Genomic DNA, 144,179 nt, shown 5'->3' with positions numbered 1-144,179 from the left:
CCCGCACTTAAACCGGATTGAACAGGTATCAACGTCAAGGCCAGCCAATTAGTTAAATAAATGAGTTATCTATATGTTCATTAACGTAAATATGTATTTGGTCATTAATATGTACTGCCATTTTATTAAATAAATTGAACGGAAATAGCGTTTCTTAGCAGAAACGTATGGATAACTTACTGGGATACAAAGTATCGCGATATATCTATTTATTTATACAATGTCACATTTTTATTCATAACCACGTTTACTGGATGCACAAGAACTTGCAATGTTTTCTTTGAAAAATCAATAATAATAAGAAAGGATCGATCTATGTGACATTATATGGATGGTCACATTTTCAGGAGGACTTTTTTCTATTTAATAAAATACCAAGAACAAAGAAAATACAATAGTAACAACAGGCTAAATCAAGGGTGTCAGACTCAGGTTGGTTCGGGGGCCGGTTTAACGTCAACTTGATTTCACGTGGGCCGGACCATTTTAGATATAATATTTTTTATAAATGGATTAAATGGAGTGGATTAAAAGCCCTGAATATTCAGTTTTTTATAGATCTAAAACAATGTTTATTTGAGCTTTTTAAATATATTTTTAGATTTTACAAAATGATTTTTGAACTAAAAACACAGAAAAAATGGATTAAAAAATGACAATTATTGATTTAAAAGGGGGAAAATCAGGAAATTCAATATACATCTATACTCTTCATTTTAATTTGTTCCTAAAACAGAAAGTCGCTACTCATGATTTACTTTCCCGGGCCACACAAAATGATGTGGCAGGCCAGATTTGGCCCCCGGGCCGCCACTTTGACACACGTGGGATAAATAGTGTTTTTTTTCTGAAAACTATACCCAAAAAAAACAACTTCATAGACTAAAGTCGTATTTGGCTATCAGCCGTGTGCAAACAATGAAAAAAGTGTGACTTATAATCCGGAAAATGCAGTCTGTTGTTAAGCCTAGGTTAAAAAAAAATTGCGACATGACGATAGAAGAGACGACTTCAAGTTTGACGGAACGTGGGCTCTCTCAAAGAATCAAAATGGAGACAGAAAATAACATCGCCGTGCTCTCATGCGATTTGTGATGTAAGCCGGCCATTCAAGTCCAGACTCGTGTCGTGGGTGGCCTTTGAAAATGTCCTCATCTGAAGCACCGTTGCATCACTTGTTTTGTCTGCGCAACCTTTATTCTTTCCGCGGGAAGAAGAAGCCGACCCAAATAGAGCGCTCTACTTCAATCGAGTCCGCGGTGGTGCCGAACAGATGCTGTTGACACTTCGGGGAGAGTCGAGTTAGGCCGAGTGTCCAGATGCTAAGAGGTGAGGCTAGATGTGTTAAGACCCTCCCAAAAAAAGCGCTTAAAGATATCCAATTAAAGTTGACAATCACGGCTGTTCGCCGCCAAGACCGAACGGGCTCCTGGCTAATGACCCCCCTCACAAAAGCTACTTTTCCTGTCACGAACAGCAACGTCTAAAAAAGGGAGCCGACAAAAGAACGAAGATCACAGCGTAAACCTTGGAGCTCAGTACACGGCACCCCGCTATAAAACGCGGTATACTTGTGTAAAGCCGAGGCAGCGTGGCCCTGTGATATTGGATAAAAGATACGGTATTTTGTTATAAGCGGTGGCTGTTCTTCAATATGCTCTTAGATGGCGTAAAGCACATGTGTTAAAGTGGTGGCCCGGGGGCCGAATCTGGCCCGCCGCATCATTTTGTGTGGCCCGGGAAAGTCAATCATGAGTGGCGACTTTCTGTTTTAGGATCAAATTAAAATGAAGAGTATAGATGTATATTACATTTCCTGATTTTCCCCCTTTTAAATCAATCATTGTAATTTTTTAGTCCATTTTTTTCTGTGTTTTTAGTTCAAAAATCGTTTTGTAAAATCTAAATATATATATATAAAAATCTAAAATAAACATTATTTTAGATCTATAAAAAACTGAATATTCAGGGCTTTTAATCCAGTTCTTTTAATCCATTTATTAAAAAAAATCTAAATATTATATCTAAAATGGTCCGGCCCAAAGTTGTCGCGCAAAGTTTTGAGGTCGAAACGAGATTTATCGGTAGGTTCGCGGAGTATGGGTCTCGGGGTATCGTGACTGTGACAAGTTTATGTTTAATAAATATTTTTAGTTAGTATAAGTGTACATTTGTGTGCATCAATTTGGGAATATTTTGAAGGGAAGACAAAAGCAAACAACCCTGGATAGGTTGCATCTGAATGTCAGGGTGGAGGCGGGGCCAATAGAGCCAAGAAAGGTATCAAAATTTAAAACAAAATTTGAATTTAGTTAAGTGTAAAGTTAGATGAAATTTATTTTTGAGTGTGTCTGAATCGTAATCCAAGTTCATTTAAATTTGTTTATGTTATGTTACAAGCGCGTTGCCTTGCAAAAAGTCTCTCCGTCTAATTTTAATACTATTAAACCCATTTTAGTACTATTAAACCACTAGTTATTTGTTACTTTGTTAATAGATGGCAAATTAGAACAAATAAAAATGTTTTTCCAATCCAATATCCTGTTTCTGGTGTTTTTTTCAGATGGTTGGAACAAATTAATTAGTTTTTAGTTCTTTCCTATGGGAAACGTTCATTTGAGTTACGAGTAAATCAACATACGAGCTCAGTCCCGGAACGAATTAAGTTCGTATCTCGAGTTACCACTGTATTTCCCCTTAGAGGAGACGTCCACATTTATGACACCACCATTTCTTCGAGGGAACCCGCCGACGATCCCATTTGGCATCGGTGCGGCATCTATTCAATTGAACGGACCACACAAATAACACGACTTCCATTGCAGGATTAAATCCAGGAGGACAAAAGAGAAATGGCCGATTCTGCGAGCGCAACCAGCGCTTAAGTGGAAAAGCCGCCTTGATTGACAGCTCTCCCAAAGCCAAGAGACAAGTAGACAGATGTTGGAAAAGCTAACTCTTCCCACGCAAACGCACAAGATGAAATGAATTTTGGGAGCGCCTGTAATTAAGATGAATGGACGATATTCCCTCGTGAGCTGTAGATTGAAGAAGACGATTTGGGGCGGCTTTTAGGTAATTGAAAACGCTTACGGAGTGAAAAGACCGACGTTTGAACACGTGATGGGAAATCGTGCGTCGTTTTTTAAACGATCCGAATCATTTTGAGTGGGAATCGAATTGTATCGGACGTTTCTGCTGCTTTCTTTCGCCAAAACTATTTATGGATTATTGCTTTCTTCCATTTTCTATTGGCAATCAAAAATCCAATTCTCACATTTAAATAATAGTAATGACTTTGCTTAAGTCGTACTAACTGAATAAGAATATTTTTAAAAAATGGGTTTTCCTAGAAATGATGGGTTTTAACTACACGATCAAAAAACGCGTTCCCGATTTACGAATTGAAAGAATCTCGCCGAGGCTTTGATATGTACATAGGGGGTGGGTTTGTCGTTTTTGCCGTCTTATCGCTCATTTAACGGAAGAATTAACGCTGATAACAATTACCTGTAGGGGGCATTTGAGCGATAATATCGTCAAGGCATTCCTGCTCCACACATAATAAATATTTATGTGTGTGTATGTATGCATCTTGCATATTTTCAACTACACTAATGAACTGTATGAAAAGTGTGTTCAAAATAGGTAAAGAATTTAAATTATAGTAATATTTCAGTCGGGTGAGTGGTTTTGGTTGTCGGGCTTGCAGTTCTGGGGTCGATGGTTCGATCCCAGGTTGGTCCTCATTGTGTGGCATGTGCATTTTATGTTATTAAATTGATTGTTTTTATTGTCATTATACAAGTATAATAAGATTTAAAGTTATGGCCAATTATTATGTCGAGTACTTATTTATTGCCGATTATTTTTTAATTTTTTTAAATGTATTGTTATTTAATTGTTTGTTTGTCGTTGTTAATTGTGCACTTTAAATTTCATTATATTTGGATAATGACAATAAAAGCTTTCAATGTTCTGCCCAGGCTTGCGTGGGTTTTCTCCGGGTACCCCAGTTCCCTCCCAAATCCCACAAAAATGCAGAGCAGGGTGGTTGAACGCGCTAAATTACCCTTAGCTATGATTGGTTGTCCTTTGACCCGCCCAACCTGGAACCCGTAGTTAGCTGAGAAAGACTCCGGCACCTCCCGCGACCCTTGTGAGGGTAAGCGGGTAAGAAAATGAATGAATATTTTTTTTCCTGTGTTTGGTTTACAGAGTGTAAAACTAAGTAGACCTGCTTGACACTTAACGATTGAGCTTCTAAAGCGTCAACGTGGGCCAAACATTTCCGATTTCCGGTTATCTACATGAATCATTATGGCCGCAGATTACTGTAGATGGCGTTGAGCCATCGAGACATTAACAGATTATTACCACAGACTTGTTTACGGGCGGGCTGTAGACGACTTCGACTCTATAAGCTTCTTGGGGGAATTTATAAAACGCGGTCAGCCACTCTTGTCTCGTATGTTTTTTTAAATCATATTCACTAATGCGAGAAGTATTATAGCAGTGAAGGATAAATTTGTGGGAGTTTCGTTCCTGCAAAATCGGCGTTAGTATTCAATAGACGTAGTACTACGGTAGCTCTTTTACGTGTACTGGTACGTCACAATAAATTCAAAGTCAAAGTAGTTATTATACAGAAAAGGTAGAAATAAAATAAATTGTTAAAAAAGACCTCATAGCGTGTTTAAAACGTTTTTTCAAGCTATTTTTTATATGTTTGTCAAGAGTTTACCATTATTCATTTTATTATTATCATTATTATTATTATCATCATTATTATATAGCGCACGATCAGCTACTGTTGTCTTTTGTGTTTTTAAATGATTTTCACTAATGCGAGAAGTTTTATAGCGATGAAGGACCAATTAATGGGAATTTCATTCCTGCAAAAACGCCGTTAGTATTCAACGAACATTTGCGATGTATAGTATTACGGTACCTCTTTTACGTGTACTGGTACGTCACAAAAAATTCCAAGTCCAAGTACCTATTATACAGAAGAGGTAGCAATAAAAGTAATTGTTCCAAAAGCCCTTATAGCCTGCTTAAAAGCTCAAAAAGTAAAATTCCGTTTTTTTTCCAAGCTATTCTTTACACGTTTGTCAATAGATTATCGACCCCGACGAGCCGCCGTGACGCATCCCCCGCCAACAATGACTCACGGTCCCCGATCCGGCACAATTATGGATCCGTCCAAGGGGGAGGTCCAACCGACGAGCCCGGCGAGAACGCTCCCATTGATTCGGATGAGACCGAGCCGGCCGTCTGATTGGCACGGCGTACAATTAAGTGGGAGCAGGAAGAAGCTAAAGACCATCATTACGTCAATCATCGATCGTCCCCCCGCCTCCTTTCGTCAATCATCCGCACTCATCGTCTAATGGGCTTTGTGAGCTCCCACACTATCCCCGCTGTAAATATATCAATCATTTCTCCTGAAATAACATCGGCACAAAGCCATAACGATGCCGAGAGAAAGACCTGAAAAAAATCTAAAATCCTTCAAGTCAGTTTTACAAGTCCAATTTCGAGCACAATGCACGCTATTTTTCGATCTCTTGGTTTTTAACGGTGATAATCACTCTTCATGTTCTGAGAAAAATCGAAACAGAAAATTCGACAAGTTTCACAAAGACGATCATTTGGAAAAGATTGTGGGAGAGTGAAATGCAGATTATTTCTATCTGGATTCGGGGTTCGGGGGACTTTATCCACGGCAACAATGCACTCAAACGAACAAACTAATTTAAATGAACTTGGGTGAATATGTACAGACACACTCAAACATACGATTAATGTAACTTTACACAAAACTGAATTCTAATTATGTTTTATTTATTTTTTACCTTCGTTCTGGGCGGGTTAGCTGTTTGCCACGCCTCCACCCTCACGTTCGCTATCGATGGGCTGTTTGCTGTTACATTCCCTTCAAAATATTCCCAAAATGATACACACAAATGTCCTCACAATACGATAACGCACGACCACTTGCCAACGAGAAGTAGTCTTGAATGAGCGATCGCGGGAGCTAACAGGCTAAGGAAGGAATAACAGCCTACCCACGTATTGATTGTGGGTAATGAAGTTTTATTCTGAGAAAGGGTGCCATTGGCTATCGGTGTTGTGTGCACGAGTATACTTCATTACCCAGAAAGCCCTCTTTTTGCCCGTGCATGCGCGTTGTGCGTTTCCTGGTCGAAACTCGTCTGAATAAATCGTTCAGTGCTCGTAGATATCTGTTATACACGAAAGATGCGGCAAAAAAAGACAGTGTGCTACAATGATATACAGTCTCTCATGTCATGGCCACCTGGCTTGGTCGCATCTCGAAGTTTTGATCGTATCTAGGGCGAATTATTCGATCTAAATTTTCATCGTACCTCGAGCATGTCGTAGGTAGAGCTGATCGTAGGTCGAGGTACCACTGTATAAGCAGTTGACGATTACGTTTTCGTCTGCTAGCGGTGACCGAGACGATCCGGATTAGAGCGAAAATTGGTGAAACGAGATCAAAAAACGTATTTAAAAGTTGTTATAGGGCGTGCACAATTCGAAATGATTCAAAAAAAATGTATAAAATACAGGAAAAACTTAAAAGGTTGACAGCTATGCTACTTTTCCAGTAAAAAAAAACACACGTTCGCTTCTGGCAACCAGTGCTGCAGATAAATGGCTATTACGTAAGAACATTTACAAAGAGTAGCTTGATGGTTGCGCCAGCTCCAAAAGTTTGGAAATGCTCTTTCAAGCGTTCAAAGGTTGTATTTAGGGTAAAGATTGATGGGTTGTTTGAGACCCAACTGGTTATAGACCTTATAGTAAACAAGAAAAGCACTCTTAATTAAGATTGGTCACTGCAAAATATGTTTTTAGAGTTTGAGGCGGTGTCCCTCAAAAACATCATGTCTTGGGAAAATTTGCAAAATATAAAATGTCATTAGACGGGTTACTAAACGTTGGCACTTGTGTGGGAAAACCACGGCGCAGACGCCGTGTCATGGGGTGGAGTCATTCCTGACCTCATCAGCCAGAGAGCAGACCTCCACCAAAAACAGTCCTAATTTCAACCATATAAAGTCATCTACTTCCACATTGTACCACTTTTAGCTCATGACTAAAAACACAGGTCACAAAAACAACAACCACTCGATGCACTAAAAACTGGCCTGGACTGACTTTAAAAAAAAATCCTATTTCAGACATTTTCTTTTTGCCAATAAGATTATTTTCACAACAACATTAAATGAATCCTTCCTAATCCATGTGTATGTATGTATACGTATATTTATATATGCATGTATATATAATATATACATACATATACACATACATATACACACATATATATATATATATTTATATATATATATATATATATATACACACACATACATATATATATACACATACATATATACATATATATATATATATACATACATATATACATATATACATATATACATACATTCATACATATATACACATACATACATATATACATACATATATATATATACATATATACATACATATATATATACACATATACATACACATACATATATACACACATACATATATATATATATATACACATATATATATACATATATACATATATATATATATATATATATATATATATATATATATATATATATATATATATATATATATATATATTACATCAACAGGCTTATTTATTATTTTATATATTTATTTATTTATTTAATAACTTATTTATTACCTATTTATGTCTAAAATGTATTTTGCTGTGTCTGTATTCTCACCCTCTTGCTACTGTGACAGTGAAATGTCCCGAATACGGGATAAATAAAGTTATCCAATCCAGTCCAATAATTCCCCTCCCACAAAATGACTCGAGTAGATTATTGTTTGTCCTCCGACTGAAACCAACCAACAAACAAACAAACAACCCGGACCCACATAAAACTAATTCCAGTGAAAAGCACCCCGTTAAAAAAAACGCAAAGCAAACACAGCCAGTGTCAACATACGTGGCGATTCCCAAATGAGCGTTCCAAAGGTAAAAAAAAAACAAGCGCATTGTTGGAGCGAGCTGTTTTCCACAGATATGAACGCTCAGATCAATAGAACGGCCCAAACCCCATTTGCACGCCTCGTCGACTTCCCGGCCGACGAGCGTGTTCGATGCCTCTGTTCCTGCGACACGGCGAATCAAAGATGTCGTCGAGCGAGGACGAATGGGAGCGAGGCGGGCGGCTGCTACGCTTGGGATGGAAATAGCGAGTACGCAAATCCGACCAGACTTGGATGGCAGTCCGAATCAGCGTGGATCGCCCCGATTCATTCATTCAAGTCAAGCGAATCCAGGCGGGATTGGCAATCCTGGGATTGCCGCTTCCTTCCTTCCCGTCTGGCCGCTTTGCGTTTTTCGGATAGCCGAACGTCAAGCGGCTCAGACAAACACAATTGTTGGACAACAGATTTGCGTTTCCAAAGAAAAACAGGTGCGAGATTGACTAGCAAAACAAAGTCCAGCTGGTGGACAAAAGCTTCATGAAAACTTATTGTTGACGCTTGAATAGCCCAACGGCAGGGGGTGTACAAACTAGGGCATGCGGGTAAACTCCGGCCCACAATAGATGATCAAAATACCACAAAATATGGCCCGCAGAGGAAGCTTAAGTTCAGCCTACACCTCAATTCTCAGCATTTACACTAGATTTAAACTCTGCGTTAGCTGAGGGCTGAAAACCTGACACGCTGAAAGAAATGTGGAAAACAAGAATGAAATGATATTATTTCAAATGTGCTTATATTTTTAATATAGGATAGGACAACTTTTGAAAACAGTCTGCAATAAATATGACGAACGAAGTGAATAAACTCCAACTAAACTGGGTTCCAAATTTTAAAAATGAGTTTTTCAACTGCGCTCAGTTGCGCTTCCAAAAAGCCAAAGGAAGCACATGCAAAGCATCTTGGGTACGCCACATGAGAGCATCTCCATCACACATACCATATTTTATCGCATAAATGCCACCTCCGTGTATAAGCCATACCCTTAAAATTGCCTTAAAATTGTTGAGTTTGACAATTTCTCACATATAAGCCACCTCTGTGTATAAGCCCTAGCCTTAAAATTGCCTTAAAATATTTGAATTTGACAATTCCTCGCATATAAGCCACCTCTGTGTATAAGCCCTACCCTTAAAATTGCCTTAAAATAGTTGAATTTGACAATTTATCGCATATAAGCCACTTCTGTGTATAAGCCCTAGCCTTAAAATTGCCTTAAAATATTTGAATTTGACAATTTCTCGCGTATAAGCCCTAGCCTTAAAATTGCCTTAAAATGGTTGAGTTTAACAATTTCTCACATATAAGCCACTTCTGTGTATAAGCCCTAGCCTTAAAATTGCCTTAAAATATTTGAATTTGACAATTTCTCACATATAAGCCACCTCCGTGTATAAGCCCTACCCTTAAAATGGTTGAATTTGACAATTTCTCACATATAAGCCGCCCCTTGATTCACAATTTTCACCTCCATATTCATGGTTTTAATAGGGATGTGTTACTTTGAAGGGAAAATCTTTAGAAAAATCATCACCCGTGGTATTTCTGAGATACTGTACAAATCGATTGCTGGATTTCACATTATGTGGGCTAATATCATAAGGAAATTGAATTCAAAAAGGACGTCACGTGATCAGTACAACCAGGAAGATGGCGGCGCCCTGAGCAAGTGAGTTTTTTCACGTTTTATACAAGATACGGTTTATTTTTTTCTTGCATTTCATTCATAGACGTCAAAATACATTTCATTTAGCGTTTTATCTGTTTATCTTTCCTCTCTTTTGAAATAAATGACCGTCTCGTCCGCATTGTCTTGCATTATTTGGTCTTTGTCACCTTGCAGTTTCGTCCATGTCCAATTTGTGCGAACTCTGATCTCCGAATAGAGCTGACTCAGTCCTTCTTTTTTTTCGCACTTCTACTCGAGTGGAGCCTTTGGTTTGCATTTGCGGCTTCTCTTCGGGTTCAAATTCCAGGCACCGCAAAGCAATAATCCCCCGGATTTGGACTCTCCGCCGCCTTCCCGAGGAATCCTCTCACCTCGCACCTTTCTCATCTCCCAGCCCCGTCAAGTATGATTTCTATTTTTTTTTTTTTTGCACCGCACCCGTTTAAGTGCCACACGACCGCGGCGGTAATTCCAAGGGTCTGAAAATAGCCGCCGCATGCTATCGAGCGCAAGCTTAAGATCCCTCTAGCCAAACATCAGGCCATTTTTTGGGATGCCATTAACCCGCAATTAAATTACAATCATCATAACAATAGACGGGTGACGTTTAAATCCCTTAAATTGAGCAGGGATTAGGAACAAAGATGACTTCTCCCGGGACGCCTTATCGGCTAATTGCGACAAAGTGAATTCTTCAAACTTTCCGATGTTTGTGTGTGTGCTTTATTTATCTCAATAATTTAAATCATTGGGTTGCGCAAGTGCAATTTGGCAGAAAAGTTAACAATAAGGACGTCCCCGACTGTTTAGGTTATCGGACCCAATTTTTTTGAAGACTGGAATCGGGAAAAATTGAGTTTTCAGGATGTTTTTTATGTTGTTGTTAATTTTTTGTAGATAGTTTTGAAGTTTTAACTCGTTGAACGTTTAGATTAAATTAGATTAGAATTTTATTTTATCCCGTATTCGGGAAATTTCTTGGTTGCAGTAGCAAGACAGTAGCAAACAAAGACACAGAAGACATTGTAGAACTAGTTTTAAAAAAATGTTTCAACGGGAGTTCGGCAAATTAATTCTGGGTGGGGCATACCAATTAGGGATGTTCCCAATTTGATCACGTAATTTTTTGAAGATAGCAATTAGGTGAAAAAGATTGACTTTTTATTTTTTTTAATTCAAGGGCTAAAAAGCAACAAAATAAAACTAGTACAAGGATATCGTCAAAAAAGTATCTTTTTTACTAGGCAAATTTTTAGAAATTTGGAATCGGGTGCAAAAAGATCGTGTTTTATCATTTTTTTTCAAATATGTAAAAGGCAACAAAATAAAACTAGTACAAGGATATCGTCCAAAAAGTATCTTCGTTACTACGCAATTTTGGAATCGGTCGGAAAAACATCGTGTTTTTTAATTTTTTTAACATATCGGACATATATATATATATATATATATATATATATATATATATATATATATATATATATATATGTATATATACACATACTCATTGTTACATTTTGTAATAAATTCATGACCGATGGATGCGCAGATTCTTAAAATAAATAAATACATCAGATCACTCGGACTCGAACTCGGGTGCGAAAAATAAGGTCATCAAGACAACTCTCGCAAATAAAATATTCATTTCATCCCCACATTTCCCCAAAGCAAAAGCACCGATGAACTAATCGAGAATGCCGATTAATCCACGATAAATAAAAATGTGAAACCCCAGCAAATAAGGCACGATTAGCGTTATGAGCAACGAGGCTAGTGCTGGGCTTTCAACTCCGGCTGGGCGCTAAGCCAATAAGTCCACTTATTATATGGTATTAGTGCTAAAAAGCAGCTGTTAAATTGTCCATCACGGGCAGATTGCGAGATCATTTCTTTCAGCGGCCGTTTCATTGACTTTACGAGTCCATCCGAGCCAATCGCGGCGGCGTGCGAGAAGCTCTTTATAAGGCGTGCGGAGAGAAAACGACTCTCTTTTTTAGCCAACATGTTCATCATCTTAATTCTGCTTCGTCTGGGAATTTTTATAGAATCGCGTACTTAAAGTGAGCAGGCGAACGGAAGCGAGCTTTTTTTCTTTTTTTGATATGACAGCAAAATAGGCCAAAAATGCCTGAATGCGAGCAAGTATTAAGTGTATGGAATGCTTGCTATGGATCCAAGATGGCGGTTTTGAGATAAAAATGCCTGAATGCGAGCAAGTATTAAGTGTATGGATCCAAAATGGCGGTTTTCAGTAATGACAGCAAGGTTTTAAATGGGTTTGGATGCTGGCTTATTGGGAAGCTGCGTTATTTTGGGGGGAAGTTTGTCTTTATTAGGGTAAATTTTTAAATTTAAGCTTTTTGTGCGGGCCGAGTCCAATCATATTTTGGTCATTGCTTTTGCGTAAAATATCGGCATAAAAATGGCATTTCGCATTCACAATTTTTGGTTCAAATGGCTTTTCTTTTTAACTGGTAACACCGAACATAATTATTAGTGATGGCAAAAATATTTATGGATTTCTGTAAAAAAAAAAATAATAATGTAAAAACCTGTGAATTTAAGATTCTTGTGCGAGCAATATTCAATGATATTTTTGGCATTCCGACATAGCATAAAAATTGCATTTCAAATTCACACTTATTGGATATAGGTTCTCTTTTTTTAAAATTAAATGGTAACACCGAACACAATAATTAGTGATGGCAAAAAAATATGACAAATTTATGGTTTTCTGTAAAAAAAAAAAAAAAAAAGTAAAAACCTGAATTTAAGATTCTTGTGCGAGCAATATTCAATGATATTTTTGTCATTGCGACATTTTAGCATAAAAATGGCCTTTCACATTCACACTTATTGGCAATAGGTTCTCTTTTTTTTAATTAAATGGTAATTCCTAACATAATATTTAGTGATTGCAAAAATGTGGTTTCTGTAAAAAAATGTAATAACAGCTGTCTACTTTGAAAGAAACAATGGCAACAATATTCACTGTAAAAAGTGGCGCAAAAAACATCGACCATGGGCTATAAAACGCTTTTTGAAACACCAACAAATCTAATCAATAGCAATAAAAAAATAGAATTTTCCTACTTCATGGGCTTGAAGAGAGCCTGTCCGTAGTTCTGAAAGGTCATGATGAGCTTGAGCTGCGTGCCTCCGGATTTCATCGCTGTTGTAGCAAAACAAACCAAAAAACAAACAAAACAACAATCAATAACCTGTTCATATCATGTCAAACGAGTTCATTTTTCTCTATTTAGCTTGTTAGAACATCCCCAAATTTGAAGTGACAGTCGCGAAACGTCTCTCATTATCCTTTAATGGTGCTTCAATGAAGGATTTCAATGGAATCTCATGTTTTTATATTATTTTGCCAAAACAGGTGAGGAGAATTGGACTGCGTTAACTCCGTTAAGCCGCATATCATCATCCAAAGCGTTTGCTAAAAAGCTTAAAGCTGCAAAAAATGAAACAAGGCATACTAAACCTATTAAGTAGGATAAGAATACCTCTGCATTAGGCCTGCCTGATGTTTCATTCATTTACGTTCGCAATTCACTCATTCACAAAGCAGAAGTAAAGCATGTTCATGTCAAAAAATGCCTCCAGTCGAACTTTCACATTTTTATGAACTTCCCCAAAAATTTTAATGACAAAAAAAATTCCCCCAGAAAAAAAAATCTGCAATGTCGTGAATTCGCGATATTTGAGGGATTACTGTACTTGTATAATGACAATAAACACATTCAATTCAAAGAACATAATAATAATAAAAATACACAATATAGATATTAACTTTTACACTAGTGAAATAAATTTGAGCAGAAAACAGAAAATATCCAACGAAAAAGTCATTTCTAAAGCCAGTTTCTAATTGTGACTTTTCCGTTGGATATTTTCTGTTTTCTGCCCAAATTTATTTCACTAGTGTAAAAGTTAATATCTATATCATGTGTATTTTTTAAAATTATTATTTTGTTCTTTGAATTGAATGCATTTATTGTCATGCAAGTACAGTAATCCCTCAAATATCGCGGCTTCACGACATCGCAGATTTTTTGTTATGGGGGAAATTTTTTTATAATTAATTTTTTGGGGGGAAGTTCATAAAAATGTGATTTTTGAATGACTCATTGGCTGCCATTGACAGCAATGGTCATTTTGACTGGGACGCCTGGCAACCATCGACCAATCGTAAAGACCTCTCTTAAAATACACTCCAAATAATCAGGGCCCATTAAAAAATACATTAGATTTAAAAATAATTTGGCAGCTTGAAATTTTTTTTTTTAATCTCCCGGGCCTGCGTGGGTTTTCTCCGGGTACTCCGATTTCCTCCCACTTTCAAAAAAACATGCACGGTAGGCTGATTGGACTCCCAGAATTGCCCCTAGCTATGATTGGTTGTTTGTCTCCCGGTGCCCTGCGATTGGCTGGCCACCAAATCAGGCTCCAGCACCCCCCACGACCCTAGTGAGGATAAACCGGTTCAAAAAAATAAAATTACATTTTTTTATGCTGCTTCTGATATAAAAAAAATGACTTTGACTTTCGCAGTTTCCAATTTTGGCTTTCTGTATCTAACTTATTCGCCACACCCGAATTAAAACATTGTGATTGGTTCTCAAGTGGGTCCAGAAAAAAAATATTTTAGGTCAGTCTTTTAAAAAAAACCTCAATCCAGTTTTCATACTCTTTAAAAATCAGCCAATACGAGAAGGTTTGCAGACTTTCCGCCATGGTCGCTGACAAAAAAGAACTTGTTGGCTTGTATACATAATACACGCAACGCAAGCCATGCTATCCTTAAGTTGAGATAATAACATGCTGCTCTTGGCTTGTGTTGCTGTTTTGCCCCGAGCTTGTGTCACGGCTCTATAATTACTGAGTCACCATATATTTAAGTGGAAAGCATGTGTGTGTGTGTGTGTGCGTGCCTTCCTCAATCCAGCCAGCCAGAGAGTTGGAAAGCAAGAGGGCGGGGCAAATCACGCAACGCCAAATCCCAAATTGGGGCTGAGAAAGAAGAAAATGCTTGGTGAAATCTAGCGACGACAAAAAAATGGCAGGTAAATTGGGAGAAACTTTTCTTCGAGACAGAATCGAAGAGTTTTTAGCGACCCCGAGGCAAGGAGCGCTCTTGGAATTTGGGAAGTGGACTGAGCCAAACAGGAAGACAATCCCGAAAAAAAACGGGACGTCAGGTGTCTGATTTCACGATTGTCGGCGTTCGGCTATCTGGAAAGCGCCATTTTTTGTCCATCGACATTTGACTGGAGGTCAAAGTGTAGTCGTGCTCTGCAGATACTGAAATGCGGGTGGATTTTGTATTTATGCGGGTGTTTCAGTGTCTTCCTAATGTCTGTGCGTCAAGTTTACTGTCATATACTGGTGTGCTGTTGCTCCTCCCATTTTAGGAACAGAAGCAACTGGGGATTTCATATTTTTGCATGTGACTCCAGTTCGGGTCACCCGCATATTATCCAGAAAATGTATATACATGGCAATCTGATTTTTTCCCCCTGATTTAAGCAACGCTACTCAAAATTAAAAGGGTTATTAGCAAAAACATCAGTTATTTAGCACAAAATTTGCTCACCCGATTTTGTCCCAAAAAGGTATTTAGGATGAAAAAACACAACATCACAATATGATTTATTTTCACCCAATTTGAGGAAATCTTTTCAAAATTAAAGCACTTTTAGGCGGTTATTAGCAAAAACTAATTTGGAGGCAAATCAATTATGCAGCACAAAATTTGCTTACCCAATTTTGACCCCAAAAGGTATTAAGGATGGAAAAATAAAACATCTAAATATGATTTCTTTTCACCCAATTTGAGGAAAGCTATTCAAAATTAAAGGCCTATTAAAGGGTTATTAGCAAAAACTATTTTGGGGGCAAATCAGTTATGCAGCACAAAATTTGTTCGACCAATTTTGTCCCCAAAAGGTATTTAGGATGGAAAAATAGAACATCCAAATATAATTTTTCCCCCCACCGGGACTCATTCAGTACAGTACAACATGCCTATATATTTATTTATTTATTTACAACCTATTTATTTACATCTAAAATGTATTTTTCTGTGTCTGTATTCTCACCCTCTTGCTACAGTGAAATTCCCCGAACAAGGTATGAATAAAGTTATCTAATCTAACCATCTTCAGTCTATTATTTTTAAAAATAATTTCAGTTCCTCATCAAATATCGAAACCAAGACTATGTATGTTCTATTCTATACTGTTATCTACGTATTTTACCCATGACATCACGTCTGATTGCTAAAAAGTGACGGTAAGGAAGCGTGACATAAAGATGCACTCTGTTCTCTAAATATTTCATTGAAAAAAAAATCATGTTAAATATTCAGGCCAATCTCGCCGTTGTTGTCTTTGCGTGCCGAGAAGAGCGTTTGAATGTCGCATGGCCCATCTGGCAATAAAATCATAGCCGTGTGATAGCTACTAATCAATTCAAGCAGGGAAAGAAAAGAAAATAAACACAGGGGGAGAAAAAAAAACATAAGGAAGGATGACATCTTCCTTGACGTGCGGCTAACAAGAAACAACAATTATCTTTCTCTCATTCCTTCATTTTATGAACCGCTTAGGGTCGCGGAGGGTGCTGGAGCACATCCCAGCTAACCATAGCCACACCCTTATTTGGTGGCCAGCCAATCGCAGGGCAGACGGACACAAACAGCCAATCAGGAATAGATAAGGACATATATGACATATTTCTTGATGTGCGGCTAACAAGAAATAACAATCGTCTTTCTCTCAATCGCTCATTTTCCGAACCGCTTAGGGTCGCGGAGGGTGCTGGAGCACATCCCAGCTAACCATGGGAACACCCTGATTTGGTGGCCGGCCAATCGCAGGGCAGAAGGAGACAAACAGCCAATCGGGAATAGATAAGGACATATATGATATCTTTCTTGACATGCGGCTAACAAGAAATAACAATTATCTTTCTCTCATTCGCTAATTTTCTGAACCGCTTAGGATCGCGGAGGGTGCTGGAGCACATCCCAGCTAACCACGGGCACACCCTGATTTGGTGGTGGTGGCCAGCCAATCGCAGATGGAGACAAACAACCAATTAGGAAGAAATAAGGACAATTTAGCATACAATTTGTCTAGCATGCATTTTTTTTGGGGTGGGCGAGGTAACCGGATAAAACCCACGCAAGCCTGGGGCGAACATGCAAACTCCACACCCTGGAACCTGCGAGGCCGATGTGCTAACCACTCTTCCACCGTTTTGGTCTTTTCATTTCTTTCGTTATAATTTTATGCCGCCAGCACCAAGTTTCTTTTTCATGAACCAATGAGAAGACGGCGAGTAACAAAGACGCCACGGCACGCCACGCCACGACTCACCCACGCTGGTGATCCTCTGGTTGACGAGATCCTTGAGCAGCGCGTCGATGACGGGATTGTGTCTGGAGTAGAGCTCGTAACGATTAATCCCGATATGGAATCGCAGCCAGTTTGGATACGAGTCGGCCGTCAGTTCTCCGGCCGGGCTCAATTCCTGCGGGTTGCCTTCGGCGTTCCTGCGCCAGACGAGGAAAGAAGCGCCCGTTATTTTCCCGACAGGTCATTACGTGCTTCCAGTATGGTTGAATTTGACATTCTATGGCTCTGTCCATTTGCTTCCCCACTTAAGACCACAAATCATTCATTCTTTTTCGCTACCGCTTATCCTCGCGGGGGTGCTGGAGCCCATCCCAGAAACAGCCGGAATTGGTTGCCAGGCAATCGCAAATCAGAATGAAACAAAAAAAATCTAATCACACACAGTTAGTGGCAATTTAGAGTGTTCAACCAGTTCACCTTGGGTTAGGGAAACCGCAGTCCCCGGAGAAAACCCACACGACATGCAAACTCCACGCAGGGAGGTCGGAACCCACTGGGGATCGAACCCTCGACCTCAGAACTTTGAGGCGGACCTGCTAACGCTTCAGTATTTCTGCCAACCAATAACATGCGGCCTTGGCGCAGTCGGTAGCACAAGTTGTTCTGGGACCGAAAGGGTCTGCGGTTCAATTCTCCCATCTAGGTGCCCTTGAGCAAGGCACCCGACCCTAAATTGAACCATAAATTTGAACCATAAACAATTGTTGTACTTTGTTTTTCGCTATTTTTCATGATTTCTGCCAACCAATAATAGTCGGTAGCACGAGTTGTTCTGGGACCGGAAGGGTCAGCGGTTTGATTCTCTCGTTTAGGTGCCTTTGAGCAAGGCACTCGACCCTAAATTGAACCATAAACAATTGTTGCACTTTGTCACTATTTTTAAGTATTTTTGCCAACCAATAACAGCCGGTAGCACAAGTCGTTTCGGGACCGGAAGGGTCAGCGGTTCAATTCTCCCATCTAGGTGCCCTTGAGCAAGGCACTCGACCCTAATTTGACCCCAAAACCACGTGAAACATATATTCAATAAACCAATAGAGTTTCCCCGACGTGGATTCACGACAACATAGTAGGTCAAAATACTTTACCACTCCCGTTCGGCCGCCTTGAGATCAAATCGGATGTCGGCGTTGACGTTGAACAGCGTGTCGTCCTCCGTCAGCGGGGGCCACGACCTCTTATACAAGGGGTGCTCGTACAAAGCGGCCAGTCTCCAACCCCGGGCCGGCGGGTCCTCGCCCAGCGCCGCGTCCCGGATCGGTTGCCTCCTCCCGTCCGACGCCGACGGCGGGACGTGGAATAGCCGAGGCGCGTCCGCCGGCGGCGGCGGCGGGGATCTCTCCAAGGACCGGGACGAGGCGTTGCTGAAGTCCTGCAGGATTCGGAGGGTATGCTTGTTGGGCCAACCTTGGCGGGCCCAATCGCCGGGGTCCTGGCTGGGTGCGTGCGGGCAGGAGCATCCTCCGCCGGCGCCCACGCCGCCTCCTCCTCCTCCTTGGCGCTCCAGCTTGGGCAGTAGGTCGATCATGATGTGCATGGAGCAGGCCACCAGGAAGACCATGAGAATGAAAACCCGGAATTTCCGCAGGAGGATCATCTTCAACGTCTCCCGTTTGAGCAGATGGGAATATTTACTGCAGATGATGATCAGGCAGATGCACAAGCTGACTACATCGCCGATGATGTTGATCACACCGGACGCCAGTCGAATGAAATAAACATTAAAAACCAAGGACCCATCTTCACTTACAGTCTTGAGTAGAGGATTCAGTGTTCAAGCGTTTACGGCTTCAGCATCAAGAGTCTTCTTTTTCTTGTTTTATCGTTTTTTTATACGGTTTTTTTTTTCCACCCTTAAAGGTTCGTCAGCGAGCGTCCAGGTGGACCGAGTCGAGCGGGTTCAAACCGACGCTCGACTCCCTCGAGCCGCATCGTCGACACGCGGAGGCGAACATGGATCGCCTTTTCTTTTTTTCTCCACCTTTTTCTAAGGAAAAGTGTCCGCAAGTGGTGCAAAAAGCTGCAAATCCAAGCCGACAAGTCTCCGTTTGTGCAGGTAAGAAGTCGCCAACCCCCCTCGAGGAAGAAAAAAAAAAAGCCACAAACACGCGCACCTTGTCCGGATCGGAAAATCAAGCACGCACGGACGTCTTTACGTCAAATGAGCATCGAGGAGGGATGGGTGTGTTCATAAATACGGCAGGGTGAAGTCGAGACGAGATCCAGCCTTTCTCCCTGCGTCACTGCGCGCAGATTGGACGAAAAAAAAGCGAGAGAGAAACTGATAAATGCTTCTCTGTGTTCCGTTTGAAGCTGAACTTCCCGGCTGAGCCACAGGAGGGCGTCGTTTCCCAGGTCTCATGTTTAGCTTGGCTCAAAAGCAGAGAACATTATTATTTTTCTTCTTCCTCTCCACGTGAAATTCATCTGGTGGAATCCTCGTCCTCGGAGACGCCAAGCGAGTCCATCAATGAAACATTAGGCAGGGCTATTAGAAGGCTCATCAGTCACCGCAGCGACTCCCATCTTGCTCTTCTTTTTTTTTTCCAAAGATGGAAGACATTTCAGTGTTGGGGTCCTAAAAAAAATACCTGAAAGCAGGGGAAAAATAATTATGATGCATTTTGTCCACAGCAATAAAAGGGCTGAATTGAAAGTGTTTTTTTTTAATCCGTTCATTCATTTTTCAACCTGGTGTTTTTCTCTATGAATCCTTCCACCAACACAGCTGAATTGAATAATTAGTATCGTTAGCCAGCAAGTTGATTATTTGATTAAGGTGTGCGAGAGAAGGGAAATATATGCAAAACATCTGGCAAACGCATGGCTCTCGAGCCTCATGCGGCTCCTGGTCAAAATGAATGCGGCTCTTTGCTTCTGATCATATTTTGTATAAACTGTTGGGCTCATTTCACGTTTTTCTTATTTTTATTCTCTCTTAAAACACCACTAAATTCATCAGGGTCCATTATAATAAAAAATAAATTAAATTTTTAAAAATAATTTGGCAGACGTGCCCCACTCAATGAGTGGTTAGCATGTCAGCCTCACAGCTCTGGGGTCCTGGGTTCAAATCCAGGTCGGTCCACCTGTGTGGAGTTTGCATGTTCTCCTACGTGGGTTTTCTCCGGGTACTCCGGTTTCATACCACATTCCAAAATATACATGGAAGGCTGATTGGACACTCTAAATTGCCCTTAACCATGATTGGTTGTCCTTTGTCTCCTTATGTGGACTTTGCATGTTCTCCCCGGGCCTGCGTGGATTTTCTCCGGGTACTCCGGTTTCCTCCCACATTCCAAAAACATACAAATAGACTGATCGGACACTCTAAATTGCCCCTTAGCCGTGATTGGTTGTCCTTTGTCTCCTTGTGTGGAGTTTGCATGTTCTCCCCGGGCCTGCGTGGCTTTTCTCCGGGTACTCCGGTTTCCTCCCACATTCCCAAAACATACACGGCAGGCTGATCGGACACTCTAAATTGCCCTTAACCATGATTGGTTGTCCTTTGTCTCCTTGTTACCTGCAATTGGCTATCCACCAATTCGGGGTGTTGTCCCCCGCCTCTGGCTCAAAGTCAGCTGGGATAGGCTCCAGCACCCCCTGCGACCCTGAAGTGAGGATAAAGCAGTTCAGAACATGAATGAAGAAAAATAATAATAATAATATTTCAAGTCTTTGTTAAATTTAAGTAGTTTAAGCGGGTTTGACTAGACATTTAGCATGTAACGTTCGCACGTGATGACGTCTTATTTACGAGTTACGGGCAAAACCCGTTTGGGAACGCGGACGAGGATGACGGAAGACCATAAATGAAAGGATCGCGGTGGAGTGTCACGAGGTCGTTCATTGTTTGGGACACAGACGGAAGACTGTTCGAATTCCTCCGAGGAAATGCAATTCTCACTGGAGACTCACTTTGCTTTGGATGAGGACAAGCTGACACTTTGTACAATTCAACAGCTTGCTATTAGAATTGTGAATGGAAGCATTGATTAAAAATGAGGCTCAATTTTATCACCAGCGGCGATGGGATGTCCGTCCCCCCAAAAATGGACAAATTTGGCTTAAAAACATCCCCACAATGGATTTTAATGTAAAATAAAAAGGGGTATGCAGACTTTAGACTTACCAGAAAAACTAACTTGACATTTTTTTAAATGTATCTTCAGTAACTCTTCCAATTGACAGCAACAGGCGTCCAATCCATGTCTCCTGGGAGATCTGACAGCAATAGAAACAAATCAAAATGATATTAATAGCAAAATATAATTCAGTTTTCCAAATTCTGCCCAGAAAACTTCATGCTGACACATATTGTAGAATAAATGACCAATTATTTCTTTCCTGTGTGAAAAATTTGTACTAAAAAGAGTTCAAAAAAAGACAAAAAACATTTTTAACGCCACTTTCCCCATTCAAAATTTGGTTTATGGAACGCTAACTACGCAATTGACACTGTTGCTTGAAAAGCTTCAATATTTATATACTATATATTTATAATATTTTCAATTTAGAGCTCATTTAGTTCAGAAATGAATGTTTTCGGTTGTTTTCAAACAGAAGAAAAAGCTATACGCTGACCACATAACACTCGGGTGTAGTATTTTCTCAACTGTTGTACCAAAAAAATGTCCCAAAATAGTTAACAAAATAGTTGGCCACTGTTTCCAAAAAAATAGCATCCAAAGACAAATTTTGGCCGCTAGCTATTTTTTTCTTTACCAAAGTGGGTAGGATATAGTAAGAGAGTGACAGAGCAAACAGCGCACGCCGATATGCGGGTGTGACAACAGTATTAAAGGCGACCAGGCTTTACGCCGACAAGATCAGGAGGAGGTGGAGGGCATCGGAACAGATAGCTGACTGCAGCAGCGCTTGTAAATTCACAAGATTTATCTGCCGGTGTTCCATAGCGGATGCTCCGGGAGCCAGATTCACGGCTTCACGGTCACGCCGGATTCTTCCTTACTTATACGGACGGTGGCCGACAAGTGTCGGGGAAAATTGCGTGGTTCCGAAAAATGGAGAAAGCACAAATGAAAATTGCCACGACACGAACGCCGATAACGAAAGAATTAAAGCATGAATGCAAATTGGCCAAATAGCCACAACACAAATGTCAATTGCCACAACACAAATGCAAATAGCCACAACACAAATGTCAATTGCCACAACACAAATGTCAATTGCCACAACACAAATGCTAATAGCCACAACACAAATGTCAATTGCCACAACACAAAAACAAATGGCCACAACCACAACCTGGATTAGCTAAAATATGAATGCAAATTAGCCAAAAGCATGAACACGAATGCACAATGACGACCCAAAGTGGAGAAAATTCCACGGAATTCGTGTTATGGCAGTTGGACTTCATGTTGTGAGCATTTGCATTTGCAGACGCTATAGGTCCCACAAAGCTCGGACAAATAGGCTTAAGGACAGTTTTTTCCCCACATCCATCAGACATCTAAACTCGCGCTAACATACACACATTCCCTTCTGCGGCATATGAATAGATGTTTGGTTGGTGATCTGCCTCCTACTAGCTGACTTGAAGGAAGGTAAGTGGCAGACAGTGTGCGGTAATCGAGAGGTAAGCGACCTGTATGTAATCGAGAGGTAAGCGACCTGTATCCACAACAGCGGAATGACAAATTACAAGTCCGTAACTTACTCTTATTTATGTCTTTTGCCGATTAAACGTAGCTTATGGAGAAGCACCATCAATTTCGTCACACGCAGTTTCTGCGTGTGATGACAAGTAGGCTTTTTTTTGTGTTGTGGTAATGACGACATGGCCTATGTCCGATTATTATTATTATTATTATTATGTTGTGGCTATTTAAATACATGTTTGGACAAATTTCCATTTGTCAACAGAACACTATCTACTTAACATTCCTACGAAGGCACATTTCCTTTAAATCTTGTAAAATCCAGATGTTGTGATTATATATTGTTTCCTTTGATCTAAATTTATGCAAATTTATAATACAGTTGCTCTGACACATTTGCCTAAATGGAATCTTTTTATAATTTGTATTCCAATCAAAAAGTTGGACCAGGCAATTTTCTTCTTTTAGTGTCAAATTAAGACAGCTTTGTTTGCTTAATTGTCAGCAAATTGGAAGTAGAAATGCACATATTTGTCGAGCATAGAAATATGCTATTTTCCATAAGACCTTTCATTTTGATCATTTCATTACATTTCTTTTATTTGTAGAAAATTACACATTTACTAAAAAAAGGATACTTAATGTGATACATAACAAAAAAATTCTATTAAAAATGTTAGCTTCTATGCTAAAATTGACCTCATGCCTGCCACAAAAAATATACTAATGTTACTTTTAATGTCTTTTTTCATACTCAAGTCAATAAATATAAAAAAAACTAGTAGCATTTTTCCAGAATAAAATAAAATCGCAATTCACCCGATTTATCACCCACGCTTTGCGCCGATGTTCCAATGAAAACACGACATCCAATAAAACGTTAGCCACGTGTTAATGAGTGCAGGGGAGGGGCGGGGCCAAGCCAAACGAGGCGTCGTCTTTGCCGTTCCCGAGCCTACTCATTTGTGGGTATGCGACCATTAGATACAGAACATTTGAATTGATATTAGAGATAAAACTCTGGCTGCCGCCCCTCCTTCCTCACAAAGTCTTCCTACCAGTGGCGGTCCGTGCATTTTCTCGTAGCGCCTTCAACGGGTAAAATCCACTTCCTAGCAGCATTTAGCGATTAAATACAAACACTGGAGCTTTTCAGATATCAGAACCAGGCCCACAATTGAAATATTATTTAGGAATATAGCCATATTTTACTGACCAAAAATCCTTTTTAACTGTACACAATATCCATCCTCCTTTCTTTCTTTCTTCCTTCTTTTCTATTGCCATCGAAGCTAATGCTGCTAAGTCGAGCCTGTCCTGTCGTATTTCTGGCATAGTCCGTCTTGAAAAATGGCTTTAAATCAACACAACAATATATTTGTTTGTGCAGCTTGCTACAGATAGTTTGGTAGCTCTGGCTAATCACTAGCCAATCATAGTTGGTGAAAGCGATGACATATCCCTACGCCTGCGACAAGGCATTGTGGTGTTGCCAACTCGAAATCTGATTGGTTAAAGCAACAGTCTTATCGCCGCTTGTTTAATGCAGCAGAGCCTGCAGAACTGATTGTGAAGGCCTTGAGGCAGATTTTTGAGCCTGGCAACAAATAATGGCTGAAATGTGATTGGTTAAATGCTTCAATATGAAAACACACATCTGGAAACAGTGCAACCAGGTGGAAAAGCAATGAAAAGACAACAGACAATTTGGAATTATTTCATAAGTATTGATGGACAAAATATAATATATGATTCAGATATTTCTTAGGCCAGCAGAGAAGGCCTTGAAGTCTCTGACAGCCCGCCACTGCTTCCTACTAATCGCTTCCTAAAAACACCATCGGCGTCTCTTCTCTTAATTCTTTGTCATCTATTTTCTTAAGGAGTCCGAATGAATGAAAGCCTGTTTTTTGTTGACGCAGTACTCCATCATCACTGGCGCACTAATTGCAAAATTCCAACGGCAAATTAGTGCTCTTGACGAGGATCCCCAAGGAATTCCCAATCGTTTTCTTCGGCATCCTTTTGTCGGATCCGCCGCACGCCAGATTGATTCTGGACAGTTTGGAATGAGGATTGTAATTGCCTGCGAGCCGTTGTCAAAAGTCAACCAAGCAGGCCGTCAGGAGAAAAAAAAATGGCGGAAAGTTTTATGCTAAGTTCTCAGTGGAAATTCGGGTTTCTGTCAATTTACTTTGAGATGAAGAAGTCCAATTAGACTCCGAATTGAAAAAAAATGGTAACAATAAAGCATTTTAGCACTCTCAGTGGATGTCAACAAATATAATTTTTTAGCTTTGACTCTTTTTTTGGGCAATTTTATACTGTATTTAAGTCATTGATATATATCAAAGCAACTCTGTTTTAAAGCGGGTTTAGCTAATTTTATTATTATTATTGTCTTACAATGAACCATTGCTATTTACAACCAAGGAACCAAACCCTATCGAGAACTTAACTTACTTTATAAGCCCTTCCCAAATTATCACTTGTCGAAATGAATCTCCTCCCACTCCTGTTTCTTGGAAGCAAGATGCTACAACATTAGATAAGATTAGATTACGTTATTCATCCCGTAATTGGGAAATTTCACTGTCACGGTAGCATGAGGGTGAGAATACAGACACAGAAAAATATATTTTAGACATAAATAAAAAGGTAATAAATAAATAAGCGTGTTGTACTGTACTGAATGATCAAAAAGAGACTGGGGTCCAAAGGGTGAGAATACAGACACAGAAAAAGATATTTTAGACATAAATAAGTAATAAATAAGCGTGTTGTACTGTACTGAATGATAAAAAAAGACTGGGGTCCAAGGGTGAGAATACAGACACAGAAAAAGACATTTTAGACATAAATAAATAGGTAATAAATAAGTAAATAAATAAATATGCGTGTTGTACTGTACTGAATGATCAAAAAGAGACTGGGGTCCAAAGGGTGAGAATACAGACACAGAAAAAGACATTTTAGACATAAATAAATAGGTACTAAATAAATAAATAAATAAGCGTGTTGTACTGTAATGAATGATCAAAAAAAAGACTGGGGTCCAAAGGGTGAGAATACAGACACAGAAAAAGACATTTTAGACATAGATAAATAGGTAAAAAATAAATAAGCGTGTTGTACTGTACTGAATAATCAAAAAGAGACTGGGGTCCAAGGGTGAGAATACAGACACAGAAAAAGACATTTTAAACATAAATAAATAGGTCATAAATAAGTAAATAAATAAATAAGTGTGTTGTACTGTACTGAATGATCAAAAAGAGACTGGGGTCCAAGGGTGAGACTACAGACTTTAAAATCAGATTTTGCCAAAGGTAAAACGCCTCCGAGCCTAGTTTTCTTTCTCTCTCCCCCCCGACCCACTTCCTTTGAAATATTTACCGTAACTGCCATTAGTCGCTTATGAAAAAGCCTCTTTACCTTTTGACATTTTCTTCCTCTTTCAGGCTTTTGAGGAGAGCCTCCGATAAGGATTTTTTATGAGCAAGAGCCTTTCAACCATGAGTTGTTGGAGCAAAATGCCCCGCAGAGCCGCGATGTGGACGCATTGCCAAGTTCAGTGGGAGTGGAGCACTAAATCTTAAGAGTTGAGACGGCGTGCCGAGCTAAAAGAAGCTAAAAAGGACGACACGTCCGGGAGTCATTAAGTCATAATGACAGAGAAAGAGAGATATCTAGCCAAAAAATTTGACTCGGGGCCAACGCACTATTAGGGAATGATAGATGAAGCTATTCCATGGGGGATGGATTCTTGCTCATTGTGGATCATTTACAATGTACACACACACACACACACAAAAACGCACACACATATCCACACACCCACCCACACACTTATCAAGAGTGGCTTTGCAACTAATTCATCCTTCCGTTTGTTATACGGTATTTTATGGGCCCTAACTTGTCTCATACGGGAGAAATATGCAAGATTCACATCATGAATCATCACTTTCTTCTAATACTTTTCATAATTAGGGTTAAGGTGGCGCTGGAGCTTGATTTTGAGTGGCTATCCGGTCACCTCGGACTGGTCGCCAGCTATTTAAAGCACATGTTCAAGAGGAATTGGGTCGTACAGTGACCAATCAGGAGAATTCTGATTGTTTACTTACTGTCCAATCACATTGCATGGGAGTATAAGTATGAAACGGGTTGACAGACATTAAATTTAAAGTACGACAAGTATTTTGACTGAACAAAAAGAGGAAAATATGTCCACATGCATGTGTAAGTCATTGAAATTGATAGTTATATGTAGCCATCTCTTATTATGATTGGGCAGCAAGTAGCCAAACAAAAGGTGATCACATTGTATGTGTTAGCAAAAGCTAATAATAGTAGATAATAGTCAATTTACAGCAAAAATAAGCTTTTGTAAGCTTCAAACACATTTTAGGTAGGGCACATGTGTCAAAGTGGCGGCCTGGGGGCCAAATCTGGCCCACCGCATCATTTTGTGTGGCCCGGGAAAGTAAATCATGAGTGGCGACTTTCTGTTTTAGGATCAAATTCAAATGAAGAGTATAGATGTATATTAAATTTCCTGATTTCCCCCCTTTTAAATCAATAATTGTCATTTTTTAATCCATTTTTTCTGTGTTTTTAGTTCAAAAATCATTTTGTAAAATCTGAAAATATATTTAAAAAAGCTAAAATAAACATTGTTTTAGATTTATAAAAAACGGAATATTCAGGGCTTTTAATCCAGTTTTTTTAATCCATTTATTAAAAAAAAACTAAATATTATATCTAAAATGGCCCGGCCCATGTGAAATCAAGTTGACGTTAAAGCGGCCCGCGAACCAACCCGAGTCTGACACCCGTGACGTAGGGTGTATTTTTACATAATGCTAACCAACATTAAACATACCGTAAACGAGCCCTGTGTATCTTTTATTCCGATCTATCCATGTAGGCAGTTCTACGAAAGAATGATGTGAAACCCAAACTTGGAAGCAATAACACTTACCGGTGAGATCGTAATTGGGCAGATTGTTTTTCCTTTTCATTTAATTCGTAGACGTCATAATAAATTTTCTCTATTTTGAAATAAATAACCGTATCGGCCACATTCGCTTGCGTCATGACGTCATGGCGTTTTGTATTTGTCACCTTGCAGTTTCATGCATGCAAGTCTAATTTGTGCGCATGTAAGCCATACCCTTGGTTCAGTCATCATTTTTTTTTAGTTACAAATACGGCTTATATGCGAGAAAATTTGGTAATCATATAAATATCGGCGCCGCATCCGCGCTGTGGATTTTTATAAATTGGTTAAACGTTGAAAGAGGAGCCACGAGACGGCTAAAGGGCAATACAAAGGGAAAAGGCTAGCTTTGTGACACGGACGCCATCAGATATCCGTTTCTATTCACGCCCGTCAAAAAGGTCAAAACATTTCCCTGACATTCTGCAAACATCTGGGCCGCGACGCCCGTTCGGAAATGCGATTTAAACCGAGAAGATAAGCAGATAGAGCTCGTGTTGTGGTTAAAGTGCAATTGCGCTGTGGAATTTCCTTAAGATTGGGGTGCCGTGACCTTTCCACGCCAGCCGGAGGGACTTTCCCCCTCAAGGTGAACGGGAAAAAAAGGGGTGTCGTCTGTCCACTTTTGGCCTCTCCGCAATCGTTATTGAATAGAGTCGGCTAAAAGGATGCCGCTTTTTTTGCGCTTTCAGCAAACGGCAAGCAAAAAAAAAGTAAATCCAGCTTGCGACTTTTGAAAGCTTTCTACTTCGGAGTGATTCGAACTGGGCAGTTGAAAAAGGTTCAAAAGATACATTTTTGTTGCTAAATGGGAAGAAAAATGCCACTAAAAATTGGCTTGATTGGGGAAAATACCAAAGCGTTCACGCAAAAAAATCCATTTTTTTTATGTAATCAAGTCTAATTTGTCTTTTCTGACTATACAATTTTATCAAGTCATATATTTGTCAGTCTAAAGCATGGGTGTCAAACTCGGGTTGGTTCGCGGGCGCTTTAACGTCAACTTGTTTTCATGTGGGCCGGACCATTTTAGATATAATATTTAGATTTTTTTAAATAAATGGATTAAAAGAACTGGATTAAATGCCCTGAATATTTAGTTTGTTATAGATCTAAAACAATGTTTATTTTAGCTTTTTTTTAAAATATATTTTTAGATTTTACAATAGGATTCACAGAAAAAAATGATTTAAAAAATGACAAATATTGATTTAAAAGGGAGAAAATCAGGAAATTTAAAATACATCTATACTCTTCATTTTAATTTAATCCTAAAACAGAAAGTCGGCACTCATGATTTACTTTCCCGGGCCACACAAAATGATGCGGCGGGCCAGATTTGGCCCCCGGGCTGCCACTTTGACACATGTGGTCTAAAGGTTTTTAAGATGATTATAACCACCGCAACTACTATTTATACCCTTAAAACATGTCATTTGGGACCAGTGTAACCTTACCTTCACCATAAAATTTCCATATTAAATGCAACCATCTGTTTTATACCGCATACACTCTGGAGGGGTTTTTTCATAATTTCATATTTTGTGGGAAATGCGGGAGAAATCTGGACTACACTATTATTACAGCACCTGTACTACCCTAAAATCAATAGATAATTATTTTTCCTAATTTTGAATTACCATATTCCCTGGACATTTTTGTATTAGTTTGGCAATCAAGTGGGTCTGCTTTATTTATTTTTTCCACTCAGCCTGTTGTGTTTTATCTAAAAAAAAAACTGTTAGGTTAACAGATGGCCTGCAGTTCTTAAATTGACTATTTTTTACTTTAACCCATGTTCGTTTTTGGTTTCCGATCAAATAAAAAATGGCCGTTCCAGAAACGCGACTTATAGTCCAGTGCAACGTAAATATTTGTTCTCTTGTGTAGATTTTTTTTGTCTGTTGATACCCAGGTGCGACTTATAGTCCAAAAAATGGATTCCGTTTCCTTCTTTTCATTTTAAACGCCGTCTTTTTTAGGCCGCGCTGACCTTCTCCTTCTGTACGTTGAAATGTTGAAGCTATTGAGGAAATGGGATTTGGAAACTCTTATTACTGGATGATATGAGGCATGAAACGCCGGCGTTTATGCGTGCATAATCTAATCTTTTTTTCATGTTCGTGCGGGAACCCATGGCATTTTTGCAACAATAAAGTCAGTGTGTGATATGATCAGTGAAATAAAAAACCTTGGAGTAGTGAGTGTCTTTTCAGAAACCCACACTGTACGTAAACGATGCAAACGTGAACAACAACAACAACAACAACAACAACGAACGCAGAATTTTGCGTTGTGAATTTCAGATTGAAAGGACATTTCGGTTCAACAGGGAAGGCCGGCAGCCATCATTGGATATATATATATATATATATATATATATATATATATATATATATATATATATATATATATATATATATATATATATATATATATATGGACAGTGAAATGGCCTGTCATTGGTTCCACAGGAATAAAAGCAAATTAAAAGGGAAATAATTCTGCTCCTTGTAAATAGATAACGGTCAGAAAAGTAAATTGGATTAGCAGCTCTGTTATTCTATCAAACGATTAATCTTTGGCCAGAATAAATATCTGCAGGGCAACTGCAGTAAAATTAAAAAAGACATTGCATTAGTCTGTCTTTCTCTTACAGTTCTATCAACAAACTTCCAAAAATTTATAGCAATAGCTCATTTCACGTCCCTAAATAATCCGCAAATCAAGATTTAAACATGCATGAAAATGTCAAAACCGTTAGAGTTTTTTTTACCGTTTTTTATAGGCCAAAGAAACCAAGGATAACCTTGGCCAAGATTCCAAAAATTTGGAATAAACACACCTCAACGTATACGAATATTCTGTATTAAATGTATGGCACAGGTTATACGGCACAAGAATGCTGGGTAAAGTTATTAAAGTTAAGTCCAAAAAAAGTTTTAGGACTTTGGATATTATTTGCTAGGCCCCAAGACTTGGTTCTATGAATTAATCAATGGGCAGTCTTTTGGTCGTGAGGATAAAAAGATTTTGGAGGAAAGTCATAGACATTTATGAAAATGATTCAAGAGTTGGGACGGACGTCTCATTGCTTTGAAATGTTGGGAAGATAGCGGCATAAAGATCAAGATAGCAAGCATCAAATGGCATTATCGTTAGCGGACTCCCGGCAGATGTGACAAGCAGTCTTCGTGGCCAAATTAGCTTTAGCTAATGGATCTGAGCATTGGTAGATTACTACGTTAATGACGTCTTTTGATCAGATGCTGACAGCATCTGTCAAAGCGGAAGAAGGGATGGGAAAATATTGTCTACGAGTTATAGCTTAACAATGTGTGATGTTACTTATAGCGTAAGTTTGATTGGTTGTTTTGTCTGTTTTTGGTTGTTTGTATAAAATTGGTCAATCGTGGAAGGTCAATAGGGCCACTGAAGAAAATAGGAGGAAGACTCGGACTTGAAAGTGAGAGTATTTATGAAGAGAATCAAGTCCAAACTCTAACTGTAGATTCTGAGAAGAAACTTCAAATTCTGACTGTAGATTCTGAGTATAAAATCTGAATTCTGACTGTAGATTCTTAGAATAAACTCCGAATTCGGACTTTGGATTCTAAAAATAAACTCAAAATTCTGACTTTCGTTTCTGGGAATAAAATATGAATTCTGACTTTTGATTCTGAGAATAAAATCCGAATTCGGATTTTGGATTCTGAGAATAAACTCCGAATTCTGACTTTGGATTCTGAGAATAAACTCCAAATTCTGATTTTGGATTCTGAGAACAAACTCCAAATTCTGACTTTCGTTTCTGGGAATAAAATCCAAATTCTGACTTTCGATTCTGACAATAAACTCCGAATTCTGACCTGAATCTGGGATTTGTGATTGTAAAGTCATTACCATTCTGCAGTCAGAGTCTCAAGTCAGAATTTTGACTTTGGACTTTAAAATCCTGACCTTCCGAGTCAGAATCCTACTAATAAATTCCCATCTGAATTCTACTCAAGAAGTCAGATTAGAGTTCTACGAACACATTTACATTAAAATCCTATGGCTGAGTCAGAAATAATTTAATAGTCCCAGTTCTGACTTCAAACTCAATGCTTCGAGAAATTCTCAGACTCATTCCTCAGAATCCTAACTAGCAAAGTCCCAATCTTCTCCCACTTTTTGTTTCCACCCGCCCTAATCCTGCTCACTGCACATCTACTCGCATTCCTAATTTTCTCTTCCCAACTCCAAATGAGAAAAGAATCAAGAATCCCCTTCGAAATCCCAATTTGCGGGGCTTCCCGATCAAAAGCCCGTTGAAAAGCGTTAACGCAGGAACAGATTCGTCTGGATTTCGGAAGGCGGAAAGAAAACGTGGAGCATTTGAGCACTCCACAATGACGAGTGCATCTTCATTACGGAATCCGGCGTTATAGAGGCGGGAGACAATTGCTTGTGAATGTCCTTCCATCATCTTCATCATTAAAGCCGCCATACTGAGAGCAGACCGAATTAATTCACAGGCCGCCGATGGCCGTATATCCAAGAATAGCTTCCCAGCGTCCAATCTACTGCCAAATGACACCAACCATCGCATTCTGTTCTTCCTTGGAATTTCCCCGACGACAAAAACAAGCGGGTTATGAGACATTTATATGAAATGACACCTGTGTGTCACCTACCAATGGTTTCTAATGGAAACAGCGTGATGATATGCAACAGGAAATGTTCTTTTTTGATTGAAAAACACAACGTGAAGGCGACGAGGGGGAAACGCGCGTAGTATTCTCGTGGCGTAAAATGTTATTTTGGCACAAAAATAAACTGCGGGTTATTCGAAGCAAGCTGGGTTGGAACGGATGTGGAAAAAAATACCAAGAAATGGATGGTGAGTCATTTTTAGGAAGTTGAAATGACGTTTTTAGAGCAGTCGTGTCAAAACAACAGAGTCCAATCGAGGTTGTTTTGCCTGTCACGCGCAATTAAGTTCACTCATCATTAATAAACAATAATGTCATCTATTTCAATTAACCAAAATAGATCCTGATCGTCTAAACAGCAACGCAGCGTTTCAGATGGATGCTGGTTTTGTAGAAAATGGATGCTTCCTATCATTGCATTATGATAAAAGTTGGATATAATAAAGTTATTGAATAACCTGCCAATTATTTATCCAGTCAGAACAAAATTGGTCGCCCTTGACATCTCGGTTTACCGAATTTTATCGCATAGATCAAGGGTGTAAGACTCGGGTTGGTTCCCGGGCGGCTTTAACGTCAACTTGATTTCACATGGGCCGGACCATTTTAGATATAATATTTAGATTTTTTTTCTATAAATGGATTGAAAGAACTGGATTAAAAGCCCTGAATATTCAATTTTTTATAGATCTAAAACAATGTTTATTGTAGCTTTTTTTAAATATATATTTAGATTTTACAAAATGATTTTTGAACTAAAAACACAGAAAAAAGGGTATTTAAAAATTATTGGATTAAAATCCCTGAATATTCAGTTTTTTTATAGATCTAAAACAATGTTTATTTGAGCTGTTTTTAATATATTTTTAGATTTCACAAAATGATTTCTGAACTAAAAACACAGGAAAAATTGATTAAAATAAACAATTATTGATTTTAAAAAAAACAGGAAATTTAATGTACATCTATACTCTTCATTTTAATTTGATCCTAAAACAGAAAGTCGGCACTCATGATTTATTTTCCCAGGCCACACAAAATGATGTGGCGGGCCAGATTTGGCCCCCGGCCCGCCGCTTTGACACGTTGCATAGATTCTCCGCGTATAAGCCATACCCTTCAAATTCCCTCAAAATTGTTGATTTTTTCAATTTCTCTCGTATAAGCCCCCTGATTCACAATTTTCCATATTTATGGTTTTAATAGTGTTACTTTGAAGGGAAAATCTTAAGAAAATTAATCGCACCTAATATTTCCGAGATACTACTGTATAAATCAAATTTCATTCAAATTTTGTTTAGCGTTTTATCTGTTTATCGTTTCTCTATTTTGAAATAAATGACCGTATCGGCCGCATTGTCTTGCGTTATGGCGTTTCGTCGTTGTCACCTAATTTATGCGCATATAAGCGATACAGTCATTGATTTTTTGAGCGACAAATACGGCGTAGGTTAGAAAATACGGTAAGTTGAGCAACCCTACTCAATTTTACCTGCAGTGCTAATTTGGGAAAAACTAGTGACCGAGACGGCGAAAGTTCCTCAATTTCACAAAGAGCTTCTCCAAGGCGAGAAATACAATCTCTCATTTATCTCACTGCGCTCTCATTAAGTGTGCTCGGCGTTAAAGACGTTCCCCCGAAGCCTTAATAGCCGCAATTAGCAAGAGAGCGGCTCGGTACGGTGACACAATGCGGACCGCCGGCGAGTCTGTCAGAGGGAATTGCGTCGAGTGCGAAGAAGACGGAGGCGGCCTTTCTTCTGGCTTCTTTGCTAATAAGTGCCAGGCTCAATTTCACTGGCTGTCAGGATGAGCAACACTAGGGGTGGCGGTCCTGGAAACCGGAAGGAAGGACCAACTGCCTTTAAAAGAACTCCCGGTGCTTAAAAGGACATCTAAGTTCGTGGTTCTGAAGGTAGTTTCTCCATTGGAATGGAACGTTGTCTTTGTAAAGGCTAAATGAGGACAGCAGAGGTTCTCCTGCGTTTTTGGTGTATTTTTGTCACTTTATAAAATCTTCCAGACAATGTAAAAGAGCCACGAAGATGCGGTACAATAACACACATTTTTTGGGGTGTAATATTAGGAGATTGAAGTCATACTTGGAGAAAAGTCATGCAATTATGCGATTAAAAACATGACATTGCTTATTTTTGCATCACTCGAACCGGAGGTTGTTCAGGGTCCGAATAATTGTGAATCTTATACAAAAGAAAATTGTCAAATTCAACAATTTTAAGACAATTTGAAGGGAAACTAAAATTTTAAACTAAAATTTATGAATACAGTTAATTGAATTAAATTTGATTCATACAGTATCTTGGAAATATTAGGTGCGATTAATTTTCTTAAGATTTTCCCTTTAAAGTAACACATTTGTACTATTAAAACCATGAATATGGAGGTGAAAATTGTGAATCTTATACAAAAGAAAAGTGTCAAATTCAACCATTTTTAGGGAATTTGAAGGGAAACTAAAATTTATGAATAAAGTTAATTGAATTAAATTTAATTCAACTTAAAACTATAAATTTGGAGGTTTATGTGATTCCTGCTGATAAAACTTTGATGAGAATGATTATTGTTAATATAGGCGACATAATTTTAAATTAAAAGATTTCCCCTTGCGATTTTTTCAATACAAAAAGTGTGCCGCAGCTCAAAAAAGGTTGAGAAACAGCGGAATAACAGAAGGCCTGGATGACCCACCTTGGATCGAACTTTTGACCCTAGAACGTTCAAGTTTGCATACAATTAGCCTAGATTGCATGTTTTTGGGAGGTGGGAGGAAACCGTAATACCCGGAGAAAACCCACGCAAGCCCGGGGAGACCATGCAAACTCCACAGGGTGAAGACCGACCGGGGATCGACCCTAGAACTGCGAACCTGGCACGCTATCCACTCGTTCAAAGGCCCGACATATAAATTAATGTACAGAACTGGTGCAGTGGATTAGGAGTGGGAAATGTTGGGTTCAGTTTTTCAAAGATCAACCCAGAACAACCGTTGAAGACCGGTTTGGAACGATGGCGATTGTTCCGGGAACAAAAATGCTCGCAAGGGGGTCAGGAGATGGAAGCGAGTGAGCGACTCCCAGTAATCTTCCAAGGGACACTCTTATTATCTGGCCCGGCGTCTCAGAGCAGTGAGTTTGATCCCCGGGGGGTGAGGGTGAGGTGCGTGCAGAGAGTTGCCATCTTACAAAGCAGATGAAAGACAAGCATGCATCCGAGCATTCAGGTAGATAGACAGCGAGGGCCAGGCAGGCAGGCAGACAGGTAGCCTTTGTACAGGCACCCCCTAAGTCCCAAGGCGGCTTCAGATATTGCCGCTTCACTGAACAGCATAATGACAGTCTCTTCTTTGCGTCAGTCGGCTGTTGGGAAAATCCACTCGGGGTTCTTCTTTCAAAAGGAACTTTATTTCCAAAGAACGCCGGCGCCCCGAGATGCTACTCGCTCGCCTGGCGGAGCTTTGCGGAGAGGAGAGAGGATTCTGTTGTGTTTTTGAGATGCCAAAGACGTTGGGGAGGTGCTAGAAAAAATGATTTTCTCGCATATAAGCCGTATTTGTCGCTAAAAAAATGAGGACGGAGTCGAGGGAACGGATTATAGGCGCACAAATTAGACGAAACTGCAAGGTCGGAAGGCCATAACGCAAGACTCTGCGGCCGATACGGTCATTTGTTTAGAAGTAGAGAAGGAAAATAAGGACATTTATATTGACGTCTATGAATGAAATTCAAGAAAAGAACTGTATGTGGCATAAAACATGAAAAAACTCACTCACTTGCTTGACTTCTTGGTTTTACTGCTCATGTGACTTCCTCTTCAAATTTGTCCAAGTGCGATGATTTTTCTTAATATTTTCCCTTCAAAGTAAAACATTTGTACTATTAAAACCATGAATATGGAGGTGAAAATTGTGAATCTTATACAAAAGAAGTGTCAAATTCAACCATTTTAAGGCAATTTGAAGGGAAACTAAAATTTTAAACTAACATTTAGGAATAAAGTTAATTGAATTAAATTTGATTCATACAGTATCTCAGAAATATTAGGTGCAATTAATTTTCTTAAGATTTTCCCTTTAAATTAACACATTTGTACTATTAAAACCATGAATATGGAGGTGAAAATTGTGAATCTTATACAAAAGAAAAGTAAAATTCAACCATTTTAAGACAATTTGAAGGGAAACTAAAATTGTAAACTAAAATTTATGAATAAAGTTAATTGAATTAAATTTGATTCATACAGTATCTCGGAAATATTAGGTGCGATTAATTTTCTTAAGATTTTCCCTTTCAAGTAACACATTTGTACTCTCTATTAAAACCATGAATATGGAGGTGAAAATTGTGAATCTTATACGAAAGAAAAGTGTCAAATTTAACCATTTTAAGGCAATTTGAAGGGAAACTAAAATTTTAAACTAAAATTTAGGAATAAAGTTAATTGAATTAAATTTGATTCATACAGTATCTCGGAAATATTAGGTGCGATTAATTTTCTTAAGATTTTCCCTTTAAAGTAACACATTTGTACTCTATTAAAACCATGATTATGGAGATGAAAATTGTGAATCGGGGGCGTCTTATACGAGAGAAATTGTCAAATTCAACGATTTTAAGGCAATCTGAAGGGTACGGCTTATACGCAGATGCGGCTAATATGCGAGATAATACGTAAATCTCTTGGCAGGTACACGATAATATTCTGCACTTTTATTTAAATGGCGTAAGTGTTAGCGAAATCAAGAGCAGCAGGAATCCATTTCGAATAAGATTCCTGTCGCATTTGTCCAGGCGACAAACAAGAAACCGACAAATGGAGTTTATTTACTCATCCTGATCATTTAAGAGGAAATGAAATCATCTGGCGCGATGACGCAGGCTGCGACGTGTGATGGTATGTTTTATTTGCACTGATTGGAAGCCAATTAAGGACGTAATGGATGGGCAGCCTATCATCCACAGCTAATTAGACGAGTGTTTACATTGCAACGATCGACGTTTTTAGATCACGCCATCCTCGGGGTTCGAAAAACAAGCTCGTCTGCAAAAGTTTGCTTTGGCGCCTGCAAATGTGAATAATTGGCTCGGATTTAATCATCTTAACGATGCTAAAAACGGCACGGCAACGCGTTACGGCGCACCTACGTTCGGGTTTTTGTCGTTGCGTGTCGATATCGGAATTAAAAACGTTATATGCTTCAATACGGAAATCATGGACGGTACTTTTTGAGTCGGGCTGAATTTTGACGGCGTGGAATAATAATACACTGCGCAAAAGCTATTGTGCTTTATAATTCTATAGTCAGCCCGTGTTTTTGGTTCCAACTTTGAATACATTATTCACTTAATGTGCCACATCAGCAGATTGTGGCAGAAAGATAACTTTGGTCTCATACAGCCATTTAAACCCGCACCAATTCCCCTTTCAAAGCACCTCCAACCCCTCTCATTTGGGGGGAGGAGCCCAAAAAGACAAGAAAGCAATTATTTCTCTACCCCTGTTCTCATTTTCAGGTACTCCCTCTCGATCCCAGAGAAATGGAAAAAGCAAGACCCTGCAGACCACTTTAAGAAAGGCTTTTGGATGCCATTTTTTAACCCTCAAATCAGGTGGTAGATGTCACCCCGAAAACAAGTTAACGTTAGGCATCTAAACGGCAATGAGCCACGAAGAGCCAATCAGATTTGACCTTGAAACGGATCCTTTGATTCGTTAAAGGACGACATCTTCAACTTGAAACAGTCTCTTCGCTTTAATCGGGCTTTTTGGGGGGTTTAAAAAGTTTCGGGTTTTGGATTCTTATGATGCTTGCGAATGGGCATTCAGAAGAAACAGACTTAGAAAACAGGGGTGACGTGTCCCCTATTAACGTCCTTAACTACAGTGAAATTTTAAAAAAAGTATGCGGTCGCCTTATCCCCGATTCCAATCCTCTTCAAATCCGATTTTTAGGACTGACGGTTCAAATTGCAAATTATTCCGTATCGGATCTGGACCCGTGGCAATGAAGGGTTTTGACCTTAATTGTGTTGTTCGGTTTACCTCTTATGCAATTGTTTTGAATAGATAACCTTAATTGTTTTGACTCTAATGCAACTAAATGGGCAGGAGAGGATTCGGTTCTTGAGAATGATCTGAGACGAGGACGAGTCAGGATCGATTCTCTTCTTGCAAGAAAAGCTATGCGTTCCGATGTCTTCCTTATATTAAATTATATCTATTGGTGAACCTATCAGTAACGCAACCATCAAAAGCCATCTGAGCTGTTCGGACTGAAAAGCTTCTGGTCCATATCGGACATGAAACTAGTTAGTACGTGGTTTCAATCCGCTTTGTGAGTGTTCAGACTACAAAAAACAGTGATCCACTTTCAATCCGGATTGGCTGAAAATGGAATTTTAGCTGGAAAAAAGGCCTCATTCAAGGGGAACAAGTACTACAATAGGGAATAAAGTCAACACAAACTGTTCCAGAAAAGCCGTCACAACGCTTCCGGGTTTGATCCCAGAACGCCGCACCTGAGCCTACGGTGTAAATCTCGTCGATTTGAATCATGTCCCTCATGTCTTAAATGATGTTCAAACCCTCGCCAGGCTCCTTTTGCATGCCGTTTGTGGTTTTTACGCCTTTGTGTGTTCAGCGACTCTGACAAAAGAGAATGAAAAGAAGCGAGCGCTTGATGCCGTGGCAAAGAATTTCAATTCCGCAGGCGCCCTGCCACAAAACTGTGCAATACAAAGCATTTATCGGGTGTTATTAGGGGAATACAGATACAAGATAAGACGCATGTAACGTGATCGGCTTGTTGAATTTGCCGCTCCATTCCGCCGAGGCGAGGCGATGACTTCAATGAAAATAATATTGTCTTTTTTTAGCATCTGGCTCATCTCAACCTCATCACTGTCTGCCAACAGTCTCTGCCTCCTGCACCCCCGGCCCCTCCCCCCCCGTCCTCTCTTATTGATACACTCATTTCATGAAGATTTCACGCTTGACGAATCCCAAATGGCTCCGGGTCTCCGGACAAAGAGATCCATTTTTATATACTTCCAAGTTGCGGGTCTGGAAAATTGTCTGACCGTCTTCGAGACAATTATTGAGGACGACAGTGTCAGGCGGGTTCATTCGTCGACGTTAAAGACGGATCAAGCCCCCCTCTCGGACCGTTAACAAACAACAGCTGTCCTTCAATATTACATCGACCCATTTTCTATAAAAATTGTTAGCTGGCAGACTGGTTTTCTGTCTTTACATCCCGATAATCCGTTGACAATCTCGCAAGAGGACAATTTGAAAAATAAAGACTACAAATAACCAGTGGCGGTCCATGCATTTTCTCGTAGCGCCTTCAACCAATCAATCCAACTCTCAAAAACTATTTTATGGCTATAAAACCTCTACTGCAGCTACAGCTGCAACACATAAAAATAATCAATAAATCAATGCACAAAAATAGGGTAAAATCCACTTCCTAGCAGCATTTAATGATTAAATAAGAATACTGGAGCTTTTCAAACATTACAACCGGGCCAGGGGGGTGATTTTTTCCCGGGAAAAGACAGCGATGAACGTCAATGGTGTACCGGCAAACATTGCCCGAAAATGAGGTAAAATCCAGCCGAAAACAGCATTTATTGATTAAATACAAATACTAATTTTCCTTGGGAAAAGACAGCGATGGACGTCAATGGCGAAACGGCAAAAATTGCACTAAAATGGGGGAAGCTAACAGACAATTTGGAATTATTTAATAAGTATTCATGGACAAAATATAATTAACATCAGTCTGTGATTCAGATATTTCTTAGGCCAGCAGAGAAGGCCTTGAAGGCCCTGACGGCACACCACTGCAAATAACAAATAAACAAGGACTAACTACTGTATTTACAAAGACGGGCTTACCAAAGTTAGTGAGTCACGAGTTACAACCCCAACTGCCTAATATCAAAAATCATATTTCATAGTTGGAAAGGAGAATTTTCTGATTTTGTCAGTCTTTCCCCAATGGCAGTTATGATGAATAAAGTTATCCAATCCAATCTAATAAAAAAACACGCCAATTATAGTCTGAAAAATATGAGTTGTCAATATAATTAAATGAAAATCCTGAAACCTTCTAATCGCAGTGTCATTGTTGATTTTTTGGCCTTAAAATTTGTTGCTACATTTGGACTTTATCAAAGCTTCGTAAATCTCAGCAGCACTCCAGAAGATATCATATTTCTTCCCATCAGGTAATGGGACACTTGTTATTTCAGTATGGAACACCAAAGGCATCAGCACTATTTTTATTTTTTATTTTTTTTACTCATGAAAGAGATGACCGCCTGCGCCGAGGCGATGGTCAGTGGTTGAAAACATATCTCGTTACGCTGAGAAACGTCGATAGCTGGAGAAGATGAGCTTTCTAATTGATTTTGCGGCACCGGTGGGAGGGCGTAGGGGGGCTTTTGGGGGGGGCAATCGGCCCAAAAGTCAGGCAATTGCGAATGTTTAGTCGGAATCGATTGGTTTTATGTAGAAAGGTGGGAAAAGTGGTATCATGTTAAAAATGGCCCAGTCAGAGATGCCGATAACCTTGAAAGAGGGAGGAAGGGCGATGGTAACCATGGGAACGGCGAGGCTTCAAATAGGATAGCATTAAAAAAAAATATGTTCAATCATAAAAATCTAAATTTCTTTCTTAGCCCAAGAAAAAAAAATGGTAAACTGTTTAATCTGAAAAGTCTTTAACTGAAGGCTGCACCATTTTGAAATAAGCAGTTGCAGCTCATTTTAATTTACTTTAAATAATTCATAAAGAAAATACTGCATGGGGGTTGTCAATATGCCCCCAATTATGAATAGTATTGAATTTGTTCAGACACCCACAAATACTCGTCATACCTGCCAATATATACATTTTCTCATATTTTATAAATTTTTTATCATTTAAATTGTGTACGCCATATGGCAACTTTTGGACGGGATTTTTTTTAAGTACGTTTTTTTTGTAAAACCGATCTTGTTTTACCCATTTTGCCTCTAATCCGGATCGTCTCAGTCACTATTAGGAGTCGAAAATGTCATTGTCGACTGCTAATGTTGTCATGCTAAAAGCATGATATGCACATGCATACATCCATCTTTGCACTATATAAATACAGCGCGTCAGCAAGCAAGTACCCCTACCCACACAGTCAAGCTGTCAGCGTCAAACAGCGACATCTATGGAATCTTGAATTTAGTGCACCAACTGATTGGGCACCCCGTCCACTTTGGAGAAAAAAATTGACTTTTAAGTGCGCCCTATGTGAGTAAATATGTGCCGCGTTGCATTTTATCGCTTAATAAGGGGAATTGCAATCATTAATAAGGGAAGCAATTGGCCGAGGTTGCCAGGTATGACTTCTTTACACAGTAATGACTTCATTCAAAATGAATTAATCCAGATTTTGATGCATTATCGAGACTCAAAAAACCACCGAGGCTTTAGGAGGGTCCAAAAAAAAAGATGAAAGTAAAACATTATGGGATGAAAGAAGTGAGGTGAGCCAAACATTTACACTCACTTGAGGGGGCGGGGCTGTCTTTAATGGCTGTGTCACAGCCTATTAACTGCATTCATCTTTGCCTCCGCCCTGTAGCCGCATTAAACAAAGACAGATGAGTGGAGCTCAAAGTATTTCCACACGCCGGACAAGGTGGAGGACACGCACGTCTATTCGGCAAACTCAGCGCAAAAAGAATAATCTGGCAGACGCTAATATAGTGTGGCAAACACGCGAGGCAAAAACATTGGTCTTAGCTGTCCGCTTTGCGAAAAACGAAGTGACAAGCGGCAGCGTCACGCGAAGAAATGAAAGAAAGCCAGGTCCTCTTAAGTCATGTCAGCAACAGTATAGATAAGAAATGTACACACGGTGCTAGTTTCCAAACTTGCGTGACTTTTTCAAGACACTTTGCCCATTAGGTGGTCTCGCAGAAATGACGCCCCTAGTGTTCAAGGAGCAAAGCGTCAACAAATAAAAAGAGGATATCATACTATCATACCTGTCAACTTCGGCTAATTGCTCCCCTTATTAATGATTGCAATTCCCCTTATTAAACGATTTTAAAAAACGTACAAATGCAACACGGCACATTTACTCACATAGGGCGCACTTAAATGTCTAATTTTTTTTCTCGGAAGTGGACGAGGTGCCCAATCAGTCGGTGCACTAAATTCAAGATGACGCTGACAGCTTGACTGTGTGGGTAGGGGTATTTGCTTGTTGACGCGCTATATTTGTATAGTGATAGGGGAATGCATCAAAAATATTTTCGTCTGCTACCAGTGACCGATACGATCCGGATTAAATCCAAAATTGGGAAGACAAGATTGGTTTTACAAAAAAAGTATTTAAAAAAAAATACGTGGAGGCATTTGTAAGTAGACTATATATGATATTTTACGATATATGTATTTTTTTGCAAAATACCTCTATAAATATCCCCTTTTCTCTCTTTCGTTGTCATTGACAATCATACACATGAATCCATTTTAACTGTAAAGGCTGGCAAATTTTCACTAACCCTTTTTCCAAACATCGACAAATAAAGTTTTGTCTTTTTTTTACCAGGAAAAACTCATCTTGAAAGTGTCGGTCATTTAGTGAAGTTATCCCGCCTACGCTGCAGTTTCAAAGTCCAGCCGAAATGAAGACAAATAAGGGAAGACAACTTGATCTATTGCTCTGCTATCGTAAAGAACTGGCATGATAATGTGATTTTTTGGGGGGGAATTTAAAAGACGGTTTGACAGGTAGCCACGACAAAAAACAGGGGGATAAGAATGAATCCCGAAAGCGTTGGGTTTATCAGGTGGTGTGCTGCCACGCCGGCGTGGGTAACTGGGACACTTTGGACAGAGGTTTTCTTGGATTATGACGATACTTGATATAAAAAATAAGCCATATTTAAGGTTGATTATTTGCACTGTCTTCACCAACTGTGCCAATTCCTGTCTGGCAAAAAAAATGGGAGGATGGTGCTTTTGGGGATGCTAGCGTTTAAAAAAACAAAATTCTGTCAACAATAACCCTAGTTTTTAAAGGGAAATAGTATTTTTACTCCAGTCAAAGTCAGCTGGGACAGGCTCCAGCACCCCGCGATCGCGGCAAGGATAAGCGATGTTAAAAGTGAATGAATTCGGAGAATTTTTGCAAACATGCAGAAAAAAAGTGTGCAAGAAAATTAGATCGTAAGTAATAAGAACAAGACAATATGCCAACAGTTGACGAAAACATTTATAATTGATGGATGTCACATTTTTAAGATTAACATTGCCCTGACCACAAATACGCAAAAATCTCTTGCCCAATCCAAGAGCGACACCACTCCCAAATGAAGCCCCGCCCCTTCAAAAAGACAATTCTACCAAAAACAAGACAATACATCAACAGTTAACGGAAACACATAATATGACATTTATAATTGATTGATGTGACATTTTAAGATAGACATTGCCCACAAATACGCAAAAACTCTTTCGCCCAATCCAAGCGCGACACCACTCCCAAACGAAGCCCCGCCCCCTTCAAAAAGACAATTCCACCAAACATGGCCATGCTTACGCTCATCAACCTGTTCCAATTTTAACCATATTCTGCTTTATCTCTTTTTGCGCTGTTTGCGTTATTATTTTTCAACTGTTCTCGACTCGGAACAAATTGTCAACATTTAGCAAACATCATAAAAACTTTTCATTACGCCTATAAATTAGCATTCTCGCCAAAAAATGAACACTTGATCTTTATCTAAAAGGAAAGCATGTTAGCAAAAAACTTTCCCTTTAAAAAAATACATTAAATACCAAACTGTGCAATCATTTTAATGCCTTTCCGCAGCAGGTCGGGACTTATTTTTTACCCTAACTTGAAAAAAACCCAGCAGGCCGCGGCGTTAAATTGACAAGCTGCCACTCTCTAACTAGCAGTTGGACTGCATTTGGATCAAAAATGTCCGCCTTTCCGTCTGGCCTGATTTGATTTGAAAGAAACTTTCCCTGAAAGGGCGAACTATAGAAACGTCTCGCCGCCGCCGGAGCGTCTGAAAATAGCTCGCCGCTACGCCGTTGCATTTTAACATCCTCACGCAGAGAGCCATCGCCAGTCCACTAAAGCGCCGCCAATGTGCCGTGACATTCGCGTTTAAGTCCTTTACCTTCCCATAAAGTCGTGTCAGACATTCAAGGTGAAAAGCGGCGATAATCGGAGCGAGAGTGCGCAGAGGAATGCATCTAAGCCATTTTTTTTTTCTTTTTATGTGCTTAGTAAAGCATTTGTTGCAGCGAGAAGGACCGGCAGATATATTTCTCCCCGGGATGGCGTTCGGGCGAAACGTCTTATAAATATTCACAGCCACGGATTTATGTTGGGGTTGTCGGCGGTTATTCAAAACGGGGTTTTGCAAAAGGTCGATGCGGGTCACGTGACCCCGCGGCCTTTGTCGTTTGGGAGCTCAGTGGGATTGAAATGTTTCGCGCGAGCTGCCCTCAACTTCTCGACTTCTTTGACACGCTGCTTTCAGGGTGAATGGGAAAGGAAAGCTTCCAAAGTCAGGCTTTTCAACGTGGCAGCTTTTAAAGTCGGTTATTCAGGTGAAGCGGAAATTGTGGGGAATGCAAATATGGTCCTGCAAAATGCTCTTAAGAAAGCAGGCAAAAGTTGAAAAGGTGGAGCCTAAAAGTATGTTTTTAAAAAAAAAAAAAGTTTAGTTCACACTAAAGTGTGTGGAAAAACATGGCCAATCACAACTCGACTGGAAAATGACTTCCTTACTCAAAATGCATCGATTGATTTTTCTTGCATTTATCTCATTAAATATCCAATTTAAAGAGGCTTTCATACAAATGAAAGCTTTGTTTTTTGATATTTTAATAGCTTTTTCGATTAAATTGCATTTCAAAGTCAGGAATATCAATTTAAAAACTCCACGATTGTTCCACATCTGTTTTAAAATGAACATTGTTAAGACCTACCGTATGTATACATGTGCATCTATGTGTATGTATATGTATCTATGCGTATATGTGTATATATATATATATATATATATATATATATATATATATATATATATATATATATATATATATATTCAGCAACACGCTTATTTATTTATATATATGTATATATATATACATACATTTAGTTATTAACATATGTATCATCTATTTATTTATGTCTAAAATGTATTTTGCTGTGTCTGTATTCTCACCCTCTTGCTACTGTGACAATGTTATCCAATCCAATCCAATCCAATTCATATAACTATGTTTACCTCGCTTACATACATCAAACCAGGCCAAATCCAGACCGCATTATTTCATAACTAATATATATTTTTGAAGTTTTCCATTTTCTCATTAAAACAAGACTGTACAAAACTTCCACCGAATTTTAACACAGCGTCCAAATTTCCCAAACAAAACAAAAACGAATGCCATCTAAACAAGCGGCCAATCCCATTTCTCGATTTTTTTAAAACCTCCCCCAGACAAGGAAGGGCAAAGCGTCTCCACAAACCTAAAACCCGCCGATTAAAACCCGCTCATTTCCTGCTGGATCTCCCTTACTAATTCCCGTCTGGCGCTAGCCTTGCTATATTAGCGCCTAATTCAAAGCGACCGTACGCATGTCATGAATCCATAAGCGTCCCCGGTTGAAGACGTCGGCGGGACAAGGTGACCCAGACGGGGGTGCCGCGCTCATTATCGTCGACCGGCGGCGTCGGGGTTAAAACCGTAAATTGCTCGGACCGCCAAGCGAAGGTGTGGCTTGGTCTCCGTCCTCCCTTTTGTTTCCCTTTGACGCCATTTTACGTCGCGCCGGCTCTCCTTTGTCCTCTTTGTCATTGGCCCGTTTTTTTCCGGTCATGTAACCGCTACCTCAGCACGTTGATAATGGGATTTATTTAAATAAGGGCCGTCTCTCAATGGCGGGCTCTTCTTGACTTTCTTTCAAGGAAATATTCGGTGAAAGGAACCATCGCACGCGAGGGTGCAAATCAGGAATCTTTGTGATGTAGAGTGCCCAAGCAAAGTCCAAATTGAGTTTGAGTTTGATTTATTTATGAAGGAGATCCGGCATAATGCGAGCAGCGTTTTAATCAGTAGGTGTTACATTCATGGAGATGCTTTTGTTTGTCTTGTGGAGGTTTAAAAAAATAAATCAAGAAATGGGATTCGTTCTCGTCTCGTTAGGGAAGTTTGGACGCCTCCGAAACAGGTGTTAAAAATCTTTTAAAAGTTTTTTACAGTCTATTTTTAATGAGAAAAATGGAAAACTTGGACAGAAAAAAAGGTTTATTTATGAAATAATGTGTTCTGGATTTGGCCTTTTTTATTTTTTGTACTTTAACACAATAAATGAATACAATGTTTACTTTAAATCTGAAGTTGCAGAATAAATGATTAAATTGCTATTATTTTTTCCTCAATTTGGAATGCAATTTAATTGAAATAACTATTAAGATATAAAAACAAGCTTTAATTTAGATGAAAACGTCTTTTTAAATTGGATATTTAATGAGATAAATGGCAGAAAAATCAATCCCTGCATTTTGAGGAAGCTAGAAAGAATATTTATTAAAATATATATTTATGTATTTATTCATTAACTTATTTATTACCTATTTATTTATGTCTAAACTGTCTTTTACTGTGTCTGTATTCTCACCCTCTTGCTACTGTGACAATGAAATTTCCCTAATACGGGATGAATAAAGTTATTTTATCTAATCTAATCTAAGTATGAAGAGAGAAGGTGCTTTGGCTAATTTAGCACTCCTTTTGAAGGGAACTACACAGTCACCTCTAGAGCCAGGCGTTGGAATTTTTTGTACAAAATTTTGCAAAGGAGGAGAAGCTTTAGGATGGAAATTGCGCCAATCCATACAAAAAGAAAGTGCACGCAATGGACAAATTGAAGACTTGCCATCACAAAGAAAAGAACGAATGGACGCCCAGATGTTAAGAGAAAATGGAATAATAAATTACGATGTCAAGAAGAAAATCCTCCCGCTAGCGCAACGCAATTTCCTCCATTTCCCAAACCTCACAGCATGACGTCGTGCTTTTGCGTTCGTTTTTGGGTTGCCAGTTTGGGCGCGTGTGGGGAAATCAGCCCCGGAAGACAAATAGCGTAAAAATAACACGATTCGTTGCACGCTAATTCGAGATGAGAAGAAAGGGAAGGAGTGGCTTTTTGACTCGTTTCGCCGAAAGACGCAAACACGAATACAATCGAAATGCCATCTGTGTCGGAATACGATGATGATTTTAATTTTATTAGCTTTTTTTTAATGGCGGGCGCCACCGGAATGAAACGGCAAGTTTGGACGGAGGAGAATTGAATCAAAGAGCGTCCAAAGTGGATTATTGGGAACGGAATGGTCGTGATTATATATGACAAAGTGGCGGACTGAAAACTATCGGCTTTATCTTCTTATCCTCCTTGGACTCGGAGGCTCGGGCTATCGGAGCACACATCAGTAATTACCGGTGGTTGTCAACAATTTATAACCGGGGTCTTGAGGGAGCAAGCGTAGGCACAAAAAAAATGGTTGGCCAGCTTCAAAAAGTGTCAAGAAGATCAGAGCGCATTACCTTCTCTGTCCTTGGCGATAAGAGCGAGGGAAGGAACGAAGGAAGTATTCGGGTTGCATTCGTTTGGAGAAAGCTTTGGTGAGTCAGCAAAGCGCTCCAGAAACATTCGTTCACTAGGTTTCAATTTTTCCGGAATCCCCAAAAAACGGTGACCGCGATTGTGGTCGTCTATGGATAGCGGAACTTTTGAGACGCGTAAGCTAGCGACAATCGTCATTTTTCTACCATGCGATAGGAGACGTAAAAGTGCAGAGATGATTGCAATATTCAAAGTGTTCACGCCAGTAACTTTAATGGAGTTAGATTTTGGCACTATCAAGCAAAGGGATCTACGTAAGTTTGTTGCAGTGGCCGAAAGTGGCCACACATGCAGGCAAAGACGAAAAATTAAGGTCTCCGAGGGTTAGATCGTTCAAAATAAATGGCCAATCGCATACCTGTCAACCTGTGCCGATAACTGCCCTTATAAATGATTATGATTCCCCTTACAAACCCCCCAAAAAACCTTACAAACACCGTACGACTCGTACGAGTCGTACGGTGTTTGTAAGGTTTTTGGGGGGTTTGTAAGGGGAATCATAATCATTTATAAGGGCAGTTATCGGCACAGGTTGACAGGTATGCAATCGTATGTTAAAGTCACAATAGTAAAATGGAGAAAAAGTGGCTAAATGGTTCAACAAAACAGTTTTTCAGATAACTATAGTGGTACCTCGAGATACGAGCTTAATTCGTTCCAGGACTGAGCTCGTATGCCGGGAGGACTTTTTGCACGGTAACGTGCTCGTAACATAACAAAGAAATTTAAATGAACTTGGATTACGATGCAGACACACTCAAAAATAAGTTTAATCTAACCTTACACTAAACGTAATTCTAATTTTGTTTGACATTTTGATACCTTTCTTCTCCCGGGTTGGCCCCGCCTCCACCTTGACTTTCAGATGCAACCTATCGAGGGTTGTTTGCTTTTGTCTTCCCTTCAAAATATTCCCAAAATGATGCACACAAATGTCCTCCCAATAGGATAACGCACGACCACTTGCCAACGAAAAGTGGTATATACTCCTCTCGTATTAGCGAACATGCTCCGCCATTCGCACTGACTAACAGGAAAAAAACACACTGGAAAAAAATGCAACGCCCCGCCCAGTGCTCGTAGAGACATTACACGAGGGAGTTGCGACGGGAAAGACAGTGGCCATGATGTTCTTATGAGCAGCCTCTTGCTTCCGCTGTATGCTCGTATATCAAAATTTGTCTCGTATCTCAAGATAAATATTTGCTCAAATTTTGCTCGTATTTCAAATTGCTCGTATGTCGAGGTAGCACTGTATAGCCTTAAAAAAAACACAACAAGACGTCGGTGTCGCAAATTAAGTGCGACTTATAGTCTGGAAAATACAGTAATCCAATTTCCTAGAACAACTGTAAATGAAGCGTGGCGCAAGGCAAATTAATTTGTAAATCACAATTCAGCCCAAAGTGCTTTAAAATGAACCTCCACAATAAAACAATATCCGAGCCCCGAACAAACTGTCGACAGCTCATCAAAATCAAAACGCGCCCATCAATCATCCAACGGCGGAGGTCACTCGGCTTGCCGTTTTACACCTCCCACGCAAAACATGGGGGGACGGCCACACGCGGGGCCGAAGCGTTAAAACGGGATTTATGGAAAGTGACAAGAGCATCGGTGTTTTTAATAATTAACTAGGAAGGAGTCCACGGGAGCGGTCTCTCGATCCCCCCCGCAAAACATAATGAGATTATTTGCGGCCGCAAAAAAAGCTCTTAAACTTTGATTCATTGGACAAGCGGGACTGAAAAAGCGGCGGCGGATAAAAAGGAGATAAGGAGCCTGTTTGCAATGATCTTTTGACATTGACCCGCTTCGCTAAAACAAACACAAACTAGTCAAAGTTAGCTCACTTTTCCTCAATTGGACACGTCGGACTTTGCTCGGGCACAAAATGGCATCCTTTTCTTTTTCAAATAAACCACAAAAAGTGTCAAATATAGTTTAAATCCCGGTTTGTGGTTGGTCAGGAAGACATTTAACTTAACGACTCAATTTCAATAATGTGGTGGTCGGTGTGTTAGTTGTTTTTTTGTAAGAAAAGCAATCATTGTCTTCGTAAAAATGGTTCATATATAGGAATTGTTAGGAATGCCATATTACAGTTATAAAAAAACTAAATAAATTACATTTACATAGTGAATTTACATAATTTGTCATGTTTGTTCTGAAAAATCGGCGCCCCGAAAATGCAACTTAAACTCCAGTGTGACTTAAATACTTTTTTTCCCCCTAAAAACTAAATAAATTACATTTACATAGTTAATTTACATAATTGGTCTCTCGTTTCCTATTTTACTCTTACTTTATTCTACATTATTTGTTCTTTGTTTCTGAGAAATAAAAGAAAAAACGTCGCCCGAAAATGCAACTTACACTCCAGTGTGACTTAAATATAGTTTTTTTTCCCCTAAAAACAAAGAAAAATTATTTACATAGTTTGTCTCTCGTTTCCTATTTTATTGTTACTTTATTGTACACGTTTGTTCATTGTTTCTGAAAAATAAAAGAAAAAACGGCGCCCCAAAAATGCAACTTAAACTCCATTGCGACTTAAATATACTTTTCCCCCTAAAAACTAAATAAATTACATCTACATAGGGAATTTTCATACATTTATCGTGCATTCTTTGTCTTACACTCAGGTGCGACTTATAGTCCGAAAAACACGGTACGTATCGGAAAATTCCTCCAACGCAATCACGATTAACATATTTTTTTCCATCCGACCGAACCGCGAACTGCTAGATTGAGCACTTTGCCTCGACGTTAAGTAGCATTTTCGGTATTTTTGACGAAAATATCTTACCCAAGACTGCTCTCACCCCCTAAAAAATGATATCTTAACCAAAAAAAATCTGTTAAAAATGACCGGGTTCTCTTCCTCATTCACTTCCTCCATCATTGTCAAAAAATTCAAGCGTCAAATTCAATCCCCACTCAGGCCACGCCCACCACGAGAGCGTATTAAAAAAAAAAGCCACGGGTAAATTCATCTCTGTCTGCCTTAGATCGCGCCGCCATCTTTCTTGTTTCTAAAGCGGCCCGCCGCGTGGCCAAACCAAATTAAAAGTCATATCTACGTGCTCCAGGCTCCCCACTATTACTTTTCCAATCAGGAGGAGAATAACTTAGCATAAACAGTGGGCTCGCGTTAGCACCACGGGAGGCTGCGGCAAGGACGACAACAAATATTGCATATTCATAATCTGCTTTGGCCCGAAATCACGTGGGTGGTGCTGAAGCGCCGGCTTCCTCTCTGGAAGCCCGATAAGGCCTTTAAAAAGAACTTTTTCTCCCTATTTTAAGCTCCGCCATCCCATACTGTCCAGCGGACTTAACTCTTCAAACAATGCGCCATTGTTGAGGCAATCCAACTGTTTTTTTTTTTTTTTGCACAATATCGGCCTGGCAATTTTCTGCCGGGAAAGAAAAATAATGTCTAGGTGATTTTATTGGAGGAAATGTATCATTTGAATGTTTTGCTTCGTGGCGACACGCAGGGAGGGAGGAATTTTATCACTGCTCGTTAAAAAAAAAGGATCTCGTCAAAGAGGATTGACAAAATAATTACCGAGACTGGCAGGTCGAGTCAAATTGGGCGATAAAAATATTTGTTGTACCTTAAGATACGAGCTTAATGCGTTCCGAGACTGAGGTCGTTTGTCGTTTTATTCGTAACTCAAATGAACGTTTCCCATAGAAATGAACAAAAAACAAATTAATTCGTTCCAACGACAACAGGATATTGGATTGGGCGGTGGGAGCATTTTTGCATGGCAACACGCTAGTAACATAACATAAACAACTTGAAATGAACTTGGATTAGGATGCAGACACACTCAAAAATACGTTTCATTTAACCTTACACTAAACTTAATTCTAATTTTGTTTTCAATTTAGATACCTTTCTTTTCTATTGGCCCCGCCTCCACCTTGATTTTCAGATGCAACCTAAAAATAAGGTCTCCAAGGGTCAGATCGTTGTAAAAAAATACCAAAAAAATATCCAACTGCATTCGAACCATAAATACGAAACGATGCGCGCTAACCGTTTATTTATCTTTAAACTTTTCTTGTGGTTCTGAGTCCAACGTTAGTGTTGTAGTTAACGTTTGTAGGCTGATGCAAAACTTCCTACACACAATGCATGTTTAACTTCATTACAATCTTCATATCCATATATTAAACGGCAAGGGGTATATTAAATGGCGCACAAATGGGAGGCTCAAAAAAGCACAAATAATTTCATACATTAAACGGAAAAATGCGGTAGTATATACTCCTCTCGTATTAGCGATCGCTCCGCCATTTACACTGACTTACGGTATAAAAACACATTTTTGCTTGAAAAGAAAAGAAGTCCAAGTATCCGACCGAGTCAACAATACGAAAAAACCCAAATCCATTCTTATAGACCAGGGGTAGGGAACCTATGGCTCGGGAGCCATTTGTGGCTCTTTCCATGGGTACATATGGCTCTCCACTAACCTATGAGGTAAAATATGGAAACCATTGGTGAGAGAGCTGAGTCCCGAACGCACTAACAAGAGCGTCACTGCGGCGTTGACACTACCCGTATCCCTATTTTAATCATAATTTTGTTTTTATTACTCTTCTGCATGCATGATATCATTGATACTGATTTTGTAAGCCACCACATAACAATGTTGTCAAAAGAAATCAGAGACTTTTTGTACGTTAAAAGTGATGAAATGACAAAAAAAATAAAAATGACACTTTCATATATTTTTACTTTTCAATTCCGAGAACGGCTCTCAAAAAATAACATTAGAAAATATGAATTGTTTATGGCTCTCTCTGTCAAAAAGGTTCCCGACCCCTGTTATAGACTCTGATTGGATTTCACATGCTACCATTAGCCCCCTTCACCAGTTTAGTAACGGCAAAGGAAGCTAACAGATTGGTTGACTGACGCCGTTTCCGAGGCTATCCAAAGCGAGAAGCCAAGCGGTCGCCATCGTCTGATTGGACAGCCTTTTCACGCCTTGGAGCCTCGGCACTCATCCCCCTTTTTAAGCTCTTTTCCCTGGTTCCTTCATCCCTTTTCTTGTTGCTGTCAGGACGCATTAGGGCGTTGTTAACAAGCGACTTAAATTAGGATCCCCGCGGTCCCATCCAGGTGTGGGTAATGAGCTGAGGAGGCGCAATTGGGCTCCTCCTCCTCCTCCTCCATTTCCCGCTCGCTCGCTAAACAAGAAAAAGAGCAACATGCCGCCTTGGTCTACTATTTGCAAAAGGCTAGCCACGCATTGGGGAGGGAAAAGGAAATTAGCCAGGCACGCTTACTGGCGGTTTTCGTACGCGACGTTGCGGATTAATGGAGAGCGGCCACGAACGAGCTTGGCGGACGAGCCTAATGATATGGAAATTGAAGCTGTAAACCGGCGAGATGCGGCCTCTCCAAAAGCGGAGGTTTGATGCGAAGACCGCCCCTCCCAAGCCCCCCCTGCGGCTGATCCGCTATCATCCCGGTGGCCTTACCGCTAAATAGGTGGTCTCCCTCCACTGGAGGTGGAAATGAAGCTGGCCTGCCGTCCATTCCGGGGCGATCGGGGATCCGGGATGCAATCCGTCCATCATTGGGGGATCTGGGAAAAAGATTTTGGGGGGTGACGTGAGGGCGCCGAATGCTTCACGGTGGTGTTGTTCGTATGTTATTGGTTCTTTGGGCAATTATACCACGTTTTGTCTTCAATCCAAGGGTTGTCCTTTGATTTCAAAAATTTAGAAAATGGTCCCATTTGCCTGAAATGATAAAAAACAAACAAGCTGTCAGCTGTCAGGCTCTTTAACAAAACAAATGGCTGAGTGTTAAGACCTACCGTATGCATCCATATACATCTATGTGTCTGTATTTATATATATGTATATATATGTGTGTATATATGTATATATGTGTATATATGTATATATAGGTATAGGTATATATATATATATATAGGTATATATATATATATATATATATATATATAGGTATATATATATATAGGTATATATCATACTATAGTATCTTTAAATCATACTATTATGAATAAAAAACAAGTTTGCAAACAAATACATTGATAAAATTAAAGTGATTAAAAAACAGAAATACACCTGGGTAAGACTATGAAGGTTCAACAATTTGTAAATAAAGTCCAACAGTTTGAATACAGTTTTTAGCAAAACATTTCAATTGGGTATTCAAGAAAGTAGTAGACAAAAGACACAATTGAAGATAAAAATAAAAACCTGGTATGTGTATGATTCCATCAACTGCCCAACGTCACACCCGGGCTCCTCCAGCCTTTCCTTCCTTTGCGTGGCTTTTCCTCGGGTACTCCAGCTCCCTCACACGGCCCAAAAACACACATTGCATGCGCGTGAATGGACCGCCTTGCCATTGGCCGGCGACTGTTCTGGTTTACCTGTGCATGGCTCCGGCACCCCCGCGAGGATCAGCAGCCGAAAAGGATCCGCTCCTCCAAAAGGTAATTACACGCAGAGCCATCTTCCTACAAGGACAAGGAGGAGAGAAGGTCTGCTCAGAAGCTGATTGGACATACTGGACCAGTTCCAGCACGGTGAGCAGATGGGTACCCCGTCGCTGGCACCTGGCGCTTTGTCTCCAAAAAATGAATCCCCCCCGGCGGCCCCCCTCGGCTCCCTCTCCGGTACGTACATCCTTCATTCTTTCCGCCGTGCGCCCGCCACTCGAGCAGCCGTCGAGGTGAGGCGCTTTGACGCGGCGAGGCTCCGACGCCCTTGTCCAATTTCACGTTGGAGGCGAGCCGGGCTCCACGCGCCAATCCTGATATTACCAAACAAATTAAATCACGTTCTCGGGGAAAGCGGGCATCTGATGACAAGGGAGGCGTCGAGGGCGCTCTGTTGCGAGGCCGCCGACACGCAATGGCGACCTGCTGTTATGTAATGGGACCCAATCAAGACTTGCTGCTACTTATTTATGATGTTGACCACTCATTAATATTTATTGATGATTTATTTATCATGATTATATATTGAGTAGTTATGTGTCTGTTTGTTTGTTGTTGATTCCATAGACTCAGCGAGTGGTGCGCTGTCAACAACTTGGCGCTGAACGTCTCCAAAACCATGGAACTTACTTGGACTACTTATTTATTTATTAAGGCTGAATTATTTAGATTTTTAGCACAATATCATGGTCGTGAAATTTTGATATTGTATCTTTTTTCACTGTAATTGACATGGTACATAGCGATGTAGTACATAAAAAAATATACCTACTTCTTTTTACAGTATTTTTAAATATGACAACTTTTTTTTTTAAATATGTCAGGTTTTTTTAAATATGACTACAACCTTTTTTTTTAAATATGACTACGATTTTTTTGTAATAGTTTTTTTGAATGACAAGGTTTTTTTTTAAATATCACGTTTTTTAAAATATGACAACAATGTATTTTTTTTAAATATGACTACGTTTTTTTTAAATATGACAACAATGTATTTTTTTAAATATGACAACAATGTATTTTTTTTAAATATGACTACAACCTTTTTTTTTTAAATATGAGTTTTTTTAATATGACAACGTATTTTTTTTTTTTAATATGACTACGTTTTTAATAAAATCCGACGTTTCTTTTCAATATGACTACAGCGTTTTTTTTTTTAAATATGACGTTTTTTTAACGGTGAAATAGTAATTACTGTACTACTACCACTATTTCTACGGATACCGCTTATTGACCATTAGTTGAGAGAATGAGAAAATACAAAAAAATAGAAGATTATTATTGTTAATATCTGTTGAGATGTCATCACCCTGACAACAAAATGTTCAGTTCATTTTTAGGAAGATGATTTGAAAATAATGACTACTCTGATCTTAAGTAGGCTGTTTTCCAGTTAAATATGTTGGCATGGAAAAATAGGTCTGCTCTGTTAGCCTTAAGACATAAAAATACAACATTCTCAATACGATAAAAAGCTTCTACTCATTTCCGACAAGAACGGCGGGCGATGTGCCACTGAGACGCCAAATGACTTTGATTGCCACGTCGCACTTGGGTAATTAAAATTCCAAATTACGGATTGGAGACACCAAGCCAATGAGGTGAGCTCCTCCCAGTGAAAAGATCGTTACGAGTCCGAACGGCGAGCGAGGAAACAAATCTTCCGCTTGTAGATGTGTGAGAGCTTCCTGAAATGGAGATAAAGACATTGTCATTGGTTTAATAGTCTTTGTTTACATGAGGACAACAGAAAGAATTGACTTGGCCTGAATCAATGAGAAGAGAAATGAGAAACCATTGGAAAAAGTCAGATGGAATTGTAAAAAAAATGATTGGTCGCATCCTGAGTGGTCAAGAAAAAAAAATCTCATCTAGAGAAAAATAATACGAAAAGGAATACAATCGTTAACGACATAAAAAACAAGTTGGAACATTACTGGTTTTCAAAGAATTGGATGTCAATTGCCATAAATAGCACACAATTAGTTATAAAAACAAACAAAAATATCAAGGCCTGTAATCAGTTGTGCATTTCTGCTATTAATTATTTTAATTTCATGAATTTAGTTGAACTGAGTTGTATTCATTTATAATTAGTACAAAAAAGAACATAAAATAATGATTGTATAGTTTAAGATACGACTATGTATAGTCACAGTGACATAGCTTAACATATGTTAGATACATTGAAATAATTGAATCGAACGATCGCTAAAACAGAACAGAAAATGATTGAATAGTTTAAGATAAGACTACGTATAGTCAGTGACATAGCTTAACAAACGTTAGATACATTGAAATAATTGAATCGAACGATTGCTAAAACAGAACATAAAATAACGATTGAATAGTTTAAAATACAACTACCTATAGTCACAGTGACATAGCTTAACATACGTTAGATACATTGAAATAATTGAATCGAACGATCGCTAAAACAGAACATAAAATAATAATTGAATAGTTTAAGATACGACTACCCATAGTCACAGTGACATAGCTTAACATATGTTAGATACATTGAAATTATTGAATCGAACGATTGCTAAAAAAGAACATAAAATAAGGATTGAATAGTTTAAGATACGACTACGTATAGTCACAGTGACATAGCTTAACATAGGTTAGATACATTGAAATAATTGAATCAAACGATCACTGCCATCCCTCCCAGGCAAAATTTCTTGGCCCCACCACTTGCCAGTAAAATGCTAGATTGGAGTGTAATGACCCCCGACCCCCCTTTTCATCGACAAATTCCGACAACCTGAGTGTACGTTATCACTTTTCCCAAAATTCCACCGTGTATTTTGCCGCGTTTCCTCACGTGGACGTTAGCACGCCTGCAAAAAGATGCCGCCGCGCCGTTGGAGATCCAAGTTTCCTCCGTGCGAGTCAAGCGAGGACGGCCCGTCGAGAGATCTAAAGCCCACCATTCATCAAGCAGCGGGGGAGGAGCCAAAAACAGCTAGACGCGCGTGGTCCATCTCCGAGCGGTGGGGAAGTAACGTCCCCGAGGTTACGGCACCCCGACGCCTCTCCGTAATTGCCGAGGGACGACAATCCGCTTCCTGAATGTCGGGGTGGCGCCGATCGGCGTGCAGTCATTTCGCGGCGTGAGTTACGAGCGCAATAACATCCAGGAACGCGTCCTTCAGGGCGAACGTGACGGCGAGGCGGGCGCAGATGGCCGTTACCGCCCGTCGTTGTCGTTTGGTAAGCGACTTGGAGAAAAACTAATTGCAAGTTTTTTATGGCGCAGTTGAGAGTTTTGAGGAAAAGACTGGTTTGAAATAGAGCAATTTATTCAAACTAAGTCAATGTCTATGTACAAACAAGAAGGGAGAAAAATGAACAAGAATTGTAAGGACAAAAAAAAACAAAAAACTTCAACATTGAAACTGTTGAAAAACAGCAGTGAATACAAAAGCTTCCCAACTTTTGTTTTGTTTCAAATCATCGTATTCATAATACAACAAACACATTGAACTTAATAAATACAATTGGAGTTAGCGTAGAAAATCTTTTTTTTCTCTCTGATAATGTAGCTGTTCACGGAAAAGCAACGATTGCGTGTGTATTGTTGCAGACCAAAATTTAGTCCATAAAAAAAATAAAAATAAAAGTTTGTTTTGGGCTGAACAGCAACAATACACCAGTACGCATTTTATCCCCATGAGTAGAATAACACGAGAATAATAATAATAATAACCATCCCACTCCGTTCATTTTTTTACAGCCAATAGCGCAACATAGCTAAACTATTAGCCAATAAAATCCCCATTGGAATTCTGCCTCGGGATAGTGTCTCGAAATATCATACACTAGCGAGAAAAAGAGATAAACAAAAAAAAACCAAAGTATTTACAATAGAGTCAGACTACAAATGTGCTGACTTACCTGGAAAAAAGGGTACTGTCCGTGGTCCTGAAAACTGGAGAAAGTCTAAAGCGTGTTTCCTCCTTTTAAAGCCACGGATGCCACGCGGGGTCCATGCGGCACAAATTGTCCAGGCTGTTGGCAGCGGCCACCAACGTGTTGACTTTGCTCTCGCCGCCCTCGAACTGCGCCAGATTGTGCAGGCGGGTCATGATGGCGGTGACGGCCTTCTGGACCAGCGAGACCAGCTGCTGGGAGTCCATGTTCTCCGGCTGGCCGGCCGGAGACAGCGGCATGGACGTGTCCTCCTGAGTCTTCTTGTGCCAGGCGATGATTTCGTCGCGAAGGACCGCCTTCAGGATGCCGTCCACCTGCCGCCGAGAGAGAAGCATTTTTCAGGATGAGGGATGGAGGATTAAGTGGCGGGTTGCGTTGTCAAAGAATTTCTCAGGACTGATTCGGTTAGTTCTGCTGCGCCACCTTGGGAAGCAATCGCCGTGGAAACGCATTCTGCTGAGGAAATTGCTTTAGCGCTGTTAGTTTTGAATGGCGTCGTCTCGAGATGGCGTGTACTGAGAGACGGCCTTCGCAAAGTAGAAGGCCGCAAAATACTCCGGTGGCTTGTTCTTAGCCATTTGTGGTCTGAGCCGTCTCTTGATCCTGTTTGGAAGAGCCGTGATCCGGTTTTTGACACAAGAAGGCGCATTTTTTCCACAGGTACCCGTATTTTCTCGCATATTGGCCGCCTCTGCGGATAAGCCGTAGCCTTAAAATTGCCTTAAAAATCATTGAATTTTACGATTTCTCTCGTGTAAGGTTCACAATTTTCACCTCCAAATTCATGTTTTTAATAGGGAGTACAAATGTGATACTTTAAAGGGGAAATCTTAAGAAAAATCATCGCATGTGGTATTTCTGAGATACTGTATAAATCGATTGCTGGAGTTCACATTCCTGTTGGGTGCACGTAGACAAATTCAAAAAGGAAGTCATGTGAGCAGTACAAGCAAGAAGTATGTCCGTAGCGGCTTAGTTTGTCATCCTAGGTAAGATGGCGGCACCCTGAGCGAGCAATTGCAGGCACAAGTAAGTCAGTTTTGTCATGTTTTATGCAAAATACGTTTTTTTTTCTTGAATGTCATTCATAGACGTCAAAATTAATTTTGTTTAGCGTTTTATCTGCTCATCTTTTCTCTATTTTGAAATAAATGACCGTATCAGCGGCATTCTCTTGCGTTATGGCGTTTCTTTTCACATTGCAGTTTCAAACATGTCTAATTTGTGCGCATATAAGCCGTACCCTCGTTATTTTTTGATGCGGCTTATATGCGAGAAAATACGTTAGGCGTTTTAAGCTTCAAAGGTGATACTAACTACCACAGCAAGCGACTTTAAAATGGTAGCAGACCCAATTTTGGATGCAAAACCATGCAAAAAGTGACAGAAAATACCGAATAATGAAATTTTGCTTTGGCCACACCCACAAGATAAAGCAAGTGACAAGCTACAGCTTTTCGATTCTGGTTGTGACATCACAACCAGAATTCCTGGGAATGATGGGAATTCACTGATACATTGTTTTGCCATTTGAACGCCAAATGTGTCTTCTACACGTGACAAAAGTGCGTTGATTTTTTTGATAGCAGCTTTAAGGCTGTAATTTCCGCCACGGGGGAAGCGACAAAGTCAAATTGCTTTGTATTTGCATCACGCCGTGATAATCACAGCGTTTTATTCTGTTAAGCAAAAGCTTTGAATACTGATGAGTGGGATTTGTATTTTTACAAATATGGCGTCTTGTCGGAAAAGGTTGTGACTTAAAAAAAAAAGGAAAAATCTTTAAATAATCATTTTGAGTTTGACAGAAAATTAGTGAATATTGCATACCTGTCAACCTTTGCCGATAACTGCCCTTATAAATGATCATTGATTCCCCTTACAAACCCCCCAAAAAACTTACAAACACCGTACGACTCGTACGGTGTTTGTAAGGGTTTTTGGGGGTTTGTAAGGGGAATCATAATCATTTATAAGGGCAGTTATCGGCAGAGGTTGACAGGTATGATATCGTAGTAACTTTCTTGGGTCAATTGCAAACAAATATTTGTCTAGGGCACATGTGTCAGACTCGGGTTGGTTCGCGGGCCGTGTTAACGTCAACTCGATTTCATGTGACCATTTTAGATATACATTTTTTTATAAATGGATTAAAATAACTGGATTAAAAGCCCTGAATATTCAGTTTTTTTATAGATCTAAAACAATGTTCATTTTAGCTTTTTTTAAAATATATTTTTAGGTTTTACATAATGATTTTTGAACTAAAAACACAGAAAAAAATGATTAGAAAATTACAATTATTGATTCAAAAGGGGGAAAATCAGGAAATTAAATATACATCTATACTCTTCATTTTAATTGGATCCTAAAACAGAAAGTCGGCACTCATGATTTACTTTCCCGGGCCACACAAAATGATGCGGCGGGCCAGATTTGGCCCCCCGGGCCGCCACTTTGACACATGTGCGCTAGGGCATAAACGATTTTAGGCTTAACTGTAAGCGCGCCACATTGTTGACAATTTAAGATTGTGAGCCATTTTTTTTTTAAAAAGCGTCCCGGTTTATCTCAAAGTCATCATTATGCGTCTCGGAATGCTGTTTACACGGGAACGATCCGCCAATCTGGAGGGAACCGTTTTCCTTGGCTGACGGTTTCTATAAAGCCGGTGTCAAGCAAACATAAAGCAGACTTCAATTTGGGGTACACCATTTTCCTTAGTGGGGAGAAACTATGTGCGGCGTTAGCAGCTTGTTATGTTGACAAAGACTCGGAATACAAAACCGGCAAAAACCGCGATCATCAACCTCGCTGGGTTCACTAAAGTTTGTTCATCTGGCCGGTTTATTCCGTATAATAGTGCTTTTCCACGGAGACCAGTGTACCCCTTTTTTTTCGTACATTTGCTTTCTCCCCTGGCCGATTGTACCAAATTCTCCGTCGTTAACACCCCGCTGCGTTATGTGGACTGAAACGCAGCCTGCAGCTTTTTCATTGCGCTGCCTTTGTTTAAAAAGGAACATTTTGCAACGCCGTATAAAAGAAGTGAGACACTTTTAATGGCTAGGACTAAAAAGTGAACACCTGCATTTTATCTGGCATCTTCAAAAAAAACGTTCTAATCGTCGGCTTTGTCATGGTCTGTTAATAATCGGTGTGAAAGAATAACAATAATAAAAAAAGACTCATTAATTATAATAAATCCTGCCACACTTTTTGCCTACCTGGTTTAGGTGAAAATAAATGGATAAACAAAAAAAAACGAGCGTTAAATGGCTCTCAAAGGCCGAAACCGTAATAAAAAGATGTCTGATCTTATAGTAGTAAATGGATGCAATTAACCGACATTAAAATATGATATTTTAGTACTCACCGATACCAATGCGAGTATTTAAGTACAATATCGGTGTCCCTTGGGAACCCAGAAACATGTAAGGACTACAGAAAGCGGCATTCGCAAAGAGGATTTGGACCCGTGACCAAACGCTACCTTAAAGTTGGGCTGTGCAAAGCAACGCGCCACGGCGATCATGGAAGCGGTGAGCGGGCCGGAAACGCCGATAGTGGTCAGGAACTCCGAGATGTTTGGCGTCAGCCGGAAAGGAACCGGTCGGTTGGCGTCCAGGTCGCCCGTGGCATCGTTGATGTCGAAGCGGAAGTAGGAGACGTTGAGCTTGCCGGTGTCCTGAAAGAGTAGACGGCAGACAAGGGGTATGTTACCCTACCAAAGATGGATGCCATTGACTTGCGTCAACCTACAACAAGGGTGTCCGACCTGGTCGGGTTGGTTCGCGGGTTGCTTTAACGTCAACTTGATTTCACGTGGGCCGGACCATTTTAGATATATTTCGATTTTTTTTATAAATGGATTAAAAGAACTGGATTAAAAGCCCTGAATATTCAGTTTGTTATAGATCTAAAACAATGTTACTTTTAGCTTTTTTTATATATTTTTAGATTTTACAAAAGGATTTTTGAACTAAAAACACAGAAAACATGAATTAAAAATGACAATTCTTGATTTAAAAGGGGGAAAATCTGGAAATGTAATATACATCTATACTCTTCATTTTAATTTGATCCTAAAACAGAAAGTCGGCACTCATGATTTACTTTCTCAGGCCACACAAAATGATGCGGCGGGCCAGATTTGGCCCCCGGACCGCCACTTTGACACGTGACCAACAAGGTGGAACACGGCCTACAAAACATGTCGTTATTGATCTTGCCTATCCACAATCCCATTCGTTGATTCGCCCCCACTGCTTTCAATGACAGCCAATGAGTTCATAGTGGACCTTGAAACCACCGCGAAATGCCTGGAAATCATCAGGGACCGACAAACGAACAAGCAGCGTCTTGGAAATCCTTCAAAATCAAGAGGAAATGATCCAAAATAATGCAAGTGATGCAAAAATGAACTCATGGCCCGCTATCTATCGACAACGATAGACGTCCAATACATTTAAAGTGGCTGTGGATGCTCTTCCATTACCATTGGCGTCCAATCCATTTTGACTGGCATTGGCTTGTCCAAATGGATTGGACATCCAGCAACCATCAGTGGTGAACTTTTGGGCCAAAAATAAACTGAACCTGATCTTTAATCTTTATTATATTCTCAACCAAAGGCACAATTTCGGTCACGATAAGATCCCTTGGACGAGAGCTTTATGGCGAAGCGATTGGCGCTCAGCTCTACCCCGACCCGCCACTTTCCCTCCCAGCGCCAGGCACTGATCCTCGCTCCAGACCCAGAAAACCTTTGGGCAGTCGGCGCAGGCATCGGCGAACTCCCCCCCCCCCGTAGAGGGCTCTGATTGGCCTGCAGACAGCGAGCGCTCTGAGGGCTCAATCGACATGCTAGTGAGCGCTTTAATTTGACGGGGGGTTGCGAGAACTGAGGGACGATGAATTCACAAGGTACATGTCCCACATTTTGTGACTTTAAAGGAGGCCTGCATAATAATAATGAAAACATCCTTAATTCAAAGTGAATCAAATGAGGCCAAATACGACAATGTTCCATAGTTTACTACGCCATTCTTTACCAAACTACAAAATATGCATCTTGTATAAAAATAAAGAAACTATGAAAAAAAAATAATATACATCTATACTCTTCATTTTAATTTGATCCTAAAACAGAAAGTCGGCACTCATCATTGACTTTCCCGGGCCACGCAAAATGATGCGGCGGGCCAGACTTGGCCCCCGGGCCGCCACTTTGAAACATGTGCTCTATACGAAATATGCTTTTTTTCACATTTGGCAGCTGTTTCCTGAAATTAGTCCATAAAAGAAAACAAATCCTGTGATTTTTTTGAGCAGGCATTTTTTTTCCAATGATGACTGGATAGCTTTGCGCAATACTTTGTTGCACCACCGTGGGCTGTGTTGGGCGGTATGTGATGTCTGCGAATCTGCGTGGGACCGCGGGGGCGACGTGAGTTATGTTGACAGCATCTCCCGTGCGCTCGTAAAGTGTTGACTCTCCGCCCAAAGAAAAATGAACCAACATACTACATCCCTAGAACCCTCAATTCCGTCTAACTTTACCAGAAAGCCCCAATGGACAAACACTAGCTATTCTCCAAATAAATGGGCATGAATAAACCCCCCCCCCAAAAACAGGGCTAATCGCACGAGGAAATGAAAGGGCTTCTCGAGAGATGCGATAACGGGCCGCAGATAAGTGCTGAACATACAGTATGTGGCAACGGTGTCCCGTCCTTGCAATCACAGTTGGGTGTACTCTCCGCACTGTAATCCTCCTGCGTCTAATGGGATCTACGGAATGGAACAGGCAGAGCGGGGACTTAATACCGGCGCTTAGCTGCCCGGAGGAACGCCTGTCAGCAAAGGGCGATTAGGATCGGGGGGCGGGGGAATTGGGGGGTGTCCGGCTGACACAATCATCTTGAATAATGACTTTGAAAAAGCTGTCGGAGGACCTTTAGCAGGCGCCGAGATGCGCCGGCGCGCAAACCCCGGCCGCTTCAAATTGAAACACGCTTGATAGTTGCGGCGCGGGGGGTTGCGGGGGTGCCGCGTCTAAAGTCCTGTCAAAACATCCGCTGCATTTATAGCAGCTGCTTGACGGGTAGACGTTAATGTGAATGTCAGAGGGGAGAGGCATGAGTCATAAAGACAGATACAAAGTCAGTAATGGTGATCTATACCAGCGCCCACGCAACTGTATATCAAATTAAGGCGCATTGGAGCCTTGCGTGCCCTTGAAGGAAGAAAAATAAAAATACCTGATGTATTTAGGAGTGGCTTCCTACGCTTGGGCCAATGGGACGAATCACTTTGATTTATTCGTTCATACTTTGATATGGTATTTTTTTCACACAGCAAGTGCATAACATGAGAACTCATTTCACGTTATCAACAAAAAGAGTCTAGCGGGAGGCCATCGCAGCGAATCCTGCAAAGACGAGAGATGTCAGTGCTGGGTAATGTGGCTTAAAATTTGATGTCGCAATATGTTTTGGTGCGGTATTAATCTTCAATTTGGGAACAGATCGGGACTCCGCCCATTGCCGATTAGAATTGCCTATTTGGGTGATATTAACTTCATCTGGGCTGTCAAATTTTTCAAGACAGCTCAATAAAATGGCTTTCTGGGTCGGCGCCGACCGTCTCGGGTTCCCTTGGTTATTGAATTTCCCCTTCTGCACCCTTCATAGGAGCCACATATGGCTCCCGAGCCATAGGTTCCCTTACCCTTGCTTCCCAGCCTTACCTGCGCTATCTGCAGCATCTCCGGGTTGAGCCGGTTCAGGTGTAGCATGAACTCGGCCAGACCAATAAGAGCCAGCTGGATGGTGAACATTTTACGGAAGGTCCAGTAGTCGGTGGCATTGGGGAAGGTGTGGAGGGCCCATTCTTTCAGCATGCTGCGTGGCACCATGTTGCCCTGGACCTCCTTCAGAATGTCTCGTAGGACCTGGCAACAAGAAGTTGTAATCATTTATTGGCCGCTCCCATTGAGATGTCCTGAAATCCAGGCAGAAAAAAATGTTTCCCAAACGCGAAACTGGAAAAAAAAAAATACAAGATGTCTTCACCAAAAAGACAATGGAAGAAGATGTCAGGTTTCACCTGTCAGGCTCTTTAACAAAACAAATGGCTGAGTGTTAAGACCTACCGTATGCATGCATGTACACGTGTGTTTATGTGTATATGTATATGTACACGTATGTGTATGTGTATGTGTATATGTATATGTGTATGTGTATATGTTTATGTGTATATGTATATGTACACGTATGTGTATATGTATATGTACATGTGTATGTGTATATGTTTGTGTATATGTATATATATAATATATCTCTCTCTCTCTCTATATATATATATATATGTATATATATATATATGTGTGTGTGTGTATATATATATATATATATATATATCTATCAGCAACACACTTATTTATTTATATATTTATTCATGTATTTATTTATTAACTTACTTATTACCTATCTATTTATGTCTAAAATGTCTTGTGTCTGTGTCTGTATTCTCACCCTCTTGCTACTGTGACAACGAAATTTCCCGAATACGGGATGAATCAAGTTATCCAATCCAATCCAATGATGAAGGAGTTTGGCCGAAACCAGTTTGGTGAAGATGGAGTTGAAATGTACGCCGTACCTGGTGGCTCGCCTGCGTGCCTCTGGCTTGCACGGTGGCTAACCGGTCGTAATATCGGGAGATAGGGTTGTCGTGTTCGATGCCCTTCTTGGCACAACGCTGCTTATAGATTTCAACCAGTGACAGAGATGATGGGTTGTCTTCCACGAGACGCATCTGGGGAGACACCGCCACCACTCTCGGGACTGGAAAACAAAAGGGGAGGGATGACAAAGGAATGAGTTGCAGACAAACATGGGCATAAGCTCAACTGTAGAAATTGAAATGACTGTCCAAAAATATCAAACTGAGGAAACTGAGGATAAAACCCAATATAAATTTGGATGCTGTATTCGCTGTATAAATAATCATTTTGAGTTTGACAGAAAATAAGTGAATATTGTAGTAACTTTCTTGGGTCAATTGCAAACAAATATTTGTCTAGATCACATGTGTCAAAGTGGCGGCCCGGGGGCCAAATCTGGCCCACCGCATCATTTTGTGTGGCCCGGGAAAGTATAAATCATGAGTGCCGACTTTCTGTTTTAGGATCAAATTAAAATGAAGAGTATAGATGTATATTTAATTTATTGATTTTGCCCCTTTTGAATCAATTATTGTATTTTCTAATCAATTTTTTCTGTGTTTTTAGTTCAAAAATCATTTTGTAAAATCTAAAAATATATAAAAAAAGCTAAAATAAACATTGTTTTAGATCTATTAAAAACTGAATATTCAGGGCTTTTAATCCAGTTCTTTTAATCCATTTATATAAAAAAAAAACTAAATATTATATCTAAAATGGTCCGGCCCACATGAAATCAAGTTGACGTTAAAGCGCCCCGCAAACCAACCCGAGTCTGGCACCCCTGATCTAGATCATTTTGGGCACATTGGCAAACTTATAAGAACCTTGATGTTGCTTATTAAAACAGTGCAACAGAAATATTCTAGAGTTGACGTTCAACAAGGTGTCCAATGGAAGCACACCGAATAAACCTAAAAAAGTAAAACCTGTGGCCGCGCTTTTTAAAAACAACGCCGGCCTGCCAGATTTGTACTAGAATAGTGCATAAATGGGGAGTGGGAAAATAAGGGTGTGGGCAAACCACAGTGGAATGCAGCAAGAGGACTTCGGCCCCAGTGAGAAGGAACAAAAAAATGGTGCGTTTGAGGCCGATCGAAAAAGAAATGACTCAGATGATGTTCCTGACCTCTAAAGGTTAGAAAAAGAAATAAGTCGCATGATGTTCCTGATCTCTAAAGGTTAGATTTCATGTCATATCATATTTACTGGAAAAAAAATCTCAATCCTGTCTCAAAATCGCATCTTCTATTTTTTAAAAACAGAACATAATACGATGCTAAGACCTCATAACGGCTAACCCTGACTATAGTAGTCGTTTAAAACAGGAGGAGAGGAACTTGTACGGTTCGGTAACATCTGATGTCCTACCGGTGAAGAAAAGATGTCTTTTGGTGGTCTCCTTTCTCTTCTCTAGGCAAGGGTTGAGTAGTCGGAGGAGTTGGAGAACCCTCTCCTCGCGCCGAGACTCCGTCAGGCAAGCGTCGTTCATCACCAGGTAAGGGTAGATCTTGCCGTTGTGACCACGGATGTAGAGGCGTCGCGCCGCCGTGTTGTGCTTCTGGACAATCTCCACTCGAGGCATGAACCTGGCGATCTTGATGTAGTAGTGGGTCGGTTTGGGCATGAGAAACTCCCCGGGGATCTCCACCTCGGCCGTCTGGGCGGAGAAGTTGCTGAGGAAGCGACACTTCTCCTCGATCAGGAAAAACTTGGGTAGCTGCTTGGTCTTGGCCTCCAGGATCTTGATCCACTTTTTGAGCTTGGAGATCAGGTTGTGGAGTTTCATGGAGCCGGGTACGCTGAAGTCAAAGTCTAGTGGGCGGGGAGAGCGAACGGTGAGAACAAGGTCCCGAAACAGTCCAAGACACAAGTGAGTTTTTTCCCGTTTTTTGTCAAAATCAATTTTGTTAAGCATTTTATCTGTTTATCTTTTCTCAATTTTGAAATAAATGACCGTATCGGCCGCATTATATTGATTTGCGGCGTTTACGCTTTGTCACCTTGCAGTTTCGTGCATGTCAAGTCTAATTTATGCGCATATAAGCCGTACCCTCGATTGAGTCATCATTTTTTTGTTACAAATACGGCTTATATGCGAGAAAATAAAGTAATTGTTCTGTCGGAAATGAAATATTCAACATCTCACTAAACATTTATCAAATCACATGTGCTGTAATTCCCTGCCTGCACAGTATTTTCTCTTTAAGCTAACGCCAAAAGTAAAAAGTTAGTAATGCCGAGACAAGAGTGACGGCTGACAATTGAACGCTGGAGGCGAATAAAATTCTCTGGTGAGCCAGACACATAAAATGCTCAGCGAGCCATCACGAGCAGGTGCGAGAGCAAAATCCGACTAAACGCTTATCGGTCCAAAAGGACGCGGAATTGAAATGAAAAGAAATATGATAGAAATTCTTCCCCGCCCAGACAAAAGTCTCCCGAACAGATCTGCGACGAAAACAGCAACTGGTGCAAATGGCATTTGGCGTAATTGGATTTGAAGGCCTCTCCGCTGCCAGATGTTATATATGCACACATAAACCCATATTTTCCGGCCCACAAACCCCGTGAAAGCGAGTGAGCCACTAGCTTGGCCGCTCAGCCGCTCCGTAAACCCTTTTTGTTCCGCTTTGGCGAAGGCTGGTGCGGTCTGGCGCCGCTCGCACTTTGCCACGGGGACAGCTGGGTGACGAAGGTGGATGGCGGACGCGTTCGCCGCGAGCCCCGATCGAGTCTAGCCGCGACATCTGGCCAGATCCATCGGCACCGGGAGCGCGCATCAATCGATTTGTGTCGTTCAGTCTGTCGGTCGGTGCTAATGGCAACGCGCCTGCCGTTTTGTGACCCGTCAGGCTTGCTTTAGAAATTAGGGAGGTCATAAAATCCCACCGGATTGGAGATCTGGCTCGAATCGGCTAAAAACTGATTGAACCAGTTTTGAAAATTTATTTTTAGGTTATCATCTCAATTTCTGGCGTTGATGTCGACTGCCGTTTTATGACCTCTTAGGCTTACTTGATAAATTAGGGAGGTCCTAAAACCCATCAGATCAAAAATCTGGCCCAAATCGTCTAAAAACAGATTGAACATTTATTTTTAGGGTATTAACTCATTTGCTGACGTTCATAGCGACTGCCGTTTTATGACCTGTTGGGCTTACTTTATGAATTAGGGAGGTCCTTGATGGCGACGAGATAGTATTCCCAACCAACCCACCTGTGGTGAACTGGCCTTTCATCTTCTGGAAGACGGGGTCCTGGGCGGTGGCCTGAGCCCGACGCGCCAGAGACTCGGAGGCGGCGCTGGAGAACATGGTGGACACGTTGGAAACGTTTTCCAAGCCCACGCCAAACGTGCTGACCAGCTTCTTGACAAAGTTCAGCGTGTGCGGCGTGATCTTGGCGTCAGACACGGCGCCGCTCTTCTCGAAGGCCACCGAGTAACATTTGGCCAGTCCTTGCTGGAGCTGCCGTAAAACCTGCCGTCGGGAAAGAAATCAATAATGCGGGAATAAAAAAAGAAAATATTCCATCGTAGATACTGAATAGAAAAAAAAGAAAGGTTTTAGACGGGAAAATTGCACATCCAAATATGTTTTTCCCCAATTTGAGAAAATTGGGAGGCTTATTAGCGAATATACTATTTCTTATTTTTTTACAAATCAATTGCGTAGCACAAAATTGGGTAGCAAACAATTTTGGTTTAAACGTTTGGTTCTCATTACTAAAAAAAAAACCTCCAATTTGACGATTTCAGCTTTCCTGACTGTGATTTTCTTGCCTTTTATTTTATTTCATTTTCTCTTTCTTCTGCAATGTTCATGGATTTCTGGCAAAAGACCTCAAGATTGCAAAAAATAAATACATCTTAAAAACCTGATCTTTTCTTACCCGATCCTGTGAAAAGTATGTGATCGGATCGGGGACATCTCTAATCATGATTATACTGTTAAAATGTGACTGTTTTTTTTAGGTGCAACCGTTGAGGAAAGTTCCCCCAAAAAATACCAGCAAGAGATATAAAGGACAAGAAGAAGATGATCAATTTTTCCTCCCATGTAAAAATAGCGCTTGATTCCTCACCTCCTCGTGCCAGTTTTCCCTGAACCACACCATCTGGTCAACGATTCCCTCCAGGGAAGAGAGGAGGGTGGGATGGAGCTCGCGTTGCATGTGCATGATTCGACTACAGCGCCACATTGGCGCCGTGGCCCGGATGGGACCGGGGTCAGAAGCCCCCGAGTGCGACTGGGAGCCCACCGAAGCGGGTTGTTGCTGTCCGGATGCGTCTAAGGACAAAGTATTGAAGACATCGATAAAGTCATTAACGTATAAAGTGGCGCTTTGACTCGTAAAAAATAAATAAAAATTAAGAAACCCTTCCTGTTCATTAATTGCTTTTTGTGCATGTCAAGCAGTTTCGTGCATGTCAAGTCTAATTTATGCGCATATAAGCCGTACGGAAGCGAGTCTGGCGGTCGTAGTTCGTTTTGAACTTGTCTGTTTACACGTGATACTGGATGAAAAGATCAATAAATGAAAAAAAAACTATAGATACATTTTTTTTGACCTAATCTTGAAAAGATGGCACACCCCACTCGGTGCATACGTGTTCTAAAAGTATTTCTTCAATGCAAAAATCCATCGTTCTTACCACTTTTGTAGCGTTCCCTTTGCTCAATTTTGAGCGTCAGGTAAAGGGTACGAATGGGAAAGTAGACAGCCTGAGGGTAAACTCGTCCCACCTGGCGGATAAAAAGAGGGTCATACATTACATTTCAAAGATTCAACCCCTCAGGACGGCAAAAGAGTAGGGGGGAGGTAGACAGCGTTGGAACGGGGGAGGTGGGGTGGCGTGGTGGGGGATACTAGAGGGAGATAGCCCTAGTGTAGTTGTGTGTAGTTTTGTGTGGAGAAAGATGACACTGAGGCTGTAAGAGCACGACAGTTTGAAGCCGCGTGCCACGGGAATAAAAATTGACGGCGAGAGATGATGAAATTGACCTTTTTTCCCCAAGAAAAGCCACTGAGAAGCAACAATAATGGGGAGGCTGAATATTAGAAATAGGCCTTCACTCTAAAACGGATTATTATTTTTACCAACGGTATGATTTAGCCAATGAATTTCTAGCCACAAAACATTAGCCAATGAATCACTGAACGGGGGAAAAAAACATTTTCTAAAGTCACAAGACATTATTCAATTTCGCCGTGTTGTCAGTAAGTTACGACGTTGTTGTTCCTCAGTTCAGGACTCAACCGATTCGGCGACTGTTTATCGGAGCTCAAATGAAGCACATGAGGAGAGAAATAGTAAAAAAAATATTTTAAAAAACGATGACTAAGCAGAGGGAGATCAAGCTGGCGTCTAAGAGCGGCATTAAAGATGAAAAAGAAGCGAAGGAAGGCAGAGATCAGCACGTTAATGGAAAGCTGAGACTTATTCGACTTGGGTTGAAGGGGGAAAAAGGGTGAACGGCTGACAAGGAGGGCGCTCGGGGGTGCAAGAGAGGGGCTGCTGATATGTCTGTTAACTTCCCATTCATCTGGTCACCTACCCCCGGGCCCTCTTTGCCTCACCTTCATCAATTTTTCAACGTACGTTTTTTTTCTTCGTCTTTTTTTTTAAACATTCCACCGCCAAAGAAAAATTCTAAATAATTCAGAGAAGTGGCAGAGATAAAGCCGGCTATGCATTAAAATTGGATTCTGCTTTACATAAAAAGGACGTAAAGTGAAGAGCGTTAACAAGGGAATGTCTACGAAGTAGGGATAAAGATCGGCTTTTTAAATAGGATTCGTTTATTGTTGTTTTGTAGTTTTAGAGTTAATCCCGATCTGATCACGTGAGATTTGAGTTTTTTTATTTAAGGGCTAAAAAGCAATTAAATCGGATGTACAAAGATATTGTCCAAAGAAGCAAAAGTATGTTCGTACTACACAACATTTTTAGACAATTGCAATCAGGTGGGAAAATTGTTTTTAATCGATATAAAGCAAAAACAAAATAAACACGCCGGACAAAGATATTGTCAAAAGAAAAAAATGTATGTTTCATACCTGTCAATCAATTTCTCCCCTTATTAATGATTGCATTCCCCTTGTTAAGTTATAATAAACCGTACAAATGCTATGCAGCACATATTTACTCACATAAAGCGCACTTAAAAGTCTAAAAATGTTCCCCAAAGTGGACGGGGTGCCCAATCACTAAATTCAGTATGCACTAAATTCAAGATTCTGCTGTATGACGCTGACAGCTTGACTGTGTGGGTAGTGGGTACTTGCTTGCTGACGCGCTATATTTATATCATGAAAATTCGGCATGCACATATGGTTAAAGCATGACAACATTAGCAGGCGACGATTTTTGGTCTGCTAACAGTGACCGAGATGATCCGGATTAGAGCCGAAATGGGTAAAACCAGATCAGTTTTACAAAAAATAATACTTTAAAAAAATCCTGTAAAAACTTTGTTCTACGACGTAGACAATTTGAAAAAAATATGTATAAAAGGTGCCAGGTATGATGTTTTATAATGAAAAAATGAGCAAGGTAAAAGACTCGCTGGTTTAGAAGTGAGGCTAAAAACTCTACATATCGTATTACAAAACTCTTCGGTTAGCTTAAATCTTCCGGACAATATCCTTAACCTATCAAGAGGACGAGGTTTAGTACAGCTTTCTAGTCTTTGAAGATCACCCTCTTCAAATTGTGCAGAAAAAATACTCCATTAAGCAACGCAAATTAAGCCTGGCATTAATTACGTGCTCCGTTCCTGCCGTGTGGATGCGTACTGTATTAACTTTATAATGACTTCACGTGCAAATAATTCAAAATCCAATTCGCCGGGGTCTAGTGAAAGCCAATAAATGGGTGTCAAAGTGGAAGTTGGGGAGAGGGAGGGGGTTTGGGGGGCCTGAATGCTTAATTTGGTAAATAGAATGCAAGCCAGGGGAGATTAACTTCCGCGTGAATGCCATTTAATTCATCACGATTAGGAAGCCTGTGAAAACGGCTGCCAACGCGGGAGGCAGATGTGGCGGACTGAATGGATGTGATGAAGAACGCAAAATATTTCATCAGCGCGAGTGCCAAACATTCACGGATTAGCGGCGCCGCGGTACGAAGGCCATGCTCGTTATCCAAGCCATCTCTTAATGGCCGACCGGGTCCGACGTAATCGGGCAAAATTGCCTACGTAATTTGCTTTTATCGATGGGGTTTTCATAGGACAGAAAAATAAGAGGGAGGTTGTGGACATGCGCACCTGGCTGATGAGGTTGAGTAGAGGTTTGCCTTCTGAACCGACTAAGCAGGTTAGCAGCTGGGGTATCCACGCCAACCACTGGATGGGCGGGACGCCGATGCAGTACTTGTCCACGGCGTTTGCCAGCGTGTCCTTGTCGTCAAAGCTCAGAAGCCAGAGTACCTGCAGATGCAAGCGAAATTTGGCATGAGATGAATCCCGAGAGATTATTAAATAGGGAAAAGTAGGGAAACGTAAGACGCAATTGCTGCACCGCGCATCATCCTGGCGACGATAATTTTACACCCTCCCCTACTGCATTTCCGGCCAGGTTAGAAATTGCACATAATTGCTGGTAATGACTGGTCAATGGGTTATTTTATCAGTGGGAAACCATGCTAACGCATCTTGGCTTCAAGACGCTACTGGCAACGAGGGTGCGTATTACCATGACGTTACAATAGACTTTTGGTTTAATTGCAGTCCGACGACTTTTAATTTTATTGGGCTATAATTACCATGGACGAAGATTTAAAAAAAAACGCTTTGCCAGAACTAGACGAATAAATATTTTTTAGGTGATGTGATAACCTCAGTCTCAGTCTGCAGAAGGTCCCCAACTTGTGGACTTCTTGTGTGTGGCTCCAGTTTCTTTACTAGGTCTACAATGTCTTGTGTGTCTTGTGTCTGTCTTGCTACTGAAACCAAAAATTTCCCGAATACGGGATGAAATAAAGTTCTAATCTAATCTAATCTAATGTAACACAATTTATTTAATTTTTTTGGATCCTTTCGCTGATATGAGCATTGAAAAGATCGTCTCCGTGTCAGACCTATAAGTACTATGAAATGGTTAGCATGTCAAAAATAATTAAAAATGGCTGCACAAATGTCATTTTAAATGTAGAAAATTAATTTGGCATGCAAAACTGACAGTTTTTTTAAATCACCATTTCCTAGTGACAACCCAACAATTCTGGTTGTGACATCACAACCAGAATCGTTGATCGTGTCTAGCTTTTTCGAGCTGCCAGAACAACAATAATAATAAAGCCACATGGTAATAGTGAATAGAAAGAATGGCTGGCATGCTAGTAAAACCATTCGACTCATTTTGGGTGATATTTTTAGTGGGCGGGACCAAGTTGGATCAAAATTGATATTACGCCTTTGTTACCTGCTGTAGAATGTCGTATCACATTTAAGTTTGACCCCATCAAAATCCATGAAGGAACCGCAACGCATGCGCTGAAGCGTGTCTACAGAAAAAGCTTGTTAGCAAAGAGTCCGTCTCGTTAACCCCAACGAATTTCAACCGGCGAGTGCCACAGCTTTAGTCAGACTCTTTGGAAAAAGGTAAGTCCGTTCAGAAAGACGGCGAGATTGGAGTGTCAGGGGAGGCCATTAGACCGTCAGCGCCCATGTAAGAGGATTCCACTTCACCATTGATCTGCCCCGGGAACCCGTTGGTTCGCAGCCACGACTGCCGGACCGCGAGCAATCAAATTACGAGCGGAGCTGGGGCCGGAATAAAATGCGTTTGGGCCCATCAGAACCAATAACGCACGGGGATGGATGCGGTCCTGGAGACGAGGGAATTAACAATGACCCTATTTGAAGGGTCTAATGGAAGGAGGCGATCTCGCGGGTGCCCAAGCGTGCTTGCCCAAACTCATAAATCTGCAAATGGAGCAAATGCTAAGCCAAGTATCATAACTCCTTACAGATAATATTTACCAAGAAAAATACCCCAAAACAGATCTGGATTTGATGTTTTTGCACACATATTGACAAAGACAGGCGTCCCAGAACTATTTCAGTTCTTGGGATTTTGGGATTTGGTTTTTCTTCTGGACAACAAATTTGAAAAATAGATTTCTAACATGAACCGTAAGTTGTTTGGTTTCTACGGCGTCAACTTTTACCGACGTAAAGTCTGCGAGAGCATAATTTTTTTTGGGTGTAAATAAGTTAAGTCATATTTTAGAAAAGTCATGAAATGATGACATTAAGTATTTTTGCATCACTCGTTCAAGGTCCGCAGACATCAACTTTTGGTGACATTAGGTCAGTGTGAAAAATTTAATTTTGGAATCATTTTGGAGTTTTTTGTGATTCCTGCTGAGAAAACTTTGATGAGAATGACTATTGTCAATATAAGCGACATAGTTTGAAATGAAAAGACTTTCAGATAGTGGTCTCCCTTGAGATTTTTTTCAATGTAAAAAGTGTGCCACAGCTCAACAAAGGTTGGGAAACACTGTTTTAGAATCGTGTATTAATGTCATGTCTTAAAATATGAAATGAATGGACGACTGAGATCGAGGAGGAACTCCTACCTTCGCCAGATATTTGCGAGATTTGCTTTCGTTTTGGTGGCGGCATGCGTGGAGGTAGCAGGTGATAGCTGAGACTCCCAGGTGAAGTTGACGGTCCTTGGCGAAGATGTTCTCCAGGTAGTCCCCCCACATTGCCCACGCCTTGACCAGGACGTCATGCATCTGGACAGCGGCGGAAAAGGCCTTGTTGGCCTCCTCTGACCTGCGACGAAAAGGTCAAAGTGCAAATGAGAAACAGAGTGATGCTCATGGCGTCATGGCGACGTTCATGGCGTCATGGCGCTTTGGCAAACGACTTAAAAATCTGATAAAAGAGGGCTTGACTTGGATAAAAAAAGGCAAATTCAGAGAAATGTGTCTTTCACATATAACCATGAAGCATATTTCAGTTTATATGGATTTGTCGTAATCTTAAATCCCAGAGCTTTTAAGAAGTTGACTATAATACGTTGACCTCAACGATAACATCGAACAAAGATCAATGGGTTTTCGGCTTTTAACATACAGTCTCAAAATCTTGCAATTTTATCTGACTTACATCTTAACATAATTTTTTCCAATCTTGATCCAACAAGAAGCCAAATTTAGTAGTCACATTTTCAATCCTGCACATTCAGTCTTGCCTACTTAAGGGAAATCCAGGTGAAATGTGGCAACAGACTTGACTGATCGGGAGTCTTAAGTGTTTTACTTCAGCCCGTTCATCTTAAAGCAATCCTTAGCAGGTGGGTTGAATGACTTAAACCCGTCACCGTTTGATTAATAAACAAGACACTAGCCTGCCGTCAAAACAAGTCCGAGAAAGCCACTCATGGAGCCACGCGTCCCCAGCGCTTTCCCGTCGACATCCGGCAAAACGTCTCCCAAGACGATCAATTAAAATCCGTTATTATGAAAGGCGTTTGGCGTGTGATTAGGAAATGGAAGCTTGATTGCTATGGGAGTCAGAGGCAAAGACCCTCTTGTAACACTTAATGGAGTTGCCTCTGTCACTTGGTGAGTATTAAAGTACATGAAATGTTTCCAAAAGCTACCTCAGCAGGAGCCTCGGCTCCCGACAGAGTGTCAAAATCTTTGACACCCGTTAAATTGAACGATCCTCAAATCTTCGGCTTGGCACGGATGCGCAAACACACACATACACGCACACCCATCCACACACACACACACCACGACGCGAAACTCCCTCGACCCATGTCCGCAACTCAGCTCTTAATACCGCCCCAGTTAAGGGAAACTTAATGATTGCAATAAACCCTGCTGAGGTGGAGGCAAGTTTTGCTGATTGTAGAGATTCTTGAAAAGGGCCTCTGGTTAATTATTGAGCTGCGTGTACGTTTAATAAGGCTCCCTCAATTAGTCTTTTACCCCTTAGGCTACCCGTGTCACGTCCGAGATGACTGGGGTTTTGAGGGGGGTGAGCAGAGATGCTGCTTTTTTACAAGGCAGCCCTGGAGCTGAGGAACAGAACTCCGCATGAAACGGTCACGAACAGATAAAACAGATGTGCTGTGGAGTCAAATTTCAAGTACAGTGCTGGGGAAGGCTAAAACTGGACCACATGCTGGCAAATAGTAGGGATGCTCCCGATCACATATTTTTGCACGGGAGTCCGAGTGGCCCGATTTTGGAGAATCAGACCATACCCCGTCTAGATCCGATACCCTGAAAATCCGATTTCATTCAATTTCTGATCGGGCACATCCTTAGCAAACAGACCTGATGAACAGTCACAAACAGAAGCGAAAAGTTGGACTCCACGGGTGTAAAAAATCCACAAACTGTACAGCATCTACGAATCACGATGCCTTAGAAGGGCGGAGAGCCTTATAAAAGACAATACGCATCCCGGTTTCCACCACTTCCATACACCTGCTGCCCTCTGGAAGGAGCTACAGAACCATAACAGCCAAGACAAGGAGACTCAAGGACAGTTTCTTCCCAAGAGCAGTCACCATACTCAACTCAAGTTCTGCACCTAGGACCTAATCAAGACTTATTGCTAGTAGCCAGGTTAGTCACTTTGTATCACTTTCCCATGTTGACCACTACTTCTACCACTTATTTATCTATTACTATTTACTGATTATTTATTAATCATGACTATATATTGATTATCTATGTGTTTGTTTGTTTGTTGTTGTTGAGTCCAAAGACTCAGTGACTTTCAACAACTTGGCGCTGAACGTCTTCAAGACCATGGAACTCATCCTGGACTTGAAGACGGAACACTTGGACTACTATTATTTATTTATGACTTATCTATGATGATTTATTTGTCTGTTTGTTTGCTGTTGTTTGTTCGCTTTGTGGTGACAGCTTGAAATCTCAAAATAAAAGCATTCAATCAATCCATCAATCATACTTATTGATCTGAGCCAGGAACATCCCCTTCAGGGCGTAGAACTCTGCCGTCATCTCCTTGGTGAAGTACTTGAGGTTGGTGGACTCAATCACCTCCAAACCCTGACGGACAGCAGACGAGAGAGGATTGCCGTTTCGCAAATAAAAATCTCATTCGTGCAAAGCGTCAGAAAGAATCCGCGGAGGGACAGTCGCATAATAACGAATGATTATTAGGATGTTAAGGAAGTACGCGCGGAGGGAAGTAAAGTGCGCTACGCTGAGCCTCTGATTGGTCGTCCCCAATGCGCCGCTGTGACAAACGATGTGTAGCCGCTGAACAGAAGAGATTTGGAGAAAGGGAGAGGCGGCTTTCTAATAGCTTTTGGTGTGCTCAAGCACCTCTAGTATTAATCGCATTAATCATAAAACTCAGTGGATTTAAATGCCATAAAATTGGTTTCCAAAACATGCAACCAAAATCGCATTTCAACATCTTTTTATTGAAATATTCTGAGACAAATTCTGGCTAGAAGGCTGCAAAAAAAATTCTATATCAAAAGAGATGTTAAAAAAACTATTTCAGTTGTGTGTTTATTAATAAGGAAAGTGGCAGTACATTTCGGAAATGTCGGAACAATGGCGACGCAGGCCTAAATAGGATTCAATTTGAATAATCAAAATGAAAGGGGACGACTCGATGCGTTTTGATGACACGTAACGTCCGCGTGTTGTTTCCATAAAATATTTCACGAGACAGCTGCTGCAAATTGTTTGCCGAGCCGCTCCGTGCGTATTTCTGTTCCCGTCAATTGACCTTCTCATTGTGAGATGATAAAGCCATCTTTCCTTTCCAATAATATAGAATAAATTCAAAGGTTAAACCAAGCATGGCTTGGAGTTTGGATTCCCAGAGAACGCCGTTAGAACAGATAAATGGAGAGGCAGTACAAAATATATCAAGGCTGAAAAATACATTTACAGCATACCGTTGACACACACTTCATATTTTCTGGCATATTAGCCGCCTCTACGTATAAGCCGCACCCTTAAAATTGCCTTAAAATGATTGAATTTTACAATTTCTCTCATATAAGCCGCCCCCTGATTCACAATTTTCACCTCCATATTCATGGTTTTAATAGGGATGTGTTATTTTGAAGGGAAAATCCTAATAAAAATCATTGCACGTGGTATTTCTGAGATACTGTATCAATGGATTTATAATTCGACATTCCAAAAGGGTGTTGCCTGCACGCAGACAAATTCAAAAAGGAGGTCATGTGAGCAGTACAACCGGGAAGTGTGCCTGTAGCGGTCTAGTTTGTCATCCCAAGGTAAGATGGCGGCGTCCTGAGCGAGCACTTAAGTGAGTTTTTTCGCGTTTTATACAAGATACGCTTTATTTATTTCTTGAATTTCATTCATAGACATCAAAATAAATTTTGTTAGGCATTTTATCTGTTTATCTTTTCTCTATTTTGAAATAAACGACCGCTTTGGCCGCATTGTCTTGCGTTATGGTGTATGTCAAGTCCAATTTGTGCGCGTATAAGCCGTACCCTCGATTCAGTCATCATTTTTTTATATGGCGTATATGCAAGAAAATACGGTATTCCAAATTCTCACCTGCATGCATTCGTTCTTTCCCATGACGCCAGCCAGCTGCAAATAACATTTAACCTGCTGCCTAATCTTCTGGAAGCAGTCAACAATTGGAACTGTTGGGATGGTGTGGATACGACTCAAAATATCCAGTGCTACGTTCACCAAGCCCTGTACGGGGGAACAAGAGGACACTAAATATCTACACACAATAGTCTTTGTACTAACCAAAAAAATCAAGAAAGCTCTGAAGATGGTTAAGACCATGGAATTGTTTTTAAAAACTCACTTGCTTGCGCCCAATCTTGCCATACTGAATGATGGCAGACGCCGAGGCGTGAACTCCCAACATGGCGTTATTGTTGTTTGGATCATGCTGGGTATTCGTTTCATACGCCGTCACTATGGCTACAGACGTAGAGAGAAGAAAACAGTGGTTTGAATGGCACCTCTATTTATCATATTGTTACTATCATTGAGAAGAGAGAAAAACTCTGGGTACGCGAACATATTGAACAGCCAATAGTGATGGATTTAAAAAAAAAAAATCAATTTCAGAGCACAACAGACGTTTCAAGGCTGTCATGTAGAAGTAAAGTGGATTGAAATGAAAATGTCTCGGAGATCACCGTGTCTACAACTCACATTAGTTGGGCCAAAAATTGGCAAAATAATAGCTATAAAAATGAAGCAGTGTATAGTTTTACACAAAAAACATTCTTTTCAATATACCAGGTATACTAACACGAATGTACAGACTATTCGTCGCACCAGCCAAAAAATACACAATAAGAGGGAAATACATCTACTGCATATAAACAAGTCGTATTGAAGTATTTTGGGCAATATTTTTTTATATTTTATCGGATACCAAGAAAAAACATGTTGAATTAACAATAGTAAAATGGATAACAACAGGCTAAATAGGCATCTGTAAACCAAAGTTTTTCGTTTTTTCCGTATTGAATGCGTTTTTTGATCATTTTAAATTGTGTACGCCGTATAAAAACTTTTGGACGGGATTTTTTAAAGTACGTTTTTTGTAAAACCCATCTCGGCTCTAATCCGGAACGTCTCGGTCACTGTTAGCAGACGATAACGTCATCGCCGACTGCTATTGTCATGCTTTAAGCATGATATGCGCGCACGCTTTCCCTTTTCACCCATCCGCACTACATATTTCCCTATAGCCGTCCACTTTGTAGAAAATTTCTGACTTATACGTGCGCCCTATGTGAGTAAATTTGTGCCGCGTTGCATTTGTACGTTTTTTTAATTGCTTAATAAGGGGTATTACAATCACTAATAAGGGGAGCAATTGGCCGGATACTAGTCGAAAAAGTGCAATTTGTAGTCCAGAAATACCGCCCCAATGGCAAAGTGATTAAGTGTGACTGATTAGGGTTGATGGTCATACCTTGGTAATGATGTTGGCGCCACATGAAAATGCTACTCCAGTGCGACAGGTCATCAGACACAATGGGAAGTCGGTTCCTCCACGTTTTCACCACCGTTTTCATGTCGTGCAGGCTGGTGTTGCGTCCGAGGTTGGCCGTCTGCAATCCCGCGTTAATTTGAGCGGCTTCTTGCAACTCGATGATCTGCTGTGCCGCCTAAGGAGAGAATTCCAGTTTCAGTCCAAAAATATATTGTCTATTCTCCATGTCTCCATTTAACGTAAATACTGAACAAAACCGAAAAAGCAAAAAAAAAAAAAGGCAAAAACAAGGCCATATTTTTCCCCATCAAAATGTAAATGACAAAATCCTTGTCAAGACGAGTAATAGAAATGCATTAAAAAAAAAATAAGGAAGTGAGCTGTGATCTAGAACGCTTGAAACCCCCAAAAATACATTTTGTTTTGAACTATTGATATTTTTCCTGAAACTCTTTTGCCATTATGACGACGTAAAAAAAAAAAGAAGGGTAGCTGGAGGCTAAAGTAAAATTGATAAGCAAGCTATTCCAACACATTTTGTGGAAAGAAGCCGCATTGATTGGCCTAAAGCCGCTTCATGAACATATAATCAATCATCCCATTATAGTAACTCCTCAATCAATATTAACGCCGGCTCTCCCAGGCGATGGACTCGGTGATCATCCATTGATTGTCAGACGCCGCGGGGCGAATCTGAATTTGATATTTGGATTTTTCTGCTTCTGAATGTCGCACCAAGTTTGAAATTTCCATCTGGCCGTTAAAACCGCTCGGCTAGGAATACTAAACGACTTGTTTTCCTTTTCCCCGGATAATAAATAGACCTCACATATGCCAGAACACCCACATTTGCGCCCACCTTGGCGTGCGCGAAGAACAAAGAAAGCAGTCGGCTAATTTGCATTCCAATTTTGTGGCGAACGCGCCACGGGGGCGAAGCCCACCTCGCCAATTTTCCAAAAGACAAGCAAATGACAATGAGTCTTCCAATATTTATTCCCAATGATCAGTTCATATCAGTCGATGGCCCGTTTCTGACCTTCTTTGGGACGATCCCATTCATCACGTCAATGTAATTCAGCCGCAGGTATTTAATCAAACACTATCTTACGGCAGGGAAAGTAATTACTGCTAAGCTAACTCTTCTCTTCTCGGTGTTTCGTCCTTAAACTCCGTCACCCTCCCTTTTCCTCTTTTGTCCTGTCTATTTTAAATCTCTCGTGGAGAAACTAAAGAGGCTTAAAAAAAAAACGGATTCTCGCTGGCTTCTAAAACGCATCGGCATTTGCGCGTCATAACCCGAAAACAGTACACGGTCGATTGGTCGCCGGTCGATTGGTCGCCCGGTCTTTTGGTCGCCCGGTCTTTTGGTCGCCCGGTCTTTTGGTCGCCCGGTCTTTTGGTCGCCCGGTCTTTTGGTCGCCCGGTCTTTTGGTCGCCCGGTCTTTTGGTCGCCCGGTCTTTTGGTCGCCCGGTCTTTTGGTCGCCCGTTGTCGCGGTCGGGGCGACCAAAAGACGGCGACCAAAAGACCGGCGACCAATCGACCGCACACGCCCGAAAACACGGCGGTTTGCGTGACGTACCTGCAAGAGCGGCGTGTGTACGTGCGAGACGATGTGAGGCAATCGTCGCCACTCTCGAATGGCCAGACTGGACGCCATTTCGACCAGTCTCTCGATATAGTTGAGCTGCTGTTCCTCCGGGTGGCAAATGGCCAGGTAGCCACGGTGCATGTTGACCTTGGAGGCCATCTCCTTGGGACAACTCATCTCCACCTGTTCGGGAATATGGAAAGAGAATTTAAATGAGCTCGCGGTTGAATATCGTTGGCGGCAGACGGTTAAACAATACACCATCTTTTCTAGTTTCTTTTAGCTGACTTGTGAATTTACATTTGTAAATGTTCTGGAAAAAAAAAACATCTGGCTTCCCTTCCCGTTGATTTTTATTGAGGTACAGTGGTGCCCCGACATACGAGCAATTTGAGATACGAGTAAAATTTTGGGCAAATATTTATCTTGATACGAGCAGACAGCGGACGCGAGATGCTGCTCATAAGAATATCATGGCCACGGTCTTTCTAGTCGCAACTCCCTCGTGTAATGTCTCTCTACGAGCACTGGGCGGAGCATTAAATTTTTTTCAGTGTTTTTTTCCCCCGTTAGTCAGTGCGAATGGCGGAGCTTGTTCGCTAATACGAGAGGAGTATATACTACTTCTCGTTGGCAAGTGGTTGTGCGTTATCCTATTGTGAGGACGTTTGTGTATCATTTTCAGAATATTTTGAAGGGAATACAAAAGCAAACAACCCTCGATAGGTTGCATCTGAAAGTCAGGGTGGAGGCGGGGCCAATAGAGCCAACCCGGGAGGAGAAAGGTATCAAAATTTAAAACAAAATTAGAATTAAGTCGAGTGTAAAGTTAAATTAAATGTATTTTTGAGTGTGTCTGCATCATAATCCAAGATAATTTCAATTTGTTTATGTTATGAGCGCGTTGCCGTGCCAAAAAAATGTTAAGTTCACAGATGCCAGCTGTTCTCCATTATATTATTGTTACTTTAACATATGTTTCTTCTTGGCTTCTGATCCAAAAATATCATTATATTTTCTTCTTCATCGTGTACACTTTGGCTAATGTCCGAAAAACATTATTATAGTTGAATTCGAAAAGCTAGTGAGAATATAACTCTTTGGGAAAAGTATTTGAATATTGGTTATTTGCCGTTTCCATCCAAATATCACACTCGGCTTTATATGTACAAATGGGAAAAGATCGGTGTCCGGCTGTTTGTTCCGAAACAATAATTTGGCTTTGAATTAATTTTGTCCGATGTTGCCTGGGGAAATTTTCAACTTAAAACGAATCAAGCTGACAGGTTTCGGTGCTCGGCTCGTAATTAAAATGCTTCGTCGATGACTCCGAAACAAAAGTCAAACTTTTCCGTGTTGAATTGAAAAGCAAATTTGGAATATGCAAAAAGACGGAGTACGAAAGGGGGCGCTAGGGTGCGCCTTTGCCTGGTCTCCTAAGACAATTACAGCGATTGGTCAGAGCATAGTTATCGGGGGGCGAGCGACGCTTGATGAATGTCCCGGAGACGGGGACGGCCTTATCGAGAGCCGGCTTTAATTGAAAGCCGGGGCGTTTTTTTTGGGGGGGGGGGGATTGGGCGTCTGGAGCTAGCAAGGAAAGCCCGACTCTCTTCTCTCTCGCCTGCCGCCATTAAGCAAATCAGCCGGCGGCAGATGCCAGGGTAATTATTCACGTGCCCAGAAGTCGTAAATATTAGTGGCCGAGAGAGCGGGACGAGGCCAAAAGGAAGGAGACGGACGAGCAAAGATGAAAAGTCAACGTTAAAATTGGGTGACGGAGGAAGGGAGGAGGTGATGGAGTGCACTCGCTGTTGCCGTCCAGACAATTTAATTAGGTGTCACCTTAGGACACATCAGCTCAATGGATTGCTTCCAAGTCTCCTTGAAAGAGCAAAGCGGGATTATTTGTTAAGTGTCAGCGACTATCGCACACTTTCAATCCGTCCACGCTTCCTCTTAGCAGACACCCGGCCGACAAATGGGCGAGCCCACGTTTCTTTATGACTGATTCTACGATTCGGCCGTTGAGCGACGGGACGGTCTAATAGCGAGTGGCTTGCCGAGATTTCGGCGAGATAGAAAACGTTGTGCTACGTTCTAGGCAGGGGTGTCAGACTCGGGTTGGTTCGCGGGCCGCTTTAACGTCAATTTGATTTCACCTGGGCCGGACCATTTTAGAAATAATATTTAGTTTTTTTTTTTTTAAATGGATGAAAAGATCTGGATTAAAAGCCCTGAATATTCCGTTTTTTATAGATCTAAAACAATGTTTATTTTAGCTTTTTTTCAATATTTTTAGATTTTACAAAATGATTTTTGAACTAAAAACACAGAAAAAAATGGATTAAAAAATGACAATCATTGATTTAAAAGGGGGAAAAATCAGGAAATTCAATATACATCTATACTCTTCATTTTAAATTGATCCTAAAACAGAAATTTGGCACTCATGATTGACTTTCCCGGGCCACACAAAATGATGTGGCGGGCCGCCACTTTAACACGTGTTCTAGGCGGAGACAAGTCTGTCTTTCGATGGGTTCCCAAGCGGTCTGTGATGTTGTTTTTGGGTTTGTCTAGAGCAGCGTGTAATATTCAGAGAGAAAAATTTGTATGAAATTTTACAAGGGAAAAATCTAAATAGGATGAACGTTAAATGAAACATTATACAATTGCAAGATTCAAATGGTGAAATAGTCGCTTATTTTTCTCTAACATGGAACTTGTTTGGTTTCTAGAGCATCAACTTTTGCCGACAGTCTTTTTTTAAACGTAATATTAGGAGATTTAAATACAAATTGCAGAAAAGTCATAAAATGATGCGATTAAAAACATGACGTGACTTATTTTCTAAGTTGTTCAGGGTCCGCAGACATCAACTTTTTGGTGTGAAAAATTCGATTTTGGAATCATTTTGTAGGTTTATGTGATTCCTGCTAATAAAACTTGGATGAGAATAACTATTGTCAAAATAGGCGACATAGTTTTAAATGAAAAGATTTTCCCTTGAGATTTTTTCAATGCAAAAGTGTGGCGCATAGCCAAAAAGGTTGTGAAACACTGCTCTCGATTGTACCTCGAGATCTTAAATGCGCCGCTTTTGTGAGGGTGTGCAGACTAAATTGTGTGTTAGTCCTCACCTGCACCAGAGCTTCTTTCATGGCAGCCCAATTGGAAACCCTCCAAGCGCATTCCAACACTAAATACGGGTTGGAATGGTTTTTAGATTGGCCGTATTCTGTCAAAGGTTCCCACTGGTTCAATTCCTTGGAACATCTGCACACAACAAAGAACATGTTGACTTTAAACAGTTTGTGCCTCGCAATGCGAATAAAATGTTAATTACTATAAAAAAGGGGGGGGAAATCCCTCGGTTGAACAGGAAGAAGTAGACTGTGTCAAACTAATTGACGATTTAAGCGAAGATGGATCGTAAAAACTGACATTTCGCCGCTATTAATCTACAAACACTCCATGCTGTATGAAAATATACCAAATTAAAAGCTTGGTTATAACTGGAATCCACACTTTCATTATTCGGAGTGACCAGATTTAGTTGAGTTTATTCCGGTCTGGTGACTTGGGACTCAAAACCACGTGAAAATCCCTAAACCGCATTTGATTTGGACCAATTCCTACCGTATCCAGTGGTCTTCCCACAGCTGGTACTCTGGAAATACAGCGGGTGAAACGGTGCTCCTCTCGTGCTCTTTTCGAGCCTTCTCCATTGCCTTCTCGTAGCTTTCCTGAGCCTGAAGAAGCAGATATTTCAGCGGAGCTTCAAAAATAAAAAGACCTTGAGGTACCGTATTTTCTCGCATATAAGCCTTACCCTTGAAATGGCCTTAAAATGGTTGAATTTTACAATTTCTCTCATATAAGCCGCCCCCTGATTGACAATTTTCACTTCCATATCCATGGTTTTAATAGGGAGTAAAAATGTGTGACTTTGAAGGGAAAATCTTAAGAAAAATAATTGCATGTGGTATTTCTGAGATACTGTATAAATCTATTGCTAAATTTCACATTTCTATTGGGTGCATGTAAACCAAGGGTGTCAGACTCGGGTTGGTTCGCGGGCCGCTTTAACGTCAACTTGATTTCACGTGGGCCGGACCATTTTAGATATAATATTTAGATTTTTTTTATATATAAATGGATTAAAAGAACTGGATTAAAAGCCATGAATATTCAGTTTTTATAGATCTAAAACAAAATGATTTTTGAACTAAAAACACAGAAAAAATGGATTAAAAATTACAATGATTGATTTAAAAGGGGAAAATCAGAAATAATATAAATCTATACTGTTCATTTTAATTTGATCCTAAAACAGAAAGTCGGCACTCATGATTTACTTTCCCTGGCCACACAAAAAGATGCGGCGGGTCAGATTTGGCCCACGGGCCGCCACTTTGACACATGTGATGTAGACAAATTCAAAAAGGAAGTCACATGAGCAGTACAACCAGGAAGTGTGTGCGTAGCGGTCTAGTTTGTCATCCCTAGGTAAGATGGTGGCGCCCTGAGCGATCAATGGCAGGCACAAGTAAGTGAATTTTTTCATGTTTTATGCAAGATACAGTTTATTTTTTCCTTGAATTTCATTCAGACGTCAAAATGAATTTTGTTTAGCGTTTTGCCTGTTTATCATTTTTCTATTTTGAAATCAATGGCCGACATTGTCATGTGTTGTGGCGTTTCGTCCATGTCAAGTCTAACTTGTGCGCATATAAGCCGCACCCTTGATTCATTCACCAATACGGCTTATCTGCGAGAAAATACGGTTATTGAAGGAGGTTGAGATCCAAGACTTCACCTGTTCAAAGAAGCCATGTTGCTCATAGGCAATGGCAGTAGCCGTTTCAGGGAACTTGCATCTCTTTTGCCACAGGCCCGCCCACATGTCCTCCTCTTGGAGCAGAGAGTAGAGCTCAGCTAGGGAATCCAAGATCTCCTTAAAAAAAAAAATACGACGGAATACTTGAGTGCACGAGATGGAAAGATCCTGAAAAGAAAAGCAACCCGGAACCAGTTCACCTGTTGCGGTGGTGTGATGCTCTCCTGCTCGTAGACTTCCGTACTCTGCCTGGGTTTGCTGTGAAGGCTGAGACCCTTTTCGAAGGCCTGCTGCTCCAACATGAGCGTGGATCGTAACCACAGGTTGTGGGTTTTGCCCAAGTACTTGAGCACGCAGGGGCGGATGGGGATGGGGGGCACGCATTGGGACATGGCTTCCACGAAGCAGTTGAGGGCGCTGGGCTGACAATCTCGCTGAGCTTGGTGGCTTCCGCTGCACAGGAAAGGACTCATTTCGCCGGATAACGCCTGCGGTGGTAAGCAGATTTCACTTCAGGGTGCCGTAATACAGCATGAATAAAATGAAGACTTTCGCTCTAAACCACGCTGGCCGGTTTTCATTATTCAAATGACGAAAATAATCAGTGATTGCGTTCCACAAATGCAACCTCGGCCAATTGCTCCGCTTATTAATGATTGCGATTCCCCTTATTAAGTGATAATAAACCGTACAAATGCAACGCGGCCGATATTTACTCACTTAAATCAGTCGGTGGGCCTTTTGTATGGACTAAATGAGAGATTTTGTAGATGTTGCTGTCAATGTTCCCTCTAATTTTTTGTTTGTCTGGGCAGAAAGACAACCTCCCTGAGCACACTGAGTACCGCTGTGAGCAACATCATCATTGCTCGCTATGGGCACACACCAGTATCACACCTGCCATAAGCAGGTGCATGTCTACTACACATAAATGATTTAGTTATAATAAAATGTAATGATTAATATCTATGAATGGGGTGGCCCGGCGGATGAGTGGTTCGCGCGTCGGCCTCACAGCTAAAAAAAATAAAAATTTGGGATTTTATTTTGTGCGCTCCATATGATTTGCTGTGCGCAAAGAAGACGAGGCTAGTGCGCAATTGCGCATGCGCGAAGCTTAGAGGGAACATTGGTCGCTGTATGACGCTGATAGGTTGACATTGCTTGCTGACCCGCTATATTTATATAGTGAAAGGGGAAAGCTTAAAGCATAATAATATTAGCAGTCGAAGATAATGTTTTGGTCCGCTAGCAGTGTCCGAGACATTCCGGATTAGAGCCAAAATGAGTAAACCAGATCAGTTTTACAAAAAACTTATTTGAAAAAAATATTATGTGAAAAAGTTGTTATATGATTTTACAAATTACGATTTTACAGATTATACAAATTTGAAATGATCAAAAAACATAAATTACGGGAAAACGTATAAATCGACAGGTATGCAAATTAATCTTAAATCCAATTTACACTCGGTTGCATTTTTTAGCTCGAACACTAGACGGCAGTAGTCAAGCTTCATAATTTCCAATCTATGTAGGAAAGAGTGTTTCGCTATTTTGTTTGAAACATTGAAATGTGAAGACATGCCTCAGTTTAAAACGTTTTTTAATCAAATTTTCTGTTCCCTCTCATAACCTAGGTGCCTTTAGAAATGTTACTTGTAGTATTACTTGCATTTCATTTTTAATTCTTTAAAATGGTCTGCGATGACACTGTGAAAAGGCCCTCGTGACCTTTTTTGTGTGTGCATTTTACCTAAAACTGAGATTATTTAGTCCTTTTTTTAACATATATAAATTGATTGCAAAAAAATCACCCAATCTAATTAAGAGCCATCTTGTTTGCAATTTTCTTGACTTTTTGAAAATGTCTATTTTTTATTGGAGTAAATGGTTCAATGTGAAAAAAATATGGTTTCATACTAGCAATGATCCAATCTTCAGTAAGCAGATTTACTGAAGACAAATGTCCAACAAGGCACGGAAATAAACGCCGCATTGGCGCCGACTGGAAATGGCGGCGCCGACTGACGGCGTTGAATATTTATTGCCTTGACGGTCACTTTAACGAATCTCGTAATTACGAAGAGCAATTGATCAGCAGATTCTGTCTAGCGAAAGAGCCGCTAAAAGCAGAGATGGAGCGCCACTGCTTTCAGCATAAACTGCCACCCATCTCGCGATTACGTCCATTCCAATAAACACGTGTGACTTGCCAGTCTGTCAGGGGGGTCGCGTGGGGTGGGTTTCTAATCCTAATGACTGCATCTCTCAGATACTAAAGAGCTCAATCACTTAAAATCAGGCCTAGCAACCCCACTCAAATCCTCCATATTCATTTGGTTATTAGTTCAGCTCATTAAAGCTTTCTTCCTCTGCTTCTCATTTCCATTTTTAGCATAAATGCACCTCATTAAGTACAATCGCGTGCGATGAGACAGCAAAGACGAAGGTCGCACGCGTGTGACCGTTTCGGGCTTTTGCGCGTGCCGCTCTACCGTTTTGGTACTCGTAGACAATTTGGTTTTGGGTAATTACGACGCCTCCCGAGTCCCCGTCGCCGAGCTAGGAGACGTTCACGCTAATGTACTCACATGCTGCTGCCTGTCGGAAAGAATCTTCCACAGGCGAGGGAAGAGTTGCACCCAAGATCTCTCGGCCAGAGGAGTGGAGATGTGACACAGCTGGACCAGAGCATTCAGCAGCGCCCCGGTCTAAGGAAGGACGACGGCGTTTAAAAAGGTATTTCGGATTCTACCGGCGTATTTTTGGAACTGGAGTTACGATTCGAGGCGGGCCTTACCTTGACCTCCCGGAGAGAGTCCAGGAACTTGTCGTGGCGGTTGGTAAGCATGTGCAACTGGTTCCCGGCGTCCCTTTCCGACTGGTCTTTGGTCTTGGGAATAGCGCTTTGGTCACCTGGTGCTAATTCGATGTCGATCTCCACGTCCTGGCGGGGGAGGAATTGGAAATGGCGTTGGGTACTCGAACGTTTGGTAGAACGGACGTTTGGTAGAACGGACGTTTGGTCGACCGGACGTTTGGTAGAACGGACGTTTGGTAGAACGGACGTTTGGTCGCCGGGTTGTTACTGTTGAAACCAGCTCTCAAAATTATAATCATGAGAGAGAGAGTTTAATATCTAAATATCTAATATCAAAATATCAACAGTAAACTCTGTCATAATTTGACAGCGAGCGAACCCGGCGACCAAACGTCCGTTCTACCAAACGTCCATTCGACCAAACGTCCGTTCTACCAAACGTCCGTTCTACCAAACGTCCAGTCGACCAAACGTCCGTTCTACCAAACGTCCGGTCGACCAAACGTCCGTTCTACCAAACGTCCGGTCGACCAAACGTCCGTTCTACCAAACGTCCAGTCGACCAAACGTCCAGTCGACCAAACGTCCGGTCACGACGGCAATGTGCGAGAGAAGGCGATGTGAAGGGAAGTAACGATTTCCTAAAGCAGGGGTGTCAAACTCATTTTTTGTGTCGGGTCACATGGTAGTTTCGATTACATCCGGAGGGCCGTTATGTCTTCCAACTAGGCTGCCAAAATTAATCGATTAATAAATTGACAGCTTTCTCGATCGTGCTTATCGATAGATCATTTTTGGACATTCAAATTAGTACAAATTTGTGAAATTATTGATTTAAAATGAGGAAATGCAGGAAATAATCTACAATCTTCATTTGAATTTCATCCTAAAAAACAGAAAGTCGGCACCCATGATTGACTTTCCCGAGCCACACAAAATGATGCGGCGGGCCAGATTTGGCCCCCGGGCCGCCACTTTGACACGTGTCCTATAGGGATTTTGTGCAAATTGGCACTTGACACGATACGATGGGACGCTACCTCCTCCTTGGTCTCGCTGGTCTCCCTCTCACGGGGTTCCTGCTTGACGTGGGTCGCCATGGCGAAAGCGGCGCGGTCGTGGCTGTCGGCGAGGTTGATGACGTTGGTGATGGACGGGAGCATGGATCCCTGGCAACTGGTGCCGATGATGGTGTTGCGCTCGCACACTGCCAGCAGCAGCTAATGAGCAGGTGGGTATCAAGTGTATCAAAAAGGAGCCGGGATTGGAGTGGGCGACGCCCCGTCTAATTGGCTTACCTCGATGCACTGCTTGATCCAGAAATGGCTACCTTTGGCCTCCCAGTTCTGGGAACAGCAGATGTAGAGGAGCCTTTCGTAGACGCGCCGCTTCATGGAGCCGTCAAAGACCTCAAAGAACTTGGCCCGGATCAGCGGCTGAGTGCAACGAAGTCCGGAGAGAAACGCCGGCTCGAGCTTTGACGTGATGTCGCTTCCGGAGAGACTTTCGTCCCTAGGCGACCACATGGGAAAAATATTCAAGCTGGATTTGATCTCCAAATGCCAAATGAGTTACTAGGGCGGTTGGTAGATTGCCATCTTTTACGAATACGGCAAATACCGTGTTTTCTCGCATATAAGCCGCACCCGCGTATAAGCCATACCCTTAAAATTGCCTTACAAGTAAGTGAGTTTTTTCACGTTTCATGCAAGATAATTTTTTTCCTTGAATTTCATTCATAGACGTGGAAATAAACATCCCTAGGTAAGATGGCAGGCAAGCGTAAGTGATTTTTTTTCACATTTTATGCAAGATGCTTTTCTTGAATTTCATTCATAGACATCAAAATCAATTTTGTTTAGCATTTTAACTGTTTATCTTTTCTCTATTTTGCAATAAATGACCGTATCGGCGGCATTGTCTTGCGTTATGACAGGGGTGTCAGACTCGGGTTGGTTCGCGGGTCGCATTAACGTCCACTTGATTTCATGTGGGACGGACCATTTTAGATATAACATTTTGATATATATTTTTATGAATGGATTAAAAGAACTGGATTAAAAGACCTGTATATTCAGTTTTTTAAAGATCTAAAACAATGTTTATTTTAGCTTTTTTAAATCTATTTTTAGATTTTACAAAATGATTTTTGAACTAAAAACACAGAAAAAATGGATTAAAAATTGAAAATTATTGATTCAAAAGGGGGAAAATCAGGAAATTTAATATACATCTATACTCTTCATTTTAATTTGATCCCAAAACAGAAAGTCGGCACTCATGATTTACTTTCCCGGGCCGCAAAAAAATGATGCGGCGGGCCAGATTTGGCCCCCGGGCCGCCACTTTGACACATGTGCGTTATGGCATTTCGTCTTTGTCACCTTGCAGTTTCATGCATGTCAAGTCTAATTTATGCGCATATAACATACCCTTGATTCAGTCATCATTTTTTGAGCGACAAATACGGCGAAAAAATACGGTACTTATTGAAGTAAATAAATTCTCTGCTCAATCATTCGATCATCTTATAAAATTGACAAACATGTACAGCGCTGGAGTCTGCCATACTTGAAAATGTTTTTTGCCAAGGACAAAAGGCAAGCAAGATGAGCCTAGATTGAAATTTCATGACCACTAAAATGTGCTTATCAATAGGCCAATGTAAAAAATGTACATGTGGATACTGAATCGAAACTCAGAAGCAAAGGAATCTTCATAAAAGACCTCTAGATTGTACGACTGCATTCATCTCTGAATATAAAACCTCTGATATTGTGCTGAATTGACTGTCTCTCGAGGGTACGATTCACCCAACCGAGACATTTGAGTGAGAAAAATGGAACAAAAAAAAGACAAGGCCACAACAGCTGGACATGACTTCTATTGGCAGCACTCTCCTGATCATACATTGTTCGGGCACAGCTGCTTTATTATTCCAATATCATTACTCGCTGTCCATCACGGCTTAACTACTGCTTTTAAAACTCCTGACAGGAAGAGCAGATGGGTGGAGAGAAAGAGGATACATTTGCCTGATTAAAAGTATAATGTGGGGAAGTCACGGCCAAAAGAGAACCGTGGCTTGACGAATTGCCGTCAAGCGCCGAACTACGAGACGTCCTGCCGGGAGATGGCGAGTTCTGACACCCAAACGGGCCGGTAAAAGACAATGATATCGTATTTTTAATCCATCAAAATTGGCTTCTCCGTGATTCCAACTTTAATTACCGTATTTTCTCGCATATAAGCCGTATTTGTATCTAAAAATAATGATGACTGAATTGAGGGTACGGCTTATATAGGCACAAATTAGACTTGACATGCACAAAACTGCAAGACGGCAAAGGAAAAACGCCATTACGCAAGACAATGTGGCCGATACGGTCATTTATTTCAAAATAGATTAAAGCCAACTTTACAACGTCTTTTTGAGTCTGTATCCGTTTTAGCTACCGCAACCAAGATGGCGCCGTTCAAGTGGCAGCCGGCGGCGGTAGCTCCGTCCACTCTTGCTCATTTTGTGTTTTTGCTGCTGTTCTTTTTTTTGCTGCTCTTAATGATTTGATTTGGTGATTCTCAATGATCCCATTTACTTTGATTTGCTTTGTACTTTGTGCTTTTGCTTTGTTGTTCTGTCTAATCACCCTCTTGCTACTGCCACAATGACATTTCCTGAATACGGGATGAATAAAGTTATCCAATCCAATCCAATCCAATCCAATAAACAGATTGTCAAAGCTGGATTGCCTCGACAATAATAAAACGCCTAGCAAAATTAATTTTGACGTCTATGAATGAAATTCAAGAAAAAACATATCTTGCATAAACTGTAAAAAAAACCTCACTTACTTGTGCCTGCCATTGCTCGCTCAGGGCGCCGCCATCTTACCTTTGGATAACAAACTAGACCGCTTCGGATACACTTCCTGGTTGTACTGCTCACATGACTTACTTTTTGAATTAGTCTATGTGCACCCAATAGTAATGTGCAATCCAGCAATCGATTGATACAATATCTGAGAAAGTGCAACGATTTTTCTTAAGAATTTCCCTTCAAAGTAACACATTTGTACTCCCTATTATGAATATGGAGTTGAAAATTGTGAATCAGGGGGCGTCTTAAACAAGACAAATTGTCAAATCCAACCATTTTAAGGGTGCGGCTTATATCGAAGGCGGCTAATATGTGAGAAATTACGGAAAATGGAAAATTGTGCATTAAACTATTACTTGCATCCATTGTGGATTAATTTAAGGTCCGCTAGCTTCTCCGATCATTCTCAATTTTTTTGTTTGACCTTCACAACATATATTGAGACGGATGCAAGGGCAGCTGGGAGTCGGTGACACGGCCACTTTGCTATATGATGAATCGATGTAATTACCTGTAGACGTAATTAACGAGGTCCAGGAACTGGGCGTTTAACTCAAGTTCATCGGGGAACCGTTTCTCAATGCAGGTCATCATCTTTACCAATAAGATGGATTTCTCACGAATATTTGGCATCTAGAAGAATGGGAAAGAGAGGCACGCTTTAGTCCTTTTATTTCTTTTTGACGGGAGGACGGACTGAACTCTCGAATGTCACTCACTTGATTGGCAGCCATAGAATTAGTCTTCACCCACTCTTCCACAATCTTGACGACGGCGCGGAGAATTTTCGGGTCGGGCGATTTCTCGATGAGCGACGTGAGAATGACTTGAATGAAGTTTTTTCTCATCTCCAAGCTCATGACGGAGAGGCGTGTCTTCACCAAGTCCAGGCTCAACATGACCAGCTCGCTCGTGACTAGGGTGGATCAAGAAAACGTTAGCACAGGTGTTAAAGTAAGGGCCCGGGGGCCAAATCTGGCCCGGCGTATTACTTTCTGCAGCCCGAGAAGGTAAATCATGTGTGCCGACTTTCTGTTTTAGGATCAAATTCAAATGAATATTATCCATGTATATTATATTTCCTCATTTGACCCTTTTTAAATCTATAATTGCAATTTTCTTAATCCATTTTTGGAGGGTTTTAGTTGAAAAAGCATTTTGTAAAATCAAAAAATAAGTATTTTCTGTTTTCCACTTTATTATTGAACATACAATTCAAAATATATTTGGTTTCCTTTTGAAATGAAAAACAAATGATTAAAAGAAGTAAAATTAACATTGTTTTAGATATATTAAAAAATTGAATACTTTTTTGATCAATTTCTTTTAATCCGATTAAAAAATATTGACCGAATTTTCACGACTATAAGGCGCACCACATTATAAGGCGCACCCTCAATGAATGACACTTTTTTTCCATATATAAAGCACACTGGATTATAAGGCGCCCTGTCTATTTTGGAGAAAATTTAGGTACATTAATTATTAATGGTCTGGCCCACATGAAATCGAGTTGACGTTAATGTGGCCTGCAAACCAACCCGAGTTTGACACCCTTGGGTTTCCCCGTCAAAAAGCATCTCTCTCCTATTGGTTTCAAATTGGAAATCAACGTGCACTTGCTGAAATAATCAGCCAATCAATAATTTAAGTACTAGCAGCAAGTTAGTTATATATCCACTACCAATAGAATTGAAAATATGACCCAGTTTGTTCAAATTAAAGTCAAAAGTGACAAATTAAAAGCATTCAGGATTTTTTTAAGTGGACATTGGCAGACATGAGCATGAGTTTGAGCAAGTAAACACTTTATATATGGAAAAAAGAATAAAATGTGTCATTCATTGAGGGTGCGCCTTATAGTCGTGAAAATACTGTGTATATATTTTTTAATCGGATTAAAAGAAATGGATCAAAATCTCCAAGTATTCCGTTTTTTAATAGATCTAAAACAACTCCTTCATGAAATATTTCTTCACGTTTATTTGAAGGTGAACATTGTCCTCTCTTCGAAAAATGTACCCTGACATTGTTAAAGTTGTGCAATTACCGGTGCTGGTCTCGGTGACCGTCGGGTTGGTTTGCTGAGGACTCAGGTGTTCGCGCACCATCTTTTGCAGAGAGCGCATAAACACGGAGATGAGGCGATCGATGTAACTGGCGTTGTAACTGCAGGCTGACTTGAGAATCATCAGCGTACCTGGGAGAAAAACAAAATCCCATCAATAGCGTACTAGGCGTAGACACAAAAGGATCTTTTTTTATACTCTGCCTACTTTTTTATGGCGAGAGGGTATCTAACAACAGTTCTACGGTGGCATTGAGTAAGGATGGGGAAGGCACGGGGAAGGATACTAACTCTGGCTTTGTTGCTACGGCACCCTTGAGCCAGTGTTCGAATGTCAGCCTCTCCGGCCAAACAGATGCATTACTACACAAGCTCCTCACATAAAAAAAAGACCAAAGGCTTTTTATTGACCCCCCGAAAAATGCTAGTGCCACAGAGCTTACAGCTTTTTGGCCTCGGTACTCGGAAAACTTGGCGCAAACAAAATAGTGCGTAGGAATATGCTAATATAGAGAAGGGAAAAATCTAAAAATATATAATAAAAAGCTTCGGTGTTTTTAGTTCAAAAAACATTTTGTAAAATGTAAAACTATATATAAAAAACCTAAAATAAACATTGTTTTAGATCTATGAAAAAACTGAATATTCAGGGCTTTTAATCCAGTTCTTTTAATCCATTTATTAAAAAAAAAAAATCTAAATATTATATCTAAAATGGTCCGGTTCACGTGAAATCAAGTTGACGTTAAAGCGGCCCGCGAACCAACCCGAGTCTGACACCCTTGTCCTACCCAAACAAAAAAAACGTTAGAAATCCATGACGAGTTTGATTTATTTAAAAAGGGACAGCACATATTAATGAAGATATACATAGAAATATGTAAGATTGTAGCCGAGGGCTAATTTCCATCTTAAGTCAAATTGAAGGTAAACGATGACACGTACTCGACACACGCAAACACACGTAGCGCAGTTTTAGATGGCGTTGGGATTACAATTTTGTTCGTTTAACAGCCAGGCTTCAAGATGATTGGCCAAGAGGTTCAGAGAAGGGAGTTCACGGATAGTAATTGGTATTGGGATCCAGGTATGAAGCTGCTTTGGCTAATTTAGCACTCTTTTGAAAGGGAACTACACAGTCACCTCTAGAGCCAGGCATTGGAATTTTTTGTACAAAATCTTACAGTGGAGGAGGAGCTTTGCGATAGAAATTGTGCCAATCCATACAAAAAGACAGAAGGTGCTTTGGCTAATTTAGCACTATTTTTGAAGGGAAATACACAGTCACCTATAGAGCCAGGCCTTGTTGATATGTTGGAATTAGATGCACGGAATACTCAACTTCAACATGTGATAAGTCATACCAAAATGGTTGACATGGGATTCAAGAGATGATACTGTTTTGTGGCGGAAAAAAAAATAAATAAAAATAAATCCCTGAGAGTCATTTTGCTGTACTGAAAGCCACAAGAAGAGTAATGCTTCCCAAACGAGTGGATTCTTGGCTTTCTTCCTAATTATGCATTTTTACGACCACCGACTGTGAAGTTGTTTTATTTCGCAGGAGAAAAATAGAGAAAAAATTAATGTGGCTATCACGAACACACACATAGAATCAGTTTGTCTTACCAAAGAGCTGTGTGGGGTTGGTGTTGCTGGTGGCTTTTTCGTAGTTGGTAAGTCCCTCGTAGATGACCTTGCCCACGGCTGCGTATAAACATTCCAGCTCCTCGTACTTGGATGCCACGTTGGATGTGCCTGGAGTGAGAGAGAAGTCAAAATTTTCCACATTTTGTCCGCGTTTTGGCTTAGTTTCAGTCCAAAATGCAAAGTGTCGGTGACTTGCTCGGCTCGGTGGGAAAGATGCTCATCAGGCGAGAGAGGAGAGAGTGAACGGCGCGCAGGACTTTGGTGTTGCCGCAGGTCATGCAGGCGGCGATGCCCCTCTGGAGGGGCTTGAAGTGGGCCAGGATAGCGGGTGACTGGAGCACCGTCAACAGGAAGCAGAGGATCTCCAATCCGGTGCAGATGTTGGAGATGTTTGCTTGAGCCGGCTGCTCCTGGAAATGAAAAGACAGAGCGAGCGGTCAGAAAAACTGGAAAAGGCTTTGATCTCTGAAAGCACTTGTGTTTTTAGGGGTACACGGTCGATTGGTCGCCGATCCTTTGGTCGCCCGGAAGGTTATTGATAATTACCATTTAAATCATTGCTCAAATTCCCTAAATACAAACTGCGAATGACTATTTAGTCATACTTAATGCCCTAGTAATTATTAGGCTAAAGAAAAGCTCCAAATTTCCTGGACTTTTATTGTTTTTTGTAGGAGAACTTGTTAAGACCCTGACTGAACTGACGTCGCTTCTTAAAGGGACAACGCATGTACATACAAACTCTTATACACTCAAACTGCTCATGGCCATTGTTGGCTTTTATTGATGCGTAGACCGAGTTGTTTTACCTTGTTTTGTCCTCGGTCTTTTGGTTGTCCGTTGTCGCGGTCAGGGCAACCAAAAGACTGCGACCAAAAGACCGGCGACCAAAAGATGAGTAGAAAATACAACATCCATTTTCCCTAATATAACGAAAACATTTCCAAAATTGGATGACAGACAGCAAAGAAACGGATCAACAAGTACTTCAGTATCTCTAATTATCCTCTTAAACACAAGGAAAAAAAGTCTGGTCCAATCAATAATGTGACATCCGGGTGTCAATTCCCGAAAATAAACAAGCCACAGTGATTTGCACAAAACCAATTTGGTCAAAATAATAATGAGTGCACAAGGCCAATCATCTGAAACGGGTCCTTTTGATTTGATTTGATTTGATTTGATTTGATTTGATGGCCCTAATCTTGACTTCTGATTGGGACTTTAGGTAGAAATTAGGCCGGTATCGATTCTGTACGACGTGCCAAAAAAAAAATACAAATATTTCTAGACGTGTGCATTTGTAATTGCAGACATGGCTCTTCCCTCAGGGGCTTTCATATTAGCCAATTTCTGTCCCATACCGAGAGATAGTAAAAGCTAATCTGATGGAGGGCATTGCTCATTAACCTGTCGGACACACTGCCGGAGAAACAAAATGGTGTGTCGTCTGAGGAAGACCTACACGGACCTTTGCTTGTCAGACCATCTGCATAAAAATTGGAGGATGTTCTTGACATGTATAGATTGTCAGAACCGAGACCCCCGGAGGAGTACAAAGAAAATACGGGCTGACGCCGGCGTACGCCGATAACCTTGTCTCGTCTCCGGCTGAGAATCAGACCAGAGCGATGGGCGGAGACCAGGGAGAGCTACAGATAGGGGAGACAAAGTGAAAAACCCAAGCCGAGATGACCGTGGGAGGAAGTGACCAGGGACCGGGAAGAAAAGCTTGTGTGAAAAGACGCAATGGCCGACGAGGGAGAAAGTAAGGACACGGTTGGAGACAAAGAGGTAAGGTGGTGAAAAACAAGTGGCGGGTTGACACGGTCAGACTTGACTTATCTCGCCGCGGTCATTATTTTGTCATTAAGGCGGTTGTTGCCAGGCCGCGTGGTAAACGGATAAGAAAGCACTGAGGCATTTGCATACGGATGAAGAAGCCCTTCGCTTTGACCGGGAAACTTTGGCGGGGATTTGATTGGAAGAAATTATTGATAAGAGTGTTTATTTTGAAATGTATTTGCAGGGACCTTCAAATTTCCTTCGCTGGATTAATAAAGTGTTTTTTGGGCTTACAGCCATAATAGATACAAGCATATTATGAAGTAATTAGGCTAATATTTTTTTCCAACTCTATTTATAAGAAAAATCAGGTATTCAGCCTTATTCAAATATCAAGGGAGTACTTCAACCTATAAGTGTTTTATACGTTTTTGGATCATTTCAAATGGTGTACGGCACATGTGTCAAAGTGGCGGCCCGGGGGCCAAATCTGGCCCGCCGCATCATTTTGTGTGGCCCGGGAAAGTAAATCATGAGTGCCGACTTTCTGTTTTAGGATCCAATTAAAATGAAGAGTATAGATGTATATTAAATTTCCTGATTTTCCCCGTTTTAAATCAATAATTGTAATTTTTTAATCATTTTTTTCTGTGTTTTTATTTCAAAAACCATTTTGTAAAATGGTAAAAGTCGGCACTCATAATTTACTTTCCTGTCCACAAAAAATGATGCGGCGGGCCAGATTTGGCCCCCGGGCCGCCACTTTGACACATGTGCTCTAGACTACTGAGGGACTGTGGGGTAACCTCAGTCTCACTCTGCAGAAGTTCCCCACCTTGTGGACTTCCTGTGTGTGGCTCCAGTTTTTTAGCTAAGTCTACAATGTCTTCTGTGTCTGTGTCTGCTACTGCAACCAAGAAATTTCCCGAATACGGGATGAAATAAAGTTCTAACCTAACCTAGTCTAACAAGAAAATATGTACAACATATAATCAGGCCCTAATGGAAACGACACGGTACCCCGACTCTTTGCAACATTTAAGTTAATAGTTGCGCGTGGAGGAAACGGGCCATTGCGGGCGACTAATTATCGTCAAAGTACAGAATCCGGCTTCTCACCACGGTCATGAGCAGCCTGTCGAACCACTGTAGCTTGAGTTCGGCGCGAGGCCACATATCGGGCCTGAGGACGGTCTTCATCAGGCTAACGCAGCGTCGGGAAAGTAGCTCCCCCGGAGACCCGGCGACATTGGTGCTGTCGTTCACCTGAAAATGGGGGAGGGAGGGTTACGTCGCGAGGTCTCGGACACGTTTCATCCCCGCTGACAGAGTCTTCATCTCCCGATATCGCGGGGGACGGCGCTCGGGTCAAGGAGATTCGAGAGGGAAGAATGTCGGGATTGGGGAGCCTTTCATTTATGTGACGAGGAATGTCATTCCACATTTCGCCGGTTCAAGGCTGAAGGCAGGCTGACAATGAAACCCTGGCAGCCTCGTGCATTCCCGGTTAATGATGGTCACCTTTTTACTACGGGGTTCAATTTAATAACACAATCCTCTGTAGTTGAGCGCCAAACAATGAACAGATTCGGCGCGATAAATGATCGTGCGGGCTGTCGCTTGTATAAAAAGATCGTTTTTATTAGCCCGACGTGGAGGCGGTGTTACCTGGCACGCAATCCGGATGAGGAAATTGACCACGGTGTCCGTATGTTGCTTGTCGACGGGTTTGGTGAGCATTGTTTCCGTGCCTGGCATGGACGGAGTGCGGCCAAACACCTATAAAAAAATGAAAACAATAAGATGTCTTTTCAAACTAGAGGACTGGGCGGAATAGCCCCCAAAAAATGAAGATTAAATTGTTATAAGTATCAATTTCCAGGCGCCTCAGGTCCATTGGCACACAAATAAACTGTAGCAAATGGAAAATATGTTTACATTAGTAGAGGACATTGTTTTCTTCTGAGAAGTTTATATGCACCGTATTTTCCAGACTATAAGTCTCACTTTTTTTCCCATCGTTTGGCTGTGTCTTCAATTTTTTTTTTTTTATCTCTGACCACTGACAGACTTATGTTGTTTATTTAGGCCAGGGGTGTCAGACTCGGTTTGGTTCGCGGGCCGCTTTAACGTCAACTTGATTTCACGTGGGCCGGACCATTTTAGATATAATATTTAGATTTTTTTTATATAAATGGATTAAAAGAACTGGAGTAAAATCCCTGAATATTCCATTTTTATAGATCTAAAACAATGTTTATTTTGGCTTTTTTAATATATTTTTAGATTTTACAAAATGATTTTTGAACTAAAAACACAGAAAAAATGGATTAAAAAATGACAATTATTGATTTAAAAGGGGGAAAATCAGGAAATTTAATATACATCTATACTCTTCATTTTAATTGGATCCTAAAACAGAAAGTCGGCACTCATGATTTACTTTCCCGGGCCACACAAAATGATGTGGCAGGCCAGATTTGGCCCCCGGGCCGCCACTTTGACACATGTGCTCTTTATTTAGGCTATAATTATCTTAAAAACATATAATAACAGAGGCCTATTTAGCTTGTTGTTCTCCATTTTACTATTCCTCCTTAAACATATAGTTGTTCTTGATTCATGAAAATTTAAAACCCTTTTTTTCATAGTCCAAAAAATCCGGTAAATACCAGAAATGGCCCTAGCTGTAAAACCGTGTCTGCTAAATTTGTAGGCGGCAACAATAAGTGGAATAACGTGAAATGAGCTCACAGTGGAGGCTGTTCCGGCTGCTGTACGAAATCTTTTCGCATCTTGCCCGGGTGTGGCGCCATCTGCGGAAAGTCCTACTTTAACGGCGCCACTCGTTCCCTCGCCGCTGGAACCTCCTTCCGTCTCGGACTCGGGCTGGAAGAGGAGATGGGTATGGATTATGGTTCACGGAACAAGAAGTGGGGAAAAAGCTTTCGGTTCTGTTTTGATTCTGCTCTGTGAACGCACCAATTGGTCTTTGATTCTTTGCAGCTCCCATTTGATGACCACCTCGGCCAAGTCCACGGCCAGTTTCCGATGCTCGATGGTCACGGTGGGGGTGAAACCCAGACGCTGCATTGCGCTGATCATGTGCTGCACCAAATGGTGGCGCACTGGATAGTATACCTGAATTAGCAAAAAAAAATAAAGGACATTTTAGATGCAAAATCTGGGGAGTTGCAAACTTTCCTTGGGAATTAATTCCATGGATATGAGGTAAATAAATGTTGGTGGTTAATGGGGAAAATAGTAGGGCAAGCTATAATCAGGGGGAATATATTTATTCAATAAAAAACCCGATTTCATTAAAAAGCAGTTGAATATGAAAAAAATATACAATGCTAGGCTTACTTAAATATTTAAAAAACTGGATGGAAATTAACGTTATATTAACAAATCTGCTCAAGTGTCAAATGATGTTTACTCATGCCAATTTTTATTCAGTTCTGCTTACCGTAAAACAAGGGTGTCAGACTCGGTCGGGGTGGTTCGCGGGCCGCTTTAACGTCAACTCGATTTAACGTGGGCCGGACCATATTAGATATAATATATATTAGATTTTTATATATAAATGGATTAAAAGAACTGTATTAAAATCCCTGAATATTCAGGTTTTTTTATAGATCTAAAACAATGTTTATTTGAGTTTTTTTAATATATTTCTAGATTTTACAAAATGATTTTCGAACTAAAAACACAGAAAAAAATGGATTAAAAAACTAGCAATTATCGATTTAAAAGGGGGAAAATCAGGAAATATAATATACATCTATACTCTTCATTTTAATTTGATCCTAAAACAGAAATTTGGCACTCATGATTGACTATCCCGGGCCACACAAAATGATGAGGCGGGCCAGATTTGGCCCCCGGGCCGCCACTTTGACACCTGTGCCGTAAAATATTTCAGTTCCATTTAAGACCCATAAACAAAAAAACCTTTGAATGTCCTTATACTTGTATAATGACAATAAAAGCATTCAATTCAATTCAATCAAGTGTGAATGGGCATTCTGCACATTTCCAAACTAATTTAAAAATTTAATTTTTGTTTTGTTGTTGAAATTTTCCAAGCGCGTTACGGCGAGTTACATAACGCCGGCGAGACTCCCGTCGCAAGTCTCTCGCACTTAGTTTCAAGGACGCGGCAGAAGACTAAAGCGTCACGCAGGAAGCTCGCTTAACTTCCTCACAAGGCAAACTGTGGAGCACGCAATGCAGACCGAGGGCGAGAGATGAGATGTCTATCAGAAGGCTGCTGCTGCTGCTCCAAAGAATATTAAAGCTTCTCACTTTGAGGCTAATCATAGTCGATGGAGCAGGACTTCGACGCCCCTTAATGACAGAGAGGCTAAGCCCCGTCCATCACGTGAACCCGTGTACACGGATACGCACACGCGTAGACACGTTCAAAAGTCTCTCATCTGCCTGTCGTCATCTCGCCCAGTGCAATTATGCTTATGTGATTACATTAGATTGGCCGTCTGGCCCGATGAGAGTAACCTGTCAGCTCGACGGAAGCCAAATGGGAGGAAAACGACGCTCGAAAGTCTTCCCTTGGACTGGCGAAAGCGGGAGCGTGGGTAAAGTCTTCATCGATGTTTAAGAGCGGCGGAAACGCGGGTCGGTGATCCTCCGCTGGGGTGATTTCATGGGTTTCCTTTGGCATTGACTTACCCGGAAGTGCTGCACGATGAGGTGCAGGATGTGGACCAGCTGTGGTACGGTGTGGCCCTCCTCCACGATGATTTTGCGCGTCCAGTGTGTCAGCATTTGCTGACCGTCCTCCATGCGGGCCGGAACCGCCGGGGTGAGGATGGCCATGGCCTGCCGGACAATGGCTCGGGCCTCCATGGTGTGGGCCTTCAGGAGGCTGTGAAAGACCTAGAACCAAATTACGAATAATATCATATACAGCACATGTGTCAAAGTGGCGGCCCGGGGGCCAAATCTGGCCCGCCGCATCATTTTGTGTGGCTTTGGAAAGTAAATCATGAGCGCCCACTTTGCACTTTCTGTTTTAGGATCAAATTAAAATGAAGAGTATAGATGTATATTACATTTCCTGATTTTCCCCCTTTTAAATCAATCATTTTCATTTTTTTATCAATTTTTTCTGTGTTTTTAGTTCAAAAATCATTTGGTAAAATCTAAAAATATACAAAGAAAGCTAGAATAAACATTGTTTTAGATCAATAAAAAATTAATATTCAGGGCTCTTAATCCAGTTCTTTTAATCCGTTTATTAAAAAAAAAATCTAAATATTATATCCAAAATGGTCCGGCCCACGTGAAATCAATTTGACGTTAAAGCGGCCCACGAACCAACCAGAGTCTGACACCCTTGATATACAGTAATACCTTGGCATATGAGAAATTTGAGATACGAGTAAAATTTCGAGCAAATATTTATCTTGAGATACGAGACAAATTTTGATATACAAGCAGACAGCGTTGCATTTTTTCAATGTTTTTTTCCCATTAGTCAGTGCGAATGGCGGAGCCTGTTCGCTAATACGAGAGGAGTATACACTACTTCTCGTTGGCAAGTGGTCGTGCATTATCGTATTGTGAGGACATTTGTGTGCATCATTTTGGGAATATTTTGAAGGGAAGACAAAAGCAAACAACCCTCGATAGGTTGCATCTGAAAGTCAGGGTGGAGGCGGGGCCAATATCGCCAACCCGGGAGAAGTAAGGTATCGAAATTTAAAACAAAATTACAAATAAGTAATTATATAGGATCCAGAACCTTAAAGACGGATGCCATTGTTTAGTGTTACACTTTAGTTGAGTGTAAGGTTAGATTACATTTATTTTTGAGTGTGTCTGCATCGTAATCCAACTTCATTTAAATTGGTTTATGTTATGTTACGAGCGCGTTGCCGTGCAAAAAGTTTCTCGTATCTTACGTCATAAAAAACAGCGTCCCTACATCTCGGTTAGGTCTTGGAGCCTATTAACCGTGATAAATGAGGTATTACTGCATATTCAACTTCTGTTCAGATGTTGGGTAAAGTTACTAAATAACACTGACATTAATCCAATGCTCAATATTCGCATTGACTGAACAAAGAAAGGCCATTTTACACCTCATTTCTCCCCATAATTACCTGAAGAACAATCTTCTTGTGGATGGCAAACTTTGCAATGATGTGCGCCAAAAGTAGATGCCCGCTGTATTTACAGGCGGGGTCCACACAGGCTTTAGGCAATAAGCACGGCCAAGCGAAGGTCATGAGGCGGCGCAGCTTGCTGTTGCGGGATTTGTTGTTGTCGTGGATGTGGTGGGGAGCGTGCTCCACCAGCAGAGTGGAGAACTGGAGCAGGCAGATTCGCAAGGAATCCAGCAAGTCGGCCTGCTTCTCGGGATCCAGAACCTTAAAGACGGATGCCATTGTTTAGTGCAAGACATTGATACTCCGAGTGGGATTAGTTCAAAATAATGACCGTCTCCCTTTAATGGGGATAGCTATAAACTTGAATTTCCTTTTAACCAAAGACAAATGTGTTATAAAACAACTTTCAGGGTGTGTCAGGTGATAGAAAATTCAAACGGTCGAGTCCGAATCACCTGATTTTGGACTGTATATGCATTTTTTGTTCACTACCATTGACAGTTGTAGGCATCCAATCCATTACAATTGAACACGGTCGATTGGTCGCCGGTCTTTTGGTCGCCCGGAAGGTTATTGATAATTACCATTTAAATCATTGCTTAAATTCCCTAAATACAAACTGCAAATTACTATTTAGTCATACTTAATGCCCTAGTAATTATTAGGCTAAAGAAAAGCTCCAAATTTCCCAGACTTTTATTGTTTTTTGTTGGAGAACTTGTTAAGACCCTGACTGACTGATATAGCTTCTTAAAGGGACAACGCATGTACATACAAACTCTTGAATAGACTCACACGTCGGCTCAGTGAAACTGCTCATGGCCATTGTTGGCTTTTATTGATGCGTAGACCATGTTGTTTTACCTTGTTTTGTCGCTGGTCTTTTGGTCGCCGGTCTTTTGGTCGCCCGTTGTCACGGTCGGGACGACCAAAAGACGGCGACCAATCGACCGGCGACCAATCGATTGGCGACCAATCGATTGGCGACCAATCGATTGGCGACCAATCGATTGGCGACCAACCGACCCCACACACCTGAATTCAGTCATCATATTTTTCCGCGACAAATACGGCGTATATGCGAGAAAATACGGTAAGTTATCCCAGGTGGGCAAAGGTCAAATAAACGCATCTGGAGGCACCTTTGTGATGAAGACGCTGGTAATGCTTTCTGGATTGTCTCCTTCGGGATTGGGTGGGCCGAGCAGCTGTTCGCCTTCCCCCTTCTCGAAACTGTAGAGGAACGCCGGATTCAAAATGTGCTGCAGCACCTTCGGTGAGGAGAGCAAATAAATTAGCGGCGATACTCACGGCCCATAATATTTGATTTTACTGCTCACATTCCCGAGAAGCCGGGCAGAACTAATCGTTCAAACCGAGGCGCGCGCGTTACCGCGGGAACGGTTGTCAAAAACGACATGGTGGAAAAACTTGGGTGCAATTTCAGCCCTGGGACTCACTTGTACTAATTGAAAGGATTTTACAGAGTAGGATAACATCATTAATTAGCTGGGGAAATAAAGTACGTGGGACACAGACAGATGTGTGAGGCGATTATGACCAATAACAAGAGTAATCAAAGACATGGCATTAAAAAAATAAATAAATTAAAAAGTGACAGCAAAGCACTCTAGATGTTCTCTTCATTAAATACTGCAATGGAAATTAGCGCTTCACAACACTTGGCATTGTAAAAATAAACGGTGTGATAAGCCCTCACGGGTTACGTCTGTTTATTTCGGTTAGCCGTTTCACACAAAAATCATGGCATGAATTCCAACGAATTCTCGTAAATGGACTGAAATCGGCATTTTCAGTTGGTGACGTTTGATTAAGAGAGAAATTGGCGGTGGAATCGGACGGCAAAATAAGCACCCGGCTTGTTGAAAGTCGAAAATGAAGATCTCGCCGGCTAACAACAGCATTTATTAAAGAAGCTGCTATCTGTTAATGATCCCGCCGATTCAATCCATCATTAGGAGGTGAAGAACGATCTGGCACGCTCTCCTTCTTTGGGTCATTACTCGTACGGCGTAAAGGCAAATCTGATGGATTCGAACGGAGACGGGCGAACCGGAATGAAAATGCGGAGGCCGCGTCAGTTCTCCGGCCTGATCATTTTTCAGCTTCCCGGCCATCGATCACAGTCATCTTTGCGACGTGATTAGATGAAGCGATCCGACCACACCGAGTCTGGGTACAAGACCACGAACAGAAGATCTTTATCGATGAAGCCCCTCATCTTATTTTGAATCTGTTAGGTGTCATTTTCTTACGCAGGAAAAATGTTTGCTTGTGTCGATTGTGTGATGTATTTTGTTCGTACCAGGTATGAAAAAAAACAAATGAGTTGGTAAGTGTAAGAACTACATTTAAACAATGCCTGCTTAGACACGTTTAAACACACTTTTGCCACCATTTGGTAACACCGCCAACAATAAGAAAATGTTTTTAATACCCTGGGTTTCTGACAAATGAGGCTGTGGGAGATAGAAAAATTAATAAATAGATCACAGGTGTCAAAGTGGCGGCCCGGGGGCCAAATTTGGCCCGCCGCATCATCTTGTGTGGCCCGGGAAAGTAAATCATGAGTGCTGACTTTCTGTTTTAGGATCAAATTCAAATGAAGAGTATAGATATATATTAAATTTCCTGATTTTCCCCCTTTTAAATCAATAATTTCATTTTTAATCCATTTTTTCTGTGTTTTTAGTTCAAAAATTATTTTGTAATATCTAAAAATTATTTTCTGTTTTCCACTTTAATATGGAAAATAATTAAAGAATTTTTTTGTTTTCCTTTTGAAATGATAAACTATATATAGAAATAAAATTTCCCTTACTAAGAAAAAAAACTCAAACATTGTTTTTAATGTTGCTTTTAATCCAGTTCTTTTAATCCATTTATTAAAAAAAATCTAAATATTATATCTAAAATGGTCCGGCCCACGTGAACTCGAGTTGACGTTAACCCGAGTCTGACACCCTTGCCCTATACAGTTGCTGTAAAAAACAAGCATGAGTGTGCAGGAATGGCTAGGTCACGTACCTGTCAACTTTTACGTTTTACCGTATTTTATACGTTATTTTTTTATCATTTCAAATTTTGTATGCTGAATAACAACTTTTGGACAGAGTTTTTTAGAGTACGTTTTTTGTAAAAACGTCATCGTCAATTGCTAATGTTGTCATGCTTAAAGCATTGAATGCATTAAAACCCTTTTCACTATATAAATATAGTGCGTGGGCAAGCAAGTACCCACTACCCACACAGTCAAGCTGTCAGTGTCATACAGCAGAATCTTGAATTTAGTGCACACTGATTGGTCACCCCGTCCACTTTGGAGAAAACTTTAGACTTTTAAGTGCGCCCTTTGTTAGTTGATATGTGCTTTGTTGCATTTGTACATTTTTTATCGCTTAAAAGGGGGAATTGCAATCATTAATAAGGGGAGCAATTGGCTTGACAGCTATGAGATCATAACCTACAGGTAAAACTAATACCGCAATTAATCAATCAACCCTGATACAAAAATATTTTATAAATGATTCCAAGAATCCATTCATACTGCCCCCTTCTGTTTGGCTCACAAATTTCAAGAGTATCAATTCTCGAACAACGAAGAAATACGACTTGATAGTGAGTTTCCACATGAAGAACAACAACTCCTCGATTGGTGAATCTCGATAGCTTCGAATAAAACGTGATATGACACGGCTGCAAACGATGAAAATTTGGAGAAATATCCCAGCTAGTGCCAAACACAAATGCATTTTTACTGGTCAAAGACAAAACCAGACGAAGATGTCGGCCGTTCACGTCACTGTAGCGTGAAACTCCGCCGCTCAGATTATAAAGTATGAAAACAACGCAGTGAAGCAATCATAATCACCGTAAAGAGTGGCAAGGGAGACGATAATATGGCTGCAGTTCAAACAACTCTTGCGTGGCGGCCTGTTTAGTAACAAAACCCAACTGCAGTGTAGTGTGAAACGAGCGGCGTGCTTCATCAACTTCACGTTGGCTTTTGTTTGCGCGTCTGCATGAGTTATGTAGCTCGAATTTGGGATTTCCAAAAAAGTCTTTATGGTCTACATGGCAAAAACAAATTAACTGTAAGAGGAGCAGACGGCGTTCCGTCTGTGCATGAAAAATGATTCATTTTCTTTTATTCGGCGTGCTTGTTTCCTTTGTGTCTCCAAGTCAAATACTGTATTCATGCATATGCTTTATGACACTGCACCAAAAGTGGATTTTACATCCAACACGTCATTGGAATGATATTGCAATCGTTACAATAGCAGATGTCCCACGCGCCATCGTTGTTTTGACCATTGACAACAGCACATACGACATCCACTCCTCCACATGCAAATATAAAGGCTAATCCACACCACAGATTAGTGGAAAAGAAACCGAACTACTTTAGCCACGAATGTAGCTGTTCCCTGACGCAAAAGTTTGCCTCCCTACTTTGGCCAAGTGTACCTAGATTTTACTTACATGAGGCCAACACTGAATCCGGAGCTCAATGGCCATAACAGCCAAAACAAACACAATCAAGGAAAGTTTCTTCCCAAGAGCAGTCACCATACTAAACTCGAGTTCTGCACCTAATCAAGACTTATTGCTTGACTACTCATTATACTATGTATTTGTTATGTTGACTACTTATTTATCTATTACTATTTATTGATTATTTATTTATCATGACTATATATGGATTATCTATGTTTCTGTGTGTTTGTTGTTGAGTCCATAGACTCAGCGAGCCGTGGTAAGCTCTCTACAACTTGGCGCTGAACGTCACCAAAACCATAGAACTCATCCTGGACTTCAGACGGAACAAGACCGCTCCGCTCTGCAGATCTCACTTGGACTACTTATTTATTTCTTATTTACTGATGATGTATTTGGCTGTTTGTTATTGTTATTTGTGCACCAATGGTGAAAGCTTTAAATCTCATTATGCTTATAAAAGCATTCAATTCAATCTTACCTTTTCCCAATTTTTTTTTACCAAGGAATGACCATGTCGAACAATTAAAATCTCCAAAAAGTGCAATTTGCATGAACCCCCTAGGCCTTCAAATTATTTTACACACTTTTAAAAACATCACTGGAGTCCGGGTTTGTTATTTAAATAGGTCAGCATACACAATCATTTGGAATTTCCCATAGCTGGAAATGCCAGAAGCATTGAAGAACATTCGAACATTCACGCCGAATTGAACTGAACATACCTTGGCTTTGAGCTCGTCATTGAAGTGCGGGTCATTGAACTCGACAAAGCGGAAAAAGAGGGCTCTCTTCTGGACGATGGAGTAGTTCCTGGGAATTTCCTCCTCCATGTATTCCTTCAGGAAAGTCATGTTGCACAAGAAGCGACCCGTGAAGGCCCGCAGCAACTGGAACAGCAGCTCGATCTCCGAGTAGTTGCGCCTTTTGGTGGGGAGGCACTGTGTTATTTTTTTTCACATTATAAATGGAGTTCTATTATACATGGTATACATTTATCATTTATACGACCCATCTGTCGTGTTTTGAAAACTAAAAACAGTTGCCCACCCGTTTGCCTAATGAGGCAATTGATTAAAAAATGGAATCTACATACTTGCAGTAGCTCAGTAGACAGTAAGCTAGCAGCTTAGGCTCCTTCCAGTTGGTGGCCGCCATGTTGTCTTTGCGATGTCTCTCTTGGAAGGCCTCGCTGACCCACACTCGCCGGAGTTGATTGACCAGCGAATGCTGGCCCGCTAGCCAGCCTTCGTCATTCTTCACGATGATGCTGATGATCTAAATAGACGCGGGAAAGGGAAGATATGCTTGTGAGTTGCGCCTCATAGTGCGGAAAATACGGTAATGGTAAAATAGGGAAGTTAAAGTAATAGGAGCATTTTTTTTTATAACTATGGTCTAAAAAAACAACAACAAAACAAAAACACACTGTAAAAAGTATTTAAAAAGTGGTACTCATGGTCCGGAAAATACGGTATATTTGGCTAATTTTGGGTAGCGGTGAAAGCTAAGTAGAAAATACATACTTTAATGGCTTGAAACTGGAGATCCAATCGAGCGGTGGCCGTGGAGGGAGATCCGGGTCGGACGGTGGCCGCGGTCCCGGCGGGAACCAGCAACGTGACGAAGCGGTTGGGGTTGGACGCCAGCACGTCTCGTAAGGGCTTGGCATCTTTGTGCTTCAAAAAACTCTGCGCGTGAACACACATGAAAATAAGTCAAGCTATACTAGAATATTTGAGAGACCTGGATTCAGTTATGGAATATAACATGTATAGAAATATGTCTAACCATGAACATGCGGCTCCACTGGGGGTCGTTAAGAGTCGCCTCCATCATGAACAGCTCCACTGTTTGCGAAGGGTGACGGGTCAGGAATTTTATCAATGGCTCCCTGAATGGACTGCCAGCCTGGATGTTAACAAAATTTAAAAAAAATATGAAAGATGAATAAAATTGGAAAAAATATTGCATAAAGCATTTTTTTTTATTACAGCAAACTCCAATAGGAATTTCTCACCGGTCCTCCAATGTTTGTTGCATTGTATTGATTATCCTGGAAAGTACTTGAGTTCATATTTTTACATGAATTTCTAATTAATAATTCATTTAATGCATTTCATTTAATTACTCTTGAAAATATCCATGACTAACTCCATTTTTTAAAGGTGTTTTATCGGATAATAGGTTATTTGGCATTTATTGACTGACTGAGAACAATACGTAAATCGGAAATATTTTGATATTTTACAAAAACGTTTTCAGATATGAGTAAAATTGGAAGAAATACATCTGCAATAGGAATGTCTCACTTATTAGAAACTAGTTATTTGACAATTACGCCCACCCATCCTCTAATATTTGTCCTGGAATTTATCCTGGAAAGTACTTGAGTTCATATTTTTACATGAATTTCTGAAGAATAGTTGGTTTGTTTAATTACTCTTAAAAAATATCCATGATTAACTCCAATTTTTAAAGGTGTTTTATCGGATCATTGGCTGTTTGGCATTTATTGACTGACTGATAACATTACGTAAATAGGAAATATTCTGATATTTTACAAAAACATTGTCAGGATTTTTGTCTTCTATATATGCAGTAAAAACCAAATTTGTGAGTGTGTCTTACTTCGATGAGCATGGCCCGTTCCGTCTTCATGACGACCTCCAACAGAGGTTTGACGAGCGTCTGAGGTGCGGCGGGGATCAGGTGGAAAAGATTAATGATGGCGGAACAGATCTTCATTTCCTAGAAAAATAAATCAATAAAAACAAAAGGATAAGACAAAGGGATTGAATTCAAGTTGAGTAAGACGCCAGCAAATTGGTGTCCATTAGTAAAAATGACTGATGAGTCCTAATCAGGAAAATGAAGCCATTTTAAAGACATTCCGGCTATTTATTTCGGCAAAACCACAAATATTGTCGTCTGGCGAAGCGCGGTCGTCTTCCGATAAAATGTAAAGAGCTGACATGACAGTCGGCATACAAACACATACACACGGACACATTCCAAAGTACGTGTACAGGGAAACTTCACGGTCACAACATGGGTTCAAGTACGCTTCAAACGTCAGCCACAGGTGGCGCAATACTGGGTCAAATCTCACCTCAAAGCCCTCCAATGCAGGCTGTACCAGAATGGGAGACAATGGTCAAAATCAACACAGTGGTGTGTGTGTGTGTATATATGTTTGTGTGTGTTTGTGTGTGTATTGGTGTGCGTCCGATTTTGACGAATCTCACATACAAATTGTTTAAACAATGTCATTTACATTAAGTTAAGCTAGTCACCTCATAAGATGTATTTGTTGTGATTCCTTGACTATTTTGTTAATGCTGGACATTTTCCTTGGTTTTCCTGCAAGGTTTGTTTCAATAGTGCAAATATAGATATAGAAATATTTTTTGAAATATACTGTACATATAGTGGTTTATAATTGGATGGCAACCATTACAGGGTGTCTTCTGCCTACTGCCCAGAGGTGGTTGGGATGGGGTCCAGCACCCTCGTGATCCTTGTGAGGGTAAGCAGTACGGAAAATGAATTATATATATATATATATATTTTTTTTTTTGTTGTTGTTGCATATTTTTATTTTGTTATATTAACTGAATAACTGCCCTAGAAAGAAACTGTGTTTTACTGGGAGTTAAAACTAAAATACATACATATGCATAAAATTAAATCAATTAAAAAAAAAGACTTAGTTTTTTTAAATGGATTTAATTTTATGGATATATTTGTATGTATTTTAGTTTTCCCAGTCAAATACACACAAAAAAGACTGTTTTTTAAATGGATTTAATTTTATGTATGTTTGTATGTATTTTAATTTTAACTCCCATTAAAACAGTTTCTTTAAAGGGCAGTTATTCAGTTAATCTAACGAAATTAAAAAAAATGCAACAACAAATATAAATATATATAATTCATTTTCCTTACCGCTTACCCTCATAAGGGTCACCAAGTCTTTTTTTTTGACGCCATTAAAAATAACATTTTGGACCCAACTTCCCCCAAAACGTGTTCAAATCGGGGACATTCCTCGCCTTGAATTCCATACGCGAGTTGGCCCGATAATAGCAAAGTGTAGTGAGCCGGCGACAACCTTTGCGTACGACCTCGGCAAAACTTTTGGAGCCAGACACCAAAGCATCCCGTTTGGAGATGGAAGGTCAAAAAAAAATGAAGATAGCATTTCCTCGTCTCATGTCAAAAAGTCAATTGGGGCGACCTCCCTTTTATCCTCCCGGGTTTTGCGCCATTCTTCTTCCCCCGTTGTTGTCTTTATCAGGATAGGCTAATTGACCGCATGACCCGAGCTCGACTGCGATTTCCCGTCTGGCCGTCGACGGGCACGAGACAAGAAGCCGGGTGGCGGCGGCAAAGAAGAAAGGGGCTAATTTGCATGTCATTATGCCAAGCATTAATAGACGGGGGGGAGTCTCCTGAAATGGAAGCTTGAAACGGTTTCATTTCCACAAGCGAGGGGACCCGTTTCCCCCCTTAAAGTTCTCACCTTTACAAGGTTATCTGTCAGGAGGATAATGAGGAAAACCACCATCGGCAGCCTGACGTCTAATTAATCATCGATTGTAATACGGCCACAAGCGAGCCACTCCGCGACATGTTGACGACGTGAGACTTAAGCTTGGTTTGGTTTGGACCGATGGCATGCCGATGCTCGTTATCGGCAAACTACTTAAACACTGGCTTCTCGCGAAATGTCAGCAGAGATGCGTCAATATGTCGCGGTGGCGGAAACGCCGCGGTACGTGTCTGCATTTGGACATTTATACTCACGCTTCCGTCGCTGCGCTGGCCTCCCTTGTGTGTTATCACCACCACCTCCATCCACTTTCGAAGGTGTTGCTAAGAGACCCAAAAAATAATAATTAATTAAAAAATAATGAATTACTCAATAAATAAACAAAAAATGGATACATTCAGTGACAGGAAAATGCTTTGAACATATTTTCCGGACTGTAAATCAGGTTGGTTGCAGTAGCGAGACAGACACAAGACATTGAAGACCTAGGTAAAACTTTTTTAAACGTTTTTCTGGCCCACCCACTAATATTCGATTTGTTTTCTCTCTGACCATTATGTTGATTTTTTTTAGGCTAAAGTTACCTGAAAAATTGTTATGTTAAGACATTTTACTATTTTTATGTTAAGCTATTTTATGTTATGCTACGTTTGTCCTTGAATTCTGATCTTTTTTTTTTTTAAAGCCTGTTCAAAAATTCATCCTGCACATATTTTATTTTTATTTTTTCTGGCTGGTGAGACTTATAGTCCAAAACTACGGTACATAGAACAATGTCAATTCCGTTAAATGGCCAAAATTTGGTTTCAAAGATGAAAAAACTAAAGTAGAGAACGGCAAGAACTGATTATGGGGGTGTCCGTTAATGTTGTAATAAAAAAAGCCCCGCATAACTATAATGCAAGCGTTTCTTACCATCATTTGATCACAGAACTTGTCGTTGAAAGAGTTGGGGAAGAGGCGAGTCACGGAAGTCAGACGGTTGACGACGTTCAACGTGAGGCTGCGGTAGTCCCCCAACATCATGAGCAGTGGCCGCATGTGAGTGTGGATTTGGTCCACCTCGATGGTGGCACCCTCCAAGAACTAGAAAACAACACAAAGGCGGACATTTTTATCAATTCCACACATTTGAGGAGCTCCAAAAAACATGGTGGCTCAGCATGCCCAACAGATGGAAATAATCTTGCATTATTTACATGTATATGTTCACGAATAGGTGTTGTCGCTTTCTTAAATAAATCAAACTCAATACACTTGGACTGGGAGGTTGGTAGGAAAATTTGTTTTTGTGATTTCCTCATTTTTGGGCTGTTGATTTTGGGACAGATCGCTTCTTGTTGATTTTGGAAGACGGAACAAGAAGTGACTCAGAATCAACAATGAACGGTAATTGCCATAAAATGAACAGGAAGTGGCCTTCAAAACCGATTAGGCTGGAAGTGAACGCTCTGGTTTCAGGGCCATTGATCGTTCTGAACGCCCAATCCAGTAAAAGTGGATCAGACATCCGGCGCCGTCAATGCCAGTCAATGAGCTAACAGACACCTGTCCAGTGGAAAATGTTGAGTTTAAATTTTGATTTATTTAATAAGGGACAGCACATATTAATGAATATATCTTGTGTAGGTTTAAGATAAACAATGACACATACCAGACACACACATAATTTTACACAGTGTTGTGATTGCAATTTTGTTGGTCTAACAGCCAGGCTTTAAGATGATTGGCCAAGAGGTTCCAAGACGGGAGTTCATGTATGCTAATCGGTATTGAGATCCAGGTATGAAGGTGCTTTGGCTAATTTAGCGCTGTTTTTGAAGGGAACTACACAGTCACCTCTAGAGCCAGCCCTTGTTGATGTGTTGGAATTTTTGGGTACAAAATATTGCCGTGGAGGAGGAGCTTTGTGTTGGAAGATTTTGTAAACTAAGGTGGCATCTGCATATTTAACAGTATAGTAAAAGCTCAGGTGTTTGTACTTTTTTTAATATCTGACAGTGGTGGTGCGTTTTTGGCTTTTTGTCCAATTCGTTCAGAGCTTGCTTATAAATACTTTCAATTGGTTTTAGAGATTTTTAGGCAGTAAGTCATGTGTGATAAGACCATTGTGTCAAAATATAAATTGCCATCCACCAGTTCCTTTTTTAAAATGATAATCTTGGCCTATATCGGCAAGCTTTTGGGGTATAAAAATATCACAATATGTATCACCGTTTTGACACATCGTAACAGCCCAATCCTTAACATTGGAGTTAATTTGGTCAGGTTATCAAACCCTGTCAACTCCCAACTGAATACTCCATTTATCCGTTGATGGACAAAAGGGAAATGAGACGACGACAGCGTTACGGACACGTGCCCCCGGGAAAAGATGCACATTCTTTTTCCCCCACAGTGGAGAGAACAAACATCCCATCCTCTATTGATCGGGCCACGGCAATGCTCATTAGTGTTATCAGGGCAGAGATGAAAGAAAGGGTGGCGGGGGGGGAGGTGTCTACCACACAATAAAGAGTGATGGCGGCAAAAAAAGAAAATGAAGGACACGGAAATTGAAGGAGAAAGGGGGACAAAGAGCATCCAGGGTGAATTGATTGGGGTCTTGGCGCCGTGGCTGATTTGATAAATAAGGCCACCAAGTCTGATAAATCACGGAAAAGTTCCGATGGATTAATGAATGATCCCTGCGACGGAAAAAGACGCGAGCCAATGAACCGGGAGGCCGAAAAGAATCGTTAATATGGAGGGAAAGGTAAGTTTCTTAAAAGTACCGGTTTTAAAAAAAACAGGAGGTAAGAGCTCGAGGGCAAAGTTGGAATAAGAGTTTTGAGCATTATTATGTGTGAGGGATTCAAGGTTTTTCGGTAGAGACAAAAATATGTCCGATGGGTTTCTGACAAATGAGGCTGAGGGAGATAGAAAAATAAATAAATAGATCACAGGTGTCAAAGTGGCGGCCCGGGGGCCAAATCTGGCCCGCCGCGTCATTTTGTGCGGCCGAGAAAGTAAATCATGAGTGCCGACTTTCTGTTTTAGGATCAAATTAAAATGAAGAGTATAGATATATATTACATTTCCTGATTTTCCCCCTTTTAAATCAATAATTGTCATTTTTTTTAATCCATTTTTCTGTGTTTTTAGTTCAAAAATCGTTTTGTAAAATCTAAAAATATATTTTAAAAAAGCTAAAATAAACATTGTTTTAGATCTATAAAAACTGAATATTCAGGGCTTTTAATCCAGTTCTTTTAATCCATTTATAATAAAAAAAAATCTAAATATTATATCTAAAATGGTCCGGCCCACATAAAATCGAGTTGACATTAATGCGGCCCGCGAACCAACCCAAGTCTGACACCCTTGAAATAGATGAAAGTCACTCACCTTCCTCATGCATGCCTCTCCTGCTTCCTGAAGCTCACTATTGGTGGAGTTGAGGGCTTTGAACAGAGCGGCAATGATTTTCTCTCTGGACTGTGGCAAGTAGTTGCAGGCCGCTAGAGCGTCTGACAAGGCAGCATAAAAATGCAACAAATTCTTACCGTGTTTTGACAAATAACAGGCTTCTAAGGGTTATTTATCGTATGTTCCAGACTATAAGTCGCACTTTTTCAAAGGTTGTTGTTGGGGTTGCTAATACTCAAGCGCAACCTTTGATTATTTTTTTTCTCTGAGCTTTGACAGGCTGTTATGTTGTTTTTTTTAGTTATCTGAAAAACTGTTATTTGAACAGGTGCCTATTTAGCCTGTTGTTGTTATTGTTACTTTGTTCTCGGTTTCTGTGCAAGTGCAACTAATACTTTTGTGTGAATCATGTTTCTCTTTTTTTAACTTCTTTGGCAAGGTGCAACTCATAGTCCAAAAAATACAATCTATTACTAAAGCATGTAACGTCAAAGTAAAAAAAAAATAGCTCAATTTATCACATTGCGTGAACAACTTTATTCACTGTATAAATTTATTTATCAAAATATATTCTTCACTGTATGTATAAATTTTTGATCAAAATATATTCTTCACTGTATAAATTTATTTATCAAAATATATTCTTTATAGCTCAATTCATCACATTGCGTGAACAACTTTATCCATTGTATAAATTTATTTATCAAAATATATTCTTCACTGTATAAATTTATTTATCAAAATATATTCTTCACTGTATAAATGTATTTATCAAAATATATTCTTTAAACAATTTGCTTGAAATCTTATATTGTGGCTGTACAAGTGATGTGTACAAATGGGATTTGCAATATTTATTTTGTTGTTACTTAGTCGAAAATCACCCTTTTGTATGAGTCTAAAGTTCCAATAGCGATGTACAAATTGGAGGAAATAAAAGACATTTGCATGTGCTAGTTTTGCCTCCTCAAGAGGCATATTTTCAAAATGATCTGACGCGGACTTGCATGCAAAAACATGTCTAGTTGAAAGTAATGGACTCGACTTCTATGAAGGGCCTGTTTAAGACGACATTACTCACTGAGAGCGGCAATGCGCAGAGGCACCAGAGAGGGCAGACTCTTGTAACACGGCAGCTTCATAAGTGCGGCGTCGTCCGCTTCGCACAAGTTCAGCAACTGGATGGAGAACGAAAGGTCAGACTGTCACCGCTCGGTCCAAAATGGTCTCCTACGTCTCTAATTCTGCACTTTGTTCTTTCTCAGTTGAAATACTGAAGCTAGGCAACTTCATGTCAAGTGAGATGCGACCTTAAAGGCTAATTTTTTGGGCTCCAAATGTATTTTTTTAGGCTGAATCGCATACCTCGGTATAAAAGACCTTGTGCTCCATGACATTCAGGTCCATCGTGAAGAGGCGGGGCTGCAGCGTGGTGCAGAACGTGTTGCCTTCCATCAGGCCAATCTGGGCATTGGCGGGTTGGTGGCGCAGAAGATGTTTCTTGGGTGGGACCATATCTTGCAAAACCTGATGAGAAACAGCAGTGATGGTTTGATTTCTTGGCAGAGCTGATAAACAACATCCAGTTCTTTATTTACCTCTTTGTGTGGCTCCATTATGACAGTGACACTTTTTCCGGTGACCTGGGCCAGCACCTGCAGGGAGTGCATGGCCTGCTTCCTGACCGTAGAGTTGGGGGAGGTGACCTCTCGAACCAGGTCATGCGTCACCAAGTGGAAAGATTTGTCTTGGGCGGTCAGGAGTTCTTCGGTTTTTTCTTCATCCTTCAGTGGCGTGGCACAGCGGACCAACAACTGCTCTAGGGTGGTCTTGGCCATTGCTACGGCTCCGTTTGAAACCTGGGACGAGAAAAAAACAGGCCGAGTCACAAAATCTAGCTAAAGAGGGTCTGAACACCATTGCAATCATTTCGCAAGGGATGATGGGAGCTCACCTCTCCTGTGAGGTCCATCATAACAAACAACAGGGCCTTGAGAAAGGTCAACTGGTTTTGTAGAACCCAGATAAGAGGTAAGCGCTCCATGAGGAACTTGATGGACACCACGCCACCCAGCTTGGCGTACCAAGCCTGCTCGTAGCAGCAAGCACACAAACGCTCCACGATGTAGGAGAACAAGGGAAGCTGGCACGCCTGGAGATGGAAGAAAAATGCAAAATTATCTTGCCCATGCGCAAAGATTGAATGAGTGTCATTGAATTTCACGCCAGAGGTAGTCAGCCATTGACTCACCCTCTCCTTCGAGCCCAGGATGATGCTTGCCACGTCAAAGATGACCGCCAGGGCCACCTCGCCGATTTTGCACAGTTCTTTCTCCTCGTAGGCCATGCAGATGGCTATGGCATCGATCAGGACCAGCGGATCCATACCCTTTGACCCGTTCTCTTCACTGTGGAACATGCCGGTGCTTGGTTGACTGCCGAGCTGGTAGCACGGCAGCAGGAATGGACCTGTGGAAGAGAAACCCACAAAAACCCAATAAGCAATCGGACCCGCTACGCTTTAGATCAGGGGTGTCAGACTCGGGTTGGTTCGCAGGCCGCGTTAACGTCAACTCGATTTCATGTGGGCCGGACCATTTTAGATATAATATTTAGATTTGTTTTTCTAAATGGATTTAAAGAACTGGAGTAAAATCCCTGAATATTCAGTTTTATGTAGATCTGAAACAATGTTTATTTTAGCTTTTTTTTAAAAATATTTTTAGATTTTACAAAATGATTTTTGAACTAAAAACACAGAAAAAATGGATTAAAAATGACAATTATTGATTTAAAAGGAGGAAAATCAGGAAATTTAATATACATCTATAGTCTTCATTTGAATTTGATCCTAAAACAGAAAGTCGGCACTCATCATTGACTTTCCCGGGCCACACAAAATGATGCGGCGGGCCAGATTTGGCCCCCGGGCCGCCACTTTGACACATGTGCTTTAGATGATGGCGGGTCTCACCGCATTGCTGGGCCACGGCGACCATGGTGTAGTGGCGGATCAAGCTGGCTACGAACGGGAGCGCGCTGGGCCTCAGGTCCTTTATCACGGCGGACATGAAGGCCCCGGTCAAGGCCTGCTCGAAGGTTCGGCGGGCGGGCGTGTCCTGCGCCTTGTAGCGATGCGATATGATAACGTTGGGGATCCATTTCTCGGTGAAGCTAGGAGGAATAAAAACAAAGAATTAGCAAATATCTAAGGGAAAAAACTGAAAACTGCCATGTGATTAAATCTGAATGTGCTGGTACCGTATTTTCTCGCGTATTAGCCGTACCCGCGTATAAGCCGCACCCTTGAAATTGCCTTAAAATCATTGTATTTTACAATTTTTCTGGTATAAGATGCCCCCTGATTCACAATTTTCACCTCCATATTTATGGTTTTAATAGGGATGTGTTACTTTGAAGGGAAAATTTTAAGAAAAATCATCACACATGCTGTTTCTGAGATACTGTATGAACCGAAAAGATCGTCTGCTGGATTGCAAATTCTTAAAGACTGTTGCCTGGACGTAGACAAATTCAAAAAGGAAGTCATATGAGCAGTACAATCAGGAAGTGTGTCCATAGCACCCTAGTTTGTCATCCCTAGATAAGATGATAAGATTGCATTTCATGCAAGATTTGGTTTTGTTTTTTTCTTGAAATTTATCGATAGACGTCAAAAGAAATTTTGTGAAGAGTTTTATCTGTTTATATTTTCTCTATTTTGAAATAAATGACCGGCCGCATTGTCTTGCGTTGTGGCGTTTTGTCTGTCACCCTGCAGTTTTGTGCATGTCAAGTCTAATTTGTGCGCATATAAGCCATACCCTCGATTCAGTCATCATTTTTTTTAACGACAAATACGTCGTATCTGAGAGAAAATAGGTTGTCTTCCATTTTGAGGTGGGTGGTCGCCCTTCTCCAGCTCCCTTGCATCCCCCTCTATATTGGATATTTACAACAGCTGAAGGCAACTGTGGCAGCGTGTTATCGAGCCGCTGTTTTCGCCGCGCCCGAGCTTTATAATGCCAAGTGACGGAGGTAGAGCTAATAGATGGGCTAATTTAATTAGCGCCATTTAAAAGGCTGCTATTTGGGTTGAAACCGAACGGGAGTGGGAGGTGGCGAAGTAACAAGACTGTGACAAAAACCAAGAGGGATTTGGGCAGGCGGGAAACTGGTGTGGCTGTCAAGAATGCCACATCAATTGACCTTTTTCCATCGCCGGACGCGTTCTCCCCGAGGCTCGATTTAAAGTCACCTAATCAAGAAGGGAAAGGGCGAGGAGAGCATCAACCCAGGAAGGAAAAACAGCACATTTGGAATCAAGATGCCTCACGAGTGGTCGCGGGGGCCCCCTGATCATAACTGACACACTTCATTACCCGGACAGAAGCGTGGACACGGGCACGCTCGTCTTTTCCGTGCAAGCGTAATGAAAAGAGAGCGAAAGGGCTCGGGTGCAGCGTAAACAGACAGAAGAAAGTCAATTAGCCCGGTGCCCGGGATCAATGCCGGTAATGTGACTAACCCATCCCACAAGAAAAGCTCTCGAACGAAGGCCAAGACGTGCAAAACGGTGGCACCCGGCTTCCGAGTTTGCCTAACGAGGGTTGGCTTACTTGGGGTGAGAAAGCAGCTGGTACAGAGCGTGTTTGTTATCATCCAGGCTGGTCATGGCCACCAGGAAGCACCTGATGACTTCCCACGCCTGCCGTCTGTAGTAAGGCTCGGTGTTGGCGCTCTTCAGGCAGTCGAGGGCCGTCTCGATTGCCTAGAGTGGAAGACAGCACATGGTCTATGTTGACTAACCACTTATTTATCTATTACTATTGATTGATTCTTTCTTTATCATGACTATATATTGATTATCTGTTTGCTTTCATGAGGCAAACACTTCATCGTACGGAATCCGGATCTCAATAGCCATAACAGCCAAGACAAACACAATCAAGGACACAAGCAGTCACCATACTAAACTCGAGTTCTGCACCTAATCAAGACTTATTACTAGCCCCTCTAGACCACTTATCCAGGTTGACTACTCCTTATACTACTTATTTATTATGTTGACCACTTATTTATCTATTACTATTGATTGATTCTTTCTTTATCATGACTATATATTGATTATCTGTTTGCTTTCATGAGGCAAACACTTCATCGTACGGAATCCGGATCTCAATAGCCATAACAGCCAAGACAAACACAATCAAGGACACAAGATGTCACCATACTAAACTTGAGTTCTGCACCTAATCAAGACTTATTACTAGCCCCTCTAGACCACTTACCCATGTTGACTACTCCTTATACTACTTATTTATTATGTTGACCACTTATTTATCTATTACTATTGATTGATTATTTCTTTATCATGACTAGATATTGATTATCTGTGTTGCTTTCATGAGGCAAACACTTCATCGTACGGAATGCCGATCTCAATAACCATAACAACCAAGACAAACACCATCAAGGACAGTTTCTTCCCAAAAGCTGTCACCGTACTAAACTCGAGTTCTGCACCTAATCAAGACTTATTGCTAGCCCCTCTAGACCACTTACCCATGTTGACTAGTTATTTATTATGTTGACCACTATTCCCTATTTATTGAATATTTATTTATCATGACTATATGTTGATTAGCAATGTGTTTGTTTGTTCGTTGTTGAGTCCATAGACTCAGGGAGCGGTGGTGTGCTCTCAACAACTTGGCGCTGAACGTCTCAAAACCCTGGAACTCATCTTGGACTTCAGATGGAACAAGACCACTCCGCTCTGCAGATCTCACTTGGAATACTTATTTATTTTTCATTTACTGATTATTTATTTGTCTGTTTGTTGTTGTTATTTGTGCATTACGCGGTGAAAGCGTTAATTATCATCGACAATAAAAGCATTCAATTCAATCCATTGAATTTCCCAACTTAAAACCTGATTTGTCAACATGGAAATTGCTACTTTACCGTGCTATTTGGGATTCATTTACAACAGGGAAAAGCATCACATGGCCAAGCAACATAAAGTTTTGCAGCTAATTAAATCATCGACATGCAGCGCGTTGCAGAATAATTTCCAATGCGATGCAAATAAAAAAAGTATTGATGCTTGCAGAAAACACTGACATTAAAATGTCTTTTGAGACTTCATTTTGTTTGCCCTCAGTTAAAACACCAGAGGCAGATCCATGTAAATAAAAACCCAGCTCTGGCATTTGAGTGTCGTCTTACCTTCTCCATTGGGAGCTGTATGGAGGCTTTGCAATCAGTGAACTCGGCCTTGATGCTGGGCCCCTGAACTTCCGTCACCACGTAGTGCAACCGCTGGGACTCCTTCAGCATCTTCCTGTTACTGCCGCCGAACTTCCCCAAAACACGGTAGGCCACGTGGGAGATGTTCTCGGCCGGGTTTCGGAGAGTGCGCCACAATGCCTTGGAGCGGAGAAACAAAAATCATTGAGCGCCAAGCACTGCCAACACTAACATCAAAAAAGCTAACTCTCACTCAATTTAATGGTTACTGTGTGTCATTGTTCATTTCCCAATCCATGATGACCACCCAGTTCATCTGAATCCCCACTGGAAGATTAAGGGACTTAGCGAGTCTCCGCCCACATTTATATACCTTTTATTCCTAAATTTCAACCCAAGTATTCACAACAGGAGGGAAATGACTTATTCCCGTACATTACAAGAGGATTGGCGAACAAGTTAGAGTCCATACCTGTCAACCTCTGCCGATAACTGCCCTTATAAATGATTATGATTCCCCTTACAAACCCCCCCAAAAACCTTACAAACACCGTACGACTCGTACGGTGTTTGTAAGGTTTTTGGGGGGTTTGTAAGGGGAATCATAATCATTTATAAGGGCAGTTATCGGCAGAGGTTGACAGGTATGTTAGACACAAAAAGCCAAAATTTTAAACTGTGAGAGTCAAAGAGCAGCATAAAAAAATCTAATCTGCCACATTATATTTTAAAACATAATTTATGATTTGTTTTTAATGGGCCCTGATGAATTGGAGTATGTTTGAAGAAAGAATAAAAATAAGAGAAACGAAAAGAGGCACAGTATACACAAAATCCAATAAGAAGCAAAGAGCCACATTAAAGTTTGGTCGGGAGCCGCATGCGGCCGGAGAGCCACGTGTACGCCACCCCTGTATTAAAGTCTCCTCAACACATTTTCTCCGCCTCTTGTCCTCCTCGTTTGCGTTACGTTTGAGTCGGAAACCACACAATTAAAACGTTTCCGAGCTGAAACAAAAGCAGACAGAGACAATTCTTCTTACCTGCATGAGCTCCGCCCTGACCGGCTGGATGTGGTCGTAGAGGAAGTCCGGCTGGAGGTTGTCTACGCAAAGCTCCAGGGTGCGAAGACCCTGGCTCACTAGCGTCTGAGAACCGTTGAGGGCCGACACCAGCGGATCCATCAGCATGGGCAGGTAGGGCAGCAGAGAACTCAGACGGACCGGCACCGTCAAGCACAATTCCACAAAGAGATCCTTCATGTGTTGCTTGTGGAGGCCACTCTGGAGCATATTTAGACCTAACGTAGGCACAAAATAGAAACGTTTTTAGGTTTAAATGCCCCAAAAACACACCAGAGACCCTTGATTAATGAGCATCTACCTTGAAGCAGGTTGGGTAGAAGAGGCAAGAACTCTTGGTAAAGGAGATCGTGGCTTCCTCCACCGATGGAACGGAAGAGCGCCCGCAGGAACAGGAAGTAGTTGTAAGGTTCCTTGGCGGACTGGGCCAGTTCCATGGAGCTGTTGACTATCTTGTGAAGGTGTGGCTACGGGAAGAAGAATCCGTTTAATGTCCTGACGCGGCAGAATAGAAAGATGCCGGCCGGGGGTCTCGCAAAGTGTGCCGCAAATTACTTTGAGCATCTGCTCGTTCTCCGCCGCAAACAGCGAGACGGATCCGAACACCAGTTTGAAGAGCTTGAGGTAGAGATTGGAGAGCTCCACATTGGAGCCCATCTCGGGTAATCTTTCAAGTAGGTACTCCACCAAGATGGTGGCAAAAAGGGCTGATGTTGACAGGTTGGCCAGGAAGGAATTGGCCACTATCTGTGAAAAAAAAAAAAATCAAATTCAAGAACAAATTTCTCATATTTATGTATTTTCCGGACTATAGGTCGCAATTTAGGTGCGGTTTTCCTCTTCATTGTGGATTATTTGGCCGATTTATACTAGGCCTGTAGTGTGTATACCTGCAGTGCATAATTCTTGGAAATTCTCTCGACCATGTACGGGACTGTGGTTTGAAAAATCTCCTTGAATGTAAGGGGGTTCATCATGGTGAAGACGCCGGCAAAGTGCTCGAGGACCTCTTTCTCCTCCTTCATGCGTACCGCTTGGCAGTTAGCCACCCTGATGTACGCTTGTTGGTTATTGGCAACCTGCACCTGGTCATAAGAAAAAGAGTTGTACACAGATTCCTATCAATTTTCTCAATCGTTTTTTCGAAAAGACCGCTTTAAAAGTTCTCTTGTTGTACCTGATAGATGTCCAAAGCCTGCATGGCATACTTGACCAACTTGATGTAGATCTGCGTTTCTTTTGGCTGGAGCTGCTTGTTCGGGATGAACTGGGCCTCTGTTTGAAACGAGCGATCGGGTAAACAGACTCCCGAAAAACGCGGGTGTTCAACCGACGTCTCATCATGTAGCCGTACCTCCGGGGGCTTTGCATGAGGTGATCCCCCACGTGATGGTTTTCACGCCGCACACCAGCGTTTTGACTAAGCTGCGGCAGTCCGACACTTGAAATGTCTGCTTGTCCTCCTTCTCGCCCTGCCGGTCGAGGGCCGCCGCGGGGGGCTGGGGAGCGCTGGGAACGGGCGTGGGGGGTACGGGCGGGAGTATGGCGGGCGTCGTGGAAGGAGTGGGTGTAGCTGGCACGCCCGGAAGGACCCCCGCGGGTTCCACCACGCCCATTTCCGACTGGGGTTTGCATTTCTTGAAGATGGAGACGAGCTGGTAGCGGGCTATCGTGTGGAATTTTAACACAAACACCTACGAAGCAAACAAAGTTCAGAAATGTAGCTGGACATTTTATATAAGAAAAGTGACAGTAAGTCATGCGTTAAAGTGGAAAAAAAATATTTGACTTTTTTGCTAACATCAGTCAAAGTGAATCCACATTTTTCATTGTAAACATATTTAATAAACAATGTATATATATTATATATGCATGTATATGTATGTATATATGTATGTATTTATGTATGTATGTATATATGTATGTATATATGTAAGTATATATGTATGTATATGTGTGTGTGTATGTGTATGTATGTGTATGTATGTGTATGTATGTGTATGTATGTGTATGTATGTGTATGTGTATATGTATATGTATATATATATAAATTTCGTGTAACAGGCTGATTTATTTATTATCTATTTTATTTAGTAGGTCTACAATATCTTTTCCTGTGTTTTCAACTTCTTGCTACTGCAACAAAGTGAATTTCCCAAGTACGGGATGAATAAATATAATCTAATACAATACAATAACTCAATGGGAACAGTGCTTTAAAAGTAACCACAAAAAAATACACTGGAAAGGTAACTGAAGGGTTTCCTGCAAGTGTAAATCCTGACTTTTAACTTTTTGCTTCTGCATATTTAACCTCAGTTGAGCTCAGTCTCAGTCCACCTTGTGGACTTGCTGTGTGTGGCTCCAGTTTTTTTTAGCTAGGTCTACAATGTCTTCTGTGTCTGTGCTTGGTACTGCAACCAAGGAAATTTCCCGAATACGGGATGAAATCTAGTTATAATCTAATTCCCTGCGCTGACTGTTTTCCGTCACCACGATGGGTAAACGACTTAAACGCTCATCGAAGCCCAAGACTCATTACCTCCAGCATCCTCATGAGGATGTCCCGCCCGTTGCCGTTCTCCTGCTCCGACTTGGAGCGAATGCAGTCCACCAGGTTGAGCAAGAGCTTGCAGGACATGGTCTGAATGTTGCTGGGGAGCGACTCGTCGTCGATGTTCTTGGCGAAGAGCTGCACGGCTAAGGACAGATCCGTCAGCGGGAGGTTCTGGCGAACGTGGTGAACCAGGTCGGCAAGCGTGCTGTAGGCCAAAGGTCTGAAAAGAGAGTTGATGACGGGGAAAATGATTGGTGGATACGGCCCAAAAATCAAAGTAGCAAGAGACAAAGGGCAAACGTGAAAGGCATTCAAAAAAATAATAATAAAAGAGTTGTGTGAAGTAACCGTGAAGGAACGACCGAGAACGATATTCCGCTCGTGTCTCCATAGTTCCTCCGGACAACTCCTTTGAAACGACGGTGAAGTGGCTCAGGTTAGAGACGTTTGGAAATTGACCGGTGAAATAAGTGCCCGCGGGAGGAGTGATGTAGGGGAACGCTACATGACACTTTGACAAGGGGATTTGTGATGTGCTTCGTTAATATGCGCCGGCCGGACTCCCAACGGTTGGACTCGTCCTCTGCCAACGAGGAGATGATTGAAAGAGATGCGAAACTTACCGAAGAGTCTCTCGAGCCGTGTAGCCAGAGCCAATCAGGATGGATTCGTCAAAAAGTTTATCCATGCAAGGTATAAACTCTGCAACAACAAAAACAAGAAAAATAAATTCTCATTACTGTATTTTCTGGACTATAAGTCACGCTTTTTCATAGCTTAAAATTCAAGTGTGACATGTTTTGTTTTTTTCCCATTCTAACCACAACACCCTGTTGTGTTGTTTTTTTGTTATGTTATGTTACCAGATCAAATCAAATCAAAATCAAAAGCCTTTATTGTTATTATATATATATATATTGTCGAAATTGGTGGTGCTACTCCATAAAAGTGCGTTTTCCCAGTAAAAACATAAATAAGTAACAAAAAATATAGATATAAAAAGTCACGTCAATAACGATAAGACTGAGAAAACAAAACACCAAACTGGAGCGCAAAGAGCCACTGCATCCGTGCGCGCCGCCATCTTGGATCCAAAATTTGATTCCTATTTAACCTCTATTTTACTATTGTTACTTCAAATTTTTTTCTTAGTTTCTAATATATATATTTATAAAATGCCCTCCCAAAAATACAACTTATACTTTACGGTGAGTTATATCTAATTTCTAACATCTATATCGTGTATTAGTTGACTGGTGCGTCTTATACCCCCCAAAAATACAGTATATGTATAAGGATGCGTAAATCTGGTATAGCCATACAGGAAAAAAATAAAATTCTAAAATTTTGAAAAGAAACAAGATCAATCTATATACAAAAATAATAATATTCATTATCTTTTTTTGTTTTTTTTAGGTCTTAAGCATGTTAAAACCTTGATTGCTCAATGTGATCACGTAACATTTCCATGCGGCGTGCGTGTGTTTGCATGCGAATGGACGTACGACTGCGTAGGTCCGTTGTGAGAATGTGCTTGGCTGCGATAAGCAGCTCCTTGCGGAGGTGAGCGGTCTCCGAGGGGCAGTTAGTGAGCAGCTGTAACATGCCCTTCACCATCTGCTGGGAATACTTTCCTACCAGGTCCTGAAAAAGTACACACACACACACACAAACACACACACATGATTTGAGTATGAAGCACACAAGCTTGCAAATAGCCTGAATGTGAGTGGGCAGAGTTTACTTGTGTTCACTTTGTCTCACACTTTAAAAACGCAGATTTTTTGAAAGTAGCTAAGAAAAAAAATCTGTTTTAGTATGTTTAGTGCATTAGAGGAAGAACAGGAATTTGCCTAAGCTACCAAATTCAAAGCATCGCCATGTTCTTTTCTCATCCTACAAATTTGAGTTGAATATATTCAATAAAGTTATCAGGAAATTCTCTTTTGTTCAATTCAAAACATATCCTCCAATAATAATCCCTTTATTCATTTTTGAGTTATGTAGAGCAATGGTCCCCATCCATATTAACGTTTTCAATCCTGCCCCCTTACTTAAAATGAGAAATGTTGTCTTAATAATAATAATAAATAATTGCTATCATGCTCGGAACTTGTTTTTGTTGTCGTCGGTTATTTGAAAGGCTGTTTGTAAATAAAAAAAGCTTTTCACTTTTTTTTCCTTGTTACCATACCTACTACATATTTTAAAGTATCCCCATGAGGTATTTAAATTGATTTTACTTTCCCATCATTATTTTTAAATGTACCAGAGTTTAAAAAATGGCCACTACAAGCTAACCCATGTCCAATTTCCCCCCAAACAAAAACCACATTGACATTCCCCAAAAAATAGAAACAAGCATACCTGATAAATCCGAATAATATAGGCCAGAAATGAGAGCGTTTTGATCTGAGCGGCAATAAAATCTGCATAAAGCTCCTTATTATAAAGCTTGAGTTGCCTGAAAAAAAAAAGCACAAGTTATTTAGTTAGCTCCATCCGCACAATGCAGCCTGCCTGCAGTAGGTGACAATTAATGAAGTATGAAATGTGGAACTACATTCTTTCTTCATGCACGGCTTTTTTCAAGGGTTTTCATTTGCGCGTGGCAGCTGTTACTCCCACAGAAACTTTCTCCATACCTGCCAGAGAGTCCTCAGGTTTGTTTTCCTTAATTAACTCTGCTCCATTTCCTTTCCTATTCCGCAAGTCTAATACAAGCTCGCACTCAAATTTCACCTCCCGCTAAGCCAATTTCTACTATTTTAACGTCCCTAAATGGAACGGAAGCCGCTTTAGAAACACGGCGGGCGGAAAAAAAAAGGAAAAAAAATAGGCTGCCGGGAAGAAGTAATGCGGAGAAGGTTGCTGGGGATACCATCCTATTAAAAGTGTGGCCAATTTCATTGGAAGGGCCATAAAATGAAAATGAATTGACTTGGATTGGGTTACCTGGCTTGTGGAGAAACCTGCAGCATGATGGTGCTCATGATGAGGGGCACAAACTCTGACACCACGTTGTGAATATTCAGCTTGTAGAGCTGCGGGGCAGACAAAATGAGTGAAAAGTGGAAAACAAAATGATTGGAATGCAATTAAATACGAGCGGATTTCGTTCTAGGATTAATCAGCACTTGTGGAAAATGTGAATCCATAAACTCTAGGCACCCCACTCCCAACTTCAATCATGCAAAAAAACGCAAATGAGTCAAGCAGAAAGTACTTCATAACATAGCATCTGCCTCCAGTAAAAAAAAATTAATTTTTTTTTTTAAAAATGCAATACAGTGGTACCTTGACATACAAGCAATTTGAGATACGAGTAACATTTTGAGCCAATATTTATCTTGAGATACGAGTAAAATTTTGAGCCAATATTTATCTTGAGATACGAGACAAATTTATATATACGAGCCGACAGCTTTTGGCTTTTCGTGTCTAAGTTGTTTGCCAATCCTCTTGTAATGTACAGGAATAAGTACATTCCCTCCTGTTGTGAATGCTTAGGTTGAAATTTAGGAATAAAATGTATATAAATGTGGGCGGAGACTCGCTAAATCCCTCAATCTTACAGTGGGGATTCAGATGAGAACATTATGGCCACTGTCTTTCCGGTCGCAACTCCCTCGTGTAATATCTCTACGAGCACTGGGCGGGGCGTTGCATTTTTTTCAGTGTTTTTTGTTCCCTGTTAGTCAGTGCAAATGGCGGAGCAATCGCTAATACGAGAGGAGTATATACTACTTCTTGTTGGCAAGTGGTCGTGCGTTATCCTTTGGTGAGGACATTTGTGTGCATCATTTTGGGAATATTTTGAAGGGAATACAAAAGCAAACAACCCTCGATTGGTTGCATCTGAAAGTCACGGTGGAGGCGGGGCCGATAGAGCCAACCCGGGAGAAGAAAGGTATCAAAATTTCAAACAAAATTAGAATTACGTTTAGTGTAAGGTTAGATTAAACGTATTTTTGAGTGTGTCCGCATCTTAATCCAAGTTCATTTAAATTTGTTCATGTTATGTTACGAGCACGTTGCCGTGCAAAAAGTCCTCCCGACATACGAGCTCAGTCCCGGAACGAATTAAGCTCGTATCTCGAGGTACAACTGTATATTCTCACAATTTTCTGCTACTTTTTAAAAACGTCCCTCACCTGATACATGAGCACCACAATGAGCGGCAGTTCTGCTAACACTTTCAGAGACAAAGATCCTCGTGGGATGATGGTGTGCTGGAGAAAAGACAAAAAAAATGGTAATGCTTTATGAAAAAAGTCACAATACATTTGCACTTTTATGGACTAAATACAATGCATATCAACAAAATGTAATAATCTGGAATAGTATAATTTAAGTCAGGGGTAGGGAACCTATGGCTCGGGAGCCTTATGTGGGTGGCTCTTTTGGTTGCTGCATATGGCTCCCAGATAACCTGTCAGTTAATATATGGATTTCTGAATGCACCAATAGGAGCATCAAGTCTGTGGCATCGACGCTACATCTAGCACCGCTTTAATCATTATTCTTTTAATTATACGACTCTTTATGCATACAGTGATTAGCAACAGCGTAACAATGTTGGCAAAAGAATTCAGGGAGTTTTTGTACTTTCAAAGGGGTGAAATTAGTAAAAAAAAAGGTGCACATTTTTCATGTATGTTAAATTATGAGTATGGCTCTCAAGGAATAATATTTGAAAATATGAATTGTTTATGGCTCTCTCTGTCAAAAAGGTTCCCGACCCCTGATTTAAGTGTACAGTTGATGTGTCTTCTGTAGTAATGTTTCAAGTAAAATGTGGAGCTCTGGCCCCACCTATTGCTTAAAGGTGGTAAGTGGGCCTAAGAAATGATGAAATGAATATTTCACCGTTCGCGTTTCACTGTCTTCTCTCTCGGGTGCAGTCTTCACCAAGACTGAGGTGATCATCCCGACCATTTCCGGCGAGGGCACCGTGTTCTCGGCGATCACCTGAGGGTTTTCAAAATACCGAGCCTAGAGCGCAAAAAGACACACAAAAAGATGTTTTGGTGATGTATGAAACATTAAAATTAAGACGTATTAAAAAAAAATGAAAAAGATGGAAAAAGACGAAGCAAATGAGGACTTACGACTACTTTTGGAAGTTCTTTGTAAATCTGCTTGACAAAATCCAGAAAGTGGTGAATCTGAAAAGATGATGTTAAAGGTTTAGAACAATGATATTCAATTTCCCACTATGGGAAACACTATATATCAAATATGATTGTACAAGTGAGAATATTGTTTGTCCTTCCTAATATCTAAAAGTGAATGAATAAATTATGTTACATATTGATTGTGAAAAATAGTCATTTAAATACTCTTATTTTAAAAATGGAAAAAATGGCGCACATTATCTAATCTTATGATTTTCAATTTCCCACTACGTAAATCACTATCATAAAAATACTATTGTACGAGTACGAATATAGTTGGTCCTATTTAATACCTAAAATAATACTAAATTATGTTATATATTTATTGTGAAAAATAGTCCTTTATATACTCTTATTTTAAAAATGACTCACATTATGTTAAAGGTTTAGGAATATGATTTTCAATTTCCCACTAGGAAATACACTTTCATAAAAATAATATTGTATGAGTGCGAATATAGTTGGTCCTAATACCTAAAATAATACTAAATTATGTTATATATTTATTGTGAAAAATAATCCTCACCTTAAAAATGGTCCACATTGTCATTTAGGTTTAGGAATATGCTTTTCAGTTTCCCACTATGTAAAACACTATCATAAAAATGTACAAATATGGTTAGTCCTATTTAATATGAAAAATAAATTATGTTATATATTGATTGTGAAAAATAGTCCTTTCATTACTCTTTTATTTTCCCTTGACAAAATTCCCAAGAATACTCAAGACACCCCAAATAATGCGATAATTACGATTACATTCCCTAATTTAAAAAGTGCAAAAACATATTTCATATAATAACACATTCTCACCTCCTGTGAAATTTGCGGACGGAATTGTTTGTGCAGTTCGATGATAATACGAAGGCATATCAGGACATTCTCCTCGTTTTCAATCTGAAAGAGAAATTTCAAAACAAAAGCGCTCCAATCAAGCTACGTCAAAAATGCATTTTATTTTGAATTTCGAAGAAACCTTACCTCCAGGAAGCGGAACATGACCGAGAGGATGTTCTTGGTGTGCTGTCGAAGGTGTTCATTGGTAGGAATGCGGTGGATGATTTCTAACACCAGCTTCCGCAATTGCTACGGGAATGCGACACGCTTTTATTTTGAAAATGTACATCTGTAATGCATTACGCGTTGGCTACTGATTATCCACAGACCTGTGTTGGCTTTTCTTGTAGAAACTGCACCTCTCCGTCTTGAAGAAAGGTGAGGAAGCGAGGGATTATGTGTTCCAAGAAGGTGGAGTACTGAGGCGAGGATGTCACGTTCTGACAAAAAAAATAAAAATACAAAATTTTTAAAAAGCATCATCACGTTATAAACACTGCGTTGAGAGTATTAGCATTCAATCCCATAGCTATAACACTTTTTTTTTACATTGTATCATATTATATCCAATCAAGCTGGTTTACATCATTTAAAAAAACATGTTTTATCTTATTTTTAAATATGCAAAAGCCACCATTAAATATTTTTTTTGCAAACTTGTGAAGTCAGTTTGACGAAAAAAATTAGCAGTCCTTTAAACGAATGAGGCATTATTTTACAGTCAAAACAAATAATGAGATGAATGCCAAAATGTATTTATTTTTGACGATCGGATTCAAATAATGGATAAAATCTGTTGTTGTTTTTTGGGAACTCACCTCAAAGTTCTCGCTGACTTCTTGCATCATCTTGAGCTTTGTTTCATCGGCTGAATGTTGACGGAAAAGTCAATTGTTAATCAACTTTGTTGAGAAAAGTTTACCGTCAATGTAGTTGTGTGTCGAGCAGGGATTCTCAGATCTTATCAGTTTAGCTTTCATCGCCAGTTTGATAAAAAGGTACACTCACACACGCAAACATTCACCCAAACACCCACACCCACATGCATGTACCTTTGACTGGACTAAAGCGTATCGCTCTCATCACATCTCCAATGCTACAAAAAAAATAGTGCCTAACCCAGGGGTCGGGAACCTCTTTGGCAGAGAGAGTCATAAACAATTTATATTTTTAAATGTTCTTCCTCGAGAGCCAGACTCGGAATTTTTAAGTAAAAATACATGAAAGTCTGAATTTTTAGTCATTTCACCTTTTTTAAAGTACAAAAAAGTCCCTGAATTATTTTGACAACATTGTTACACTGTTGCTAATCAATGAGTATCAATGAGAATCAATGAGCATCATTGAACATCATTGAGCGTCATTGAGCATCAATGAACCAATGAGCATCAGTGAGCATCAATAAGCATCAATGAGAATCAATGAACCAATGAGCATCATTGAGCATCAATGAGCATCATTGAGCATCATTGAGCATCAATGAGCATCAATGAGCATTAATGAGCATCAATGAGCATCAATGAACCAATGAGCATCAATGAGCACCAATGAGCACCAATGAGCACCAATGAGCATCATTGAGCATCAATGAGCATCAATGAACCAATGAGCATCAATGAGAATAATGAGCATCAATGAGCGTCATTGAGCATCATTGAGCACCATTGAGCATCAATGAGTATCAATGAACCAATGAGCATCATTGTGCATAAATGAACCAATGAGCATCAATGAACCAATGAGCATCAATGAGCATCAATGAGCATCAATGAGCATCAATGAGCATCAATAAGCATCAATGAGCATCAATGAACCAATGAACATCAATGAGCACCAATGAGCATCAATGAGCACCAATGAGTATCAATGAGACTTCATGCAGAAGAGACCAATCAAAAAAATATAAATTTAGCGATGCTAGAGGTAGAGTCAACACTACAGTGGTGGCGTGTGTTTGGGAATCAGCTGTCATCGTATTTGAAACTCACAGCCATATGCAACCACATACGGCTCCTGAGCCATAGGTTCCCCACCCCTGGCCTAACTTAGTCTAAAAACAACCAATGAAGTGACTGACGTGTGTTGGCATCAGTGAGCGCTGCCACGAACTGCAGGTATTTCTTCATCAGTGTGGTCTGGTCCACCACGGTTGGACTGGGAGCTGGTCCAAAAGCCATTGCGTGCAACTGGGACAGACTGGGAAACGGTTGGGGAAAGCGGCAGATCTCAGCGGGCGCTCATATTTTCATCACTGTTGGAAAGAAAAGACAAAAAAAATATATTAAACCCAAGAAAGCAGAAAGAAATGTTATAAAATAAAATTACATTTAAAACTTTCACCACCTAGTGCACAAATAAAAACAACAGACAAATAAGTCATCAATAAATAAGAAAGAAAGAAAAAGCAATGTTAACAAGGGAAGCCACAAAATATATTACATTATTATTATTTAATAGGAAAACAAGCTGTTTTTAAACATAAATGGACATTTTGTAATATCCTCAAAATAGTTCATGAGTACAACTCATGGATGCAAAAGCACTGTATTTAGTACACACTTATTTTAAATGTAAATGATATTAGTAACAGTGTTTTTTCAGCCGCAACTAGTTAATACACAGTAAAAATATGTTAATAATTAGGCGTTAACTCGTCCAGCCTTAGATTATGGACGCGAACAGAGCCCAAATTAAAACATTTTATCCAAAATCCTATATCTTAAAACGCAATCAAGCTGAAAATTAGTGAATCTGAGACTTTATACTTTCTTCAAAGCCATTATTATGACCGATCGCAATATGTTTGGGTGGTTAAATATAACAAATACCTGCAAGGATACCATCCCGGAACTTTTTGCACAGGATACGGCGTGTTCAGGTAAATGCATCAATCATGTGGCACTTTATTGATCGGATATAAATGCTGATTCCGCCAAAATGTTTTTTACGAGTAATGGCCCATAAATTAGCGTCTAAAAACAAAAGAGAAACGGAATTTTGTCCATCAGTGGGGAAGAAAAATGTTTGTTCTTTCCCAACGGGTGCATGCGATCAAGGAGCATCCAAAAGGTGCATTTAAGACTATCGGATAAAAAAGAATCATGTGGTCCAAGCATATCAACAATATAGTAAACAAGTACTAGTCTTACCTAGTCCAACAGAAGGAGCGTGCAGCTAGCAAGCAACCGCCGCGCTAACACTCATCGTTGGAGCATGGATGTGAACAATATCCTTCCGCGTGTCGTGTACCAAGTGTTCTGTTTTGGTGTATATTCACTATAAATTCAAATGTTATTCATGACTTTGGTGATAATGTATTCCAACTGTGGTCATTTTGTGCATTCCGTGAATGTTATTAAACAATAAATGCTTTTCTAGTGCAAGCGTAAGGATACATTTCTTGCAGGCGGGTGGTGTATTACCTTCGTTTTCGATGGTCTGTGTTGAGTCTACGGTAGCTGGGAAAAGACAGTTTTCTATGCTGAAGCGAAATTGATCATATCAAATATACTTTGTCCTATCAATGTTCTTGTAGCAACAAAATTCATGAACAGCCTTTTACTAATCATAAGAGATTAATGTGTGCAAATTAAGGTGTTTTTGTTTTGATTTTGCATTAAACATTAAATGGCTTTGAGTGGGATTAATCCATATTTACTTGCATTTTGATATAAACTTTTCTTGCAAACATTTGAATTATTTTTTCCTTGTGTAGTTAATGTCGTTTTCTTTCCACAAGATGGCAGATTAGATACTCTTGCCTTTTGTTTTTTAATCTGTGGTCCTTAACATTTCCTTATTTTTAGTACAATTGAACGTTTTGCTGCTCACTAGAAGCAATTATTCCAAAAACAATGCACATAAATCTGACATTACACTAAATTAAGCATTACTTCTGCTTTATTCTCACTTGTTGGTGAGGTTATTCTGAATTTTAGGCAATATAGGCATCATCAGAGATCATCTTCAGAGAAATGATCTGTTTCGTATGCAAATTTCAATTTATAACTCCTACTTTTGTTATCATCTTTAAAAACCTTGGGCCTATATTTTCTTATTTCCTGTGGTGCTACTTCACTGACAGTGATCAACTCTTGAAAGCATTCTTCTAGCAAGGCCGATGGACGAAAAAAATAATAATTAAAGTGCCTCGGTAACAGCAGGGACAATAATGAAGTCTTGATTTATCTTCCAGTCCATCTGCCCCCATCCTTTCTAGCTGGCGGTCTTTAATTAGCAATTGTCTGTCATTTAAAACCCTCCTGAGAAGCTACAGAACACAATATTCCTTTAAAAAAAATGTCACACAATGTCCATGATAATTGACACATTTGTTAATATGACACCTTGCTAAAACATACCGAGAATGTTATTTGTTTGATTAGTTTTTTAATGTGATGAAAAAAAACAGCATTACTCCATCTATAAAAGACTGGTCGCATGTCCATTAGACTTGTGTTTTTTGTTGTAACCTGGTGACCACCTTTTTTTTTTGTTCATCTTGATCATACATAGAGAGAAGTGCACTTTCCAGTACACAGAATGATTCATAATACACGGAAAATCTATTCAGGCTTCTATTTCCTTTCATGGTGGGCATAAAAAAGATGTTCTTTTTCATGCGAGGAGCCAAGCTGACCATAATGGATTTTATTTTATTATTTTTTTGTGGGCAATGTGGAAATCTGTGAATTTATTTTTGGGAAAATTATCAGTTGAATAATTCCCCGAATTTTAAGTACTTCAATAATGTTTGTCGCATAGTGTACAATTTTTCTTGACACTGTTTTTCATTAAATTCAACATGTTAAAAGGGATTTTATACCATTGAGAGTAACAGTCATATGTTGATTTTTTTTCTTTTTGTAGATTAAAAATTTGTTTTTGCATCAAAACATGAGGAAAATCACTCCCCCAATTTTATGTACGTCAATAATGTTTGTCGCATAGTGTACAATTTTTTTGACATTGTTTTTTTTATTAAATTCAACATGTTAAAATGGATTTTATACCACTGAGAGTAACAGTCATATGTTGATTTTTTTTCTTTTTGTAGATTAAAAATTAGTTTTTGCATGAAAAAACGAGTTAAATGTCTCCCCCAATTTTAAGTACTTCAATAATATTTGTCGCACAGTGTACAATTTTTCTTGACATTGTTTTTTTTTTATTAAATTCAACATGTTAAAAGGGATTTTATACCATTGAGATTAAATACTCGAGTGAAGGACTTCCCATTGCGTGAATATGATGTTATTGAGGGACAGTTTCATTTGGAGATGCTTTTCTGGGCTCAGCAGTTTGTCTTCACGTCTTCCCACCAGGATTTATTGACCTTTGGCAACCAGGGAGACAGCTGATGCTAATTGTTGACGTACGCCATCCTCATTTGTCCTTTGCGTCCGTTTACAAGTGAGTGTCATGCTCTAATAGCTACAGCAACAAATACATACATAGATAATCAGATGATACTTCTAACGCAGTTTTTCAATTTTTCTAAGGTATCAGTATTATTGGTAAAAATGTTTTTCTTTCCATAAATATGCTTGTTCCTAAATTCCCACTGTCCTTTATTTCATATTTCAAGAGTTAATTCATTCCCCGACTCGTACGGTGTTTGTAAGGTTTTTTGGGGGTTTGTAAGGGGAATCATAATCATTTATAAGGGCAGTTATCGGCAGAGGTTGACAGGTATGCCAATGAGTGATGCAAAACATGCAAACACCACATAGGTGGACGTGACCTCGATTTGAACCCAGGACGCTAGAACTGTGAGGCCGATGCGCTGTCCAGCATTTGGCATGCTGAAATGCCTATAATTATTCCTTAACTCAAGGCTAAAAAAGAATAAATCAAAAAAATGAAGGTGTGAGCCAAAGGACTCCTGACGTCAAGCTACTACAGCCAATCCCAGCCGTTGTGGAGACACCTTTTTTGGGGGTAATCCTCTTTCCCTAAAGAGGAAGTGTCAGATCAGGAGCAAACACCTTGTTCAGGAATAGTCATCGCTCCGGGAAAATAACCCACATTTTCCTACAACGGCTTTTAACTCTCGATAGTTCACACATTAGTCATTCCTTTTTCCATAATTAACGACTATTTGCGAATCGGCCGTGCGTAAATCCTGACCGGCTTTTTTATTTACGCATGGCTCGGTAGAGTTTTCCGTCCCCTTTCTTCCGATTTTAGGCGTAAATTATCCTCATTTTCAGGTATGTTTTCTCTTTTAACTACTTTTTTGCTTATGTTATGCGCCCCGGGGTGTCGGCATCGAGCCAGCGGGCAAGCGGATGACGGAAAACGGTACATTTGCCGAGCGATTCCCCTGGTCGGAGACACCGGCTGCCCGGTGACACTGTTGCCCGAAATCGGCGGTGGTGGCGGGGCAGGGCAAGAAGAGGAGCTCCGTAACACCGTCATGCAGCTCCGGGAAACCATCGTGATGCAGAAAGAGAGCATTTCCAAGCAATTGGTCACCATCAACGAGCTGACCACCAAATTGTCCCTCTGTGGGTCAAGCACTGATGATAGAAAGTACGAAAAGGGGGCTCTGTGGGGGGGCCAAGTCAAGCAAAACACAATGGGGGACGTGCCTAGGGACCCCAATGACACGGTGGAGAATCTGGGGAAAACCATGCAAGGGCTCAAGGACCGACTGGAGAACTTGGAGGTTAGTTGTCAGTTCTTTTCAATGCGTAAAAACTGTTTTTATTCACCAAATTGATTAGAAACACCCCAAAAAATTGAGTCAAATTCAGTATTTTTCATTGGATCGATATTGAATGTGTATAGATGATCTAGAATGGAAGATGATGTCATAACACGGTAAATGTAACATCACGTACGGGTATTTTTTAGGAATATTTTCTTTTAATATTACATTAACAGCGGTAGACGTCCAATCCATTACAATGGGGAGGAGTGGCAGCGAACAAAACAACGTTCCCCATTCGAATGGATTGGATGTCTAATAGTGATAAACTAATTGGCCGTTATTGGCTGACATTGACAGCACTAGATGTCCAATCCTTTTGGAGTGGGAGGAGTGGCAACCAATGAAAATTTACATCCCAAAAAGTACATATCGCACAAATTTCTCAATGATTTTGTTTTAGGGCCATATTGGTAACAACACTAATTATTAATTACTTTTTAAAAAAATGTTTTATTTACATTTGTTTGTATTGGCGACCTATCATTTTGTCTTTAGGGTGGCAGTGCATTAAAAGCTAAAGCTAAAAATCAAATAAAAAATTATAGTAAAAATACAATATGTAAAATTGGAGTGTGTAAATACAAAAATAGTCAACAGTTCAAAAAAATATAGGACTGGTGTCACAAAAGACATATTACGAATCCAATGTTGAGAATATTGCACTTGAATTATTTCCTTTTTCCAAAGTCATACTGCCAGATATAATAAATAAAATCGAGCTCCAGCTCTTAATTCTTCCATTTGTAAACAAGTCAGACATGTTCTTGGAATCCCGCGGCGCCGTGGAAAGCATCCCCGCCGCCTAACGTCCGAGATCACCTGCGTCCACTTCCTGCTTATCCCTGTTTAGCAACAGCAGCTGCGGGCCAACCTATCTGGCGCGCCGTTTCCCAGCGAGCTGCGTGAATTGCTGCAGCGTCGCTTGGTGGAGCTGGAAAAGCAGCTCCTGAGGAAAGTCGACAACCTGGAGGAGGAGAAGAGCGTGCTGACCAACGTCACCGCCGAGTACCAACTCAAGACGGAAAATACGCTCAACGAGCTAGTGGATAGGATAAGCGAGCTGGAGAAAGGTAAAGTCCACAGCCACATTCTCCTAAAAAAAAAATGATTTGAACGCTTTGATTTTGATTTTCCAAGTAGAATGAAATTTAAAGCTTTCACCACAAAGTGCACAGATAACAACTGCAAACAAACACACAAATAAACAATCAACAAATAATGACAATAACTAATAAATACGTGCATAGATAATCAATGAATACGTTGTCGACAACATAAATAGGTAGGGAAGTGCACAAACAACAAACAAACAAACAAACAGCCTCACCCTCTTGCCACTGGAACAACGAAATTTCCCGAATACGGGATGAATAAAGTTATCCAATCCAATCCAATCCAATCCAAACAGACAGATACATAAATAAATAATATTAAATAGCTAATCAATACATAAGTTGTCAACATAATAAATAAGTAGTGGTCAACATAGATAGGTAGTCAACATAGATAAGTAGTGGACATAGAAAAGTAGTCAACATAATAAGTAAATAGTAGTAGTCAAAATAGATAAGTAGTCAACATAGATAAGTAGTCAACATAGATAAGTAGTCAACATAGATAAGTAGTCAACATAGATAAGTAGTCAAAATAGATAAGTGGTCAACATAATAAGTAGTAGTAGTCAACATAACAAGTAGTAGTAGTCAACATAATAAGTAGTAGTAGTCAACATAGATAAGGAGTCAACATAATAAATAAGTAGTAGTCAACAGAGATAAGTAGTCAACAGAGATAAGTAGTCAACAAAATAAATAAGTAGTAGTCAACATAAATAAGTAGTCAACATAAATAAGTAGTCAACATAATAAAACATAGATAAGTAGTCAACATAATAAAACATAAATAAGTAGTCAACATAATAAAACATAGGGAAGTAGTCAACATAATAAAACATAGATAAGTAGTCAACATAACAAAACACAGATAAGTAGTCAACATAATAAAACATAGATAAGTAGTCAACATAATAAAACATAGATAAGTAGTCAACATAATAAAACATAGATAAGTAGTCAACATAACAAAACATAGAAAAGTAGTCAACATAACAAAACATAGATAAGTAGTCAACATAACAAAACATAGATAAGTAGTCAACATAATAAAACATAGATAAGTAGTCAACATAATAAAACATAAATAAGTAGTCAACATAATAAAACATAGATAAGTAGTCATGTAGTTTTTCAACTTGATGTGCAGTCCAAAACATACACGTCCGAGTGACTGGTCTTCTGGTTCCCCAGAATCCCGCCTATCGCCTAAAGTCGGCCGGGAAACTAAACACATTTTTAGCGGCGAAACAAAAATAAATGTTGTGGCGAAAGTCATGAAGATCAGCGCACGGGAATCCCCACAAGCATTGATCGCATCTCCCTTCTCCAAATGCAGGAGGGGAAGACTACAAGTCCGCCGAGCAGTTCAAGCTCTGTCTCCCCCAGCGTACAAACTACCTGTTCGGCCGTGTAACCGAGAGCCTCCCGGAGATGTACGCCTTCACCCTCTGCATGTGGATCAAGTCCCGCGCCACGCCGGGCATCGGGACACCCTTCTCCTACGGCGTGCCCGGCCAGGCCAACGAGATCGTGCTGATCGAGTGGGGAAACAACCCCATGGAACTGCTCATCAACGACAAGGTGAGCCGTCGCCGCTTCTCCCCATAAAATGGCCGCCGTCGTCGTAACGGTATTTGACGGGCTAGGTGGCTCAACTGCCCTTGGACGTGCGTGACGGAAGGTGGCACCACATCTGCATCAGCTGGACCACCAGGGATGGGCAGTGGGAGGCCTTTCAGGACGGAGAAAGGCAAGGGGGCGGAGACAACCTGGCAGCGTGGCACCCTATTAAACCGGGAGGCGTTATCATCCTGGGCCAAGAGC

At 40.6% G+C, this 144,179-nt stretch overlaps 3 protein-coding genes across 3 annotated transcripts in view; 1 reads left to right on the top strand and 2 right to left on the bottom strand.

The window, feature by feature from the left end:
- Window positions 1-55,042, bottom strand: part of LOC144093160 (extracellular serine/threonine protein kinase FAM20C-like) — a gene marked incomplete at its 3' end in the record, with an annotated part of 82,892 nt that extends 27,850 nt beyond the window's left edge. The window contains exons 1-9 of the mRNA XM_077626478.1: window positions 54,906-55,042; window positions 54,476-54,738; window positions 53,924-53,989; window positions 53,726-53,832; window positions 36,282-36,367; window positions 21,308-21,399; window positions 18,264-19,766; window positions 17,137-17,312; window positions 12,842-12,920 (exon numbers count right to left, since the gene is read on the bottom strand). Of these exons, the coding sequence (XP_077482604.1) occupies window positions 12,842-12,920; window positions 17,137-17,312; window positions 18,264-18,772 (764 nt within the window). The remainder of the gene's footprint in view (window positions 1-12,841; window positions 12,921-17,136; window positions 17,313-18,263; window positions 19,767-21,307; window positions 21,400-36,281; window positions 36,368-53,725; window positions 53,833-53,923; window positions 53,990-54,475; window positions 54,739-54,905) is intronic.
- A 2,968-nt stretch (window positions 55,043-58,010) lies between these two features.
- LOC144092723 (transformation/transcription domain-associated protein) lies at window positions 58,011-137,534 on the bottom strand. Its single transcript, XM_077625771.1, has 72 exons — window positions 137,354-137,534; window positions 136,603-136,776; window positions 135,344-135,393; window positions 134,855-134,965; window positions 134,670-134,774; window positions 134,502-134,585; window positions 133,623-133,679; window positions 133,381-133,506; window positions 132,666-132,743; window positions 131,467-131,555; window positions 130,879-130,975; window positions 130,017-130,155; window positions 129,135-129,213; window positions 128,497-128,731; window positions 127,309-127,648; window positions 127,132-127,229; window positions 126,845-127,039; window positions 126,510-126,701; window positions 126,256-126,421; window positions 125,916-126,172; window positions 124,852-125,052; window positions 123,240-123,391; window positions 121,595-121,794; window positions 120,872-121,089; window positions 120,575-120,772; window positions 120,219-120,479; window positions 119,986-120,147; window positions 119,702-119,798; window positions 118,600-118,721; window positions 116,128-116,298; window positions 115,467-115,535; window positions 113,770-113,790; window positions 113,289-113,408; window positions 112,449-112,568; window positions 112,184-112,348; window positions 111,754-111,935; window positions 111,383-111,581; window positions 107,282-107,410; window positions 106,134-106,400; window positions 104,698-104,904; window positions 102,988-103,146; window positions 102,760-102,894; window positions 101,674-101,784; window positions 101,125-101,271; window positions 98,417-98,630; window positions 98,200-98,328; window positions 96,553-96,702; window positions 95,222-95,418; window positions 95,014-95,135; window positions 91,924-92,137; window positions 91,666-91,845; window positions 90,605-90,751; window positions 90,396-90,515; window positions 88,002-88,289; window positions 87,781-87,918; window positions 86,601-86,713; window positions 86,102-86,237; window positions 82,950-83,141; window positions 81,345-81,540; window positions 80,217-80,335; window positions 79,952-80,098; window positions 78,345-78,445; window positions 75,980-76,181; window positions 73,662-73,823; window positions 71,045-71,135; window positions 70,474-70,679; window positions 69,608-69,869; window positions 67,760-68,203; window positions 66,325-66,509; window positions 65,411-65,614; window positions 62,153-62,347; window positions 58,011-58,973 (listed from the first exon to the last, which is right to left on the bottom strand). The coding sequence occupies exons 2-72, from the start codon at window positions 136,700-136,702 to the stop codon at window positions 58,689-58,691; spliced, it is 11,550 nt and encodes a 3,849-aa protein (XP_077481897.1). The 5' UTR covers window positions 136,703-136,776; window positions 137,354-137,534; the 3' UTR covers window positions 58,011-58,688.
- Window positions 137,535-140,498: 2,964 nt separating this feature from the next.
- LOC144093244 (neuronal pentraxin-2-like) overlaps window positions 140,499-144,179 on the top strand; it is a 5,395-nt gene continuing 1,714 nt past the window's right edge. Inside the window, exons 1-4 of the mRNA XM_077626593.1 lie at window positions 140,499-141,195; window positions 142,091-142,310; window positions 143,692-143,936; window positions 144,002-144,179. The exon at window positions 144,002-144,179 is cut by the window's right edge and continues 2 nt beyond it. Coding sequence (XP_077482719.1) covers window positions 140,740-141,195; window positions 142,091-142,310; window positions 143,692-143,936; window positions 144,002-144,179 — 1,099 coding nt within the window. The 5' untranslated portion in view covers window positions 140,499-140,739. The remainder of the gene's footprint in view (window positions 141,196-142,090; window positions 142,311-143,691; window positions 143,937-144,001) is intronic.

Source organism: Stigmatopora argus, chromosome 18 (assembly GCF_051989625.1).
Source record: "Stigmatopora argus isolate UIUO_Sarg chromosome 18, RoL_Sarg_1.0, whole genome shotgun sequence".
NCBI classification, from domain to species: Eukaryota; Metazoa; Chordata; class Actinopteri; order Syngnathiformes; family Syngnathidae; genus Stigmatopora; species Stigmatopora argus.
This window is presented reverse-complemented; position numbering and strand designations above follow the sequence as displayed.

Coding starts and splice junctions, on each gene's coding strand:
- LOC144092723 (XM_077625771.1), bottom strand. CDS start 136,702: ATGGCTTTTGGACCAGCTCCCAGTCCAACCGTGGTGGACCAGACCACA. Junction 130,156..130,878: donor ATATTATTCGGATTTATCAG/GTATGCTTGTTT, acceptor GTACTTTTTCAG/GACCTGGTAGGAAAGTATTC. Junction 80,336..81,344: donor GCGCCAACATCATTACCAAG/GTATGACCATCA, acceptor CTACGTCTGTAG/CCATAGTGACGGCGTATGAA.